At 36.1% G+C, this 144,179-nt stretch overlaps 9 protein-coding genes across 15 annotated transcripts in view; 4 read left to right on the plus strand and 5 right to left on the minus strand.

Moving 5' to 3' along the window:
• Positions 1-11,320: 11,320 nt before the first annotated feature.
• On the minus strand, positions 11,321-15,315 carry LOC129241647 (heat shock protein 67B1-like). The gene has a single exon (XM_054878091.1). It carries the CDS (start codon positions 14,940-14,942, stop codon positions 12,831-12,833), a length of 2,112 nt encoding a protein of 703 aa, XP_054734066.1. The 5' UTR covers positions 14,943-15,315; the 3' UTR covers positions 11,321-12,830.
• Positions 15,316-20,952: 5,637 nt separating this feature from the next.
• Positions 20,953-21,728, minus strand: LOC129242510 (heat shock protein 23-like). Its single transcript, XM_054879188.1, has one exon. It carries the CDS (start codon positions 21,566-21,568, stop codon positions 21,056-21,058), a length of 513 nt encoding a protein of 170 aa, XP_054735163.1. The 5' UTR covers positions 21,569-21,728; the 3' UTR covers positions 20,953-21,055.
• A 2,100-nt stretch (positions 21,729-23,828) lies between these two features.
• LOC129242308 (heat shock protein 23-like) lies at positions 23,829-24,671 on the plus strand. Its single transcript, XM_054878880.1, has one exon. The coding sequence runs from the start codon at positions 23,985-23,987 to the stop codon at positions 24,495-24,497; it is 513 nt and encodes a 170-aa protein (XP_054734855.1). The 5' UTR covers positions 23,829-23,984; the 3' UTR covers positions 24,498-24,671.
• A 5,234-nt stretch (positions 24,672-29,905) lies between these two features.
• LOC129240199 (heat shock protein 27) lies at positions 29,906-30,966 on the plus strand. The gene has a single exon (XM_054875831.1). The coding sequence runs from the start codon at positions 30,044-30,046 to the stop codon at positions 30,680-30,682; it is 639 nt and encodes a 212-aa protein (XP_054731806.1). The 5' UTR covers positions 29,906-30,043; the 3' UTR covers positions 30,683-30,966.
• Positions 30,967-36,271: 5,305 nt separating this feature from the next.
• Positions 36,272-78,131, minus strand: LOC129240198 (uncharacterized). Of its 3 annotated transcripts, XM_054875829.1 has the most exons (8): positions 77,858-78,131; positions 77,122-77,207; positions 76,747-76,979; positions 47,194-47,425; positions 42,509-42,653; positions 42,301-42,421; positions 41,560-42,239; positions 36,272-38,074 (listed from the first exon to the last, which is right to left on the minus strand). In XM_054875829.1, the coding sequence occupies exons 3-8, from the start codon at positions 76,833-76,835 to the stop codon at positions 37,311-37,313; spliced, it is 2,031 nt and encodes a 676-aa protein (XP_054731804.1). In that variant the 5' UTR covers positions 76,836-76,979; positions 77,122-77,207; positions 77,858-78,131; the 3' UTR covers positions 36,272-37,310. The 3 variants fall into 3 exon arrangements, with proteins under 3 accessions (XP_054731804.1, XP_054731805.1, XP_054731803.1); XM_054875830.1 differs by lacking the exon at positions 77,122-77,207 and having other exon boundaries at positions 77,991-78,131; XM_054875828.1 differs by lacking the exon at positions 77,122-77,207.
• Positions 78,132-79,511: 1,380 nt separating this feature from the next.
• LOC129241066 (mitotic spindle assembly checkpoint protein MAD2A) lies at positions 79,512-81,722 on the plus strand. The gene is made up of 4 exons (XM_054877216.1): positions 79,512-79,563; positions 80,728-80,874; positions 80,972-81,118; positions 81,177-81,722. The coding sequence occupies exons 2-4, from the start codon at positions 80,802-80,804 to the stop codon at positions 81,578-81,580; spliced, it is 624 nt and encodes a 207-aa protein (XP_054733191.1). The 5' UTR covers positions 79,512-79,563; positions 80,728-80,801; the 3' UTR covers positions 81,581-81,722.
• Positions 81,723-83,339: 1,617 nt separating this feature from the next.
• LOC129240915 (uracil phosphoribosyltransferase homolog) lies at positions 83,340-84,597 on the minus strand. The gene is made up of 3 exons (XM_054876988.1): positions 84,236-84,597; positions 83,820-84,180; positions 83,340-83,762 (listed from the first exon to the last, which is right to left on the minus strand). The coding sequence occupies exons 1-3, from the start codon at positions 84,454-84,456 to the stop codon at positions 83,580-83,582; spliced, it is 765 nt and encodes a 254-aa protein (XP_054732963.1). The 5' UTR covers positions 84,457-84,597; the 3' UTR covers positions 83,340-83,579.
• Positions 84,598-85,869: 1,272 nt separating this feature from the next.
• On the plus strand, positions 85,870-88,966 carry LOC129242738 (F-box/LRR-repeat protein 20-like). The gene is made up of 3 exons (XM_054879540.1): positions 85,870-86,522; positions 86,592-87,319; positions 87,377-88,966. The coding sequence occupies exons 1-3, from the start codon at positions 85,988-85,990 to the stop codon at positions 87,509-87,511; spliced, it is 1,398 nt and encodes a 465-aa protein (XP_054735515.1). The 5' UTR covers positions 85,870-85,987; the 3' UTR covers positions 87,512-88,966.
• Positions 88,967-92,765: 3,799 nt separating this feature from the next.
• The window catches only part of LOC129243074 (uncharacterized), a 436,614-nt gene continuing 385,200 nt past the window's right edge, over positions 92,766-144,179 (minus strand). For all 5 annotated transcript variants that reach the window (XM_054880171.1, XM_054880170.1, XM_054880169.1 and 2 more), the window contains exons 8-12: positions 100,445-100,703; positions 99,839-100,047; positions 99,559-99,783; positions 95,893-96,044; positions 92,766-95,802 (exon numbers count right to left, since the gene is read on the minus strand). In XM_054880171.1, coding sequence (XP_054736146.1) covers positions 93,685-95,802; positions 95,893-96,044; positions 99,559-99,783; positions 99,839-100,047; positions 100,445-100,703 — 2,963 coding nt within the window. In that variant the 3' untranslated portion in view covers positions 92,766-93,684. The remainder of the gene's footprint in view (positions 95,803-95,892; positions 96,045-99,558; positions 99,784-99,838; positions 100,048-100,444; positions 100,704-144,179) is intronic.

A 144,179-nucleotide genomic window follows, 5' to 3' on the forward strand; every position in this document is an offset into this window, starting at 1 on the left:
GTAGCCGAAAGTGTTGAAGAAAATCCAGGTTTGTCCATTCCTCGTCGTTCTTTGGAATTAGGTATTCCACAAACGTCATTACACTGTATTTTGCATAAAGATTTAGGTCTTATGGCTTATAAAGTGCAGTCGCTCCGTGATAGAAATATATTTCAATGAATCTTTGTACACATTATGTTAAAGGGTATTTCGAAAGACGCACCTAGATGTTGTTTTAAGATAACTCATGTAAAAATTTAGATTCTTTGAGGTTTCACTATTTTTATTCAAAACACGGTTCTTAACAATTGTGAAAATATAATATATGGAAAATGACATCATCTAAATGGCAATCTTGATCACATCTACAGGTAAAATCCGCTAAACAGTCAGTTCATGAATAACTAACTGTTGGGAACGTTGAGATATCCATGTTGAAGGTTGTTCTGCAATACTTTGCGCTACAACAAGTATAGGTTTTGGTCTATCCTTGACAGACCGGTTTCTTAACAGTTCTTCATCACCCTTTGAACCCCGCGCGCACCTGCGCCCAAAGGTATTATAATCTTTATACGTATGTTAAGACTAAATTTCCATGGAACACTTTTACTTTTTAGTAATTCATTTTATAATTACAATTAACTAATGAATTAAATAAAATAATTTGATCATTATAATTAATTTAAGGAAAGGGCTGCCAAAATTTACATTTGTTTGGAAGCACTTAATGAGTATTAGTAACGCCGCGTTCATATAGGGAAATATTTGTTGCTTCAACCCTTTTAGTGATATCGTTCTTCTCAATGTTGTTGTTGACTGTAGATTAAAAACTAACAATTGCAAGGTGTATGAACCCGACGGGAACATAAAAAGACAATTCGGAAAGTTGAAGCAACAAAAATGTTTCTGTATGAAAGCGGTCTAATAAAACTCTCTTGGAGCAAACTTGGTAGTACTGAAAATAGTGAGTAATACCAGTTTTATACCAGTAATAAATATTATTGTTGCTTTCACACGCAAGTTTTTCGTTAAGTGAGCAGGGCTCACAGATAGCGAGCGGAGAAGTGCGAACCGAAGCCGGAGCGATGGGGGTGAGCGAATTTGACAGAATAAGCTGATGGAATAACGTCACTTGGGATGTGTTTACAAAACAAACCGAGATTGTGTTGTTGATACATATATGGAAAAACTCAACCAATGACACTTGGTTACCGGCTGAACAACGGCTGATTGGATGAGTGTGTGAATACATGTGAAATAATATACTATTGTGTTAGTGATATACGAAATAAAATCAACGCAGTTTTCGCTCATGTTGCTTTATTGCTATCTGAACGACTGATTGGATGAGTGTGTGAATACATGTGAAATGATCGAGTAGAATTCGTTTGCCGAATTTCCGAATTTCTAAGTGGCGTGGCAACCGGAGATCCCCGCACAGTTTTCTGTTTCAGCACAATTAAAGAACAAATCTTGTACGCTCCCACGGTAGTCGATTCTACGTAATCGGAACGACCCGGATTTATATCCGGCCAAGGACTGTCACTTCAGCACAATTTCCCGTATATGTATGTATAGCGAATGTTTATGCTGCTATGATACAACAACAACAGCAAACCTTGTAAATCTATCTTCCTTGGGTATAAAGCCTTAAACGAATTATGAGTGGAACAGAGCTGTAAAATGATTAAAACAATGGAAATTTCATTTATCCATAATTCATTTGAAAAATTTGATTGTAAATATGCTAGCCACTTTTCAAAGCGATTGAACATTTTTCATTAAAAAATCTCTTGTGCGTTAAAAATTTGGGAAAAAGCATGAAAGTATTCAAATGAGAAAGTGAATATTTTCTGAATTCCCAGTCATACGTGACTGCATATTGGGTCTCTGAAAGTTGTTAGGCCCCGCTTCTGCTCCAATTTGTGTTGTGTACGTTCACGCTATTCTACAAATTGAGGGTTACGTAGGTTTAAGCTGAGTCTAAACAGTAAATGACTTTTATAAGGAGCTTTAAGAACAGAAATTCAGTCGGAGACTTACCATTGTTTGCCGAAGAGGGACGGCTGTACGCAGTGCGTTAAGAAACTAAAACATACAGCGGAAATGTTATGCACAAATACATACACCGGAGTACGACAGCCACATTAGATTATTTTTACTAGTCTAACATAAATTCTGAAGATTTGGCAGCAGACGAGAACCAATGACTCACTCGAATGACACAAACCCAAACAGACGTAATTTACTTGAGGGCTTTGTGCCATCAAATTAGGAACGAAGTAACTAAAATAAATAAGAAATTGAAAGTAAAAACCAAAGTGACCAATTAAAATAAATATACACATACATATGCACATATAGTGATGTGGCAGACGGGTACTTAAACTACTAAACAAGAAATTAAAGAATGAACAACTAAATAAACACGCTTTATGCAGTGCAGAGATCAGTAATATTTATGTATATTTATGTACGCCTAGAGCTAAATGGTTCAGACATTAGAAAACATTACAATATATGGTATAGGTGTTTTTTAGTAAAATGCGCTTAAGGGTAAATTCCGATCAAAATATGCTAAAACATTACGCAATAAATAGTACTTCAGTCTTTTATAGAATATTGATTTTGAATCCGATAAGTCTAGATCTAAAAAATTCTTGAAAGAGTAGAACTCAGACAAAGCTCTTTTAATTGGAGCATTAGCATTGTGGAGCGTTTTATTTAAGCCTATATGAAAAGTATTGAAACTGCAAAGGTTTCTACATGGCACATTGAAATCAATTAACCAAAGGAGGAGCTAGCAGTCGATTTTACCCGAAAGAATGTCGAGAAGAAATGAAATCGTATCCATTGTATTACAATTAGCGAACAAATGAAGAGCATTGAATTTTGAGTGTATATGGATCAGAGAATTGCGAGTGATTTTGAAATAACATAATTTATATGCAAAATTTATATTCTCGTCCACCGATTAAAGAGTGGTGTTCGATAGATGGTACGATGTATTAAGTGGATTGAGCAGCTTAGAAAACGTTATTTTATGATATTTTTTGACGTGATAACGTCTTATAATTCGATTTAGCCGGCTGCACGCACGAAAAAATGTGTCGTTATCTTGCTCATTCGTCGTTATCTTGCTCATGCGTCGTTACCTTGCTTGAACTGCAAGCGAGAGCTCGGAACCAACGACAAAGAGGCACAATCGGCCCCGCGTTCGGCAACGTTCGACATCTGGCTCTCTCCTACTTGAGTGAGCATATATATGTACATATGTATAATATATGCGCATATGTATACAAATTCACATATTTGTATTTGCATATGCCTTCTTCTTGTGTGCATGGTAATGAACCATTCCTCTGTTGATGAACCATTCATCTGTAGGACGATGATAGGAAAAGTAGGGAATGAAATGAATGAATGTGTCTTGAAAAAGTCAAATCGATGATGGTGCCTCTTAGTGTTATTGACTTATTAACGTCTAATGCACAATCGAAATTGAACATATCTTTCATGAATTTGATAACTGTTTCGTAATTTTTCATGTTTGTGTAAATGTAACTTGATCAATTCCATTGCGATTCCATTTACCTCCTTCTCTATATCCATACAAAATATCTATCAAACAAATAAAAATTAAATTTTGTTTTGAAAATTGCAACCATTCCATCAATATTTTCTTATGATGTTGTCACGTTACACTATCGTCAGTAAACCGACCTTACAGACAACCTCTTTTTATGCTAAGGAGAAGGCGATTCATTACACACCAGTTATAAAGCTTATTGAGTTCTGATAGTAAGTTCTGAGAAAACTTTAAAGTCATCGGTATAAAGAAGAAACTTCGTAGAAGAGAGAGAAGAGAATAAAAAGTAATGGTCCTAAGATGCTACACTGGGAAACCCCAGAGAAGACAATAAATTGTTTCGATGAAACACCATTAATAATAACACTATTGATAGGAAAAATACCATCAAGCGAAGCAATGGCTTGAAATATGTTATGGGAACTCCGCTCCATCAGAAACAAGAATAAAACAATGGAATGGAAACAAGAATAAAACACCGATGATGTACAATGCAATGGATGTCCAAATGAGGCGGTAACGCCAAAAACATAAAACAAATCCACAAAATCGTCTTGAATGATTGAAAAGTGAATTTGAGTAAGTTAGCTGACATCGTAACGATATCAAAAGAACGTTTGGCTTTTTATATAGCATGAGCATTCGGCTATGAAAAAGCTCTGTTCAAAGTGGGTGCCGCGTTTGCTCACTGTGTCACAAGTCAATAAAAACAATAACAAGACTACATGAATTGAACTTCGAATTGCTCCCACATCCACTGAATTCGGCAGATTTGGATCCCAGCGACTACTGGCTGTTCGCAGACCTACAAAATATTCGGTGCATGAAGAGACTTGAAACTGAGATGAATTTGAGGCAAAAAATAAATCGTTTTACAAAAGTGGTATTGAAATGTTAGAGCGGTGCTGGAGTGATTGCGTTGTTCTTGATGGAAATTAGTTTGATGAATAAATATGAATAACTGTGATAAAAAAAAAGTGTTTTCCTTTTAAGGCCTGTGACTCTTCAGCCCATGCGTTAGAATTACAAAAATTACCTTCTAATTTACAACCAGAATATTTGCTCACTATTTTGCTGAACTTTCGAAAACTGGCTTCAATAGGCCATTTGATAGTAACGAATGTCAATCGGTGGAACATAGGACGTTTTTGCCTTTGCTGGAGCTGAGCTAAAAGGCAGCCGATCACGTTTTGCAGACTGTGTTGAACCTGCAAAACGAAGTACTTCGACCACTTCGATTCTAATTTGATCTTCTTTTGTATAATAAATATAAATTGACCATAGCATAGGAAAAATAGCCGATGCACCCATTTATTTGCCTTCATTGTTCATTATAAGGCATCGGCCAATGAGCCCAGCTTATTTTAATTGTTTTTTTTTTTCTTTTCGAATGCAATGTGTTGTGGTTGATATTTGAATTTATTTATTACTAGTATAATAATACATTATAATTTACAATAAACTGTAAGTCCCACAGAGACTATTAAAAGTCTGTTCGTAGGAGTGCAATACATTTTGACAACTAATAAATGCTTTTGTTCCCACGTAAGTGGAAAGAAGGGGATTTGAATTTGCGTCGTACCAAAAAATCATGCCTACATCCGCTCCACAAACTGTTCCAACACACTCCTCAAAAAACCCGCTATCCACTTTTCTTTTTTTTAGTTTAGTAGCAGTCAAAAGTAATATGAGGAACGCGATATGTTTGAAATGTACCTAATCCGTATATTCGGCGGCTTTTTAAGTAAATTAACAATCGCACAGAAGTGTAAAATTCATCGAAGCGCATTATATGATTTATATAATCTGGTATGTTCTTTGACAATCTTCCATCGACGTTTGAGACAGGTTCAAGGTCAGCGTAGTTAGGGAAAAATTGATTAACACCAGCGCCACAATATAATTCGCTCCCCTATGTGGTTTTGCCGGTATATACTGCCTTGATGCGTTTTAAATTTTACGGAAATATCGTTTTTGATGGCTTATAAATTCTAAAAGATATAAAACTTGTTTATAGATAAAGGAATTTAAAAAATGTATGAATAGCTTACCTTTAGAAAATCGTCTGAAATAAAATAACGAAAGCAAAACTATTAAGTTGTTAAACGTTTTAGAAAATCCGGTGTGCCCTTGTTACCATGAAAATTCATCTCGTTTATGTGGAACTGAGGGTGTATGCTATTTCATAGAATTCCTTTAATTGCTGGCAGATTATTTGGAATTTTACTAGAGATGCCACAAAACAGTTACCAAATGGGTATTTTGGATCACCCAACCGTTCTCTTCTTGTAGACACAGAATATTTTATTTGCCAAGTTTTCTGGTAGACTAAGCAGTTGAAATCATTTCTTCTCCAGGTAAAGAAATACAACTGAAACTGGACATTACAGAAGAAGATGGCCCATTATCTTTCAGATTCAAACTGGTATCCATTGTATTCCTCATAACTCCTGAAGAATTTAGCATTTAATAATCAAGGGATCTTCAGGTAAAGCAAACTCAAATTTCCATCGTTAGTATCGTAATCGACTCCGCACTCGTCGTCAGAAGCGTCATCATCAGACGATAATTGTTAAAAAATGCTTAATTTCATCTTCTGATAGGTTTTCATAGCTGCTTCGAAACACATCTAATAAACAAACGAAAATAAAACCAATTGGGAAGTTGAAATGTGAAGTTGTTAATATAAATGCACTTATCTGCATGGGTTCGTCCCAAGGCGGGCCTTATTTACCTGTTGGGTATAACCTTTTGTACGAACAATGCTATAAGTGTTTACATAACACTATTTAGATTCGTATGACATTTGTTTACTAACAAGCACTTTTGATGTGTAATTGCATAAATAATTCAAAGTATGAAAATTGAATGGCCCACCACTTGGAACCCACCGAATTGGAATAAATCAAAGCTAAAAGTTATATTGCCAAACTAGGAGCGTAAAAATAAAACTGAAAATTCACTCTACTTATACATATTTGTGAAATATAAAATACGAGCTGCATTCAAGAAAAAAGAAGAAGGTTTCAAATTTCGCGAGCATTTGGCTTTCGATTATTATTATTTTTTATATTGGCACACTCGTCTCGAAGATACATATGTTTGGTTTGTTTGTGAGAGGCATAAATAAGTCGAGTGTTTTGCATGTTCGGCGATTTTCTGCTATCGACTCTTGGCTCTCCTGGACTCTTCCATTGGGACGATTAGGCTTTGGTTTCGATGTCAAAACCGTATACCCAGGATTCGTCACCACTTGTGACCCTTTTAAGCAAGTCTGGATCATCGTTGTCGTCATTCAACAATTCCTGAGCAATGCTCAAGTGACGTTGTTTTTGGTCAAAATTCAGCAATTTTGAATCGAACTTTGCTGCCACACGCTTCATGCCTGAAATTTCAGAAAAGATTGCATAGCATGTGCCAATCGATGTGCCGACATCCTCAACAACTTCAATAATTGTGATTCGACGATTCTCCATAACAATTTTCTTCACTTTCTCAACATTTTCATCGTTTGTTGATGTCATGGGGCGTCCAGAGCGAGCGTCGTCATTCATATCTTCTCGACCTTCTGTGAAAACCTTGTACCACTTTTTTTTTACTCAGAGTACTCTCACCGTATGCCACTGTCAACATTTCAAGTGTTTTTGATCCATTTTTTTCGATAGCAGAAAATCGCCTCTCACAAACAAACTAAACATGCCATATTGCTAAAACCGTGAACATATCTTCGAGACGAGTGAACCAACATAAAAAAAAATCATAATCGAAAGTCGAATGTATGTAGTCCGCAAAATTTGAAACCTTCGTCTTATTTTTTGGACACACCTCGTATATAAATTTTAAAACTTTAATATAAATTCTATTCTTCATCTATTGGGTACCCGGATATAATGGCATTGCAGGAAACGAAATTGTAGATGAGATTGCCAAAAGCGCTGTTTACATACAATTCGAACAAGAAAATGGCATACTGAAATCTTTAAATGCGGAATACAATGGCATCGCTGCGGACATGAAAACACGGATAGACAGGAGGTGGAATAATCTAGCCACTTGTAAAACCGCGAAAATCATGTGTACACAGAATGCAGATAAATAGATACGCCAGATTCGTACTAGCCCTGTCTAGAAAGGAAAGCAGACTATCGTAGGTATACTGCGAGGCCACACGCATACAAGCGAGCGGCACACGCATACAAGATGGAAATTGCAAACAATGATAGCTGCAGATTTTGCAATGAACTAGAAGAGAGGGAAATTCTTGAACACCTTCTATGTTCTTGCCCTACATTAGCTAGAACCCGAATGAAAGGTTAGAATGTCTCTCTGAGCTAGAGTTTAAGAGCTTACTTAGATTCGCAAAAGACGCAGGCTTATTACAAGAAGCCTACTACAAGGAAACGTAAGGGTCAAGCTCCATCTGGTACCACTAAGGACCAATAGTTCTATGTGATGGCTTTTAGCCAGCCAGGTCAAGCTAACCTAGCCTAACCTAATATAAATTCGGTATTTTTTTCTCCCACGTGTGTATGCGGTGCTACGTACTAGAAGGTAAAAAAATTCATTTATTCGTACGGCTGCTAAAAACTTAAATGAGAACTTAGTTTCGTGAGCTTAGAGAACTTACTCGTATTTTCAGACTCCTAAAGACTAAAAGTATCAAAGAAAGAGATAGGAAAGAATAGCCCTTGCTTACTGTTTCACAAAATGTGGTAAAAAATATGGTAATATGGGTAAAAAACAGACAAAACTGTGTCCAGACAAGACGACAAGTCGAAATTTTGTATTTACACTGGTGTTACTATATCATACGCAGGAAAAACGAAACGGAGGGTAAAGTTTCCAGCAAGCGTCATGGTGTGGGAATGCATGTCAGCACAGGGTGTTGGTACATTGCACTTCATAACTGGCACAGTAAAAGCATTTGGCCACACAAATTTATAGAAAACTAACTTACTTCCATCTTTACAAATGCTTCGTATGAAGGAATTTATCTTCCAGCAAGATGGTGCCGTAAAAATTGGTTATAAACAAACAGTATTGATATCGAGTTCCGCCTTTAACCCCATCGAATCGTTATGCGGACTCATGAAAATACGATTAAGATATCAGCCCCGACATATGTTTTAGAATTAAGAGTAAAATTAAAAAAAAAGAGACAAGCAACAAAACGCGTAAGATCAAAATAAAGATTTCCATAACTCAATATTATTATTTTTTTTATTTAGTACAAAAGTTATTCAAAAACAAAATTGGATGATTAATTCTGCGCCACCATGTATATTGAAATAATTAAAAGAGGCGCGAAGAATAGCTATGCTTGCCAACAATGATAAGTGCAAAATGAAGAGGAGAGCATTTCAAATCTCCTTTTTTGTTAAGAATAAAATCCAAATTCTGATTTCTATTAATACATATTATATGTATGTACATCCCATCTACATTTTCCTTCTAAATATTAATTTTATGGTAAAAAACGGAAATAAATATTTTATTAAATTATCAATTGATAGGTTGGTATGCATTAGGGCGGGTCGATTTAAAAATCGCTCATTGCACTGTGAAAATCGTCAGCTAAATGGCAATGTTTTTTCTTTATTTTTATTTATTTATAATAATATTTATTATTTATTTATAATAATATCTATTTTTGAGCCGTAAGCCCTGGCAGCTAGTGCTCCTTTTTTATTGTAAAATAATAATTTATTGTTATTTTCCATATATTAAATAAATAAATATCTATTTTTTCTCTTAAGAAATTTATTTAGTCAGAACATGCATATGTAAATGAAAAAATTAATTTAAGTGAGTTATAGAAAAGAAACTAAAAAGTTCGACCCATATTGGGGGACATCAGAATTCGTTTTAGAGGTATGGTTCCTTCGGCAAAGTTTCTTATTTTGATCCCTAGAATATGATTTTCACAGAGCAATGGGCGATTTTTTTGCCTCCCCACAAAAGACACTAAAAGTTCGACCTAAATTGGGGGACATCAGAATTCGTTTTAGAGGTATGGTTCCTTTGGCAAAGTTTCTTATTTTGATCCCTAGAATACGATTTTCACAGAGCAATGAGCGATTTTTAAATCGACCCGCCCTAATGTGTACGTATATGGAAATCAGCACTGATCTGGTAAAAAGAATGAGAGTGAACAGTGAATCTATTAACTTGTCTATTCGGCAATATTAATGTGTTAGAGGAAGAAACAAAATCACACGTACACCATTGTTGATATCAGTGTTGGCACAGCGGTCTTGAGAAATTGCTACAAATTGAATTTCTTTAGCTCCATCCGTCGGTGGTACGATCAAATGACAGACACAGTAGGGAAAACTGCGATGTAAATAACACCAGTTTACAGCCAAAAAAACCCAGGGCCCAAACGATCCAATTCCTATGTACATATGTTTGTAAAATTGGTTTCTGAGCCCGAAAGTTTTTTCCTGTCATGTAGTTTTCGAGCTATCGCCAATTAACATAAAGGTTTTGGATCAAAGAAAACAGGGGGACTAACGAAATTTCTAAAATCCGAAGAATCCGTTGACCGACAAAATCAAGTGATATATCAAATCAATTCAATTTTCTATCACTTGTTCCAGACTTTTTTTCAATAAGTCCAAAAGTTTTCAAGATATTTGAAATTTTTGAATTGTATTGTAACAAACAACAAAGAACACTAGTTTCGAATAATTTTTTTTACTCGTTTTTTGAACCTAACATATCTAAAAAATGTAAGATATAAATGAAAAAACCGTCTAATAAATATAAAAAATTAAAACAAGTGGCCAACGCGAAATCGAAATATAAAACTAATTTACCCTCATATTACAAGTATTATTCTACCTGTGGTACATTCTGAAGAACTCCCATACCCTTTGCATTCGCTTTTTACAACGGCGCAAGGTTTGCTGTTCAAATATGAACCTTTGGCTAAAAAATAAAATATAAGAATTATAAAACCTATAAGAGATTTCAAAAGCCTATCGGACGACTCTGAGTTTACCAAATATTTAGCAGCTATTGAATCTACTTCTTGGAAATCTCGGAGCTTAAAGTGATGAGCACGGCGAAATGAAGCAAAATAAATAACCTATTTTAGATTTAAAAACTGACGTATTTTTTAGTGTGACCGAAATAATTTTTGCATTTATGTATTTATGAAGTTTTTGGATAATCCTTTCTTCTTCTTCTTCTTCTTCTTAATTGGCGCTATAACCGCTTACGCGATTTTGGCCGAGTTTAGCAAAGCGCGCCAGTCGTTTCTTTCTATCTTTTGAAAATGCATTAGCCTTTATTATTAAACAAGAGTAAAATTTTAAATAATTTTTTATTGCTCTTCTTGGAATTTGAACAAATGTTGCCATTCTATCTTTCAAGTTCGATGCCTGCATTCTTGAAATTTTTTATAAATAGTTTTAGAATTCAAATGTATACCCTAAGTAATCGATTCTGTATTGTCCATTTGTTAAACTTTATTTACGGATATAGGAAAGGTCAATGCAAAAATAAGTATTATCTTCTGAATAATTTTTATTATTTATTTGAGGATCTTTTTCATGTATATCTTATATTTTTAGCAGATATGTTAGGCTTAAAGGTGTGAATTTTTGTTTTTTCGAAAGTCGTTTTCTTATATTCTTACAATAAAAATTCACATATTTTTGCAAAGAAATTTCTTTTTTTTAATTTTTTCAATATCTTGAAAACATTTGATTTTTTTAATTTGATCTTATACTTGGTTTCATCAGTTAACGCTTTCTCCTGATGTTATAAATTTTTATGATCTACATTTTTTACTTTAATCCAATACCGTTATTTGGATATATCTCGAGAACTACGTGAAATTCTGTAAGTGTTCGGACTCAACAACCGACGTTACGTGGGAATTGGATGGTCTGGTTCGTGGGTAATAAAATCATTAATTATTATAAGCAGTCAAAGGGAGATCACAGCAACCAGAATGCATGTATGTGTATATGTAATTAAAACACTTTTGGATGAGATTACGTTAATTTTATTGTGTATCCAGTACGACAGAATATAGCGTACATTATAGTAATTTTCATCATTATCGCCACAATCATTATTAGCTTTGCAATCTGCGTTTATAATAGGTTTCATTTTTATTTTTGTAATTTTCACTCTGTTAATAAGATTTTTATTTATTTCTCAATATATGGATCTTTTTTTAAATATTAATATTTGAATCTCTTTTGTTTTTGCTCTCTTCTGTTTTTATGTAATGTGTTTATAGCAGTTTTTATTTCTTCGCTACAGCTGTTTCCTTTTCTAAGCTGAATTTATACATAGATACACACATATGTATGTATGTATGCTTGTATAGGTAAAATAATAAACAACACATAACGAATGTGCTGTTTTTTATATTCCAATGGAATTAAATAAAATGAAAATAATTATAAAATATCGAAATAAATAATTATTATAAGAATATAAGATCGCAATAACTGTGAGTACCAGTTAAATTAAATATTAAAAAAACGAAACGAGTAAAAGAACTGAGGACAATCGCAAACATTTAATATATTAAACAAATGAGATTGAAATAAAATAAACTAAAATGGAAGGAATCAAAACAGGAATAAAATAAAATGAAATGAGTGATTCAAATTTCAATAAAATTAAGTAGACCTACCTATGTATGCATATATATACATATGTAGCTACATGCATAATTTTTGAAACTCAGTAAATTTATTGGCAGGAAAGGCTTCTGTTGTATGTAAATATTAGTATGCGTTTATGCATGTATTTTTATACCCACGCACTAGCATTCAAGGGTATTCTAATTTTTTCATTCATGAAATTTCTGATGAAAATAATATAAAATTATTTCAAGTTATCTCATAATTACTTATAGTTCAGTTGGCTTTTGTCTTTGAATATTTAACCAATAACCTTTGGGATTCAAAAAGTACACGCCACGATAAATGAAATGTGTTTGGTTGCATGTATGTATGTATGTATGTATATTCGTAGTTAGTTATGGTTAGAAGGTGTATGAGAATGCTTGTAGGAAAAGACGTCCGTACGGCTTTTCCGATTTCTACGCGATTTATCATTTTACTTTTTATATCACTTTCTTCTTCTAAATTGCCTTTATCTGCTACTACAGTAGTTAAGTACTTAAAATTTAGACGTAATTTCTTTTATATAGTATGTATATGCCAAAGTGAATGTTTATACTTTTTTGTAATTATTTTTTTTCTGCACAAATTTTGCTTGCTAACTTTTTCATTGCTTAATTAGTTATCTCTTCGGTGGTTAGAGCAGGTTTACTAGCTTTGACATCACCTGCCCCTGAATTTGCATCACATTGTGTCTTAGCCAAAATTATAGCTGCATCAGCAGCTGCCACCAAATCAGCTGCACTGGGTGAATGTGCAGCTACTACTAAATTGCCTACAGAGCCGTTTTCATCATTACCATCTTCTACGCTTGCGCTGTTTCCATCACCACCGACTACATTCACATCTACCTCCACCCCAATATCACCTCCAACTGCGTTGTCACCGCCATCCATTCCATCCCCATCCATATCTCCTTCAACGACATCGGCAACTTCAGTAACATCAGTTTCCATGTCTGTTGTCCCGTCAATCTCTGCCACTGTTGTTTCCAAACTAATCGTTAGACCGTCTGAAGTTTTTGCTTCCGGTACGCCATTTTTGGTAAGCACCACATTGTCGTTTGTTTTTTCAATAGCTGAGCTCGCCGACTCGACATCAGCATTTTTTATTGGGGTAATTTCGATACCATTGGCGTCGATGATGTTTAAGGAGTCATTAGTAGTGATGAAGTTATTAGTAGTGGTATTGTTGTTGGATAAAGTAGATAAGTTAGCAACGGTGTTCATGTCGCTTACTATTGGAACGATATCTTCAATATCGGATGTAAGCAATGTGTCTCCCACTTGTTTTTTGTTAACTTCTTCTTTTACGACCTCTTTCTCTGCTTCCGTTTCCATTGGTTCATCTGCAGTAGCGGCAGCCATGATGGCGTCGATTGTTGACGTTGCTGCTGCATTGGATGTTAGTGTCTTTTTAGTATTGGAATTATCTATTCCGACGGATGTCTCTTCTTGCTCTGCTAAACTCTCTTTCTCTTTTCCTCCCGCTTTTAAATTGGCCTTGGAAGCAACGCTTCTGTTAGTGCTAGTGGTGTCACTGTTATTATTATTGTTGTTGGCGATGTTGGTATTGGAAGACGTGGCTGTCTGCTCAGCTGTTCGTGGTTCAGTCTCTTGCTCTACGAGAAGCTCATTCGGTTCGATAATACCATTGCGTTCTCGCGTTAACTGCAAGTCTTTTATTGTTGGCTGTAACAGTTTTGCCGGTTGTTGTTGTTGGACGCTTTCGACTATGGCATCCAACTGCTGAGTCTGCTGCTTTGGCTGTTGTTGCAATATTACTGTTGCTGACGTTGGTAATATTCCTGCCACAGCTGCTATTGACGTTGCTGCTTGCTCCACTCCAGATGCTGCATTTACTTGGTCTTCTCTTCCACTGCTTATTGGGTTTGACTCTTTAGCAGTGTTCTGCTGAGCTTGCACCGGCCCTCCGGTTTGCTGTATATCGACAATGCGTTCCAAGGATTCATCAGTCTTCATTGCTGGCGGTGGTGCCTTTACAGTCAAAATACCATCCGAAGACAATGTTGATAGTACTTCGTTCGGGTCATATCCCTTCGGTAGCATATACTTTCGGATAAAGTGTCGCGAGATGACGCCATGCCCATCTTCCTTGTCTTCGTGTTGACCCTCGACGACGATACAATTATCGATTGTCTTGACGGTCAGTTCGTTCGGTGCAAATTGCTTCACATTCATGCTGACCTGAAAGCCATTCTTATTCACCACTGAATAGGCGGATTTGCCTGCTGCCGTAGTTGATGAGACACTGTGCGAACCTGAATTTGCGGAATGTGTATTAGCCGCCGTCTCCTTGTCACCAGCGGATTGTCCGCCGGTAGAACTAGAACCAATGACACCACCTCCACCTCCTGCAGTCGAGGATGACTCTTTTTCCAGCTGATGGTCGTGCACTAACTGTATAGGTGTTTTGTTGCAACATGGTTTGCCGCGATAGTAGGGATGGTGACGACTTTTACTTATATTTGGCATCCAATAGAATTGCGAAAGGGTGCGTGGGCGTCGCTGCTGCGTCAAATGTTGCTGCTGTGGTTGTTGCTGTTGCAGTGGATGTTGTGTCTGCTGTTGTTGTTGCTGCGGCTGCAATTCATGCGGATAGATACCAAAACCGAAGTCGTCGACATCCATACCACCGGTGGCCAGGCAACGATTGAATTCATGCAATTCATCGGCCAATTCGAGTATAAACGGTATGAGGGACATCGTCAAAGTAGTATATGAATATTTTTTTGCTGCTACACACACACCCGCACACACGTACAGGTACACGCACGACAGTTACGAGTTTACGAGTTCACGACAATGCAAGCGGAAGCAAATTTTTGTTGGATATTTTCGTTTCCTTTTTTCAGATGAACAAATTTACTGAGCTTATTGACGAATAAGCTATTAGTTTCTTAAGTCGTATATACTCTAATTTTGTTTCTTTGCTAGTAATGGTTGGTATAGAAGTAGTACCATTCGAATGCAACCGATGCGCTGCCGTAACACGCCCGATTTGCTTCCTAACTAGTTTTCATATGAAGGCAAATTGCTGAATGCTGCCCTTTTAAATCAGTTTGCAGCGCTGAATGGAAAACTTAAAGCAAATTCGATTGGAAGTCCAAGTTCAAGCATATGATCGGGGTGTGCCAGGGAAAAAACCGGCCGACTAGCCAATTTGCCGATTTGCCGGTAACCGAATGTGGCATTGTAGTGCGTGCTCACTAACTTTTTGCAATACGATGCAACGCGATGACTGGATTTTCTGATGTTGTGTGGAGAAGTGGCAACATGTTTAGCTTTGATAATTCTGAGTATGCTCTCTACTGCATTTTAATTGGTTTTTCTTATTTCTCCCGAAGTTGTGGGTTTTACATTACGAAAATGCACATCCAGGCAGAAGCAAGTGGTGCATAATCAAATTCTCGTTGAGGTAAAGGTGTACATATGAATAGACTACGAATGCGTGTATAAACGCACTATGTGTGAAAAAAAGTATTGTCTTACATAGATAATTGTACACGAAACCGAATAAAAATACCTGAACTAGGTGCATAAGTAGCCACATGCTGCATCAGTTCAAGTACATACAAACATATGTACGTATAATATGTATGTGAATGAAGGACAACATTTTTTTTTTCAGCATGCAAAGACTATCAGCGGATACAATGTAACGCTTTTTACTATTATAATTCAATAAAATTAATCTTGCTGCTCAAAAAAACTACGTTTTCTACCCTCTTGCGTCGTTTTCGATTGAGTGCATGTACGGCAAATGCTGCTGGAGTGACAGTCCTTGGTCGGATATAAGTCCGGGTTCTTCCGGTAACGCTCATAAGCGTCGAAAATAACGCACGAAGCTAGTCAATGTAATATTTTAAATAAAATGTATGACAAATAATCTTATGCAACCAAACACACTTTTAATTTATCAAATTAAATATTTGCACGAATTCAAGAAATTTGATTAATTTCGGACCAAAGGCTTAAACAAAAGTTAGAAAGAGTATGGGGCATGCGTTATTTTCGTCGTAAAGAGAGAATAAAGGTTAATAACGAAGGGACAACTACTTAAAGATATAAAATATTTGTACCGCGCTTTCTTACGTAAAAAGGAAATTTGAATGGACTATAATTTTCTACTATTACGCCCATTTCTGATAGTAATATGCGTATACATTTCATATTAGCATACTTCTACATGAGATACATGACTCTATTCGAGGCCTCACAAATATATGCCTACAGGAAAATTTTAATTGAAATCAAAGAATTAAGTTAAGGTGACATAATTGACAAATTATTTTACAATAATTACAATGGATGAAAAAACATTAAAAGAAACTAATATTTAATTCGAACAAAACGTTGGCATTGTAGTTCAGCTTCTTTTAAGCTATATTTAATTCTATTAAAAGATTTGTTAATGGGATATTAATATACAAAATTTAAATTACCATTCGCATAGCATTACAGATATATCCCCAGAACTCTTTTGGAATAAATATACGATTAAATTTACTTTGGGGATATTTGCCACTAAAAAAAGTAATTAAACTTTATATAACTATTGTACTAACTACTTTTGAGTATATGAACTATTTTTTTATTCAACTTAGATATGAGCCAACCATTTTGTAGATTACTGTTGTATGTATTACTGAAAAGCAAACACTAACAATAATAAAAATGGTTTTTTGCAAAACAAATGTGTACTTACTTTGCAAATAATGCGAAAATTCATAACATCATTATTATCATTTTTCGATTTATGTTTTTCTTAATCCATATTTTAGTATAAAAACCTTTTCGCCAAAACACATGACCAATTTTTTATATTTTGTACAAGTAGGGGCTGCCATAAATCGCAAACTATCTACATACATCTCACTGTAATAATCCTCTCTCTGGTCAATCAGTCCTACTTCTTGGGTACATTGGGGAAGAATATGTATATCTTTACTAAGATTTCGTTAATGTCAATTGAATACTTTAAGAAAGTGTTATGGAATTGTTATGAAATTGTATTATATACATATGTATGTATGTATTACTCTAATAAGCGAAAAAAAATGTTTTGCTATTAAACTACGTAAACTTCCTAACAATTGCGATGGGATTTATTTTATAGTACTTTGACTTATATTCGTAGCCCGTTATACATTTTTGTGCAACAGCGATTTTGCAAAAGTTTACGTGCAGAACATAAATGAACTGTCAGCTTCATATACATATGTAGATACAACATATTGCATACCTACATATGCGCATGCATGCGTGTATCAACACAACCACTACACATATCGCTGAACTGCTCTAACTTGACGCAAAACATCCACCAAATTTGTTTTAAAACAGCTGAGAGAGTAACCGCTCAACTTTTGTTATTGCTGCTACTATCAAGTTCGTTGCCAGCAAACCGGTCGTTGTGCCGGCAATTGAAGCAGCAACAATTTACCGGCACGAACATCATTAAAAGCAACAAAAAACAGCTGTTAGCCAGACAAGTCTTTGCCATGCGTGTAAAGGGGCAAACGAGGAGTAAGGCCTACCGCCACGTACTTTATTGCGTGCTTTACTCAGTACTTCATTGCGCATGCCTTTGGAAAACTATCCCCCTGTTTTTTTATAAACCTGTTCTGACTATTGGCTTCTACGCGGTATATTTTGTAAGTATGCACTCAATACATTTACCACTTGACATGCATGCAAGGAAATGCGTATGTATGTAGATGTTGACTGAAATTATGTGGCATTTACAAAGGGAGGGTATGTCATATGAGCGACGCTTCGCCTGGAAACTTTTATAACATTCAGCTGATGGCTGGCTGTAAGGTAACGTGAGACACATCCACAGCACGTATGTTTGCATATTAAAATATTTGCATGCATACTTACGTACATATGGATATGCCTAGGAATCTTTGTACCCGGTGTTTATTTTGCAAACTCAGTTTTGCTTACACACACATACATATATTTTGCGGCTGCTGTTGATATACATACATATATATTTCATTTCGCCGAAGTTTCCATGGAGGTTGACGGTTTAGTTGCCAGCAACAAATTCGTCTAATTTGTATCTGCATTGGAAAGACGGCGACATTTTATTTGAAATGCAAAGAGTATTTATTTTTACTAAGTTTAGGGACTACTGATGTATTTATGCGAATACATGCACACATATTTTTACGTGGATATGTATGCACAAGTATGCTTGCTGTGCTAGCTGTTGTAAAACTGGAAATCTGCATAAAGAGGAGAAATTTGCAGGGAGAAAACAAAAATTGCCGGAATTGTTGGGAGTAATTTTATATACGCATGTTTGAACACATATATACTACTACCTACATACATATGTATGTATATGTAAATGTATGGATAAGTATTTATAATAATAAAAACAATGGTGTGAAAACTCTAACCGATGAATATATGTACATACATATATTCTTGTTATTTTAATCCCTCTCCCATAATCTTCTTTGGTTAATTTTTTTAATCATGAATTGAAATTAGTATTAGAAACCTTTCAAATCCATACATATGTATATACATAAGTAAATACTATATGCATTGAGCATATACATACATACATACTTATGTATGCCCATAATAGATTTCTTCAAAAACAATACCCGCTTTCATATCGCTTCAATTCAATATCGCTTTCAGCTCTCGCCGCGGATGTCTTCTACCGGCTTATACGGGTACTTCGAAGTGGTCGTTTCAGTTTTATATAGAGGAAGAAGTTAGCGGAGATCAGGTCAATACGTTGATCGGGGAGCTATATGCATAGGCTGGCTTTTTCGACAGGTGTAGCAAAAAAGTGAGAGCCAAGAGGCCTGAAACTGAGGGGAAGATGCTGAGAAGATTCTATCTCACCCTTCAGACAGCTTCTGCAGAAATTACTAGAAGCAATGCCCAGTCTCACCGCGTCGATACGTATCGGAGAATATCCAAGAAGGGCACCTACAAAATTTGAGAGCTGCGGCTTTATTAGCCTTAGAAGATCTTTGCAAATTAAAGATCAAATAAATGATTGCGGGGAGTTTGATAAATAACTAAAAACAAATATGGTCAGTAAAGGGGCAGAGTAAAATGTAAAAACTCTTGCTAATTTGGTATCTTATCATAAATGTTTACCAATAATTGTATGCAACTGTTGCCTTTTTACAATACTTGCTGTTAAACGTTTTTTACCCTTAGGACTTTTTTACCCTTAAAGTTATTGATATCTAAGGATTTGTGTACATCAGAAATCCGTTGCTTTAACGCTTTGATCAATAATATGTTGTCACTTCATTTGCCAATTAAAGTCCGTAAACAAATGATCCATGTCTCCTCCGCGTAGTGTATTCTGGATAACAACAAATAATTTGCAGCCTTAATGGGTTTTAAACCTAAATATCAAAAGCATTTATTCGAGCCTGGTAAAATCGTATAAAACAAATTGCGAACCAAAGGAACTATTTCGATCTTTATGACAAGATTTTAACTATGATTACAGCGCCTTTGCGATATCATAGTTAAGAAAACGATACCGTCTTCCCTCAATAAATGATTGATGATGGTACAACTTTATCATTTAGGAATCAGTGGAGCAATTCGGACCATCCCTGCTCTAGAGCTCAATGCTGTATTAAATGTGATAGCATAGCCTAGCCAGTGTATACTTATAAGAAGAAGTCTCCCCTGCAGCATTTCCACAGCGAGGCCAATATGCTTCCGAATAAGGAGCTTGCTGAGCACATAACTATGCTCCTTAACTGGGATCATAGTAGCCTTGTTGTGGAGAATTTGCAGGGGTCATATCATGATGCAACCCGTGGCTCTACTGATGGCAGTACGCTGACACGTTTGCAGAAAACAAGCGGGAATTGTGAAGAGGGTAGAGGTTGAGTGGAAGAAAGAAGGGAGGAGTTAGCTCCAAGGAGCCGTAGAGGCTCGTTTGTGGTAATTGATGGATACACATTATGTGAGGTAGAAGCCGTGGAAGTTAAGTGCAACATGTGCCTCCAAACCGTGTAGACCTCTCCCGGCGAAGACTTACCTGAGTAAGTCTTCAGATGGCACAACCCGTTGCACTGATTACATCTAACCGAAGTTGAGTTCGGGTGAAGCCATCTTTGGCAAACGCAGCAGAGTCAGGTTCAAAGTCAACACTAAAAATAAGTATTAGGAACAGTCTTCCTGCATGGAGTTGCTTCAGTAGCGATAGGTGAGGTGCAACGCACTAGACAGCGGCAGACCTTAGTCGGGGAAAATCCAATTCGACTAATTCAAAAGCGTAATATAGATGGCAGATGCTGATGATATCGAAAAGCAAAGCGAAGGATACTGGTATTTCCAATCATCAAATAGTATTTACTTAATAATTAGTTTTAGTACCGATAACAGTGTCGGCCTTTAAATCCACATTTTATGAACCTATAATGATTACCTAGTGTGATAGTGTGACGGAAAACCATGAACAATGACAACATTCGAGGGGGAGGCCGTTGTAGTGTTCGATATAAAAAGCTTTCGGAAGATCCATACAAATCAAAATTCTGAATTGAACTCACCCAAATTCGCTTAGGTGCTATACTGCCAATCAGGAAAAGTAGAGAATCAGAAAAGTTATGAGGAGTCATGACATGGAATGGAAAAAAAATCTTGCCTGTTGGAATAAATTGCCTTTGTTATAATTTATAAACGTTATCTTATTTAAAAAAAAAAAATTATATTATTATTACTATTTTTTTTTTTAATGTACAACTTTCGAATGCAGTTTAATGAGTTAAATAAACAAAATGTAATGGGAATGTAGTTTCCATATAGTTTCTATTCTATGCCTTTGGTTTTTCTTCTTTTGAACTCTCTTTTTGATTCTCCTTTACGTTTAAGTGCGCTGGGACAGTCTGTTGAATTTGGATCACCCGTTCATTAGATTTATTTTCGATGGCAGGTTTTGGTACACTGACTGTTAGCACACCATCCGATGACAGTGTGGAAACTACTTTGTCGGCGTGGAAGCCTTTTGGCAGTGCATAGCGACGAACAAAATGCCGTGAAATATAACCGTGGTCATCTTCTCGCTCCTCATGTTTACCCTCAACAACGATGTGGTCATCGACTACCTTAACACTCAGTTCACTTGGTTTAAACTGCTGCACATCCATACTGGCTTGGAATCCATCCTTTCCCACAGTAGCGATGGGCAGATCCTTTTCAAACTTTCGTAATCGAACACTGGGTGAAGTACTAATGGCAGGCCAGCGGTTGTAGAACACCGGTTCGTAGAATGGTGTCAAGCGGGTTAAATCGTCAGCCAAACTCAAGATTAATGGTAGATTCGCCATTTTAATTTAAATTTGTTATACAGTAATCTTCACTTTTATTTAGAAAACGAAATAGAACACTTTCAGTACAAAAATGGTTTTGATTGTTGATGTAGTATATGACTTTTTTTCGTTTGTACAACGATTTGATTTGATTTTGTTGCAACTGTAAATTTTACTATGCGGCTCATTGCGAGTGCCGCTCTTTATATACCCGCAGCTGTTAAGAGAAACCGACCGTTTATGTATGCTGAGAGATATAACAACCCCATACGTGCTCACACACCTTTCAGAGTACGCATATATACATACTTATTTACGTATTTAAAAATGCTTTGTACAGACTTTTATTTGGTGGAAGAGAAATATTCGACTTCTAGAAATTGCGTGAGGGTTCTTGTTCCTTATAGAGAATAGAGCATTATATCGGTATGTATGTGCCTGTATGTGTGTTCTTGAGTGTGCAAACATTTGCAAGTACAAAGATCAAAATTCATTGCAGACAAAAATACATATTTACCTTTGACTATGAGTGGTGTATACATAAATAAACATACATACATACATATAAATAAGCTATTTTATATTTCGTATGATAACCATTATTTTTAGGATCAACCACTAAGTGACTTGGCATAGATTCTACTAACTTCGACAAAGTTCGACGGGTAGTTTTCCGCATTCCTCGAGCAATAGAGGCTTAGGGTCACTTTTTGATGAAATTGTATATTCCCCCAATTAAACCACTAGATAGGCCCAACTACTTTCTACATACATACATATGTACATATGTACATATACATAGGTTTTATGTCAGCCAGGGCTTTGGGGAAGCGTTTGTAAATGCTTTGAGAAATTTTTGTGTTACAGGTGTCGACGAACTTTTTTTACTTTTATTTTATAAACACACTAGAAATAAGTATTCTTAGTAAAAACCCATTAAGCCGTTCAGTTTTAGTAAATGACTTTTTGTACGCTTATCTACAAATACAAAGCGTTGATTTGCTCACAATTTCAAATTCAATTACATACATATGTACATATAGTATATGCAATCTCATCCTTGCGAGTGTCGGTCTTTGTGTCTTAACCTTACCCGATTCGGTTAAAAAATTCATGTTTTTTAATTTTTATTGCCGATATGGAGCGTTAGTATATTCAGTCAATTTCTTTACAGTAATACGATATTTGAAAAATATTTTCCTAAATTTTCATTACAAAATATTAAAAATTGAGCGAGAGACAGTGAATCTCCAGAGACGTTTAAAAACAATTGTTTTGCGGTGTACTTTGCATCATAATTCGCAACAGAATAAACTGAAACAAATAAATCGCGATGTACATATGTATTTGTTAAACGAGATATTTCTCGAAGTATTCTTGGGTTGATTTTTTAATTTTTTGTATCGTTTGAAACTCAAAACGCAGATTTTCATTAAAAAGAAATCGGCTGATTTACATTTTCATGCATTTCAAGCTTCAACTCTTCTAGCATCTGAGGTGAGTATTTGGAAAAAAAAATTTTTTAAACTTATTTCATTTCTGAAAAATCGTTTTTTGGAGGTATTTTCAACTATGTCGAGCTAACAACGTTTATCTTAATATTTTAGCGGTAAAACATATACACATACATATGTAACATCATCTGTGGTCGTATGACTTAAGTCGAAGCGAAACATTTATGTATTATATTACACGTATGTATGTACATATGTATATATTTATTATTTATACATACATACATTAATTTTTGTACTAGCTCGTTCTAGTAAATAATCTTAACATTACATTTTTTATATAATTTTGGGTACTATAGATTAAATACTAATTAAAAATTAGAAAAGTATACGAACGATGTAGTATATAGATTGCTGTTCAGAAAACAATTTCATTTTTATCTTAAGTCGTCTTAGTGTATGTACATATGTACATACGTTGGCATACGACCAGAGAATATAGCATTTATCATGTACATATTTAATACACTAATATATCTACAAATATATACGTAGATGGACATACAAACTAATAAAATATTATATTCTCTATAAGGAACAAGAATCCTCGCGCAATTTCTAGAAGCCGAAATTTTCTCTTGCACCAATTAAGTCTGTATAAAACACTTTTAAATACGCCCATATGTATGTATATGCATGTGTACGTACATATGGCTGCGCTCAAAGATGTGTGAGCATGTATCGTTGTGGTTGTTATAATCTCTCAGCATATCGAAATTGTTTCTCTCAATAGCTGCGGGTATATAAAGACCAGCACCCGCAATAAACGGCATAGTAAAATTTGTAGTTGCAACAAAATCAAATCAAATCGTTGTATAGACGAAAACAAAGTTATATCAACAATTTTTTGTGCTTAAAAAGTTTTCTATCTCGTTTATTAAATAAAAGTGAAGAGTATTACATAGCAAATCAAAATTAAAATGGCGAACCTACCATTAATCTTGAGTTTGGCTGACGATTTAAGTCGTTTGACACCATTCTACGAACCGGTGTTCTACAACCGCTGGCCTGCCGTTAGTACTTCACCCAGTGGTCAATTACGAAAGTTTGAAAAGGATCTGCCCATCGCTACTGTGGGAAAGGATGGATTCCAAGCCAGTATGGATGTGCAGCAGTTTAAACCAAGTGAACTGAGTGTTAAGGTAGTCGATGACCACATCGTTGTTGAGGGTAAACATGAGGAGCGAGAAGATGACCACGGTTATATTTCACGGCATTTTGTTCGTCGCTATGCACTGCCAAAAGGCTTCCACGCCGACAAAGTAGTTTCCACACTGTCATCGGATGGTGTGCTAACAGTCAGTGTACCAAAACCAGCCATCGAAAATAAATCTAATGAACGGGTGATCCAAATTCAACAGACTGGCCCAGCGCACTTAAACGTAAAGGAGAATCAAAAAGAGAGTTCTAAAGAAGAAGCTCCAAAGGCCTAAGGCATTAAACTTTTATCATCAAATTCTTAAGTCATTCTACTACCCGTTAATTCATAGAATTGTTTCCGTGAAATAGTTCCATAGGTTAATTAATTTTTAAAAGAAAAAAGATTTTTTATAAATTTGCAAAAAAATTCTATTAACTAAATTAAATAAAAGAAAGCTTAAGTAAAATGTGTGTTTTTATTTGAATGGGGATGGAAGTAAAACAAATAATTTTCAGTTTTTCAGCATTTTTGTATTGGTTTCAAGTACAATATTTGCAGCAATCACCTTTTATAAGTTGTCATCAATTCTAGCGAAACTTTCGACAACATCGCACGTTCTATCAAAAAAATGCTTATAATGTTCGGAAGTTAGCTTGAAACCCCCCAGTACATATATTTTATCAGAAGAGAATCGACACATCCGTGAGCGTTCAACTCGTTACTGAAAAATTCATATTTCGGATTGCAAAATACGTAAACACGTATTGCATTTCACAGTTTCCGAGATTTTGACATCCGTAATCATATAACAACGTACGCTTTTTGTGTTCATTTTTCACCTCATCCGGTACAAGAATTGAATTCGAGTGAGTACAGAAGTTGACAAATTTAATATGATAGATTGATACTAAAAGATTTAAGGTTATATACAAGAAATACAGAAAAAATTTAAGTTAACTGAAATTATTATAAATAAATGGAAATTTTAAATAAATTATAATAAATTGAACACGAATCAAGAGGAATTGCCTTATGGCCAATATTAATTCACTGATTGTTGCTTTTTTGGCTAAAAAAAGTTTAAAAAATATGAATAATGAATTGATTATAAATAAACTTTCTAAGTGATGTATAAAATGTTTACGCTGTGGTAATGCCAATGGATTACTCTGATCCCTTAGCTGCCTCCTTATCATTTTTTCATATCTTCCACTATCACTTCAACTTCAAATGAGTCTTTTTATTCCTTCTGCTTATTTAATACATCAAAACAACCTTTGGATGTTTCAGAGCCTTTGTAAGAAACACAAAGCTGTCTTCTTCAGCTTCATTTTGCAGCAATGCTTTGTACTAAAGGATAAAAAAAAGTATTGAAGAGTATTATTAACGATTTGGTATTATACTTAAATAAATACGTCGTCCATATTGAGTTGAGATTGGCAGCCACGATGTCATTTATTGTGGAAGGAGAACTCCCACGATCCATCGAAAATGAGTCATTCACGGATCTTATAATTTCCAAACTGCATTTTCTTGGAAGTAAATTAATTATATTTAAGGCTTGATGGATTTCTTTGACTATAGCTATGTTTGTATTATCTTTCCTTTAACTAGAAGGTCAAATGTAAAAAAAAATGTAAACACTAGATATTCCGAATATGGCCCAAATCGGGCTAAAAATACAGTTTTACATTCATTTTTAAGATGTACTTTTAGCACGACTCGATTCGATTTTAGAATATATACCGACCACAGGGCCTCCCAAAAGATTCCAAAGCTAACCTTCCCAAAATTTCATCAAATTTTTTCAATCTGATGAATGGGCGAGCCAGAGGTGAATACCCTTTGCGAAATAGAGCAAACAACTCTGAACTTGCCGAAAAGAGGTGGATTGCTAGTGCATCGAAATATGGCCCCGCCCAAGAACAAGGAAACTCACTATGAACAGGGATGCTATTCAAATGGTTAGTCTTATCATTATCCTCGATGCCAATCTGAACTGCAAAAGGCACGCCAAAGCAACTAAGACTTTCAAGCGTACCGAGTTTTACATGACTGTGGAAAAAGCCGCTTAAAAATGTAGAATAGAGGAGTAAACAATTCTGCGTAAGATAAACCGTATATACATAGATACATATGTATGTATATGTATGTTATGGTGCAGTTAAAACTCACAGTAGTTAATAAGTTTTTTTTTTTTTGGTGTGCTTATTTTCTCGAAAAAGTAAGGGGAATAAAATATTTAGCTCTAAAAATAGTATGAGACTTTTGGATTCCGTAGGTAATTTTCTATGAGAATATATTGAAGAAACCATACATAGGTCAGAAATGTGTTACGAGCCCGCATATTTTTAACGAATAATTTACATTTCCACCGAATTTTATTTTCGTTTTTGTCTGCTCGATAAACATTTTGCCGTCGGCTTTAAACTAAATTACCAATGGAGATTTGAAATTTTCAGTGTGAACTGAAAGTAGTCTACATAAAGAATTATTAATATAAAAATTAATTAATAAAGACAAAATATTTACTTTTGCCCATCTTAGTCTACATACATACATACATATGTGAGCGAATTGAATACAAACGCAGCCTTTATAAATTAGACTACGCACACAGTACTCAAAACTAAATCAGCCCTTTATAAAATTTCAAATAATTCCAACAAATAAAGAAATTCATTAACACCCGTAAAATTTGGCATATCTTCACACCTTGCATTTCCTTATTAAATCAATACACATTAATAAAATATAAGAAAAATTATACATCATTTGTACGTATAATGCATATGCATAAATAATACCTTTCTCAGGTACCTGGCATACGCCTATGACATGTGCATGCTTGCATACAAGCTTTACGACCTGAAGTTACAAGCTCAAGTCATGTAGGAGAAGTTAAAAGCAAGCGGCTTCAAAGCAAATGTTGAGAAAACAAAAGCATTACACCTTAATAGAGTTCTATTTGAGCTGTTGGTAGTGGGTGCGCAACAATTTGAAAACGTTGGAGTCCCTTTCAGCAAGCCGGTGGAGGAATTGACAGACCGCGTACCACCCGACGACGCTCTACAGATGCAGAAATAAAAACTCTCGGTCTAATATGGAATGAATTGAGATCGTTAGCACATAACCGCGTTCATTGGCGAAGGGGAGTAGTTGCGGCCCTATATTCCAGATAGGAGTAGAAGGAATCTTTACATCGACACATAGCCTATGCATGCATAAGTCTTGTCATATAATTGTTTGTTACCTTTTTTGAATTAAGCTGTTGATAACCAAAAATTAAATTATGACCATATGTATGAACACACATACATAGATAACGCAATTTAAATTGCTTACTAAAGAGAAGAAGCATAATATGAGTGTATCCACGAAGTACGCGTGTCTTGTGTACCACGTACTCTGTACTCTTAAAATATTGTTATGCTGTGCGCTCCAACAATGATTATCTATGTATCACCGTGATGTACATGGTATATATGTAGATGTATATGTATATGTATAAAATGTATGTGAGCACTATTAGCAAATTTAATTTATTTGTACCGTTTTTAGTATGACTAACTGAATATGTACAGATGTAAGTTACTCTAACCCTTTAATATTTGTATGAAAAGAAGTTTTTGAATACTATTTTTTTAGCTTTTTAGCACAATAATATTATTAATTATAATAATAACCGCTAAAATTGACAGAAAAAAGTGTTGTTTACTTTAATGAAAACAAATATCAAAAAGTCTATAGACCATTGCCCTAAAAAATCTTCTATGATGTCCTGATTTAAGCGGTATGTCAGGGTGCATTCCATGTCATAGTTACCACCACAGCACTCACCGTCATAAACACTCGGATCTACCCTGGGCTCAATCAAAACCGCTACTGCGAGAGGACTGTCCTAGTAGCGTTGGACTTAAAGAAGGTTTTCGACACTGTCAGCCACGCCACGCAACTAGATGACATTTTACTGGCGACACCGCGACTGAGTGATCGAGAACTACCTGAGTGGTCGTCATTCGTCGGTGCTATTTCGAGACCAAATCTCTAAACAGAGGAAAATGAAGCGATAATGGCGTCGGGCAATGACATTGATGACCTGTGTGCTAAAGTAAACGACTATCCCGTCTGCCTTTCTCGCATCTCCACTGCGAGGAAACTACAATACAACTTAAGGTAAAAGTCGACGACACACCAATACTGACTGTTAACAACACCAAAATCTGGGGAGGTCCTCAAATTCCTTGCCGGCAGTACTTAGGACAGACACAAAGAAATGTTGCTATCGACATTTGAGGCAATAGGCCAGCCGGTTTTAAACTATTCTGCACCTGTCTGGTCGCCTGGAACTAGTGATTCGAATTTGTCGAAGATACAGACTTGTCAAAACACTGGCATTCGGACTGCGATAGGATGTTTACTGATGTCCCTACTTCAACACCTACACGACGAGGCCCATATGCTCCCTGTGAAGAAGCACAACAAACTGCTCAGCAAGTAGTTTCTTTTAGGGTGTTACCGCAGGTCTCACCCATGCAGACACCTGCTTGAGCCTGAGCCACCTTCCAGGCACTCAATTACGCAGACGAAATCCATGACAAAACAGACGAACAATTACTGGATCGGACAGTGTACAAACGGACCATTAACGACATTCATCGGAAGGCATTTACCACCTTCTTATGCTCCCGACCTCCGAATGCCGTTATCGGAGTCAAACTACCACCTATTGCAGACGAAGACCTCCAACTTCCCAGAGAGCCCCGCTTAACCTTGGCAAAAATGCGTTCTGGATACTCCTACCTATCCAGAGTTGACCCCGACATACCAAACATATGTCCGGCATTTGAAGGCATCCCGCACGTCACTAACGATCTGGATCGAACGATCGATCTGGACCCAAGCTGACGAAACAGCGAATTTCCTGGGCCTACCACCTTTACTCGAAATTTCTAGAGTTAGCAACACAATGCCTTGCTAAGGGAACCGATTTTTCATGAGAAAACGAGAAAATTGTTTAATGTGCAAACCTTTTAGTGAATCATGCGCACACACTAAGAATGGTAGATAAGAGAATCCGTGCTACCAACTTTTGAATTTCAAAAGCAACCAAACTTGAAAAAATCGTCCTACCAAACTAAAAGCACAACATTTTTTCTTCATAACCGGTTTTTTATGTGAAACAATGCATTTACTGAAAGAAGGGCTAAACGGTTAGGAATTTTGCCATTTTTTGCCTTTTAATTTTCAAAAAGCACACAATCTAACACCAGGCTGACAGTCATGCACATACACCGTGATACATATATTACTCTTGGAGCGCACAACATAGCAATATTTAAGAGTGCAAATAACACACACGTACATTGTGGATACATTCATATGCCGCTTTGTCTCTTTAGTGAGCATTGAGCGTTGAGAGCAATATATAGATACGCCTTGGTTGAGAGCACATGTCGATATTGAATTTTCTTTTTCTGCTCTTGGTTAGAAATGAGAGAAATTTGTAGAAAGCTCGAGATTTTTCGCAAGAATGATAGAAAGCAGATTGCGCCCATCAAGAGTGCGTGGCGTCACGTTTTCCGAGTTGTGCAGTGCCATCTCATTATTCTCTCCATCATGGATTTTTCGGCTTCTTGCATTCCGCTGAACAATGTACTCTTTCGTCGTTGTCAGCACGTATAAAAGCGAGTGGCGTTTCTCGTGCTCCTCAGTTGGAAAAAAGAATTGAAATCATACTTAAATAATTTGTGCGAAGTGAATTGTTCCGTGTTTCGCATACGTATACTTTTCTATATTAAACTGAAAGTGTGTTAAAGTGAGAAATACTAAATTAAAATGGCAATTGTACCACTGCTGGTGAGCTTGGCTCGTGAACTAGACAACGAGTGCAGAGATTTCGAACACTATAGTGATGATGATTTCGGCTTTGGCTTGCATCCAATGGACATTTTTCGGCCGGTTCGTCACAGTCATTCGTTATTGTTGCAGCCACGGCGTCGGCATGCACCGTATGATCGTTCACTGGTTCAGGCACGGCGAACATCTCGTTTAGGCAAGGACGCTGGAGACGGTTCGTCATTAATGCCCACAGTTGGCAAAGATGGCTTCCAAGTGTGCATGGATGTGTCGCAGTTTAAGCCAAACGAATTAACCGTCAAAACTGTGGACAAGACAGTTGTTGTAGAAGGTAAACATGAAGAACGAGAAGATGATCACGGTATGATTCAACGTCACTTCATTCGCAAATACACACTGCCGAAAAACTATGACCCAAAAGACGTTGTCTCTACAATTTCATCTGATGGTGTATTGACAGTGAAAGCACCACCGCCACCAAGCAAGGCTGTTAAAGCAAATGAACGAATAGTCCAAATACAACAAACGGGGCCGGCTCATTTGAGCGTTAAAGCGCCAGAGGAAGCTGCCAGCGACGGCAAAGCAGACGAGAATGGCGATAAGAAATCTGGAAAATAAGTTCGATCTTCACGTAAATGGAGATGTGTCGTAATATAGTAAGAACGAAATGTACTCGCCAACCACTCATCGTCATTCCATTTGACCACAGTCACCATTTCCATCAGTGCAGTAACTAGATTTTAGTATTTCATTTTTAAAATAAAGAAAAGCATTGTATTATCGCTATTATTACTAAGTACGTACTCTCGTGGTGACTACTGTGTAGTATAAAATCAACTCGCCTGTATCTAAAAATTTGTTTAACAAATAAATCTAAGTTCTTCATATTCTTATAAAAAACAGTATTTGAATTGGTTAAAAAAAATCAAATATAATATTTTAAACAAAGAGTTTTTGTGATGCGTATTCGTTTGAAGCCTTTAATAGGAAATTCCCATGAACGGCGTGCGAAAAAGGAAACATTCGGGATTTTTTTTATGGAAAAAAACTTCAACTTGTTTTCTTTTTACATTAGATTGTTTGATATTTAGGGAAATATTTAGTATAGTGTCTATTGCTTTGAAAAAAAAAAGGTTAAAAGGGGAGGATAGAGGGGAGTATCCCCATCTTAAAACCGAAAGCCGCATCCTCCGGAGGCTTATAGTTTTTAAGTCATTTAATGTTAAAGTTCTGTAATTTAGCGAAAAGTTGGTGTTGCCATACACCTGAAATAAAAACGCAGTTCGTATGCAGGGATGTTCAGTGGAGGGTTGAATGTAAAATTGCAGTATTATTTGCTGTAGTTTAAAATTGAGAAATATTTTTGTAAATTTTTAGAATTTTTCGCATTCTTCGAAAAAATGACCCTCATCAGTCCAACTCCGGCTACGCAATCCACAGTATTTTTGCGTAGAACTCATTTCCGTGTTAAAACCATTGAACCCAAAATTAAAACGTCATATGCGTGCGTGTAGCAGAGACCTGCATGGCTCACTGTTTTCTTGAGTTATTCATGCGCTAAATTTTTTGCTCACATTCAGTCAATTGAACCAAAATATTTGGTCAAGTGCAGTCAGCTCATGTAGGCGAACGCCAAGAATAATAGAAAGAAGATTGTGCCCATCAGAGCGTACGTGACGTCAGTGCTTTTTTATACCGAAAATGCAAAAATTTTTAAGTTTCCTGTATGTTTCTTTTTTTTTAAGTTAAAGCCTACCGAAACTTTAGATTAAAAAAAAACTGTATTTTTATACAAAAGAAGGTTAAAAAAGGCCATTCTGAGAAGATTTTAGTGCTAATGAAAATTAGTTGGTTCTTATAAAATTTGATATTTTGAAAGTGTGAATTTAATTTTTTGCCCTTTTAAGGTTATGCAAAAATATTAAATGTCCCTCTCTCAACTCTTCTTAAGATTGAAAACCTTTTTACACATTTTAAAAGGCGTTTGAATTTACTGAGTGCGGATTAAAACCATAGAGGTGTAATCGTTCCTCCCGGCCATCAATCCTTAGTGGGACATAGGGCATCAAAAGGTGTATTCATTGTAAAAATAAGCCTCTTCAGCTGAAATACGGCAATTTTGCTTATTGACGTAGCCGTTAAACCAAAAACGGGCCTCATCGCTGAACGGTTATGTACACCGTCGATTTTCATTATTAAATTTGTACGATTTGTAAACATTGTTGAGTCCTAAGTCTTTCCATGATGAAAAGTCAATTAATTGTAAAATTATGTATTCAGGTCTTCAGTTGGCACGCATGATCTGTCAAAATAAACTCTATTGGAAAAGGGTACCCCCAATCTGATCACCCTTTATATCTTAATTTTGGACGTCGGCCGTCAATTCTCGATAACGACATGCTGCAAAACATTGTTACCCTGTTTAGGTAAGTAAGAATCCAATAACAAAAGGGGAAAAATTACGTAAATTAATAATAGGCCTCTTCTATTCGCCAATTTAAGGCAGTTCTATTCCCTAGTTAAGCAGCTTGTCAAACCATGCAATTTGAGTATTGTATGCGAATGTTTTCGTGGTTGACGCTATGGTGAGAAATTTCGGAAGGTGTGGCCAATATCAACCTGTTAATCGCCTCTCACCGAGTAACTTCGGCTGCCACACCATAGGCTATTCGGCAGTAGAATTCTGCCTGCTCATTTCACACGTATTCACACACTTGTCCAATCAGTCGTTTTTCAAATGGCAGCGAATTAACATGATCGTAGGCTGTGATGGTTTTTTCATATATTTCCCACATTATTTTACTGTATTCGTAAGCAAACCGCTGTTATGACCCCGGTCACGACAGCCAATCAGCTGATTCCTTTAAGTATGAAAGATATCAGCATAGACGGGGTTGCTATTGATTTGGTCAGCGAAGTTAAGTATCTTGACTTTGTCCAGCATGCCAAGCTTAACTGGAAAAGGCATGCTGACGCAACCCTGTCCAAGGCAACAAAGGCTCTCACGACTTGCAAATGTCTGGATGTACCATACATCATGATAATAAGACCAATAATGACATACGGAGCGGTCGCTTAGGCATCGAGAGTCACTCTCTCGACAGTATGGGCAGCGCTAACTAAGCTTCATCGCTTAGCATGCGTGTGCATCATGGGAGCGATGCGGACTTGTCCTACGAGGTGATGCTCGAGCTGACACCGTTCCATATAGTCATTCAGCGAAATCCTTACTGGTAGAATACAACTAAAAGAGGTTTAAAAACTCATAGCCCTCGCCAAGGATAATCTGAGAATGTTCACGGGCATCCTCACAGCCCACTGCAGAGTGTGAAGTCATCTGCACATGATCGGGATTTGGTCTACGGACTCTTGTCGTTTCTGCGACCAATCCCAGGAGACTCTAATGCACCTTCTCCTGGAAGGCAACGCTATAGGTTGAGACATCTTGGCCAACTGCACCCAGAGGAAAGGCACATACGCTCAATCCAACCCAGCTCTATCCTGAGTTTAACAAGGGAACTGGGCTGCGATGAGGTACTGTGATGAGTAGAGGGCACAAAAAACCATGAGGTGGAAGTGCAAACCTCATTCATATAACTATCCATCTATGGTTCCAGGGAGGACAGCTTTACTTGCCCTTGGATTGCTCATTGTTTATACCACTCTTTACTCCAAATTATTATTTTCTGTTTATGTAGTTATTGTAGCAGTTTACTAAACTCTGTCAGTGCCATGTAGTCGCCACCCTGTAGTACACCCGGCTTTATACTCCACTCCGTCCACTCTAATAGCAAACAGAAAGCGACTAAACTACTAACAATTTAACTGTGACTCTTGCCAAGAGGGATCCTTTTAAGTCATCAAAAGCCATTGCAGATGAAATCATCAGCGAGAATTGTACGGCGTCGATTGCTCAATAGCTCGTAAAGTTCCTTTGTTTAAACAAGCAAATTTAAGGAAGAGCAAAAGTTCTTCTCAAGAGCGCAAATCATTGTGTGGACCAGAAAGTTTGAAAAAATGGTATAACATAACATGAAACAAAAATAAATTATTTGGAAATGAAGCTGGGCAAAATGTATGACGTCCTAAAGGACGAGATTTCTTACCGCGGTAAAAAAAAAAACTATCACGCTCGGTGGTGGTAACATAATGATTTGGGAATGCTTTTCTGAGTAAGAAGTAGTACCTATTCACCTCATAACCAACAAAATGGACAAATTTTCGGTATGAACGTGGGGTATCTATTTTAATGGCCATATGAACTTCAATTACAAGTGTTCTGAGTCTCTACTCCCTCTTATGATCCAATGAAACATTTAAAAATATATTTACTTGCATTAAAGTTTTTTTTTTTATTTTAAACAAAAAATGTCTAAAATATTTTGCTTTAAAATTACATTAAATAGGTATAATTATTTATGATTCTTCGTAGTATGCAGTTCATACTTAATATTAATAATAGTAATGGTTTATTAATCAAATTAATTACAAACTTTATTTTTTTTTTATGATTTATACTCGTATGTGGATGTGAAAATACTTTACAGAAATCGAAAGAAAAATGTTTAAATATTTAAGTAAATAGGCAATAATTGATTATTAGTTGAGGCAGGAGCTTTAAAGAAGAAAACCAAGGCCTTCAATCTCAAACATGTTTTTATTAAAAAGAAAATCATTCTAAAGCACATTGCAAAAACAACGGTTTATTATAGAAAAATAGTATTTATTTTTTCTTCTAGTTTTCATATTGTTTCACTTTTAAGATTTATGTTATTATACATATATGTATGTGTGTGTGAGGGTAATTACTTATATATGCATGGAGTTTGTTGCCTTGCACCCATAGACAATAAATGGATTGAGAGAGCAAACACTCGGATGCATCTTTGCGTGATTGTGGGGTGAAAAAGAAATAGTTGTTTTCTATTATTTGCATCATTGATATGCCAATCAATTGAATTACTTTTTTTATATAATTCTATATCATACATAATACAATGCAAAAACCGAAGGATGTGTATTCTTTATAATTGTGTATGCATGTATGTACGATATTCGCAAATCAAGTCTAAAAATTACATAATTGATTAATCACAGTTTTTTAAGTATTAACTTAACGCGCCCGTCTGTATGCGATTTTTATTTAAATGAAATCAATTTTTTTAAATTTTCTTACTAAGGTAATATAAACAAGAGATTATTAAAGAAAGTATTGCAGTAAAAAAATAATATTTTATTGATGTAGCATAAATTTGAATTAGGTATGAAATATGGTTCTTCAACACACTCGTAGGTCAAATCCAAAATCTTATGTGAATTTCCAATTAAAATTTAAAGTACATTTTGTTGCCGACCAGTAGTGAGATTGTTGATTAATCTCAATAAACTTTTATACATTACGAAAGTTACGGCTTCAAAATTTTTAATAACACAGCTGCATTCACACCAAACTGACATACATTCGTTTTTTATTCCTATTATTCATAGCAAACCGCGTTTTTACTGTTGCCTATATGAAAAAAGAAAAAATCAGATTTAAAGTGGAGGCCCAATGCAAGTTGGCTTTGCTTGCTTGGCTTCGATAACTTTCAAAAATGAATAAAACAATGCTAAAATATAATATATGAAATGAGACCTTTGCTTCAAGCGCTTCACGTATGGGGAAATTTCAAATAGCTCAATATTCCATTCGCAGCGCTTTTGACATTAAAAATTGAACATCCCTGTCTATCATTTAATTTGATTTGGTTTAGTTTCTTATGAGAATTTTAAGCAGATTAGAGAGATTGTTTATTTACATTTGAAAATTTAATAAATGCATTGAAAAGCATAGACGTATATATTATTCTTCAATTGTTCCTTGCCTCTTGCAAGCTTGCGCAAAGCTAAAAGTGCCCATGTTTTTGTCAATATAAATGTCATTCACACATTCATAACTTTCGTCGTTGGTGTGATTGGCATCCTATATTGCACATTTTTACTAGTAAAAGAAACATTCGCAATATGTTTTCACAACTTCTAGTTAATATCATTGTTCAAAAATGTATTATGTACTATTTTATTGAATATGGCTGACATTTCTGAATCCTTTTACAAATCATCTGATTTGGACATACAAGTTTTAAAAGCCAAGCAAAGCATAGAAAGCCTGCATTGGGCCAATACCTTTATAAATCCCACTTATTGCCGCTTCACTAAATGCAAAAAAAAAAAAAAAAAAAAAACGAAGAGCGATATTTAACTCAACAACACTACCGATCTAGGTGTGAATACAGACAAAGTTTTTGGCACATTGCTGATCATTCGCGTTTTTAATTTTGCACAGCTTGGAGCATATTAGAGCATTTCGTTCATTCAATATTTCAATATTCAATAATTTAGAGCATAATTTGATTAGGAAAAATGTATGTTTGTGACACGGATCTTATGTTTTTTTCTGATGTTCTTTCAAATGAAACTCTCAGGAATTGATCTTAAATGTGTGCATAGAAATAGTTTTTAGTAATAATAATAATTTAGTTTGAAAATACAAATTAATATTTTTCAAATCGAATACAATTTCAAATCCAATACATTTTTTTACCTAAATCTTAACAGGAGTGAGCCAATAAATAACTATTGTACTTTTACTATTACACATGAAGAATTCAAAGGACTTCACTCGGCCAAACGTCTAACAAAGGCAAATATAATAATCATACGCGTATGTATCATGTTATGAAGTACAAAATTTCAAATTTTTCGTTTGGTTTGTCAAAACGAATCATTTCTGGTGGCCAACGCATTTAAATAACCAAATTCAATTTCAAATTCAACAATAATGCTAAATTTATAATAGTAAATACCAAATATTGGATTTACCCTGTTAAGTGCGCGTAAGTCTAAAATCAAACCATCTTTCATATTTTCCATGGCTTTTACTAGCGATACATTTGTATCGTCGTATTTTACTTGCTACAACTTACTCGTAACAGTCTGATCGCGTTCGTCTGACAAGCGAAAATTCAAAAGGCCCACACATGCCTTAGTGGGAGTGTCTAAAAACTCATTAAGTGTGAATAAATATTGGACGCAAATATATATATATGTATATATATATATTTGTTTTTGTTTGTCGCACAAAAAAACGGATATGTGCGATCCTAACAACTTAGAGAGCGTCAACTCAGTACATTTCATTATATTTTAATGCATTCTTCATTTAAGAATTGGACTTTGTAAAGTTCGACAGAATTGAACTTAGTGCTCATTTTCTGAGCAGATTTTCGCAACTGCCACTTAAATTTGGCAAAGATTTAAACATTGGTTTCGATGAGGACTGTTGTCGTGACCTCCCTATTCCTACCGCTACAGCTGTGCTGGGCATAGCTCTTCTGTTCAATGGCTCTTTTGCAACAAGACTCGCTCCTAACTCATCTACTGTATGCAATGATCGACGCAGTGACGCTTGTGTTTGACGCGATGTTGGCATTGCCATTCGTCCCGCATATGCAGCTGGTGGTGATAGTGGTGATGTTGGCAATTCCATATCCAAAATAGTATCTGTCGCACTAGCGGAGTGCTGTTTTAAAAGTTGGCGTAAATCTTTACTGCAGCCTGCTGCTACTGTTGTGTACGACGGATCTATGGGCACTGCTGATGGTAGCAAGACATCGTTAACTCCTGGGCCCAACATCGGACCGCTGTCTGGGCCGATTACCAGTTTTGTATCTGAATAGCGGCGCAGGTCTTTTCCTAGCAATTGATCGAGCTGCTCACTTTCAGCTTCGACATCTGTTGCGCTAGGCGGTGTTACCGTGCTAGAATGTCGGTAGCTCTCAGTGGCAGGATAATCCTCCGAAGACTCCATGCTCAAACCCACTGAGTCATTGAGGATGTTGCGGTTCTCTATAAAAATCGATGAATTAGAGTAGCGTTTGGTGTGTGGCTTATAGGCGAAACCACCCAAACCATTGGCCACAGCGTTTGAAACGCCAGAACTAATAGAAGGCGCTTTTTGATCACCACTACCTGTTAATTAAATAATAAAAGAAAAAAAGGTTATAAATATTTGAGAATGTATATTATATGCAAAGAAAGTAAGAACAAATATATATGTTGAGGAATAGCTGTGTTTTTTCTTTTATCTTTTGTCAGCAAAATACCAAACTTGGGATGTACAAAATGCTTTTGTTCAAATGCATCGTATATGATTTTTTTTTAAATATAGGTACATATGTAAGATTAATATTTATTTAAAAACTTGTTCCAAACTAAATATTAATAGTTTTCAAAAAATAAATAGTTGACGCGTACACGTCACGTTGTTCCATAAATGGAGGGCCTTCAGTTTTAAGCCGACTCCTAACGGCAAATGGTGCTTTTATGAGGGGCTTTTTCATGGCAGAAATACACTCAGAGGTTTACCAATGCCTGCCGAGAGGCGAGCGCTATTAGAAAAAACTTCAGTGATTTTACTGTTTTATGCACGGAGATTAGAACCTACACCCTCCCGAATGGTAATCACGCACCACCGCATTCGGCTACTTGACAATAATAGTGGACTTGAATAAAAATAGTGGAACCTGAAAGAATCAAATTTTGTACATATTTTATTTTAAAACAATATCTAAGCACGTCTTTTTAAAGACCTTTTATTATAACGTTCAAATCCGGTGTATGCCTATTCTATACCTGTTTCAGGTTAAATTACTTGGCCCAAAAATCCTTTTTACTATTTCAAGTGATGAAAATCTTTATTTGAACCTTCACATGCTGGAAAAGATGATATCTGTCAAGTGTCTGCCGCCAGTGTTGTTAAATCGGGCTAACTCGCTGGCCATGCCAATTGGCAATATTCATTGTGACCTGTGATGTGAGCGGTTGTACTGTCTTGTTAAAACTACATTTTTATCAAGCCCCGTTTACCCAATTCCGGCAGTAAGAAGTCGTCTATCATGACCGCGAAGCATCCGCCAGTAACATTAACCATATTGCCGATAATGCCTTCAATAAAATATTACCTAATCTTTCTTTGGCGGGCGCCGTAGCCGAATGGGTTGGTGCGTGACTACAATTCGGAATTCACAGAGAGAACGTAGGTTCAAATCTCGGTGAAACACCAAAATTAAAAAAAGAAAAACATTTTTCTAATAGCGGTCGCCTCTCGGCAGGCAATGGCAAACCTCCGAGTCTATTTCTGTCATGAAAAAGCTCCTCATAAAAATATCTGCCGTTCGGAGTCGGCTTAAAGCTGTAGGTCCCTCCATTTGTGGAACAACATCAAGAGGCACGCCCCAAATAGGAGGAGGAGCTCGGCCAAACACCCAAAAAGGGTGTACGCGCCAATTATATATATATATATATATATACATATATAACCTTTCTTCTGGATCTCCGAGCGTCACACGCAGATTTTTAATGCGCCAAAAACGAAAATTTACTTAAGGCGGGAGCCTGCTTTAGAGCTTCAAAAAAAAAACGATTTTTTTTGCGTAATTGTCTTCCCAAACTATCCAAAAATGTGTCCTCAAAATTTCAGAAGCAAATTCAAAATATTTTCGGAGTTACAGAAGAAATTGTGAGCAAGCGTCGAGCAGGTATACGAGCGGCCGGATCGCTCGAAGTGCGATTTCTCGATTTTTTTTTTACGGTTTTTCCTAATTGGCGGGAAAGATAGGGAAAAACGTCCTATCGAAACGAGATAACATTGATTGTATTCGGAATTAAATTCTATTTTAGTTGAACCTAAAAAACCTTAAGAAAGTTATGATTGACCCCCTTTTTAAACAATCTAAAGTGAATTTGTTTTTCCAAAAAAATGAATATTTTTTTAATTAGCGAAAAATTGTTGAATTTCTCACTTTTTGTTTAATTTTCTTGGTTTAACTAGAAGCTATACTATACTAAAATAATTTTTTTTTTTTGGGTTTATGGTTTCTGATGAAAATTGCGACCTGCGTCTTTCCCGCCGCATGACACATGCACACTCGAGGCGCCTCGGCAAAATGCTTGTACCAGGCATAATATGACATATATTTTAATGAAAAATTTTGAGAAGACTGTTGAAATATATAACAATAAAACCTGAAAGTTTCGTTTCAATCGAATATTTCTTTCCTTCCCAAAAAAATCCACGAAAAAAATCGAGTTTTTGAAGCCGCTAAAGCAGGCTCCCCTCTTAAGTGGAAATACGCCCCTCCGTTCAATGATTTTCAATACAAAATGGTCCTCTTCGCTGTTGAGATTGAGGATGGCTAAACAGTAGTTCACACGCGCGTGACGGTCAGCAAGCATTAATTAATGCTCTTTTGGCATTAACTGTGGCTCGTAGTCTGGTTGATGTGCCTTCGTTGTCAGCAACATCAGCAGCTACCTGCATAGGTAGGTCCCTCCATTTGAGAAACAACATCGAGAAACACCCCATAATTTTTAGGACGCGCTAGACCAACTAGCCAACAAAGGATATTCCAGCCAATTATATAAATTTCTTGAAAACATTTAATTTAAATGAACATTTTAAGATAGCAAATTTAACTAACTTTAGTTTGATATACCGCTTGTTATGATCGGTTAACGGATTCTCCAGATGTAAAACCTTTTTTTTCCTTTAGCGCAACGCAATTTCTTACATTTTTTAGATAAAGAATTTGTTGGGTTTTTTCTTTGTTGGTGAAAAGTTTCAAAATAAAATTCGGAAATAATAAACATTTTTATTTTACCAATTTATAAAAATTCGGTAAATTAGTACAATGTAAGAATTAAAATTATTAAAAAATTACTTTTTATTTTTGTTTATTAAATTTTAAAGACATTTGTTTGTATGTGATTTTTCGTTTAAGGTCAAACATTGTAACAACGCGTCACTAACACGCTCGGTTGCTGGAACTATTTCAAGAAAATTCAGAATTTGAAGTATTCTTAAATTTTGCCGCCTTTATTCATTAAAAAATTGTATTAAAGCACTTTCAATAGAATTCGATTCATTCGAAAGATAGAAGTAATTGCGAAATAACGCTAAAGAAATAACTTTTTAATCTAAAATTTGTTGGTTTACTTTGTGCCAGCTGTAAAATTTTGGCATTTGAGTCTGGCACTTTTTTAAGTTCAAGGATTCCGTGATAGCAAATCTTTCGTAGTTGCTGCGGGGCGCATTCGTAACTTTTCTACGACGGAGGCTGAATATGAGTTAAATCGAATAAATTTGAACCCAATATCAATTTTAATTTATTTTGTGTTTGAGTTGAACACGAAATTGTTTCAACCCTATTGAAACCTCCGATATATAATTACAAAATATTTTTGCAAATAAACCTTTAAAATATCGTCTCAAAAAATTCTTTTATAGAATAAATAGTTTTATTGCTAAATTAATTAAAAGGCCTTCTTAGGCACCCAGGGAATGCTGCCAAAAACTTACCACGGCCAAAAAGCAAAGGAAAAAGTTATCGATTTTTCGGTTATTCAGTTTGAATATTATTCCACTTACAGTATTTAATATCTTACTATTCACTCACCACTAAAACTACTCAGTTGAAGCGCATGCTCACGACCCGTATCTGTAGAAATTCCGCCAGTGCTAAGATCTTGCCTCGAACCACCACAAACATCATTTACCGAGCCACGACTTGAATTCTCCGAATGTTCGAGTACATTGTGAATTGAATCATGGAAAGGCGTCATGCTACCCGAACCCTGTGGACATGGGCGGAAAGACGAGATTTGCGAGACAACATCATCCAACGCCCAATCGCGTTCATAATTACTTTGCAGCTGAGCGCATTCAATATTCGCCGCTACCGCCACTTGCCCCACTTGTTGTTGCGGCGTCAAATGGTGATGATGAGCTGCGGGCAGAACGTCCGAATCAAGATCATCTCTTTGTTGAAGACGGCGCTGATCGGCTGGAAGATGATAGTGATGAAGGGGATGCTGATGAAGAGCCGTCGCTCCCTCTATGTCCAAACTGCCAGAAATACTACCAGTGCCAACGGTGGAGGCATAGTTGTAGCCATTTGGGGCAGAAGCACCATTAGGGACTATTTCGACATTTGGTCCGTCAACTCCAGTCGGTTGTGCATTTGTGCTGCATGGGTGTGATTCGCTAGACCCTTCATGTCGAGTGCGATGCGTGGCCGCAGGCGATGGGGGCGATAAAGGATGCACTTTTTCTGGAGCATTTTGAATGAGGAGAATTCTGAATCAGATTTAAAATAAAATTAATAAAATAAAATTTGTCTTGATAACTTAGTATGAACCTGTTCCTGGCCTTCCAACGATGACATAAATGTAGGTAAGCCTTGCATTGAATATACATGAATACAACGCCTCCGGTGAGGCCTACCGTTACAACGGCCAATTTCGTCCAGAAAGGCCAATCTATAAAAAAAATAATAATATCTTGAAATAACAAAATCAAAGTAAATACAAATACTACTAATTAAAAAAATTAAACTAATTCCTCACCAATCAGTCCACGTTTCACATCATCGGCGGCACGTTCGATCAACACACAAAGTGACCAAATAACGCATAAAGCCGCCGCACAATGGAACAATACCGAACAACAGAGGCGTCTTCGTTCAATTCCAGAAATATCAAGGCTACGCCACTGCAATGAAATTTAGTTTTTACTTATGAACGCATCTATGAATGTTTGTGCATAGACAATTTTCGTTGGAGTTCAAAACATAATTCACATAATTCATAATTATTCATAGAATGTAAATATAACTATTTAAAGTGAACTGCTCTATACAGTTATGTACAAGCATTCATATATGTACATATAAAGGGTCCGCCATATAACTTTACGGAATTAAAAATGCTATAAAAAAGAAACTACTAAATATTTTTCCAAACTGTTTTTTTTATTTTGAAGTACAATCCTTCCGGTTAATGATGGAACACAACTTCATTCATATGGCTGCCTCGGCTAGCCATGCACCATCCCATACGATCGGTCCAATTTTTCAACACATTTTCGATTGTATGCGGCTGTATTTCAGCTATGACATCGCGTATGTTGGTCTTCAGTGCATCAATTGTTGTTGGTTTGTTGGCATAACACTGGTCTTTGACGGCACCCCAAAGATAATAATCCAACGGCATCAAATCGCAGCTCCGAGGCGGCCAAACGATATCAGAATTTCGGCTGATAATGCGATCTTCGAAGACAGTGCGCAAAAGATTGATCGTAGCATTCGCTGTGTGGGAAGTAGCGCCACACATTCTGCAACATTACCATGATTTTCAAAGTAATGTCGCAATATTTCCCAGCGTTCTTTGAGCGTATACACAACCATTTTCGTTCAGCGGAAGAATAAAACTAATTTTCTGTCAAATCAGATGACAGCTAAGTGTTACCATTCTTCAAATAATACCTAGTTCAAATCCGTAACGATAGATGGCGGGCCCTGTATATGTTAGAGATCAGGTGTAACTACTACATACTTTCCTCTTTTTTAAGTACTTGTAAAGGGTGTTTTTTTTAGAGGTTAGGTTTTCAAGTTGGCACTACTTTTTTCGTAGATGGTCTTTTTGACAGCTGTCACTTGATTTATGCTCAGTTTGGTTTGCCATTTCATAATGAATAGACTTACACCTGAACAACGTTTGCAAATCGTGCAAATTTATTACGAAAATAGTGGTTCAGTTCGCGCGGTTCGAAAATAATGGTTTTTGTTCAGCGATGAAGCTCACTTTTGGTTGAATGAGTATGTCAATAAGCAAAATTGTCGCATTTGGAGTGAACATAATCCACAAGCCATTGCTGAGACGCCGTTACATCCTCAAAAAGTCACTGTTTGGTGTGCTCTATGGGCAGAGGGAATCATTGGTCCATATTTCTTTAAAAATGAAGCCGGCCATAATATTACAGTCAATGGAGAGCGCTATAGAGCCATGATTAATGACTTTTTCGTGCCTGAATTGAACGATGTTGATGTGGACGACCTTTGGTTCCAACAAGACGGCGCTATATGCCATACAGCCAACGCAACAATCGATTTATTGAAGGAAACTTTTGGTGAGCGCATTATCTCGCGCCGTGGACCTGTGGCGTGGCCTCCAAGATCGTGCGATATAACACCGCTGGACTATTTCTTGTGGGGCTATGTGAAGTCACTTGCCTACGCAGATAAGCCTGAGACGATTGACGTCTTGGAAGAGAATATTCGGCGCGTTATTGCTGACATACGGCCCCAATTGCTGCAAAAAGTGGTCGGAAATTGGGCCTCTCGGCTGGAATTTATTCGAGCCAGCCGCGGCGGCCACTTGCCCGAAATCATTTTTAAAACATAATGGCAAACCCTTATCTTTATAATAAAGCTAAATTCTTGGCCATAACATTAAAGTATATACGTTTTATTTCATCTAATTCACCTAACCTCTAAAAAAAACACCCTTTCATTCTGAGTCAAACTTTATAAAAGAACTACAGGGTGTGTTCCAAAGTAGACAAGACTTTCTAAAAGTAGCTATTTCTATTTACGTCATCTATTAGCATTGCATGATTTACTTTGAAATTTCATTACAAATAAGAAGAATTATTGCTTTTAGGTAGGTAGGTATTTTTGTTGCCATCGGTAAAAAAAATTAACTTTGAATAAGAAGGGCAATATTGAGTTTTTCTTTTAAATTTCGACTTCAATCCAGTATCTTCTAGCTTACAACTAAACAGTATTTTAGGGACTAGCTATGGGCATGACATGCCCTGAAATTAATATACCATTGCGGATTGTGTATAAAGGATATAGCATAGTTTGTGAAATTTAGCTGTTTTTCGAGGAGTGTCGCGCTATATTTCAAAAGGGACACCAAATTAAGCTATTTATACGGATTTTCTGAGACTGTTGATAGGGTATCTTATCGAATTTATTCAGCTCTCGCACGTTTAGGCTTTCATTATGAACTCCTGAAGTGGATTATGTCTTAAATAACAAGCGCTGTATTGTTAATTGATAACGTATCATTCAACTCATTTTTTTAAGTATGATTTCTCCCCGTATGCGGATAACCTAAATATTTATTATGAGCTTGACAGGTTGAGCTTGACAACTTATACTGTTGGTGTCTGCGTAATCGTTTATTCCTCAATATTACTAAATGTCATTATTTCTCACGCGCTAAATTGTTGAGATTCAACTCGTATGCTTTACTGTACAGGGCCGTCGAGGTAAATCCGGAAAACATTTCGAAAGCTCTGGAGCAGTAGCGTTAAGTCTAAAACCGCTGATAAAGGGATAGTGTATTGTTTCCTGATTGACATTTGAGTGCTGGAGTAAGTGCTAGTGAAAAGATGAGTCGAGAGCAGGACAGAAGAGCTGCGATACTAGAGTCACTTCGCGCCGGAAAAAGCCCTAAAGAGATAATTGAGTGGATAATTCATGTTTTAAAAACAGTTGTTAAACGCTGGATGGACCGCGTGGCTGCTGGAAGCGAATATGTGTTTCAGCAGGACTCCGCACCTGCTCACAAGGCAAAGAAGACTCAGGCTTGGCTCCAGAATAGCCTACCCTACCACTGGTCACCAGATTTTTGGCCACCTTCAAGCCCAGACTGCAATCCTCTTGATTATTACGTGTGGGGCACAGTTGAAGCAAAAGTTAACGCGAATCCTCATAACACTAAGGACGCTCTGAAGACAACCATCGAGGAAGTGATGACCACAATGGACAAGGAGGAGGTAGCTCGCGCATGTGGGCGCTTCAGGTCCCGGCTGGAGCGGGTAATAGCACGAAATGGAGGTTAAATTGAATAATTTTCAACTATGATATGTGTACTCACATTATACAAAGTTAAGTGCAAATAAAATTATTTTTGAGTAAATATCCAATAGTTTTGTTTTTAAGTTCAACATTCCGGATTTACCTCGACGGTCCTGTATATCCAATGCTCCGCTGAAATCAAGTAATGAGTAGAAAGACTTGAGTGTCGATTTCGATCCCAAGTTTAGTTTTAATACCCACATCAATTTTATTATTATTGAACTTTTTGCGTTGTTGGCATTTATTCGTCGTAATTGTTTTTCGCTTTCCGATCCTTGTACTTTCAAACCTTTGTACTCCTTTCTTGTTCAGCTCAAACAGGAATAAGCAGTAATTATTTGGAACAATGTTCGTGCAATTTATATCAATAGATACGAGTCTGTTCAGATAGTTTAGCACGCTTTGCTTTCGGCTGAATTAGCTTTGCAGACCCTAAGCCATCATACCGTTTTCGATATTAATCAACCTTGCGTGCCATTAGATGCTAAACGTACTATTTTGTCAATGTATTTTGATTGTTTGCTTCTTATGAATTGCCAACGATCGTCTTCTAATGAAAATTGGGTTGAATGTACCTCATGTATTTTTCGCTGTAATTAGGGTTAGCTAAAATTGTGTATGACACGGCCACTCCCTTGAGGAAAGTACCATCTCTATTTAACGCTTATTCTTCTTGCCTAGAATTTGATTTTTCTTCTTTTGAGCTAATTTTTAAGAATCTACTGTTGAGACAGTTTTTTTTTTTGCGTTGTTCTGTTATTTTATATATTTATCATATAATCTGTAAGCTTACTGTTTATTGATTAATAAACGAAATGAAATGGAAAAAATATTAATTAGTTGCAGTGTTACCAGGCAAATATAAAATTGAATCATAATCGAACTTTGATTCGAAATAGCATGGAGTACTTTGAAGTGATTTTTTTACTATAAAATACCGGTTTTGTTGTTCCTATGTTTGAAAAGTGTGTCTTACTTTGGAACACAATTTTTGGGAACATAATTTCTGAGATACAGAATCTGAAATAATCGCTTTTGGATAATGGATAGGTTAAGATGATCACTTAAATAGATTCCCTATGTCCACTGTGGCCTCACTGATGGCCTAAGTCTTAGTGGTAGTCCCTCTTTCTATCTTGTTTGCTTATTCTGCAAGCAATATTGATGAAGGTTTCTAATAAATAAAATACTACGAAATTCATAAAGCCTAATTTCAGGTCATAAGAAATTATAAGTAAACAAGGTCGTAGTAAGAAATTTTTTATAAATTTTGCAAATAATTCGCTTTGTCGGACTAATCTTTGATTTTTGCGAAGTTTAAAACCCTTTTCTTCAAAAATTATCATTGATGTTATAAATTTTCGCTTATTATGCATTACTCACCTCATTGAATGGCTTAATTTTCGTATGCATTATGAATGGAAATTTGCATAATTCACAAGCATTCGTTTCCGATGCAGTTAACCATTGCTGGAGACACGCCTGGTGTACGTATTTTAAGCTACCCGCACAATAGCAAGGTGTCAGCAAAGGATTTTGTGGATCACTCTCACAGTGGCAGATGCGACAAATATCCCCACTGCTCTGAGATGCCTGACTACTCCCCGAACCAAATCTGTAACAAATAACATTGAAAACATACATATGTATTTGAAAAAATAATTATATGAAAGTAAATTAATGAAATAATTTAACAAGACACCGCGAATGGATGTTTGGAAAATAAGTGCATTTTTATTGATCAAGGCTGTGCCAAATTTTACAATGCATATGCAGAAAGAAGTTCCGTTATTTTTGCTTTTCTTCGTTTGCGTTGTCTACTTATAAATTATACTCAATTTCGTGCTCATTTTTTGACAACGCGCTTAAAGAAAATCAGATTCGACAGATGCAAGCAGATGAGAAAATTTTCTCTTTTGAAAAAGTTTTTAATAAGCAAAACGACAAAATCTGTAGTAAAATTTCTAAAGACACAAAAATGTTGTTCCAAGGGTTCAGCGTGGCCACCATCTAGGTAGTGTCCTGTAAAGGCGTTAAATCTTTTCATTTCTGCGAAAAACGGGTTAAGATCGGGACAAAATTGTACCAGGAGGATGTCTTAGAAGGCGTGAAGTAGCACTTGAGCGGTACTCTCATCAATGAGAGAGCGTTGGATCTTCCAGCAAGATTCCGCTCCAGCCCATAAGGCAAAAAACTTCCAGCAGGGGCTAAAAAACAATATTCCTGGGTTCATAGCCGCAGAAGATTGGCCGTCTGGAAGTCAAGATCTGAATCCATTGGACTACATTTTCTGGTCAGAATTAGAGAACATGACCGATCAGAAAGAGAAGACCGTGAATTTGATCCAGGGTTTCCCTTTGATGGTACAATTATCCAACCAATATGCGAACAGTGGCCGTACAATAATAGCCGATAACTTTTTCATCACATTGAATGGAGCTAAGCGCCTCGCTGCTATAGGACTTGCATTAGTTGGCATACGATCGCTGCATTCCACCAAAAATGAAAGAGAACAATTCTCGCCCAGTTCTTTCGTCATTGTTTGGTTTTCATGAAAACCTTGTTCCAATCAGCAGCTATGTACCAAAAAAGAATATATTGGCTAATTTGCTTCCTACCGTTCATTTTACCAAGGTGAAGCAAAAAAACCAACACCCATCATTTATTATAATGCACACTAAGCAGGCGTCGATTGCATGGATCAAATAGTCACACATTTCACATAAAAATGGCTAACAAGTCGATGGACCCTTGCTTTTTTTTTTGCAACAGGGTGGATGTCATGGCATTGGCAATGTTTTGTATTTGCAAAGAAGTTGATGGACTTAGAAAAAGTGATGCGAGACGAATTTTTTTGACGACTTTATCGAACACATTGGTCCTTGCAAACATCGAAAATCAAATGAATAATCCAGCTGTTATTTCTCAACTCACTACTCGTTTGGCTATGGAATCATTTTTTAACCAACCAACCAACCGGAGCCGATACACTCACAGCGAAGAGAAATTGTCGTCTTTGTCTACAAGGAGGCGAAAAGCTTCGTCGAAAAATTCGTTTCTATTGTATTGTATGCAAGAATAAAGTATGTCAACAGCACTCAAAAATCTCTTATAATTGTTCTGATTGCCTTCCACCGAATCCATAAATAAATATTTTACCATAAATTACATCGTAATCAACTTTTTTTCTTCAACCTTCTTCGAAATGAGTAAAAATAAAGAACAAAACAAAAAATCCTTTTTTTCGCAAACCATAATATTTTCAGCAATTATTTTTGCTCCTTAGGTAGCTCAATATGTGCCAAAACCAAAGAAAAAGGTAAGAAATTAATATATTACCGTACAAATGTATGGAAAAGCACAGGGGTCTGGCCAGACTCGGGTGTCCAACTACATTCCAAGAAAATGATCCCCAAGTTACCCCCACCGTGCTTAACGGCCTTTGTTAAATACCGTGTTTTGAGCTCTCGGCTTTTTCACGATGAACAAAAACCTCCCCATCGGGACCAATCATACTAATTTTAATTTCATCCAGAATTTGCGTATTCTTTTCCAGAATTTTACGTCTTTGCTTCTATAAGCATTTGCGAAAGACAAACGTAGCAGTTTTTTCAGCTGTCTTTCACGCAGGCGTCTTTCGCGCTTTCTTTCTTTTAAGCATATTTTTGTCTTTACTAATATATTTGACGAGGGAGGATGGTTCCATGTGTGGAAGTCCACGCAAGTGGGGAAAGTTACTGACCGCCATTCACTTGGGAGTGGCCAGGACGATTCTTCTGCATATGGTTCAAGCAGCTCACAACGTCCGAGATTAGCCCACGTATCCTCTGGGTAGCTTCCGAACACCCGTTCGGGAGTGAGCTAACGTGAGAAGGCGAAGCATTCCAGGATAGCTGGTTGTGCGCAGGGTTTGGGACCCGCCTACTTTGGACTAAGTAGGCAACTGAGCAGTAAAGTCCTCTCTCGACGAACAAAATTAACACTCTACAAGGCTCTCATCATGCCCGTCCTAACGTATGCTGCAGAAGCGTGGACGATGACAACATCGGATGAAGCGACGCTTGTAGTGTTTGAGAGAAAGATTCTGCGTCAGATTTTTGAACCTGTGAACGTTCGCAACGGCGAATATCGCAGGCGATGGAACGATAAGCTGTATGAGCTTTACGACGACATAGACATAGCGCAGCGAATAAAGAACCAGCGGCTACGTTGGCTAGGTCATGTCGTCCGAATGGATACAAACGCTCCGGCTTTGAAAGTATTCGATGCAGTACCAGCTGGTGGTAGCAGAGGAAGAGGAAGGCCTCCTCTGCGTTGGAAAGATCAGGTGGAGAACGACTTCGCTTCACTTGGTGTGTCCAATTGGCGGCGGTTAGCACGAGAAAGAAACGACTGGCGCGCTTTGTTAAACTCGGCCAAAATCGCGTAAGCGGTTTTCGCGCCAATTAAGAAGAAGAAGAATATGTACATTTGATGACATTGAATACCATTTTACGTGAATAAATCTCTATTTTTGCAATTTTTGTTTGTTTTGCACCCGAAGACTACAAATAATGTTTTTCTTTTTCAGTTAGCAGGGACGTCCTTCCTCTTTCCATTAACGAATTTAAAGGAAAAGCTGCGAAACTCCGACATGCAAGAATGGCTTCCCCCTTTGAAATTTCTAAATGTCGTAGTTTCAATGCTAAACCGAGTTTTTGTATTGGTAAATAAATTTAGAGGTTGGACTCACTATTCATTTTATGTTATACACATTTGTCATTTTGTCACATTTTTGCTTTAGAAAGTGTCCTTAAATGATTTAAATTTGAATTAAAAATTAAAACTAAATAGTATTGCAAGTTTGTATTGTATTTAAACTGAGACCTTTTGATTTAATTGACTCTCTATAAAAATTGCTACAGAATGTAACAAAATATGTGGTTTAGAGTTGTATTCAAGGCGAATTCATTAAAAGTGGTAGCACTAGACCAACAACAACATTTTGTACATTGGAATGTCACGACAGAAGAAAAGAAAAGGACGAACGGCTTTGAACAGTCGACTTTCATTTGGAACTAGAAGCAAACGACGATAGTGCGAATGGAACGGCTTTTCGTTATTTCATTTTGTGCTGGCATGAGAATGTACATGGCGAAAGAAAAAAACAAATCAGCTGGTCTACTGCTATCATCTTACATAGATTCGCCTTGGTTTAATTCAAAAGTTCTTAAGGAAAAACAAGGTTCCTTTAATTGAATTTCGCGGAGTGTATGTGTTGATAAATATCTCACTCGCAATTTTGTTTATAAATCGAGATAAAGAGTATTTAATATTAGCTATAAATTAATTAACTCACAACTTCGATTCTAAATCGACATAAACCGTGTCATTCATCTTAACTATTTGTTGTAGAAGTCGGCAGCAAACCAAGTAATAACATAAGGCCATAGCAATCGCCGACAAGTTTTAGCAGTCTAATTGATACTCTATTATTTTCTAAAGAACGCTTTGTCATGCAACTTTCGCTTCACGTTGGCGCTCCGCTTAGCTTTGACTGTTAATGCTTACCTAAAATTGTATGAAGGTGTTCACATACCTCAAAGCTGAGCCAAGGCAAAGCGCAAAGTTGGCCAACTTTTTTTTGCGTGCGATAACAATCATCATCAGAGATGTTAACAAACAAAAGTATTCCAAAAATCATGAATGCAAGCAATATTTAATTAAGCAAATATCTAATAAATATAGTTAATGTTGTAAATATGTATACGAGTATTTATATATATTTAAGTATATATACACGTATATAATTTACCCAGTTTCTATGTCAAAGCGTTCACTGCAACACGCATTTCTCACGACCGCGAATGTTGTATGCACTCGTATGTACATAGATACCCCTTAATAGTTTAGCATTCTATAATTTATTACAAAACACAATTAGGTGTATAAATATTGTATCTATCAACAGTTGAACGTAATGATTTATTCAACAAATTGTACGAGTACACATACATGAGTGCATTGTATGTCTGTATATAATACGTATGAGCATACATATTATATTAAAATTTACACATAATTAAGTATTCATATATGTATGTATAATATCAATACGCATAAAAGCTGTGTATATGTGTGTATGCATACATGTGAATGCCACAAATTGCATATGACGGTGCATCATTTTATTAAAAAAAGTTAGTAATATTCATTTCATAAATTGGCAGCTGAAACCATCTACATATGTATATATGTACACCCATTGCATTTTTTAAAGGGTACATGCATTCCTCGGAACACCATGTAAAAAGTGAGCCGCACAATAAATAATGAAAATAATTAAATACATAAATGAACAACGGATGACGTTCTAAATTTGGTAAACAGAATTTGTGATTGAATAAATGTCAAAGTTAATATGAAAAGTTAATTTGAAAAGAATGAGACCAAGAATTTTTGTACTCAGACACATCTGTATGTGAAGTTAGTTGTTCATATTTGTGAAATATTTACAATAAATATTATGGGCCCGTTAGATGGCAGTCATGTCTGTTTGTCTCACTTATATTAACTTTACCACATCCTATAGCCACTCCTATGATCAGCTGATCAGTAACAGACCGAAAATTAAAAAATTCTTTTTTAATTCCTCAATATTAAATAATAAGAGTACAGGGTTGGCCATATTAAACTGACCCATTGAGTAACCCTATAACTTTTTACTGTAATTTCAGATCAGCTAATGACATACCGCGTTGGAAGCGTCAGTCGAAGGAGATTTATACCATGAAACAGTACACCCCAATAGAACGCGCTGAAATTGTTCAGCTGTACATTCAAAATTCCTTCTCGATTGTAAAAACGCAACGTGCGTGGAGAAAAAAAAATAAAGTGAAAAGTGCGCCGTCAAAGAACGCAATCAAGCAAATGCACAAAAGATTTTTGTCTTCCGGCACTGTGGCTAATACCCGACGTCCAAATAAAAAGCGGCCAAGACGATCTAACGAAAATATCGCGGCCGTACGAGCCAGTATCGAGTCATCGCCGCGAACGTCAGGTAATCGTCGTTCTGCTCAGTTGGACATCCCTCGGACCACTCTACGACGTATCATTCGTTTGGATTTGGGGATATTCCCGTACAAAATACAACTAAATCAACAACTGTTGCCGGCCGATAAGCCTCGTCGCTTGGAATATGCCAATTTTGTCGTCCGAATGGCCCAAACTGATGAGGATTTTTGGCATCAAATCATTATGAGTGATGAGGCCCATTTCTCCTTGAACGGAACCGTAAATAAGCAAAATTGCCGTTTCTACGCCACTGAAAACCCTCAAATTATTGAAGAGGTACCTCTCCACGACCAAAAAGTTACAGTCTGGTGTGGCATTTGCGCTGATATGGTCATTGGGCCGTTCTTCTTTGAAAATGGTCAACACCAACCATTGACCGTCAATCAAGAGCGTTATCGGGCCATGATAACCGATTTTGTGATGCCGATTGTTCGGGAAAATGGTATGGAGCACTTCTGGTTTCAGCAAGATGGCGCACCACCACACACAGCACGAGCCACCGTCAACTTATTGAAGACTTTGTTCCCTGGCCGTTTGATATCAAAAAGCGGCGATTTTGACTGGCCGCCACGATCACCGGATTTGACGCCACCGGACTTTTTTCTTTGGGGCTATTTGAAATCTAAGGTTTACGTCAACAAGCCAAAGACACTAGGCGCACTTAAGGCCAATATCCGACGGGAAATAGCCGCCATATCGGCCGAGACCCTGGCCAAAACTATGGAAAACGCCGAAAAACGGGCACATTACGCTATACGAGCTAAGGTCGACCACTTGCGCGATATCATATTCAAAAAGTGATGTAAACGAATCTCCTTGAACTAAATTAAATGTTTTTCACAATGAAACACAAAAAAATGTTTCTTTTCCATATTTTTTTAATAAGCACATGGGTCAGTTTAATATGGCCAACCCTGTATTCATTTAAACACAAAAATACCTCATAAGCCACGTAAACCTGTTAAATTACCGAGGCAAGTGAAATAGCTGTAACAATTTTTATGACAAATGGTTTACACAAATTGGGTTATTTTAAGAAACGAATTCAATGCGTAAATTTACCCGAAGGTAGAAAGCAACTTTGTCTAATGTGTCTGGCATGTACCTTTTAGCCATACTTATAAAGAAAGCTGCCTACATAGCAAAAACGCAGAAGCGTCTGCTCGTGAGGTGCAAAGAGTAAACTCCATCGATGAGCGGCAGACAAAGTGGGAACTCTGCCAAAGAGCCTCGGACACACAAACGCATTGCCAATATAAAGGTTTGGCTAACGAGGCTACATAATGAATACACCTTTACCCGACCAAATTCTTGGATTGATACGGCTATACAGGTTCGACCAAGGTGAAAAGACTTCAGAGGAGTGGCCAGGATTAGGCCGTCCAGTCCGACCGGACCGGCTCACAGCGAATTTGAAAGAATCAGCTGATTGGCTGACGTAAGCGGGGTTATGACAACGGTTTGTTTACGAAAATGCTGAGATTGTGTTGGTGGTATACTAATAAAATCAGCACAGCCTTTCCTCATGTTACCTTGGCACCATCTAACAACGACTGATTAGACGAGTGTGTGAATACGTGTGAAATGAGTGGGCAAAATCCTCCCACTACTTTACTTCGGATGGCCAAATCTGATAACCTATCATCCTTGGGTTCCACCACAACGATAATCCTTTCAGGGACTAAAATGTTATAGAAAATGCTCACCGCATTATTTATATGATCGCTTGAGGTGGGGAGTAATACGTGCAACACTAGTTTTATAAAGTCGTCATAGAGATAGACGAATTACCCATTACGCCCATTTTTCAAAATTTTACTTGCGTCGTATTTATTTTCTTGGGTTCATAATTTGTACTAAGATTTACGCAAACATATTCATTTTTGCATGAGTTGCCGTGCGCACGGACGGACGGACGGTCATACATGGTTGAATTGACTTCTCCCATCATTCTGAACATTTTGGTATAGTCATTTCTATTTCGATTTTTATGCTGCCTACGAACGGCGGATAGTTTTATCAGAAGCGTTTTCCATTATCTGCGGAGGTTTGCCATTATCTGCGGAAGGTAGAATGCCATAATAAAATAAACCTTACTCTAATTTAATCTTTGACACTCCCTGCAGGCATCGAACCCGTAACTAAACGAATGGTAGTAATATATAACGCCCAAATCCACTCGGGTACGACATCTATCAAATACAATTTATATACATATGCATGTATGTATACGAGAATTATACCAACAATACTTTACATGTACATAAATATATGTAAATGTGTGTACATAAATTTACTTATCTAACTGTAAACTTACTATTGCAAAACGAAGAAATTGGAGGAATTGACAAGTAATAACCATTTTACTACAGGCAATTTACAAACAAATATAATTAATACATTCATATGAAAATAATCAATAAGCTTTTATTACAATTCATTTGCTGCGGTCGCTGCTGATTTTATTAAATAAAGTTAAGTGTGAAATATAGGGAGCGTGTCATTATTCTGTATTACAAAATTCTGGTTGACAAAATTCTGTAAATTGCAAAAAAATTCTGCTTTTTAAAATTCTGCTTTCCAAAATTCTGCTTTTTCAAAATTCTGCATGTTTAATGCGAAAAATTCTGCTTTATTCAAGTTTTGTGATTTTCGTCATACAAGAAGTAACAAAATAAACATTTATTCCATATATATATATATATATATGTATATGTTTAAGCGATAACAATATTTTAGTTTAGCCAATTACATTTAGTGTGACTTAATTCATTTCTTTTCTTAATAATCCTTCGCAGCGGTTCGTTTTTTAGAAGAGTTCTACGCAACAATACTGTGGATTGCGAAGCCGGAGTTGGACTGATAAGGTTTATTTTTTTGAAGCGCGGCTGAAGGCCGCCCACGCGAAAAGGAGTTCTACGCAAAAATACTGTGGACTCTATCGAAACTGAAGAAAAAATGATTATTATTATTATTTTTTATTTAATATCTCGAATAATAATAAAAAATAATAATAATAATAAATTAAATAATTACATTACCTCTTTAACATTGTTAACATTACATTTTAATACAGAATTATGTAATACAGAATTTTGAAAGCAGAATTTTAGAAAGCAGAATTTTCAAAAGCAGAATTTTAAAAAGCAGAATTTTGTTTTTAGAATTTTGTACATACAGAATTTCGACACCAACCCTGAAATATACATACATACAGTAGTGGCCAAAACTAAAGCACCGCCCTTACAGGATTTCTAATAAAGCGAAATAATTCAATAAAAAACCATGTCAAACATTACATATTTGTGTACCATATTTTTTTAAATAATTCGGTATTAATAAAACATAACAAAAATTATTCAAAACTTTTAATATAAAAGACTAAAATTGAAAATATCCTTAGTACTCAGAAATTAACATGGTACAAAAAAATTCAATATTTCACATGGTTTTTATTAAAGTATTGGCATTATTAGATATCCTGTAAGGGCTGTGCTTTAGTTTTGGCCAATACTACATTAGGCCGGGTCGATTTGTGAAGAGGCAAAAAAATCGCCCATTGTTCTGTGAAAATCATATTCTAGGGATCAAAATAAGAAACTTTGCCGAAGGAACCATACATCTAAAACGAATTCTGATGTCCCCCAATTTGGGTCGAACTTTTTAGTTTCTTTTCTATAACTCACTTAAATTAATTTTTTCATTTACATATGTTCTGACTAAATAAATTTCTTAAGAGAAAAAATAGATATTATTATAAATAAATAATAAATATTATTATAAATAAATAAAAATAAAGAAAAAACATAGCCATTTAGCTGATTTTTTCATGTAAAGGCCAAAAATGGTGATATTTGAAATTGGGGGACATCAGAAATCGTTTTAGAGGTATGGTTCCTTCGCCAAAGTTTCTTATTTTGATCCCTAGAATACGATTTTCACAGAGCAATGAGCGATTTTTAAATCGACCCGCCCTACTGTACATATGTAGATATTTTCATTTTGCCACTAAACTTTTTCCACAATCGAAGCTTTTACTCAATATGAAAATTATTATCGTAGTGCCTTTGATCACATTGGCGTTGCATCGTAAATGTAAACGACGCTGTTGAATGCAGCACTAACATCAACACAAAAGTCTCCTGGGCATACGCCCCAATACACCGCAATGACGAGAATGAGCGCAAGGGAAACGAAATCTCCGTCCAGGTGACCACATTCTACCATAGAGTCGAATTTCGCCAAAGTGTTTGTGATTACAAGACTGCCACCAAATAAGATCTCTTGCTTGATTAGGAATTTCACCAATCGCGATCCAGAGCAATTGAAATACTATTGGCGAGAATTTTACAAGAGATTGGGCAACCGCTTGTGGTTGATGATGTACGCAACAAACAATGTACACGAGTGAATATGGATAAGTTTTTACGGTACACCAGTAATTGGAGCATTTTCAATACGTCCAACATTTTTAATTTATCTAATCCTCGCTTTCATGAGACTGTTGATGATGTGTTCTCACTCTCAGTGTCCACACCCAAATATTTGAAGCTTGTTGGTTTGCTGAAGAGCTGTAATCGCGACGAAGAGAATAATGGAAATGGAGAAAAATAATTGGAGCTGCGCTTTCTGGAAGTCGCGTGAGAAGTACTCTAGCAATGAACTTCTGAAAACGATTATAATACACTACCTAAAATATCATGTCGCCTGATCTGGAGTACTTGAGTTCTTCTTTAGTTTCGTTGATCACTCAATTTCAATTTTGCAAATCCGTTTGCGTAATTCAGAAATGCTTTTGGATAACCATTTCCATTAAATTGAAGAATTTTAATTTGTAACACAATTTTGAAAAAAAAAATTGTAACTTGTTTGGATAAAATTTGTTTACGAGTTCTCTATGAATTTGAAAGGCATTGATTGCGAAACAATTAATACATGTGCAATTAATTTGAACTAAGCTATTTTTGGTTTCGGAGTAAAAAAAAACATGGCAATTTAGAAATAAAATATGCATTCTTAACTTAATAATTTATTCATAAACCAAACTTCAAGTGGTAAATAAAAACGTGCTTAAGTTTGGATAGAAAAAATGCTGAAATGCATTTGCAAGTCAAATGAGTGTTGCCACTCATTGTCATCATAATGTGATTTTTGATCGTTAACAATTTCGTGCAATGGCTTTCGACATACAAACCGCTTTGACTTTTGGAGATGAAGTGACATCCCTAGCCACCGTTTTCATTGCTTTTTTTAATTCAATAGTAGTCGCAAGCGGTACGCATTTCATGAAGATCGTCCAAAATCGGTTTTTGTACCGGGAAAGTCGATGGTGTGCGAGAACCGATATAGCAATATTGTCATGTGACGTGGGATTGAGACATGCTTGGATCATTAGTTCCATTAGCATACATTCAATATTGCATGCATATTTGGCCATCATAAAGATTTAATCGCGTTGAACACCGCATAATTCCATAATCACAAAAGAAATGTTGGTAAATTTCAATCGCGATGCATCAAAACATCGTGATGTGACGGGCGACAATTTTTCACACATCGGCTCAAACCAGTGAATTTTTGAGCATTCACAAAGTCGAATAGAATCCTACGTTTAAAGCACCCAACGACTTCTTCTTATTCCCACCCACCAAAAATAAATTATGATGCCAACGTTTTTCGCCGTTATTGTTGTTGTAGAAGTTCATTAAGTCATCGCCATCATCTATTTCATCTAACGATAGTATCAGGGAACATGATGTTTCAACGGGTTAGCCCCAGAGGGAGAGGGGTGTTAGGTGAGTGGGTTTAAGAGGTGATGTGCATAGGGGGTAAGTATCATGCAGGGCACCTTCAGATGCCGAACATATAATATGTTGAGTATGTCGGGGTCAATTCTGAATCTACTACGGATCTCACAAGGCAACTGAAGCTCTTCGTCTGCGGTGCTTGGTGGTTGGACTCCGATGACTGCATTCGGGGACAATATGGGTCTTTCAAATAAGAAAATATGTTGTTAATGCATTATACACACGCTCTTATTGAAAAAACCAATATATGTTAACTAAAGAAAATGTTGAAAACGTTACACTTCGACCAGAAGCCACAGATTTCTACTGGTGATAATTTCCTGAACAGTCTTCCAAATAAAGGATTTTACTAAAAGGTCATTCAAAAGTGACGCCTAGATGTGAATAATTCCTAAACGACACTTTTTTATGTCATCGTTGGCATTTGATGAACAAATTTCAAGAAAATGGTTCTGTCGAGGACACAAAACGAACTGGCCAACCAAAAACTTGACATTCAGTTGAGAATATCGCTGCTGAACAACCTTCAACATCAATATCTCGACGTTCTCAAGATTGAGGCATTCATGAATCGACTGTTTGACAGATTTTATCTGTAGGCGTGCTCATGGTGCACATTTAAATGATGTAATTTTTCACATCAATTTTATTTCCAAACGACAAAAACGCATTTGTTGTGTGAATTAATCTGAAAACTTGCGCAGGTGCTATAAATACAGGAAGTAACATGGGCATTCCCGAACGACGTAATAAAAGCAACATTTTGTGATACGAAAGCATTAATTATGGACTTAGTAACTCCCTCGTGGTTTTTCTGAAATTCATTCAACAAATACATCCTCCATTCAAGCGACGGAACATTAGATATCTACATAGCAAGCACAACAATTGTAGATGTTCTAATTAACACTCATTACAATTATTTGTGTGTTATTAAATGACTTCAACTGACTTTGGGTATACGAAGAACAAATAAAACAAATCAAATATATACATAATTCAATAAATTCAATAAATATTTACTCTTTTTTACATACGAATTCCATAGCCGTACACATAAATTGAAATAAAACAAAAAGTTAATATTAGCAAAATTAACAACTACATATTTCCATAATATGTGCATACACATAAGTAACTATGTATGTATATTGACTAAGTAGATTTGTTGGGAACTGTTTATTGCAATCTACCATATTACCTGCAAATTTGCAGTAATTAGTTATATCGATCTTTAGGATACTTGCGCGACGAGGGAAGAAAGAACTGGTAAAGGTAATACCATAAATAACATCAAAGGCGAGTTGTGAGTCATAAACTAGTTTCATACGCCTCTAACTCTCCGCTCCGATTAACAAGAAATTTCCTGTTGACCCTTTGAAGGCGAAGAATATGGGTGAATCGGCTAAAACTGCTTTTGAGGCTCGTTTAGTGCATAGAGACCAAATACTCGTAGAACTAACTGAAAACTCAGTTAGTTTACAATTAAGAGATTAGCAGCGATGATCTACTAAATACGTCAGTGTTTTGTTTTTGTATCTTTATTACATATGTTTAACAGTCCGACACTAATAACGCCACATTAATTAAATTATTTTCAAAAATAGTTTCTACATACATAAATTTATTTTTAGGAATTATAAAATCGAAAATAATGCAAGCCCAATTCTTTCACCACTCTCAATTTACGTAAGGCCATAAAATATACAGTTGTTTTATTTTTGCTTCATTAAGTTTTAACTATCCGATAAAACAGATTTCCACAAAAATTAAGTCTGAGCTCTGAGTTGTACTTTGATGGGTTTCCCTGATTCCGTTGTTAGCCGAAGCGAAATTTGAGTAATGATTTTATTGGTTATTATTGGCTAGATTAATGCCTTAGTTAAAAGGTGAGATAATTATTTTTTTCTATTCAAACAACTGGTTTTTAATTATCAAAAGTACACTTTTATTGAAGCTGTTTTCCACATATTTGAAACTACTTTATCGGATATGCACACGCTAAACTGTTATTAAATATCATTGGATTTGAAATTAATGAAATAATTTTTACATTAAACAAAAGAGCATATTTAAAACCCATTTATTTATTATATGATAGGATAGATAGCATCGAGATCGTAATATCGATATTCCGAAAATTCGGTGATCATATACAAGTTTAGTTTTAATTTAAAAAAGAAACACGAACTGAACTGGAAAGCTCTATAAAGGGTTTTCCAATACCGGAATTGGATGGTATTGATCTGTACAACGTTTATTTTCAACAAGACGGCGCTGCGTGTCACACACGCAACGAAACCAATGATCTTTGACGGCAGAAGTCTCCGGAAAGTGTTATCTCTCAAAGAGGTGGTCACAATTGGCCACCGAGATCTTGTGATTTAACACCTCGTTACTTTTTTCTTTGGGGTCACGTGAAAGAAAAGGTCTACGCCAACAGCCCAGGTCGATACAAGACCTCGAAGATAGAATTCGTGAGGCTATCGACGACATAGGGCAGCCACTTTGAATTTCGGTTATGGAAAATTTCATGATATTCATGACCTTCCTCTTTATAATGAAATAAACATCCGATCATTTATATTGAAAAATATTATAGCATTTTTCTTTGAATATCAACATAACACCTCTTATTAGACAAACCTAATATATATATGTACGTTCGCACGGCAGTCAGTTCTATGTTACTGAAACGACACGGATTTATATCCAGCAGCATTATTCGTACATGTAACATACTTGTATGGATAATGTTTATGCTGCTAGATCAACAAAAACCCTATATACGTCTAACAAAAATACCAGTTACATATGTTTTTGACTAGAAGAAATAAAAATTTTCAAAGCTATTTGCAATCGCTTACCCACCTGCTTCAAATACAAATTGTGTATTTAACACATTAAGTGAATTCTAAATATCATAAATATTAATACAATATTTACGTTCTATCTAAGTTAAGCCAAAGTGTTTATGGTTGTTGCAGATAATAAATAAAATATATAGCGTGCTAGCTAAAAAAATAGAATAACAAATTTGTAAACAAAACCATATTTATATTTTTGTTAAATCGAAGGTACTTACCGAAAAACGTGACACTTTTGTAAATGACATTTTATAAAAGAAGAAACAAATCAGTAAGGGGAACAGAAAACGTATAAATGCGGTAGAATGCTTACCGCACGTTCAATTCCAGCTTGCAAACTGTTGACAATTCACCGAAATGTAACAAATTATTTAAAAATCAATGTTGTTAAGTGTCCAAAACTTGCTTTTGAAAAATGTTAACTTTATTACGGATTATAGGGAATTACTCAGGAATTTACTCAGTAAGAATGTTTGCTCGGGAAGATTTCTGTAGAATATCTCTTCCTTAGCAACTTTTGTTCAACTATTTTTTTTTTTAATCAAAGATTCTTCTGGATGGGGGCGTGGCATTTTTGGGACTAAAGTTAACAAAATGTGCATTTTATTGTTAATTTCGGCAGAATATCTATTCATTAACAACAAGAAGAAAGCCTCAGAAATGGCTGTGACAGTTTAAGAAGAGCGAGCAAACTAAAATTGCGTAGAGAACGTCAATGCCTTTTATTTTACTGACAGCTAAACGATATAAGGCTTTTGTATTATTCAGGGAAAAAAATTATAAAAAACTAGCAAACCCCGCCCGCTTCGCTGGGCACACTAAAATAGAATAGATATGGTTTAGAACAGAAAAGATATGGTTTTCATATTATTTATTTCTTTATTCTTTATTCAAGCGCTTTGGCATAAACAATATTTTTTGTTTTTCTATTTGTTTTTGAGTAAATATATAATGTTGTTGGCTTCCCAACACGTGAACAGCCAACGTATAGTTGACCATGGGTGAATACTGGTTCTTCTAAATTCATCCCGCATATTTCTAAAGTTTGCCCTTGTGATTTATTGATAGTTATTGCAAATGCTAAACGAATGTGCAGTTGCAAACGCTTGAATTCAAATGGCAATTCAGGTGGAATCATTGGAATTCTCGGTATTAGAACGTCTTCATTCTTGAATTTGCCAATTAAAGCCTTATCGACAGCTTTCATTTGATGTCCACATTGTACATACACAACCAAAGCTTACCCGGGTCCACGTTTTGACCTATATCTCGAGACCCCAGTCACGGAGCGGCATGAAAAATACTCTGTACTAAAGCATTCACCAACAGCTTCCATCTGATATCCATATTGTACAAACACATTCTAGGCTCCACGTTTTGGTCTCTATCTCGAGACCCTAGTCACGGAGCGGCATGAAAAATACTCTGAACTAAAGCATTCACCAACAGCTTCCATTTGATACCCATATTGTACATACACATCCCAAGGTTACCCGGGTCCACGTTTTGACCTATATCTCGAGCCCTATCCACCAATATACATCCAAACTATACGTAAACCATCTTCAATACCTACTTAACAATGTGTGAAAGTTTGGTTTAATTCGGTGCAAAGACACGGCCGGTTAGCGAACACACACAAAAAGTTGACTTTATTTTATATATAAGATTTAATAAGTAAATAGTCTTAAACATATCAAATTTATCTTAGAAATTCTAATTAAAAACCGTGGAATTGAGATGAAAGGTTTTGAGGAATTTTTTATTTACAATTGTAGCTTTTTATAAGGGAGACATTACGCTACACTTGGATACAAAAATAGTGAACGTTCAAAAAACATTAACAAGAAAAATTTTAAAATCTTGATGTGATATCGATTTGTCGCAGGGTGTACAAAACACAACTGTTTTCTTTGAGATATTTTTTCTGTTTTCTGTACCTATTTACATTTTTGCATGTTTACGTAGAAAAACGAAGTCAAACACAGACTAATTGTACAGTTAATGACGGTCGCAGAAATATACGTAAACGCAGAAAATAATCTTTTTTTCGCTTATTGACCCTTGTAGCATATCCGGAGAAAAACGCATTTGCACGCATGGTACAAATGAACGAATTTCAAATAAATCAAATATACATACTCGTACATTCTGTCAAAAAGTACTGGGAATTGTTAAATAAAACGCAAAATAATTGTTTAATCATCAAAATTTATTTTGTCGCCTTCAAAATAGGCTCCATTCAAAGCAATACACATATAGTGGCTCACAGCTTATTTCATGCAGTTTCAGTTTATGAATTTAACCTTTTTTTTTTTGCTATGAAATTTAAAGTTAAGCAAAAACGAAAATTTCCCTGTTATTTTTGACATTATAAGTGAGCATGAACACTGAATTTCCTGATAATCGTTATCATAATCGTTCCACCAACGCACACGGTGAATCCAATATTTGGCTGAAAAGCGGTTTTGCATCGACAGTCTTCGCTTAGTAATTCAGTACAGTAAATCGAGTTGTCTAAGAAAAACTAATCGCTTAACAGGTTAAATTATTGCAGAATGAAAAATTGTCGCAATTTAAAAAAAATTTAATGTAAATATTTAGTTAAGTGATTTGCTAACATAATGAGTAGAGGAGAATTCCTGGAAATATAGTGCCACTCACACTACGGGATGAAATGCAACCACAATGCGGTATCTTTGCATTTTTAGTATGTTTGTGATCGCCAAGTGGACAATATAAAAATATATAAAAAATGGGCCGACGTACTACGATTGAACAGCGATTAAAGAACTGGGCATCAAGCAATTTAAAGCGGAAAGTCGCAGCGAAAAATTGCGGCAATACCTTCTACTCAAATATGAACGAGACGGTATCAATAAAACGGATGACATATGGCAAAAATAAATTTTTTGTTTTTTGGTAGGACTGTTTTAAGCTTACATGGCAAATTTCAGCGTGATATGTCACATAGTTTGTTTTCTGTGCTACTGTAAACAAGTCAAGCTCGAGTGTGTTACTATACTATAGTAGTAAAGGTAAATAAAGAATACCGTAGAACCTTTTGGAACGAATTCCGAATGCACAACACCATGATAATCAAAGAAAACCAATAGCATGACTTTCACTTTTGACCGACTTTGACGTGGTTTTTTGGGTTTCGGTTCATGTAGACAGCGCCATTCAGCCGCCTGTCGACTGGTTTGCATGTCAAACTCATATACCCACGTCTGATCACCTGTTATGATGCACTGGGTAAACGTTGGGTTCGAATTCACTTGTTCAAGCATGTCTTCAGCCACTTTCCGATGAATTTTTTGAAAGAAGTTCAAATCTTTTGGAACGAGTCGCACAGCACGGCACACGAAATTCCGTTCAAAACACAAAATTTACAATAAGACAAATTCTTTGTTCGATATTTCTATCCATAGTGAAAATCGCAGAGCACACCTGCGGTTGACTGATATACATAGTTAAATGCCAAAAACAAGCTAATTCACAGATCTCGCTCAAACTCTTCGGCTCTATAGAGGGCAGTTGCACCAACAGTCCAGCAAAAAAAATTTATACATACATATGTGTAACGCGCACTTTTTAAATGAACAATTCCCGATTTTTTTCAGAATGTAAGTTATTTAATTTCCCATTTATTGGTAAATTTTCTAATTTTTCCATTCATTTTCAATAGGTGAAAAGAGGCACCCTTGTCTAGAAAATAAAAATCAGCTGACATGAATTTAAGGAAAAAACCAGGTTGCTCTAGATTTCTGCATTTACGCGCTGCGCCTGCGATAGTGAGTTTTCATATAAGTACATACATACATATGTATTGTATATATTGTACTACTCTCATAAAGAGTGTTAGGCCTTATCACAAATAATGAGATCATAATGCAAATAATTATTGTGCTTACGGTGGGGTAAATGTGGGGTTGGTAATTGTTGGCTCGAGCCATATTGTGCAACAAAATTAAAAATATTTCGTTCAAGAAATTATAGAAATAATTTAATAAATAATAAGATAATATATAAAATTATTTGATAGACACTCCTTGAAAAAAAAATGCATTCTTATAATGTTCTGCTCACTATTCAAAGCAATGAGACCAACTTGCTAACTTGCTTGTTCGACTGCTGGAACATTACAATGGCAGCCGGTTCTACTTATCGGAATGGCTCGGGTTTTTCTCTCTATTAGATATAATCAGTGCAACGGGCGGGTCCTCTCACCATCAGACCACAACTATTATACAATAGCGGTATGCACAGCTGGACCAACGCAGACAAACTCACGCGTCACTCGCGCCTTGAAACGCGACCTTCCTTCCGAGAAACTTTAAGTTCTTATAATTTAACTACAGCGGGCTCTCGAGTAAGACTGGCCAGATAACCGATTTACTGAACCGGTACGAAATATTAATAGCTGCAACCCAAGAATCAATACTGAACAAAAGTTCCTTACTGAAGTGGCTCCAATGATGGCTGCAATATGCACCGCAAGGATCGCAGGCGAGACAGTCATAGTAGTCATGTATACGCTAGACCAACACATGTCAAAGTCTAATTTTACGATTAAATAAGAGTTTTTCATATCATAGATGCGATATATCTCGGTAGCTGCCTCTTTTAGCTGAGTGCTTAAACTTTTATTTTTAAGTATGTATGTAGATATCACGTGCAAGTGAATCGAAATGTTGTTGATATTCAACATTTCAATAAAATCATCTTATTTTAAGAAAACTTCCTGACTGTGCCACTTGCTTTTAGACATTTCAATTGAGATAATCGCTCTTGCAATAACACGCACATGTAAGTTAAATTCGGACCTCTGATCATAATATAAAAATATTATATATGAATATTTTTGCTTGTAGGTTTCGTTCAACTTTTGGTGACTGTCTGCCCCAGTGCAACGCTACTCGCGTTAGCCATTTCCCTGTCTTGCAATGTTAATGGTTATTGACTTCTAATAAAATTATTCATGTTATACAACTTTACAGATAGCCTTAAATCTTGCGCATCTTAACGAATCTTGCTACAAATACGAATGTGTGATTTTGCCTATAAAATGGAATAAAAATGGGTTTTCTTTATAGAGTTTCCAATATAATCAGGTCGTTTTATCAGTACAGGTTTAACCAACAAAATGTATTGTCATGTGAAACACATACATATTAAATTTAAATTAGTATACACAAGAATAAATGTTATTTCTTCGTATATAAAGTAGAATTTAAAAAAACGCTTTGAGAATCCAACCAGTTTGTTATCTTTGTGAGACTTTACGGTTTTAACACTGATATTCAACTCATTAAATAAATTAACCGTGTATATTTTTACATATTTTGTTCAGTAAAATACCAAATATAAAGCAATAAAATTAATAATATATTGTACATTTCACTATTAATTGCTTTACTACCATTTTCGCAAAGGATAATCACATTCTTCTCCTTTCTTTCATATTTCTGCTATGGATTAAGTCGTCAAATTTCAGAAACTTTTATAACTGAATCTTGCGTTCGCCGGCAAATATATCACGCCCTCAATGTCAAGTAAAATTGAATACGTGTACTTGTATGCCAGCTTTTACAGACGACGCCATTACGAAAGCGTTAAAGCAGCTGCCGTTTGAAAGTAAACAAACTCGCTACTTTATGAATGCAATGCAATTTGTTAAAAAAAAAAGATTTTAAATGTAAACATAACTCACGCTTTCAGAATCGTTTGTTAGTAAAGTTTGTTCGCACAAAGCGCTCTGTACCCGAACGCAAAAAGGTCCAAGAAACTCCTGAAAGGATTGTAATCATTAATTCTTAGTAATTTCTTGAAATCAAAACTGAAATACTAAAATCATAAAATAGAAATAAAATAGAAAAAAATTCTTAAACCTCCAATTAATTGCAACGTCAGTAATTTCCAAAACTCTGACATATTTTCTTTATTCTCACTCACAAAACCTTTGGCAATGTTCGGATTTTCTTGCATCCTATCCTACAAAATGTCACTTTGAACTTTATTTATAGTTTTAATGGAATTACTTGTGGTTTTCATTTTTGTAATATGAAAATATATAAAAAAAAAAATAATGTGAAAAATTATAGTAGTAATGGCAACTATTTTTGCCCGAAACGTGGCCGATCTGTCTAACAAAAACGTGACGCAAAATTCAAACTTAGATTTCCGCGATAAATTAAATTTTAATGCTGCTAAATAGGTGTCACTTTTTCGCAATATGCGTTGTGCAAAACATTTAAAGAAGTCAAAGACGTTCATAAATAAATGGGTGCAATGATGTACCGCACTGACTCTATCTCAGAATAATAAAATCATCAAAGCCTTTTGCATTCTCAATTCTAATTTTTTTTTGTAGCTTTAAGTAGTTCATCTGAACGTTTGTGAAGTTTCATTTTAATTTGTCAATTCACTCTTTGCTTACAAACCATTTAGTATAGACGTGCCACAGTATTTCCTACAATGGAAAAAGTGAAGTATCTTACAGTGATTGAATTTTTATTTTTGGAAGATTTCAAAGTAAAGGTAATTGATAAACAAATGAAAGTGTATAAGGATTTTTCGTAATCAATTAGAATAGTAGAAAGATGGGTTGCTGAATTTAAACGTGGTTGTAAAAGCCTTGAAGACGATCCACGTGAAGGACGGCCAACAAATGCAACAACATCGTATTGGAAAATCGTCGAGTGACTGAAAGAGATTTAGTAGAAGCCCTAGGCATCCCAATGACATTTTCTAGAAGATTTTAACACCTCAACACCTTAACGAATATTAGTTTGTATGAAGAAGTCTACATCAGTCTCGTATTCATAAAGTACAATGCATTTTGCACTCGCTTATCTATTTTATTTTAAAATACATATGTATATAGATTAATTTACTAGTCATCACATCAAATTTTATTTACAAAACAATGAAAGATAAGCTATTGGAGGCAGTAGTATACATGTAAGTTCCTACTATAGAATTTTTGTAATTTTACTTGCTAAACACTAATGACTTTGGTTGCTCTCTTTCAATGATTTCTAGTGCCGGTACTACAGAGTTTATTTCCAACTTACCCATTTTAACCCCTTAGCCTACACGATATCTACCAATTGCGCGAGCTATAATACGCAAGAAATTCGTTCGCGCGCCGTGCCATTCAACTGTTCAGCCGTGTACCCGAACTGGCGCAAAGTGTATACTTTTCGTAACATATATATTTCAATGCAACGAAAGGAATTGTGAAATAATAAACAATGTTTAGGTACAAATAGTAATTTTAAGATGTCTAGGAAGTAATCATAATCAATTGATCACAAAGTCTTTACCACGAGTCAGACTCGTTGTTTTCGCTTATGGCACAAATTCTTTACCACGAGTCAGACTCGTGGCTATAGGCTAAAGGGTTAAAGGCGGTGTAAACGAATTTTCTGTAATCTGACATGATTGACGTACAATTTTAAATCAGCGCTAATACAACTCTTTATTTCTTAAAAGTAGGAGATCATTCCGTTTTCAAACCAAGGAAAACTTAAACCTGATTAAAAAATAACTGTTCTTAAATAAATTTAATACTTGAAACCAAAAGAAAATAAGTTAAAAGTTTGAGGGTGAGGGTGAAACTATGAAACTTTGTGAATGGCTACGGACTCTAAGTCTGCCAGGCATCCAAAGAAGTAAGTGTTTACACAGCGATGTCGCGTTCTGGCAAAAGCGGGACAGTGGCAAAGAAAGTGTGCAGCATTCGTCAATTCCTCCTCGTTTTTGCAGCTGTGACAGAAATCATTAGAGAGAAACTCCATACGTTTACGATATGTTCCCACTAGGGAGTGCACGCTGATGATTCCAACTATGGTACTGATTGAAGGCTGGTCTAGATTTACTGCTTCTAAGCCAGATCTGTCTAGTTACTTCACAAGTGGGCTTCGTGGTCCATCCACTATTGGCTAGCGCGATGGGGACTGACCTGACTCAGAGCTTACTTAAAAATAAAGATATACCCATATTTTTCAATTTCCAAGAACGTCTCTGTATCCCGACACCCAAATAACGTTCGTGGTGCACGCTTAGCCAATTTATTTAGAATAGCTCTACTATATCGTCCCCTTAGTATAACAATAGCCTATGTGCTCATAGGCTATTATTTTTTTATTAAATTTTTGGATTCTCCATCGTCGATTTTATATGTGGTCAAAATTTTGTCAAATTCTAGTTCCACAAAGTGGGTCAAAACGTCAGTCAAAAAATAATAAATATTTACAGACATAACGAGATTTGAGTGAGAGCTACTTTCGACAAAAAGTTTGAAATTCATTTTCTCAAAACATCAAACAATTTATAGGCTATTTTAACACTAAGGGGACGATATATTCAATTGTTACTTTGCTTGAGGTGTTTGGTACTGCAGAAATCATATGCCAGCTTTCAGAGGAGATAGTGATCGGTTGTGTTGCAATAGACAAGCCCCTGACGCATGACGCAGCCTCCTTATGGCTATTAACCCATGTTGAAAGACAGCAGCAGTAGTCAAATAGCCGGACACTTGGGTTCAGCTGGAACACCTGTGAGTGGATGCCACTCCCGACCTTATTATTTATTTTAGAGCCGTCAGTGAAGGCGGTGAAGGACCACGGGTAATTAACAATATCACATTCACATCTTTCTGGGATTTATGTTGGAAAAATTATTGGTACTGAATTGGGTAGCAGTGCAATCTTACGCTCTATGTGTTTCCGGAATAGTTCCCAGAATGTTTGACTGCCCAAATCTGAAACCTTTCTAGAGTTGGCAAGCATTCGGTCTGTTTGCATTGCAATTAGACCAAAAAATTGCCGTAGATATCTAAGAGAAAAAATCTAATATAGTCTCAAAAGCCTTCGTTGGGGTAGAAAGCAGCACTCCTGCGATGAGCTTAGATGCTGCCCTTTGTGCCCTTTACTTTTTGTTCTTAAATAACATATTTTCCAACGCTGTGACTCCATAAAAAGGGGTGAGGCTCACAGCCCCAGTTTACAGCCAGTACACTAGGTCACTTGAATTGATCAAGAAATATACCAATAATAGATTTGATGTACGGTGGAAAAGACTCTCAATCAATAGTAAATAAAATTTGCTTAAAAAGCTTGAAATAACATTTCTTGCTATACGAGGGTTTTTCTCTACAACGCCTAGAACTGCTATTGATGCAATGAAAAATTGCAACTGTTAAATTAAGATTGTCATTTGTTAACAAAACAACAAATTTCGAATAATTATGTATTAGCAGTTATGAAAAAACAAAATGTATTAATTATAGTGACTAATTAATTATTTTTCACAATCCAGGGATGAGTAAACGAATAAACTAAAAATAGTCAAATAATAATCATGATTATTGGCCATTAAAATAAATCTTAATAAGAAATAGAAAATAAGTGGATTATTTTGTACTATTTTTTATTATTCGTGAATATTTTTGATTATACTCGTACGTAATTTTTTTTTTTAATTTCTGATAGGATGATAGGAACCATACTTTAAGCTTTTTTAACTTTTTTTTATTAACAAATTCAGACACATTTACATATATGTATAGTATGTCAAATGAGCTATTGAAGCTATTGCCCCAACCATCACGTTATTAGTTTTTGCTTTTACTTATTTGCGTTTTGATCACGTAAATCTTTTTGAGATTGAAAACAAACACAGATATTAAAAAAAAAATATATTATCCGCATTTTCTGGGAATAGAAATAACAATACTTATTAATCATCGAACGCATTAACCATTAAATTATTTAATAATCAGTATTTAATAATTCGGTGATAGGTATTTTTATGCCAATGTTAGGCTTAGCACTGAGACATAGAAAAAACGAGACGAAAATTGTTGATGACATTTATTAGAAATTTATATGTAATTTTTCCTTTAATCCAAAACCGTTATTTGGCAATATCTCGAAATATACCGTGCCCGATTTTACATAGGAATTGGATGGTCTAGTTATTGCGATTCTTTTTTGTTGTAAACTACTGTACTCCGTACTTCCATTGCTTACACATTGTATGCACAATGTTGCTTTTGTAGAGGCATAAACATTCTTCATTCAGAGTGACGGTCCTTGACCGGATATAAATCCGATAACGTAGAACTGACACGTTGTATAATCTTTACTGATGGCTCCAAATCTGACTCTGGGTTTGAACCTGGAGTCTACGACGAAGGAAATGAAGAGCTTTTCTGAGGGAGTTTATCTTGGCAATCCTTAAGGTCTTGTATAATGTCGTAGAAAATAGGCTCCGGGAGGGTTAACCTCGTGAAGCCCTTAATCTCGAAATCTCATACAAATATAATAAATGGAACTATTCACAAATTGTGGGATTGCTGATAATTTTTCATGGTTTAAAACCGATGTGTTATTAATACTAATACCGATGTGTTATTAATACCTTTGTTTGGTAGGCAATACAGCAATAAATCAGTTTGATAAGTGGGTAAAAGCTCTATGTAAAGAACAGTTAGATAACACGACACTGTAAACACTCTAACTCATATTTAAACTCAAACTGCATATGTACATATGAGCCGTTTATTTTCAAAGTGGTTTCAGTCCATTTTTTCTTATATTGAGATATTTAAGGGTTTGCGTTTCAATTGTTTCAAAAATATTGTTAACTGTTATTAAGTTGTTTTTATGGCTTTGTGACCTTAAACATGTTAGAATATATAACGTGATACATTTTGTAAACTTTACTATAAAAGCCTAAAATGGACTTAAACCACTTTCAAAATTAATGAAATGACAGTTTTGTTCGTGAAAAGGAATAAGTCCACTTTGTGTTCTTTGTTTAATATTATTATAAGTTAATTTTTTCACTTAAAGTTACTCCACTACGTGTATATAATTCCAATATAATTATTACATGGGGTCGATTAGCAAACAAAATACTTTAGTTTCACAATAATATTAAACAAATTATCCAAAATAATTGTATACCTAGTGATTCCTGTAAACCAAATGTCGTCCATGTCATCCTCTTCAATTTTTGGAAACAAAAATTCGTTGAGCATATCACGGTAACGCTCGCCATTTACTGTAACCGCGGAAGAAGAAGAAGACTGACCACTTTGGAAATAGGTTTTCAATATTTCTCAATTTTGTTCAAGCGTATAGCGTCCCATTTCGTATATGTCAAACTTTTAAGTAAATTATGAACACATTTGACATGTCATTTGTGTTACCATTCTCAAAAAAATAGGTGGTTCAAAAAGCAAACTATAAGGCCCACCCGTTATATCTATAGTCGATTGTACCGCATTTTCGCAACATAGGGTTGCTCCCAGATATACAAAAACTTCAACACCCTCGAAATCGTAGTCATTCGCACACAGTGTTCTTGGTCGCAGACTTTTATTGGATAGTCATTAAAACATCATTACATTATTACAGCTGCACTATTCCCGCCCTCGAAGATTACTGTACGCATGGGCAAAGTCATCTGCACAAAGATAAAAATCTGGGTCATTGTGTTCTCATATGCCACTTCATATTAATATTGACCTCATTTACCGCTATTTGAGCATAATCCTTATCCTGATTACCAATATGACAATCAAAGCTCCAAACATAGAATAATTTTTCACTCTGGTGGTATAATAAATAATTCGAAATTTTAATTATAGCAAGAGGGGACCGTCACTGCAGTAGCCAAATTGGTTTGATTACTATTCGGAAGCGCGCAGGTTCGAAACCGCCGGCACGAAACACTAAATAATAGAAAACATTTTTTTCTAATAGCGGTCGCTCATCGACAGACAATAGCAAATTTACGGCGTGTATTTCTGCCATGTACCGTTCGGGTATCAAGAAGCACACCACTAATAGGAGGAGCAGCTCGGCTATCTGGTTAGAAGGGATTGAAATTATAATACGTAGAATTCTCGGTGGTGCTAGAAAATTTTAATTTTGCAACAAAGACGGACAATTGACAATCCCATAAAGTCCCATATTAAAATCGAAAGAAAGCGTTTCAAGAGGTTGGAGAATAATAACAAGCAAACGTGAATTGAAGGATAGGATCCGCAAAATTCAAAGAACGGAGAGCAAATTTCAAGAACACTTTTTACACACGTTCAAGTCTATCTATAGAAAACCGGGAATTGGGTTGTAGCAACATAAGGTAACAACAAGGTAAACCCTACAGATTTCGACCAGTACAAGTTATTGTTAAAACATTTATTACGAGTTCAAAGTGATTACGGCATATTTTCACGTTGTACGAAGTTCACCAGACACTGGAAATTTTCAAATATTGTAAATAACTTTGATATTGTTTAACTTAAAATAATAGTCTTTAGAGTTTTGTGGGAATAATAAATGAGGTTTTCATTTAATATCTGATCGCGAATGAATCGGCATTGCCTTTTAGACAGTTGTTGTGAATAATGAGTAGTGCAAAAAAATTAAGTACCAAAGAAACTAAGAGTAAACTAAGTACCTAAAATAGAAAAACATGTTAACTATTTGAAGTGCTGCGAAAAACTGTGAAGAGTCCCAAATATTGTTGAATGCAATAATAGTCATCATCTGTGACAACGTGCTCGAAACGAATTCAATGAAAATGCAATGCAAACAAATAATATGAATAAAAATTTAAAAAACATGAAAGCAAAATATTATATTATCCACAGCGCCGATATCACTGCCAACAAAACATGTTGTCTGTGTCTGCTGTTGCTCAAATACCTATATGTTCGCAAAAACCAGTTGTAACAACAGAATTATAATTTCATACGCATATACTAGATAAACTCTTTTTAAACGGATTTTTTAGGAAGTATATTTTGCGCATTTTCTCTATTCGACACAATTTTCTTATATGGAAAAATCATCTTATACCGTCAGCAGAAAAAATTGTCAAAAATCAGTGTACATTTTTTTGTACTTAAAACTTGCACTTTATTATACCAAAATTCAATAATCTACCAAACTGCGTACCTGAAATTTTTCTATAAATTCCTAATAAAAATTGTGAAATTTTGCTAAACATTTGCAGAATTTTAATAAATTTTGTGTTAAGTTTGAAACCTTAGTTTATATGAATTTTATTTTAGTACGAACATATTTTTATAAAGAAATAATTGAAATTATAAAATAAGTAAACAAATAGTCAAATCTTAACAATATGTGGTGTACACTTCATTTTGACGCTGACTGTATATGAGCCAAGTACCGAGTTCTTTACACACTACATTTCATGGTATTTTTGTTTATAAAGCTTTTATTTAGAAAGAAAGTTTAAGATTAATTAGGAAATATTAATATCTTAAATCCAAAAGCTCCTTGTTTAACAAACATTTACGATAAACAAAACCATACAGAAATAAAATTCAACTAAACTTAGTATTTTCAACTTTCGGTACCTTTCACAAAAGCTTTGACAACCTATATCTTAAAAACTTTAAATTTCCCACAAAAGAGATATTTTTCCCATTCTCAGAAGACCTATGTTAAGCCATGTACAAATTTTTGATATCGCCTGTGTCATATCGCCCCAAGCCCATTGAATTGTTTTGGTTGGGTCTTCTTCCCCTCAGAAAGTATTTGACTGATGTTGCATTTGAATTTTTTAGTTTCACAAGTCGTTAACATGGATAAGTTCTCTTTACGTGACTTTTTACATAACTTACTTTTTAAATAAAAAAGAATTTACTGTGTTTAAAATTTCAATAAGCTGCAGAACAGCATCACAACTTCGCCTTCTTCCAATCTCACCCGACCTCGAAATCTGTTGCCGAAAAGTGATATACGCAAACTTTTTCGCCTTGTTTCAATGAAGTGCCACACGATTTTACCCAATATATATTTTTTTTTTGCCTTTTAGGACATGCCCTCATTTTGAGGTACAACAAAAACAATATTTCCATAAGCTCTATAAGTGCCATATGCCTTACAGAAAATTGTCCGAGATGCGTTAAATCGGGTGATCTTGGGGGCATAAGTGCTGCGTAAGATCGTTAAGTTATTCTTCCCGACAATTATATTCGGAATAAATTGATCGTTTATGTGTATAGTAGTATTTTCCATCATATTATTGAACCCTCATATTATTCATATTCATCCGATCAACAACAGACAAAAATGTTACTCATCTTGCTCAATGACATCACTAGACCTTCGCCATTCCCATGGTAGCCAGTTCTACATACGGATATGGCTCCGATATTTTTCGATCAATGAGGGTTCAGTAAATAAACCCTGTTTAATGAGATTCACCGTATTCATCGAGCTTAACACTGGACCTGAAAAAAAAAACTTAAAGGTTTTATCTGGCTCAACAATCGACCTGTTGTTGTTGTAGCAGTTCACTAGGTGTAGTCACCGATCGTCATCAACTAGCTCATCTAATCGTAGGCGACGGGTTGGGTCCAGATGGAGAGGGGTGTTAAGTAAGTGGGTTTGAGTGTGAACGGATGGTTAGTATCGTGCGGGGTACCTTCACATGGCGGACATATATCGAGTATGTCGGGGTCGATTCTGGATAAGTACGAGTTTAACCTGCTATAAGTCAAATTGAGCCAAAATTACGCGGGTCTCATAAGGCAGCCGAAGCTCTCCGTCCGCAATGAGTGGTGGTTCCGATGAATGCCCATTAATGTCTGTCTCTATACTATCCGACTGCTCCCACATAGTTAAAACACTACTACCGCTTCAGTGACCAATTTCTAGGAGTTCCAACACACTTCTATTTTTTATTTATGCTAAAGTTGGCGACGGACATAAATTAGCGTTTTGAGATTAAACAACGTCAGAAAAATACCAGAAGATATGAAAAATGACGATTTTTTTATGTGAAAACGAATGGCCGCTTATCCAATAGCTTGTGGCTATTATCGTATAAAAGAGTTTCACTTACGCCAAAATACTCTGTACATGACGAGAGCTTCAATATACTCTCTCACATGTTGAAAACATCGCGGTCCTCTTATTCCGACATTACCTATATTAATCAATTTGCCAACAGTGTCACACATCGTACTCGAGTAATTTAAAAACACAATAAAAAGAAAAATTTGCAAGTTAGTGTAGTTGAAAGTAACTCCCAAATAATTTCGTTTTCTTATAATTGCAGTCAGACTATGCACGTTTCATTTTCGAAATTAATTGCAGAAAAGGTTGCAGTTTTAATATTTGTTATTTCCACTAGTTCAAATGTGTTCATTTAATTACCTGACAGCATAGTGATGTCCTGATCCGGTGCCAGTGCTCCAGTCGACATGCTCGATTTCCGATGATGTTTTCGTGTTGTCGCAATGCATTATGTTGTTTTTTTTTTACTCTAGTTCACTTATAGAATTTCTCATTTAAATATGCATATATGTTTTCTTTTTTTGCTACAATTTTTATAACTTTCGTTTACGTTGCTTCGTAAACACACTATTCTTCAATATATTTTCTGTCTGCTGGTTATATTTTTTTACTATATTTAGAGTAATGAAATTTAATGTACTAACTCGAAATATTTTCCATTTAAATACGTACTACACATGCATGTACATATGTATTACATGCATATGTGTATTTATATGTATGAAAATTGTTTACTTCGTTTAAAGATTGGTATATGACGCCGACCACACTAACGATTAGTTCGGCTTGAATATTCCTATTTCATTTTGTATCGCAGATATCTAAATGAAAATTATTTCAAACTTTCTTTACAAAATCCAGAAATATTTTCACATATTAACAAAAACCATGATTCACTAAACTATGATGCACGGGCGTGTATCTCTGCACCACTTTCTTTGACTCGAAAGCTGCGAAAGCTATGAAAGAGATTCGTAAGGAATAATAAATAAATTGGAATACAAAGAGTATACAATATGACGGAAGGACGAATGCAAATATAAAGGAAACAAATTAAAGAGCACAACAAAACTGCTTAAACGTCAAACGAAAAATAAAATGCATCCATCTTCGACTCGTCAGCGTTTCCGAAATTCGAAATTTTATGATACAGCAAAGAATTAATTTATATTGCTTTTATTTTGTATATGTGTACATCTTTTTAGTGCTCTGCTTATTTCCGAGGCAAAAAGAAAAATGCGTTACTACAGTAAATATGTGGCATGGGGCCAATTCACAGCAAAACAAGTATTCTACTTCCAAAGTATGTGAAGGCTATTTCAAGTTACGATTTCTCTTAAATTCACAGCAAATATGCCTACCCAACACAAAAAGGTACATACATTTGTACTCAAATAATTATAGACATATGCAAAAACTCCAAAACTTCCTGCATGCTTTGTCAAAAACTTTCAATATTTCTTTATGTTACCAGTGGATTAATTTAAAAGACTAATGCATTTTCTATATCATTTTCAATCACTATATCAGCATTTCGAACTTTTAAAAGTAGCCGATGTTACACAAGCGTCAAACTGCGTTGCACTTTTGATAATTTCACATACACTTCAACTTGTCAATATTTTTCTTAGTACATAATACCAAATTTGTATTTCCTAATACAAAACAAAGACTGATTTGACACCTTCACAAAAAAATTAATTTGCACAGTGCTATAAAAATATACGAACGAGAAGAACCAACGCGAGTGCGAGTGACATATTACAAGACAAACAATGAAATTCCCCTTGTGCTGTGCGAATTCCGAAAAAGAGAAGAATATTCGAAGAAGCAATACTGATACAGAACAGAGTTGAGTTTTTTAGAATTCTTTTTTCTACAAAATATTGTGACCTACCCAAGGCGAATTTATTACAGGTGACAGCAAACACATATAAGTAAAACCCTACATGTATTTGTTGTTGCGTTTGGTCCAACCATCACGTCAAAATCAGCAAGCAAATGTAAACATACGAATGTAAACATACCAACACATACAAAAAAAGCATATCATTTTGACGTAAGCCATACCTACGGTGAAAAATTCAGCTGGGTGAATGCTGTCACCTTAATAAATCCACCTTGGACCTACCGCTTCAAGTACCTTTCTGCATAAAAACAAAAGACGCGCTACTTACGTAAAATATATATTTAATTAATTATACAACTACATATATATCATGTGGTAACTTTTACCCGGTTGCGACCGGTTTTGTTTGTATTTGTCTAGGGACAAACCCCGGGTTAATTCACCGACGAACTTCAGTTTTGAGATATTTTGCCATGTCATGTACATTTTGCAAGCACTACTCAAAATGGCGACAGACAAAATATAAGAGGATAAACTGAATTTTCATAGAAATTATATGTAGGTTCCTTTGGACAGCCATTTTTGGCTTTGCTTGGAGAAGTTTCAGTAATTATATGTATATGTACGAGTATAAAATGAATTGTAACAATTCTCGAAAAGTTTATATAACATTTACATTGAGTCAAATGCACATTCAAACCAAATCATATAAAAAAATAAATAAATAAAAACATATTTTCTTGAACGCATTTAAAACCCAAAAGCTTTGCTGAAAGCTTTTATTTATTGTTTTTCATTTCCCTTTTTCCAGAGCAAATACCTATGGAGATGGTTATTTTTAACCGGTTAAGGCAAATTTAAGAAAACTTTAAATATTTTGCATTTCCTTGATCTGTCAATGTAAAAATTCGGCCGCCGTAGCCGAATAGGTTGGTGGGTGACCATTCGGTGGTGTCCGCGTTCGAATCTCCTGACATACAATAACGACTGGATTCAAGTCTAATTCCAACATAATACCCCCGGTAAATATTATATTTATACGGAAATGTGAATTCAAAAAGGCGAACCATGTATACTATTCCGTTTTTTTCCAGGGTAAGGAACCGCTACTCTACACTTATGACAAAGTTATAAGGTCTTTATTCAGCTGACATTTCTTAGAACTGAATTAAGTGCTAAAAGTAAGTCGAATGTTGACCTAGCTTTAAGGTTTTTATTATTGCGAATCATATATAACTAGAACTTGGCAGCCCATACACAATAATTGGTACTTAGTATGAGAAGACTACTTGTGTAAGCTAAGCAACCCTGCGCCTTGATATCTTTTATTTGAGCGCAGCGTTGCCAACCATACCATTTTAATGGTATCTATACCATGAAACTGAGTCGCATACCATATACCATGATGTCTATCATGGTATCATGGTATAACATTTCTTCCTCAGGAGAAACGGAATGAATGATTTGGGAAAATTTTTTTTTCGATGCGTTTATTTAAAATTTTTATCTTAGTTTTTGGACAATTTTATCGATGACACGGCTTCAGTCCGTGACTGAATCATTTGTATACCGTTCGTTCGCAGCTACAATTGATGTGATCAATCGGTTTATTCTATTTTATTTTGAATTGTTGTTAGCTATATTCTGTCCATGAAAGTAGAGGTGTAAGAATGGAAAGCTAGATACTAATCACATTCCGAGAGCGCCACAAAAATTCACTAGAACCTCCGGTCGATAAAATCACATCCGTCCAATTGAAAATTTCAACGAATCACGGGCAACGCGACGAGAGTTCTACCAATCACAGAATTCCTTCCGATAGAGATGATTCTACTTTGTTCGTCTACCACAAAAATCACATCCACTCATGGTGTAACTTCAATTACTCGTTGTAACATTTTTCTGATACACGCCGGCGCTCCGTTTGAAGTTTCTACACAATCTCACAGGAACTTTATGCATATAAATTGAAGGATTCAGAGTACGAGTAGAGTATTTTACAGGCTATAACTCAGGTAAATATGAATGACAATAACCTTTCTAGACTCACTGAAAAAATCACTGTAGGTGCCATGGAAGACGAAGAGGATACTCATCGTACCCACCGTTCGAGGCACTTTATTAGCCAGCCAACACGTTCAAGCTAACGGAGGCTGTGCTGTATTCAAACCTTCCAAAGAGATGATATCAAGAATGACCAAAGACTCTCCTTATGATAAGCCGAAGGAAACTAGAAGTACAGCGGTTGACAGCGGGGAAGAGGATGGCGGAGATAATTCTATTTTCGAAGATGTCTGAATCGGATTCTATAGCTATTGAATAACTATTAATGTCATTGAGAAAAATTTATGCTGTTGAGAAGTTTATCATATAAAAAATTTGAATTTCCCTGAGGCACCCTGTTTTATCGGTGGATACCATTATTTTCCCTGAAATACCATCATTTCTCCCTCTCCATACCATGATCCGAGCGCTACGGGTTGGCAACGCTGTTTGAGCGTTTGGTTTAACTTCTTGTTATTATAAGATTTTTATTTATTTTCTTGCTTTATTGCTAACTACAAAAATGTCTACAGCCCAAAGTACAAAAAATTGCATCACACTACGTGGTTCAGCTCAAATCATTGTCGAATATTTAAGTAAGTTTGTAGGACTCATAATCTAATAGTGTGGCGCCAACCCCCATTACATTGTACTAAAAAAAGTTATTTAAACGGTATTGGGTATTTCTTGCAGAATATGGTATTAATTCTATTCTATTTCAACGTGGAATTTATCCGCCCGAGACTTTTGAGAATACACAACAATATGGTATAACTATTCTGATGTCGAAAGATAAAAAGATTGAAGAGTTTCTGGCAAATGTATTGCAACAAACGGAAGGTTGTCGAAGGTGCCTCACGGGTGACAACATTTTTTTGATATTTTTATTTTATTGCAGAATGGCTTGCTAAAAATATGATTGAGAAAATTTCGATGGTTATAACAAATGCACACACCAAAGAGGTGCTGGAATGCTGGGACTTCAAAATGCAGGCCGAGTTGGGCGATGGTGATGCCGGCGATACTACAAAACCTACTTCTAGCAAAGAGTTGAAACGTATACAAAATGAAATACGCGATGTTATGCGACAGATATCGGCCACTGTCAGCTATTTACCTTTGCTTGATTGCATTTGTACTTTCGATGTGATGTTGTACACGTTGCAGAACTGTGAGGTTCCCGAAAAATGGGACGAGACAGGTGCTGTATTTATACAAAATGCTCAAGCTGTTCAGTTACGTTCTTTCTCAACTGGCCTGCATAAAGTGGATACCGTGGTTAATTATAAGATGACCTCCTAGTTGTACTCAAAAATCAATTTTTATTTCTTCGTTTAAATCTATTGATACGTTGATTGTTCTTAATAAACTACATCGTAAAGATTTTGATATTCATATATTGTTCCTATTTGCAAATAAAAACGAACATCGATTTTTCGGTTTATTCGCATTATTCGCTTCCACACCAGGCATGGGCTTAACAGTCTGACAATCAACCAAATACACGGATAATTGAAATTCAACTAATTTTAAATATAATATGACCTGCAGAATTTGTGAAATGCGTCAATGTTGAGAAAAAGCAATGCGAATAAAGTGCCTTATATCGACAGCAATTAACAACTACATACAGCCAAATTGCTAAGTATGTCTTGTGGTAAATGAACTTGTTAATATTGGAAATTTCAAAACTGGCTATATTTCGCATTATGTAATAAATTATAGTTTTTTTTAAGAAATTAGTATTCACGATTATGCTCACGTACATAGGAAACCGCAGTTCTTATAAAAAATAAATATATGTAAGAAACCTGTCTGCGAATTGCTAATAGAAACACATGTGATTAAATATTTAGCATCAATGACACCAGGATCAACTTGGTTCAAATATTTTTAATAAATATATGTATATAATTGGCTTGTGCATCCTTTGCTGGGTGTTTAGCCGAGCTCCTTCTCAAATCTGTGGCGAGCGCCTTGATGTTGTTGCACAAATGAGAGGACTTACAGTTGTATGCCACCTTCGAACGGCAGATGGCTCTTTATGAGGATTTTTTTCATGGTAGAAATACAGTGAGAGTAGTAATAAAAATGTATGCTTGCCCAAATAATGTACCTAAGAAGACGTATAACTCATTATTGCATGTCTTACAAGTTTTAATAAATAAGCAGGTATAAATATTAGCGGGCCCACATTCCGCTTTGGCATTTTTCACCAACTTTAGTATTATACATATATATTTGCCAAATATATTTAAATAGCATAAATAGGAATGGCTTTTCCGGTTACATCTAAAAAAACTCCAAACAGAGGAGGATAGATCAAGGTGTTCCGCAGGGTGGTGTCCTTTCACCCTTGCTTTCCAACTTCTACATACCGAAGCTCTCCCAGCCACCAGAGGGAGTATCCCTGGTCTCCTAAGCTCATAACTGCACGATAATGGCTTCTTGCAATGACATTGATTGCCTGTGTGCCAAAGTAAAGGACTACCTCACCTGCTTTTCTCGTTTCTTCACTGCCTTGGGACCTACGACTTCCGCCACTAAGTCCACGGCAACCCTCTCCAGGTGGTAAGGACAAAGGGAGTCAAACTACAGCCAAGATTAAAGTCGACGACACACCAACACCCACTGTAAACCCCGAAATTTTGGGAGTTACCTTTGATAATTTGCTCTATCATTTGGTGTTTCATGCACGGAGATTCGAACCTGTGAACTTCCGAAGGGTAGTCACGCACCAACCTTTCGGCTACGGCGCCACAAAAATATTAGTCATTAATTTGGAGAATGCTCAGTCCTTTCTGGCCGCATATAAATCCGGATCAGTTTATTATTTATTATATTTTTTCTTTATAAAATATCTGTGACGTACTTCAAATTTCATTAATTTGTCGAACGATACACTTTTGTTTTAATATTTATAATGCAAATTAGTTAACAAATTGAAGTGTTTGTGTTTAGCAGAAAAGTCGAAATAATTTGCTTAGCCAAACAAGCACTTAATTGCAACTGCAATAACAAAGAATTATAATTTTAAAATTCTAAACTACATATGTACGTATGTAAATATTCATAAGGTTGTGTTAAATTTTAAACAAATAGTTTTGAAATAAATATTTGTAAATACACAAAGATAGGTATCCAAGATTTTTAAGTATATCGCTTCCATTTTAAGTCAATAAAGTGCATGAAACAAGTAAAATGTACCTAATATTACTTTAAATTATATATATGTTTAGGTCAAAATCCTTTTTTTCATATACAATAAAAGTTCAGATTGTCTGATATTCTCGATTTAATGTTAATCAGTACCAAAATATTTTTGACCAAAATGATTAGGAGCAACGGGGTGCAGCTCGGAGGTAAGAATTTTCAGTCTGGGAAAAGCACCAACTACGGTTTTAGCAGCAATTGGAGTGCAAAAAAGATTTGACAATATAATGCAGCTCTCAGGTACTCCGTGCTCTTTAAGTACATTAACGGCCTAGGGATAAAAGTAAATCGATTAAGCTTTTAATATATTATACTTTTTTCTATTTACTTGCAAAACTGTATTGCCAGTCGACATTATAGGATACATGAGTAAAACTTGCCGACTAGCAATGTCGTCGGGAAATCGAGCATATACTACGCGCGCTTCGTGCGTATCCGCATCAGATTCTACTAAAATTTTTCCAATACGTATAGAACGGCAACAGTCGCGCAGGCCCTGCTCCATTGCTTCGCCAGAGCGTATAATAGAAACACCACAGTTTCCAGCGCGATACTTGAGACCATCGTATGTCGCTCCCGTTGGTGTTTCCACGCGACAATCAGAATATGGCAATTGGTTTAGAGATTCTTCAATGACTAATCGTATGAGACGATCCGCATAAAATTTGAAGTCACTGCGCGTGGTATTCCTATACGGAAAATATCTTTTAGTGCAAATAACTCTAGGGAATAAATGCTACTTACTTGTCTCGGATAATAGTTAGTAGCTCGGCTACTTGAGAGTTGCAATCCAACAACTTTAAGTTGGAGCCATATTCCTCAAGTATTTCGGCTGGCTTGAGTGAACAAACCATTACTGCATTTGTGCTAGGTTCTGTTATGTTATTGGCTTCCCCATTACTATTACTGTCGGCATTCATGGCGTGGTTTTGAGAACCAGTAATAGAAGCATCTGCGCCAGCCATAACTATACAGGGACAAGAAAATGACTTTTCTTGCTCAAAACTATTTATTGTTTAAAAATTAAACTATGTCCTTATATTATGAATTATTTTTTAATAAAAAGTTTAGTTTCAGCTTCGTCCCAAATATAACACAATTATAGTAATCAGCTGTTACAAAGGCCTAGCATGTGTTGCATTAATTTCGTTGACTTCGACTATTTTTGTACATCTTTATAAAATTGTTACGAAATGGTTACGTTTGTTCACACATACACGTTTCTCTAGAATTTCCTCTGACTTCGTTTACTGGACTGATAAATAAATGTCACAAATTAATGGCAATACAACTTGCTTATCTTATTGAATTTCAATTTTTTATCACTTTACGTTACGTTTACACGTTTTTACGCTCAACTTACGACTGATTACACTGTGCGTTACCGGAATGACTCGGGTTTTTCCCGACCAAGGGCTGCCGCCCCAGTAAACTAACCCTGTCTAGTGTACCGTATCCCACTCCCACATATGCTTCAAGATTGATACCATAGATAAGATGGGAAACTCTCTCGTTTTGAGAGAGAGCGCGCCCATGAGGACGTTTCAAAACTTGGCAGCATTCACACATTACCCAATTCATGTTTCTGCCGGTGTGGCAATATTGGCAAATGTTATAAAAAATGCACATTTTTCAGCGCTCTCACGAGAAAAAGAGTTTCCCATCTAGTCATCTATGATTCCTGTTCAGTAAGGTTTGTCAAGTTATCAGGAATCGTTTAACACCAGAACAAAAGACTAAATCTGTTCGCGAAGTTCATAGAACACTGGCGGCATCATCGGTCCTTATTTCTTTCGAAATGAGGAAGAAACTGCCGATACAGCTAAACATCGATGACATTTGATTCCAACAGAACGGCGCAACTTGTCATATAGTACGCTTAACAATTGATTTATTGCAATATTCAAACTACTATTGCCCACATTGACGTAGTCAAAAATTGGACTGATCAAATGGACCAAGTAACTCGTAGCCGCGGCGGGCATATGAATCCAGAATATAATACTAAAATTCATTACAATATTTCTGTTGCGTATTACCATTATCAACATCATATCTAAAGTTTATGATTACTAGATTTGAGGTCATTGTCCATATCTTTTCTCATTTACTGCCATCAACAACTATACTTTTAATTTGGGTACAAACGTCAATTTAAGGTATTTATTTACATATAAATTAAGTATAAGAACCTTTTTACTTATATATCACTAACCGACAAATTTGCTCAGCATCTTTTGATGAAACTTCAAATAGCGAAGTGAGAATAAACTATCGATAGTTTGGGCAACATTCGATGGCAGTGGTAAAATTTTTATTATAAATAGTATCATCGATAGGACGATCGATAGTTTTCCATCACTATTGCCAACAAACAGCTGTTGAGAATCAGCTGATAACGTCTGGAAATCATTGATGAAATCGCATCTTCAATACCGGCTTTAATTGTGCTGTAAATGTAGTTAAGCATATATTATTGTGAACATTAACGGAAAAATGTGTGAGCAAAATAGAGATGTAGAGTCCACGACAACGGCAGCTCGTACGAATGTCAGTATTTTGATACTGAATGATGATTGTTTGCTTGAAATATTTAAGCAGCTGGAATTGGCTGAACAGGTTCGTTTAGCTATGATTTGCCCACGTTTGCGAAATGTATTCGAATATTACTGCCAGAGGCATTGCAAGGTATTGCGAAAAGAATATCTTATTGATTTGAGTACACGGGAAATTAGGCGATTTTTTGAAATGGCTGGCGGATATTTGGAGGAACTCATTAACCTGCCTTACACCGATCATGAGCGTAATGAATATGTTATCCAAGTACATAAATACTGTTCAAATGTTCGACACATTTACTTTGGAATGACCAAAATAAAGCCCAAGTGTTTACGCAAATTACTAATGAACATGAAACATCTTAATAGTCTTCATTTACAAAAGTGCTCGCTGGATGACAATGCAATGCAAAGTGTGTCTGAGTTGATAACTTTAGAAGTATTGAAATTAGAGGGGGAGGAAGACGTAACAGGTATGGTACATTGTTCTGTCAATACTTAAACAAAATGTAATACCATTTTTTACGTATATTATTCACCAGGTCGTTACTTAAGCAAGCTTAAATACCTGAAAGAACTAACGTTTGTAGAATGTGCAATACAAGATGATTACTTTGTTGAAATTTGCACATCGCTTAAAGACCTTAAAAAACTTACTCTCCAATGGTGTGATGCATTGACGGAAGTGGCTATTTCAGCACTCCCTGTGCATTGCGTCAATTTAGAAAAGCTTAATATATCTTGTAATCAAACCTTTGAATATAATGCTATAGCACAGCTGCCAAAATTGATTGACTTAGAATTGAGTGCAGAAGTGTTTAGAACACAATCATTTAATTTATTGTTAAATGCTTTAGCTGATTATAAGGGTGAACAGCTCGAGTGTTTGCGGATATTCTCACCACGACTCATTGTTGACGAAGGAACGAGGTCTTTGTCGCAGTTTAAAAAATTAAAAGTATTCGGATGTGACTGTAGCAAATACATTGATGTGACCTGTCTTAGATACATTTGCACATTAAAAGACATAGAAATCGTTAGTTTAAGATACTGCCGATCCGTTACGAATGAAGCGGTGTTGGCGTTGTTGGAAGACTGTCCAAGATTGAAGTATGTTAACGTTATGCACTGTGATCAGTTGACGGAGGAGCTAGTCTATAAGATTATAGATTTATTGGAACGAAAGCAACATGAAAAGCAACGCCAATGTGATAGTAGCCCAGTGCTTTTAATGGTTTCTGGAACGAAAATAAGGCACTTGATTTTGGAGGTAGTTCTTATAGAAATAACTATTACAAATATTGAATAAAAAATATTTTCATTTTAGGATACTAAATATTTAGCTGCTTTAAACGGAGGGATATTACGGCTTAGCTTTGAGAATCCATTTCAGTACCCGTATGAAAATTTATACTATACATTTAACGTGCCGGCCGTTGGTGATCTTAAGTACTTTTACTAATTACGGTGGCTGCTTTGCAGATAATCTAGCATGTAAATAAATAATAATTTCCTAAGTTTTCTATTATTTTAAATTGCTCTATAAGCTTAGCAGGCTAGTATTACTGAATTTTTTACCTTGTTTTTTTTTTTTTTTTTGAAAAATTATTGCGGAAACTGAACACTTCACAAAATTTTGATATGAAAAAGAGCGTTTATGTAAATCCCTATGCGCTTACAATATGTAGGTACATGCAGTATTTAGCTAACAATTCACTACTATTTATTCCATTCATTGTTCATTCGATACTGCAAGCCTCTCGTTCGTTTCTTGTAAGACAATGAAACTAAAATATAATATATCTAATTACGCGGAAATAGCTATTTACATACATACATATTTGTTAACTTATGTATGACAGTAACCCCCGTACTTGTAAGAATAAATTTAACTTATGAAATCCTGTAAATTGTAAAACTGCCGAAACGATTAAAATTATTTGCCAAATATTCTATATTTGGTTTTACTTTTGACGGTTTCGCAGCGAATTAGGTGTTGGTACATGCATATTGCATATTTGCTGTCAGCGTGACGTAATTCAACCCAGTTTTGTTTTATATATATTAAGTATGTAGAAATGGCTACCAACTATTTTGGGTTGTGTCAAAAATGCATGGCGATATCAATAGCATTTCATTAGATGAATGCACAGGGTGGGCCATATAGCGTTTGCTTTTTGAACCACCTATTTTTTTGAGAATGGTAACACAAATGACATGTCAAATGTGTTCATAATTTACTTAAAGGTTTTACATATACGAAATGGGACGATATACGCTTGAACAAAATTGGGAAATATTGAAAACCTATTTCCAAAGTGGTGAGTCTTCTTCTTCTTTTCTGATTTTTACATCGGTGGCTACGTCAATAAGCAAAATTGTCGGATTTGGGGCTTAGAAAATCCACACGTTACTGTAGAGAAGCAAATGCATCCACAACGAGTCACTGTTTGGTGCGGTTTTGCGGTAAAGAAAAAAATAAATACAGTTTTTCAAGTTGTATGGCTCCATAAGTAAAAGTAAAGACATATATAGGGTGGGCCATGTAAAATTTGCGTTTTGAATCGGCTATAAAAAAAAAAAAAACTAATCAATATTTTTTCAAACTTTTTTTTTTATTTTGAAGATTGATTATTGTCATTTATGAATAAAAAATAATATCTTTCGAATGACTGCCACGACTGGCTTTACAGTAGGCCATTCGATCAACCTAATTTTGAAGCACATTTTCGATTGTTTGGACTCTATTTTCATGAATGGCAACTTCGATTTCGTGTTTTAAAGCATCAATTGTCTCTGGATTGTTCGCATAGCATTTGTCCCTAACGGCTCCCCACAAAAGATAGTCCAACGGGCTTAAATCACAGCTCCGAGGCGGCCAATTGATATCGGAATTTCGGCTGATTATTCGGCTTTCAAAAACGGTAGCCAAAAGTTCGAGTGTAACTTTGGCAGTGTGAGAAGTTGCACCATCCTGTTGAAACCAAATGTCGTCCATGTCATCCTCATCAATTTTTGGAAACAACTCGTTGAGCATGTCACGGTAACGCTCGCCATTTACTGTAACCGCGGCTCCTCGCTCATTTTCGAAAAAAAAATAACCCGATGATGCCGCCAGACCAAAAACCGCACCAAACAGTCACTCGTTGTGGATGCATTTGCTTCTCTACAGTAACGTGTGGATTTTCTGAGCCCCAAATCCGACAATTTTGCTTATTGACGTAGCCACCGATGTGAAAATCAGAAAAGAAGAAGAAGACTCATCACTTTGGAAATAGGTTTTCAATATTTCCCAATTTTGTTCAAGCGTATATCGTCCCATTTCGTATATGTCAAACCTTTAAGTAAATTATGAACACATTTGACATGTCATTTGTGTTACCATTCTCAAAAAAATTGGTGGTTCAAAAAGCAAACGCTATATGGCCCACCCTGTATTTTCTGATAAAATACTTCTCACAGTATCATTAAGTTGTGTGCTGGTCGCAATGGGAATAATTATTTATTAGTAAAAGTGGTAAAATTATTTTCGACTGATTATGACGCATTAACAAAAACAGCAGCAACACCATTTATATGTGAATATTATTGTGAAGTATTTATCAAATCATTTGATTACTTGATAGCTGCTCTAAGAGCCGAGACGTCCATTAATAAATAAAAAAAGTTAATTGCTGATATTAATATATTTAATACGATCTACTTGAGGATACTTACTTTAGTTAATGGAAATGCCGTATCAAATAGCCTACTTTTTATGTAGAATTATGCATTTATGATATTTAATTTACTTTGAATAATATTTCTTTCTTTATCCAATTTTCTTACCTGTACAGTTTCAAATGAATACTAAAAATGCTTTTGTTTATGATTAATTATTTGATTTATGTTGGTTTCATTCCCTTTTATTCTACTTTTATTTGATTCGATTTAAGGCCTTTCTTGTTTATAAAATTTTTACTGATAAGACATTTATTTAAATTTCTTAAATATAAGCATTACATAAACCAGTAATATATAGCAAACAATGCTTTTTTCAGTTATGTGTATGAATATTCGTTTTCAAAATCATCGTATTTTTACTGCATTATTTCAACACATACTTAAATGCAAACTATGTTTCTTAAAAAAATACGGTTGATATAACAAAAAAGTTCACATTCAACTAGTCGATAATATTTGATAAATGCAAAAATGACGACACAAATATAGAACTCCTCCATCTTGTATGAAATAACTTTCAACTTATGGAAGAGTTCATTACCTGCTGTACATTTTCCGTGGAACGGGCGAATTACACTTTTAATAACTATTTAACAAATTAAAATAAACAAATTGTACATATGTATGCATTTGTAAAAAAATATTGCTGAATTACATGCAAAGTTTTGTGAGTGTTACTCTTTTCTTAAATAAGTATATATTGTATGTAATGGTACTTGAAACATTTTATTTATTATTGTATTTTGGGCGGCATTGTAAAGATTCAAAAAATAAAAATAAAAATAAAAAATAAATAAAATAATTACATTATCATATACATCCGTATTTATTATTATTATTATCTTTTTCATTTACAAAGCGTAAATCTTAAGTTAAGATTAAAAGAAATAAATCATTATTTTTTGTTTTGTTTTAAACTAAAACATTTTGGCACTGTAAAGAAAGTAATTACATCAACTTATAATAATAAAGAATATAATTTGATATGTCGGTATACTGATGGGGGGGCTTTAAAGTAGATTTTGCACTGGTTTGGGTTATACATCGGCATGGGGTTTCGGTGCTACTAATTTGAATAAAAAGAAAGCGGGGAATAGCAAGATCAGAGGTGGCCACCCATATTAGGGGGCGGCGAGACATCAATTCATTGCTGTCACTCGCTTTTCGTATGGAAAAAAACATGTCAAAATCAAATAATCAAAATCATACAAATGGTTTTTCGTTGTTTAAAAAGAGTTGAAGTTATATCAACCAAAGCAAGATCCAATTTTTTAACTTTGCCAATAGAGAATAACGAGACATTCAATAACTTAATGCGTTCAGAACAAACTTTTGTTTAGAAAAAAAGGGCAACATCAAATTAATAAGAAGCTGCTAAGGTTGTGTGTATGTATATTTATGGAGCTCTGCGTATGGTATATTTTTACATTTTATAGGTTTAAGGGTACCCGGTGGTCTAGAGCACGAAAATTCACCTATTTTCACGATTTTTTTTTTGCAATTAAAAATTTAAAAAACCATGTTTCAACTTTTCGGGCTTATTAGTACGTTTATTGAGTATATAAACAATTTTTTTTTTTACTTTTGAAACAATATTTATTATTATAAAAATGCCGCTGAAGATGACCCTCTCGAAAAATCGAACCCGGACGGCGTAGATGATTTCGAGACTTCTACTCGTCTGAAACACGAAATTCAAGGAGATTCTTAATCAGAACGAGTGCAGTTATGGTCGGAACTAGAACAAATCGAAAAAATGAAAAATTGAGAAAATGGCGCACTTTTGAAAAAAAGTTCGTAAAATCGGGTTTTTTTCACTAGTTTTTTAGTTAAAAAAAAGGAAATTATTTAAATGACAATATGAATCTAGTTCCGACGATAGCGATACATGTTGTGAACAACATATCCAAATTTCAAGTGATTCGGTTGAATATAATAGTTTTTTTGTTTTCATCCCCGCCGTGCCGAAAAAAGTCGTTTCGAGATAAATGAGTTTAAAGTTTGAGGTACAGGAGCGCGCGGATCGCTCTCTACCTAGTTAAAGGGCTGCAGAAGAGATAATATTGGGAATTTCCGCATGAAAATTTCACAGTATATTTTTAAGACACTATACTTTTGAAATATCGAAAAACAAAAAATCGATTTCTCGGAATTTCTAGACCACCGGGTCCCCTTAAGTCAGCGTTATTCTGGGCGTCGTTCCGGCAGTAAATCCTGTATTCAAAACTCACCGTGCACATGAACTGTCAAATTAATGCAGTGGCAAATCTCCGAATAAACTTTTGCGTTAATAAAACTTCCTACAAAGACCATCTCTCGCTCGGAATAGGTTTAGAACTGTAAGTTCCTGTATATTACAAATTTAAGGAGGAAAAGCGTAGCCCAAACACTTGCCAAAGATCTATGCACCATATTATTATTATTATAAATTCAGCTACATACGACTACAGTTTTTTTACGCAATAAATGTTAAAGTACTTGTAGATAGTTCAGTTACGTTATTCATTACAAAATAGTCCGGACCTCACTTTCTCACCGGCTCTATAGGACTCCATTTAATTTACGCGGATTTTGTCGATAATGGTAATAAACTTCATTCATTAAATTTCGATTCATGAATAATATAAATGTAAATGGCGGCCGCCGTAGCCGAATGGGTTGGTGCGTGACTATCATTCGGAATTCACAGAGAGAACGTAGGTTCGAATCTCGGTGAAACACCAAAATTAAGAAAAACATTTTTCTAATAGCGGTCGCCCCTCGGCAGGCAATGGCAAACCTCCGAGTTTATTTCTGCCATGAAAAAGCTCCTCATAAAAAATATCTGCCGTTCGGAATCGGCTTAAAACTGTATGTCCCTCCAATTGTGGAACAACATCAAGACGCACACCACAAATTGGAGGAGGAGCTCGGCCAAACACCCAAAAAGGGTGTAAGCGTCAATTATATACATATATATATCTATAATATATATATAGTAAACTATTATATATATATATATATATATATAAATGGAATACTACGAAAATATAGCAATTAATTCTACATATTTCTGTTGCGAGAAGTTTTCAAATTAATACCGTATTATGACCAATGGTAAGAGCTGATCTACAATCAAAACCTGAGTCACCTGCGCACTAAGAAAAAATATATTTGACGTGTGTGCATACCTTTTACTTGTTACTGAAAAGTTATATTTCAAAATTTCGGCTATAATTAGTAGAGACACAAATATTCATAGGCCTTTAAGCAAGGGCGTCGCTGTTTTTAAGGTATCCCCATTCCGCAACTACACCCTTAAAATCATGCACGATGTTATTTCATGCGTGAAATGCCAAGCGCATTGAAGTTATAGGTAGTCACCGTCTATCTCATCTAACGGTAAGCCCAGGAAACAAGGGGAAAAGGGTGTTAGATGAGTGAAGAGGTGGTTAGTGTCGTGAGGGATAGCTTCATATGTCGGACAGAAAGTAATTGTGGCAGAGCTAATAACCAGTTTAGTGCTGCCGGCTTGATAGAGCTATTCTCTTAACAAAAAATCTCCCCCAGAAATTCTCAAGCCGTTTCTGTTTTTGGTCGAAACATGGTTTAAGTTTGGAATTCTTGGGGCTTGAGCGCTCTAAATAATCCTGGAATTGAGAGCTAGTCACAATGGCTCTAATTTATCAACAAAGGCCACATTACCAAGCAAGTGCGGAAGTAAAAATGGTAAGTTTTCGTAAGCGGTATTGAATATGCGGATAGTAAACTTATTTTTTAATATTTCGATAGGATTATTTATATTGATTAAATTTGTATCCACCTCTAAACTATGCGTTAATTTTGGACAGTATTGAGTGTACTATTGACCTAAGCTCTCTTAAATGTTTTGTTGAATCCCTGGTTATTGTTGATCGTTTATTTTGAATTTGGCTACACCATTCCATAATCGGTACACAACGGCGTCGGCTGATTATTCTGTTGCTTTTCTTTGTTCGCTGCTGCGGCAGCAGCCATATTGAGCTCCACCAGCGTGTCGATACTATTAAGGCTGACACCCTGCAGGATCTTCTGCGCCGCCAATGAGGTAAAATTAAACGATAAATCTGTTAGGCTTGGGAAATTATAGAGGTCTTCATTTCCCGCTGCTGTCGTCGCGACCGTACCATTTGGGTCCTTCGACAGGCTGAATCGGCGATCGAGCCCCTCCTTATCGATGGACTTGTCACTCGCACTGGTACAGTTATTGTCTTTTAAAGCTAAATTTGGCTCGCTACCCACAGCGATCATATTTTTTTGCAGTATATGCGCAAGATCACCACTATTAATGGATGGGCTCGAGTTGAGAGCACTACCTGCCTTCTGGAGATTACCCGATGACTCATAACGGTTTAGGTTCTTCAAATCACAATTGGAGTTCATCAGCTTCGATTGTGTTGTGTCTTTAGTGTTCTTCTCGTAGAAACGTAAATTACCTACAGAACCGGCAATTTCAAAATCTTGCTTAGCTGCAAGAGCTGCCATTGCGAGGGTCTTTTCACCACTTGGAGAATTAGGATTGGATTCGTTTTTTAGCACATTGTTTTTGTAGACAATATTACTGGAACCATTTTGTGGTAGTTGTAAGCATAACTTTCGGCTGTTGTTCATCGTGGCATCGTTGTTGATATTTTTTGTAAATTTTGAGGTATCAATTACCTCGGTGGAGCTGAGTGTGTCCAGATTGTCAGGCGATGTTTCGCTAATAAAAGAAATAGAATCGCATGTTTCAGAGTTGGCTTCATTCTCGCTAATCGAGTTGTCTTTGTAGATGTGGTGTACATTTGCTGGTTGCTGGTGGTGTCTTGCCGTTGGCTGGTTGTGCGTTTGTGCTTGCGACTGTGCGTAATTCTTTTTCGGTTGTTGTAGTTTTTGTTGTTGTTGACTTCTTAAAGGTGTGGTTTCTTGCTTTGATAAGGTTTTCTTGATGATCTCTCCCTTCTCGTTAGTTGTCGTTTCATTATTGATAATATACACATTGGAGTTCTCCATTAGCTTTCCATTCTCTAGAGTTATGACGCTACGCGCCGGGGAGTTTTGCACATATATCTTCGTACTTGGTATGCTACTCTGGCTGCCATTGGAGGTAGTCACCTGTAGCGTAATTGAGTTGTTAGAATTCGAGTTGGGCATGCCATTGAAAAAGGTTTGCCCTGAAGAAGAGCCTGTTGATTTTCCAGTGGATGACGTTTGCTGATTAGTGATTTCTTCGAGGATTCGTGACGGGGTTGAGGAACGTTGACGTTGTGACTGCTCAGCGGCACGAGCTCGCATGGCTTGATGACGAGGCGTGCCGCGCGGCGATCCATTCAATACAAGTATCGACCTTGCCGGACTTGGTTGCACCACTGCCGTATTGGTCGAGCACTGCGAGTCAAGACTAGAATGACCACTGGTTTTGCTGAAGGACACCTTGCCGCTATCTATACTCGATGGCCCGGAAGTAAGCATAGAAGAGGCCTTGCCCGATTCCAAACTTGACGGTCCACTTTGTACGCTGCGATAGCTCACTTTACCGCTGTCCAAGTTGCTGGCGTATCCGTTCATTGCGATGTTGTCTGCTTGTCGTTTGGATGGTGTTTTTAGTGTGCCTGACGAGCGGGAGGGTGATTGTTCGAAAATGTGTTTGCCGATAACACTCTTTGAAGAGGATTTCTGTGCGGACGCTACTGCGCTGGTGGCAGCGGTAGTTGTAATTAAGTGATTTGGGGCGGAAAAGCGTGACAGCGTCGCGGAGGAGTGATTGGTTTTATTCGTTGGCGCTGGAGCAGTGGTGATGCTCGTTACACCGTTCGTTGTGGCCGGTATGGATTGCGTTGAACGAGGCAGCGAACTACTGCTGTAGACTGGTGAGCGGCGTCGTATAGGGGAACAATCTCGGGAAGATATAAGAAAAGTCGAGTCGCTAGACATGTGTCGTCGATGTCGGCGTGGCAGTGTGAGTGAGCGTTGACTTAACTCCGAGCCGTCATAGAAAGTGGAATTGGAAAGCGTATGTACAACCGGCATATCCTTAAGACGCAAATATATGAAAAAATAAAACAGAAAAATATTGAATACAATAAATAAATTATAAACAATGCATGTTGAGTGCTAACTTACGTGATCGGCTGTTTGTGTGCCAACACTGTGTAGATGCACGGCTCGAGAATTGAACCATTCGGCAGGTGGAAATTGCGCTGAATACGTTTCAATTTGACGTTGCTTGGCGCGCCCACTACGCCTGAAGAGACGCGACAACAAAGATCCTTTTTCTGGAAAACCAAATTTAATTTAACTGCTTAAATTTGAAATATAAACAATGCTTCAATTTTATTTTGACACTCTAACTCAATAAGTTACAAGGCGTAAAGAAGAACTCCTCTATCTGAAGATGTTATAAATTTAGCCAAGCTCCTAACACTATAACATTTATATTCGACTGAGTATACGAGCGTATATATAATTTTTCGTGGAACTGACCAAGAGTGACGAAATATTAGGCAAAAGTTCATATAGAATTTGGTGTATAACGTAAGAACTGATAATTTTGCCAAACTAGACTCTGCAATGGGGCTATCAAAGATTGTCCAAGTATGTGATTTGAAGCTTAAGTCTGTAGTGAATTGTGAAAGAAGCTTGATTGAACTCTTATTAGTGAGACATGGTGGCGGCAGCCTAGAACGAACAATTAGAGAGGCAATTATAGGCCTAAGTCTGAATTTAGAAATGATCTGGAATATTATCACGATGGGATAAGGAGGAGAAAATTTCCTATTTATTTTATAAGTTTTTGTGTAGGCTACCGGCAGTCGGTTAATCAAGATTGTACGTTTTTGTGGCAGACGTGTTGAAAATAGTCAAGTTTCCCAGATTTATTAAAAAGTCTAAGTGCTAAGTTAAGCCGATATTGGAGAGGATCGTACGAGCCACAGAACTTAATCGCTCAGACACAATTTTTTATAAGAGCGGACAATTGTTGGCGTATGCCGATGATATCGACATCATCGGCCTTAACAAACGCACTGTGAGTTCTGTTTTCTCTCTGGTAGCAGAGGAAGAGGAAGGCCTTCTTTGCATTGGAAAGATGAGGTGGAGAAGGACTTGGCTTTATTTGGTGTGTTCAACTGGCGCCGGTTAGCACGAGAAAGAAACGACTGGCGCATTCTGTTAAACTCGGCCAAAATCGCGTAAGCGGTTATCGCGCCAATAAAGAAGAAGAAGAAGATTAACCGACTGGCTACTAACAAAGGGTTTTAATCTTTGAGTTTTAACAAAGATAATGATTTATTACAAAAAAAGTGTGAATATTTCGAATATTCCACAATTAATTCAAAAAATGAAATTTAAATATATTTAAAGTATTTTATATTTCATGTAACTATGTATGTAGATAAAATTCCGTATCAATAACCGAAAATTTAACCATTTTAACTTTCATGGTTTTCCACACTAAGATTCCAAAGTTGTTTGACTGTTGTGTTATTTTGCAACAGTTCGGCCGCCGTAGCCGAATGGGTTGGTGCGTGACTACCATACCGGAGTGAGTATGGTCGAATCTCCGTGCATGAAACAAAATGATGGAAAAATATTATTCTAATAGCGGTCGCCCCTGGACAGGCAATGGCAAACTTCCGCGTGTATTTCTGTTGTAAAACAGCTCATCATAAAAAATATCTGCCGTTTGGGGTCGGCTTAAAACTGTAGGTCCTCCATTTTTGGAAGAAAATCAAGACGCATACCACAAATAGGAGGAGTTCGGCCAAACACCTAACTAAATGTTATTATAAATTTCCTACTGGGGGTAATCACCCCCCCCATGCATTATAATAAAAATCAAAATTTTTGCAAAAAACAAAAAAAAAAATAACATATGTATAAATATAATGTAGGCTTTCCCTCATTTTTTATAGCAGAAGAAGGGGTGCCGGATTAGCAGAATTAGTGCTGATTCGGAGGATATTCCACAATTTTTGAGGTCATCATTGATTGGTGTAAGGCTAGAAGCAGAAGATGGCGCCAAATATTTAGGTATAATTACTCTTTATACTGGCTGTATAGCACCGTTATCAGCCCTATCCTCCTTTACGGGATTATAGTCTGGTGGACGTGTCTCGACAAGACTACGACTAAGAACAGGCTTCAGAATTTCAACGTATGGCGCTTATACATATGTATCAGCGACGTTCTTAGAACCACAGCCTCTGATGGTCGGAACTCTTTTCTTCTTACTTCCACTAGACTTGGTTGACCAGAATGCAGGTAACATTGCTGCTCGGCTTGCCGCAACTAATCAATGGCGCGATTTAGTGTTGAACACTGGTTAAAACACTTGGTCTGGGTTCAACTAAACCTGTTAACTGTTATTTTATTTGAATGAACCATATTTTATTATGTTATTTAGCTCTAGACTTCCAGCTAGAGGTGAGTGGATTGACAATATACCTGATCGGAAAAACTGATTGCGGTTATTTACTGGTGGCTCAAAGCTTGACGATAAAGTTGGCTCTGACGTCTACTGCAAGAAGCTAAAAGTAAGCGTTTCGGCTCGTCTTCCTAATCGCTGTAGCGTATTTCAGGCTGAAATTCTAGCCATTAATGACGTAGCGCTCTGGTTAGGCAAAAATGTGACGACTACCTTTAGAGAAGTTTATATTTATTCTGATAGCAAAGCAGCAGAGAAGTTAGCGAGAGAGGGTACTATCATATGCCTTCCTCTTGGTATGCGGATTGTAGGTATACTCCTCTCAATCTACAAACTATGAGTATGAGTAGTATGAGTAACATTGCCACTTCAGCCAACACGAGATGGGTTGATAGTCTTACGTGTAACGCTAAAAAAAGCATTAAGCCAAAGTAGGTCGTCGGGTGCTACTTAATCGGTCAAGGAAAAAAGTCTCTATGTTAGTTGCTCTGATCACAGGCCACTATCTTCTTGGTCGTCATGCTAGGTCATTTCGACTATTCAAAAGCTATAAGAATGATATCTCAGATATCTTCTCTATCGCTGTCCTGCGTGGCATGCCACTAGGTTATATACTTTGGCTCATCGTTCTAGAATGCCCTTAGGAATATAAGTGTCAGCCAAATCAATGGGTTTGCACTTAAAAAAATGGTTTAACGAGGAGTAGTGGGCAAACTACTGTGGTATCACAATAGATCGGCAACGCTTTAAGTGAATTGGTTTAAAGACCGAATAACACTTCTATAGTACCTACCTACCTACCTGTCTTCTTGGGAATACTATAGATACATTTTCTTTTATCTATTTAACTGATAATCTATTTTTGCTAGTTTCATTACCAATTTTACATTTTTGACGCAAAGTAGTTTTTGATTTTTTTGTTACTTTTTTCATTATTAAAAAAGATTTAAATACTCCATCACTTCTGCCAATTCATAAAAGCTTAAATTATGAATCTTTTCTATTTTACATACAATATATTTAATATTTTATTTTTATTCTTAAATATTTTAATGATCAAAATCACGGCGTGATTTGTAAGCGTTGCAAAAATCCTATGTTTGCCAATTTGATTTGCGGAATGCTGTATTCTTGCGCATTTTAAGGTTTGTGCTGTGTTTGAAGTTTTTTTGGCGCCCAGCTATGTACGTACATAGATAGAGTATTTGTATATGTATTTACGATAGAACTAATTCGAATCTATGTATACATACATATAATATATGTAAATATGTAAAACATTTTTACAGAAGTAGCACTTTTGATCAGCCGAACTGCGAGTTTCTATCGAATTTCGATAATTTCAATTTTTTTATCTTACTTACTTGGTGACGAAGAATCTGTGCTTTGGTACTCCGAGCTGCTACTGTCAGTTGCTAAAGTTTGTGCATATGTCTTTGAGAGACTTCGTGTTGAGGCGCACCGCTGTAGCCGTTTTGAGGAGCCAAACAAACGCAAACTGTGCCTCCTCTCTAGGCTGCGAGGTGTTGGAAATGAGGCGCTGCGTCTCTTAGCAGCGCGCGGATAAAGTATTTTATCATTTGGATTACCTACAAAGTAAACGTAATGCAATAAAGGATGGGAATATTTTGTGCAATTCCTTACCGCCGCAAATAACATCGGCCAAGTTGGTTTGTATGCATTGATGTGTTAGATCACCATCGCGTTCGGTGGAGATTTCGCCGTACAATGAATGAAGCGCCTCCGCATTGGTCATAAGCATGGTTCGCGCCTCCTGAGGTATTTCGTCGGTTTCTTCAAAGTCCTGATAACCGTTGCGTATGGCACGCGGTCGTGAACGGCTACGGCGACGTCTAAAAGAAAATGGGCAAAGTTTAGTTTAGAAGGAAAAAAGGACCTAGGGCACTGTAGCGTCGGATATTAGCAGCATACTTTGGCTTTTTTTTTCAGCGGGACAATGTGATATATTAAAATACTGAAATATGAAGTATGTATTTATATGAACTATTGAAGTATGTATTTTTTGATGTAACGATATTTACAAAAGCGACGCATAAAAACAAATTCAAAATTTTCCAAAAAAAAAGTCTGAACATTGCTTATGCCATAAAAAAATATGCAAAGATTGTTTGGTACATAGCAGAATGTTTGTTCTCCCTAATAAATTTATGGACTTTTGTGTTCATTTAATTTAATTTTGAATAACTAATTAAATTCGTTAGAAACCCATTTAAAATTTCCTACACTTACTCCGGCGTAAAAATGAAGTAACCTTTTGAGGTCTGATATATTTTCTGCTCTTGCATCAACTGCGCCAATGTATCGTATATTACTTCGGTTGCAGGAGGTGTCATGTGCGGAAATCGTATACTCAGCTTAATGCGCACATTTTCTATGGTGGCCGAATGACCTTCAGCTGTAAGGTCCATAATGACATCACAGAGTGCCTCCGGCAATGGGGTGAATTGTCCTTGCACAGTCGGTGTTACGATGCAGTCATCGATGTCACCTGAAAGAAATAACAGGAATCAGAGATTAATAAGAATGTATGAGAAGAAATACTTTGTTGATGAAATGGCTAGAATGGGTTAATTTCTGTACTGTCGCATTAATTGTTAGTACTGAAACAAAGGCCATTTTGACAAGTTGAACAAGTGTAGTAAAAACTTGACTAATTTAATTCAACCTGCGTTTCAGTCCACGGCACAAATATCCTAAATGAATATATGTATATGTATTTACGGATGTACCACATTCATATGTACTATATTAATAAAACTCGAGTGCTGTGACCGAGTAACCATCGGTGGCGAGTTGTAATTTCCATTTAGAGTTGCAATTAGTTTTTACTTTTTGATCAAATTCGTGTCACAAGTGGCATTAGTTAGATTTTGGCCTGACTGAAATCATTTGGTGTAAATCAAATATGAGAATTTAATTAACTGCAGGCCATTACGAAATTGTCTTTGTATTTGGTGTGGTTGTATTTAGAAGCAAAATGCGTTGTTTTGGTAATTAAAACCTTTTAGCGCAAACGAGGTAATCGATTTAATGATCGAATTTCAATATAAACAATAAAATTGCATTTAAAAATAATCGAATGTTAGCTGGTGTAGGCTTTTGTGTGGCATGTCGTCTATTAGCCAGAAGCTTAATAATTTGAAATAAGCTATCATTCGTGCCCTCGCCCAGAAATACTTATTCGGCCCATTTTGTGTTAAAATAATTTCAGTAATTTATATGTATGCACATAAGTCATGAGCATAACCAAGGCGGGTTGGCGATTTTGGGTTAACAGTTTTTACAATAATTTAGGAATCCCTTTTCTTAGAACATAATTAAATCATAGGTAAAAATCATTTTTTTCGGCGACTGTGAGAAGAAAGCAAAAGCAAAAAGAAAATATGTCGTATTTAAAAAGTACGTTGTCACAAAACGGTGTAATGAGTAAATATAGAGATACTTAGAATTTTAGGAAAATAAGCGATGAGTTGAAATCAAATTATAGTTCTCCCTCCCTAAAAAAATCTTAGTCGCCACCTAGAGAATTCACTTCTCTTTGGTACAGGTAAAAATGAAATTAACTTAACTGTTATACGCCAGCAAATTGGTTTCAATCTTATAGTCCTAAATACTGCTATAATTGCACTTTGCTAATGCAAGGCCGTCGCAATGAAGTGTATGTTTCTTGTAATATAGAGGGACGCCTTATCAACTCTGAGTAATGGTGAAAATAGTCGAAATAATGGAGATGATGTAGAGCTCCTAGCCCCCATTACCTGATCGTGACCAAGCCCGCTAGGAATGGAGCCACTATAAATTACCAAAACTCGTATAAAACAATTACCAACTCTGTGATCATAGACACGACTCTATAGTGTGGCTTCTTCAATTTGATGCCGCTTGTTAGAGCTTCGCATTCGCTCATGGTTGATTTTTTGCACGCCTTCCTCCTTTTATGAGAAAGTCTGTGCATGGGAGAGTATTTTCTAAAAGGAAAAGTTGTTCGCTCCCAAGAATGTGTCTGTTTATAGGAGATGCCGGCTTATTAGAGCGTCCGTGTATAGAAGCTTTCATTGTATATCTAAGAATCTTTTTGTGAATTGAACAAATTTCCTAATTCAATTCTTCTACGGTGCATGATGATATCATGGTCCATTTATATAATTCTCCGATCATACAATTGGCCAAAATAACTGTACTGAATCAAAGACTTTATAGACGACAAACGTACAAATTTTCATACATATTAAATGACTTGACCAACACAAAAAGGGAAAATTTGTGTCCAACTTTCAAGAGACACATTGTCCAAGTTAAGCAATGAAATTAATGACATTTTGTAGTATTTAATTAACTTTGGTATAGAACGTTTGCCCTTTTCGTGCTTGTGTGCAAATATTAAGCGTACAACTTTATAGGCTTTACTGGTGTCGGTTTACCCGCAAAAGAAAGAGAAACGACTGGCGTGCATTTTTGAAGTCAATCAAATCGCTTAGAGGGTTAAATTACCATTTAAGAGGTAAAAACATTTGGTACGATGTTAAAAAATGTAGCGAACTTCAAAAGGTTTGTGTGGATGGAGGTGTAGCGTTGAGGAATTGTTAATTTATATTCGAGTTCGAAGCTTAAAAAAAAAAAAATAAAATGATAAAATTCGTTAGATGCCTTAGAGATGTTTGCATTTTCCGCCTTTTTTGTGTTTTACATATTTCGAAATTTATGTGTAAGGCTTTTTGCTTTCCACAACAGCTAACAAACAGAAGAAGTTAATAAAAGTTTCGATAGCTGCAACCGTAAAGTAAAAAATAAATACAAACCGAAAAACAAAAAACAAAACAGAAAGTAATGAATTTCGCACTTGACCGCCTGCATTATTTGAATTTTTTGCATTTGATGGAATTAATGAAATGTAATCATAGGATGGTATTCAACTCCACGAAGCTGCTACAAGTTGGATTGGTTTGCAATTCGACGTTTGCCACCTCAACTGCCGACTGCGATTTACTCTTGTGATTGACTCCCGATAGTAATGAGCCTATTATTATTTAACTTTTTCGTCGAGTGCACCTGCGGAGCCCATTAACTTTATTGCATAATTTTGTAATTCCTCTTTGCTTAAAATATATAGATAGATTTTTAGCTGGAGTGGTGGAGGGCAAGAAATTTCATGTTCATCATTTTCTTGTACGCCAAGTGCTGTAAACTGAAAACCGCTTTAATTTATAAATACTGGGTTTATCAGCGGAATCCAATTTCATTGAGTTTGTCACTGATTTTTCAATGTAATGCTAGTTAAATGAAAATATTGAATATCATTTTAATTAAGGAATGTCGGCGAAACTCATTTATGACTTTCAAAAGGCTCGGTACGCGCTACATACAAACTGTCCGCTAACTTCGAATAACGTAATAGATAGGTACGGGAAAATACAGCAAATTTTAATTTCGTAAACAAAGATTTCAGAGTACAGTACAGTACAGTAGTTTTTCAGCTTGCGCAAAGAGAGAGGGTTTCGAAAATTTGATATATGGTGAGATCACAGATCAGAACATTTCTCGAGAAGTTTTATATATTTCCATATTTTCTTTTTAAATACACATATCTAGCCGCAGAAATTAAGGCGAGTTGTAAATTCCTTCGGAAGCCAGAATCTATCCTTACATAAACCACTTCTCCATAGCTAATTACTGTGATTGCCTCTGATTACTGTAAATACTGTCTAAGATCGTTATATACTTTTCACACAGTGGTCAAAACATGCAAGCCTGCTACTTTGATTAAGTCCTAGGTTTTTGATAACAGTTTTATTTTCTATGTTTGCGTTATTTAATACAATTAGTGTAGAATCACTTAGGTTGTATCGGATACTAACGGATACCGGTTTCGTTTTTGATGATTTAAATACAATACAACTTTCTTTCCTTCGTAAATGCTATTGAAGCTATCGTTTATACACTTCATCAGGCCCCTCAGAATACCAGTTAGTTTGGAAAGATATATTTGTATGTTATAGTATAATATTTTGACAACAATGTGTGTAAAATGTCATTCACAAACATACTGGTACATAGAGATCGGTGAATAGAGCCTTGAGGTATACCTGCAGGTATTATACTCAAAGAGGAAAACTTCTTACCGCATTGAACTTGCTGAAAACGATAACTCAAATAACTTCATAAACATTTCTTTTATTTTTCTTTTTCTGATGACCTTTCACTTGGCATAGTTTCTTCCCAAACCTTTCCAAATCGCCAATATTTATTTTCTCAAATCTTCAGGTCCTGAATGGCGGACCTGCTTCAGGTTCGCAAAATTGTAAAACAAAATCGAGCTTTTCTAGAATTGTCAAACAAAATTTCAGTAATTTCATTGCGAATAAACCAAATACCATATCTTCTACAACTTTTGCTTCTTCTGCAGCAGGTTCTGATGAGCTTTGCTTTGATTGTTTGGATAGTAAATTTAGAAAGATATTTTTAAGTTAGTCCACCATGTATTTCTTTAGTGAATTCAACTCCGAACAAAAGCTTTAAATAACTATTCAATGCAATACAAACAGTGCAGCATAAAATTGTATAAAAAAAAATACCCTAAGCTTTAAAGTTTTTTCCAGCTGAAGAGAGCCCAGGCGGTGATGTTTCCTATAGCCGCAGCGTCGCTCACAAAATCCACCACTGGTGGGCTGGTAATGCCTCGGATGATACAAATAAATGGTTTAGGGTCACTAATTAGCGTAAGCCGCTTTGTTTAAATGCCAATTGACTATGTGACTTGTTTTACTCATTCGTTTGCACAAAAGGTTATATTTCTCACACCTATTGCAGGAACCTAAGCTGGCTTAGTGGCGCAGTGAGACATAATACTATTTTTTGTATGCAAAAATCGTAAAAAAGTGAAATCATGGGTAAAATACGCACGAGCTTATGGACTGACCTGACAAAAAAGACTGATTCGAAAGCTAAGCATTTTACAATTACATTCTTTGTTATGTTGTGCGGCGTACACTTTGTACACAATAATATCACTTCAACATTTTCAGCAATTTTGACTATTTTTCTTTTTAAAGTATAGCTTATTGTCTTTTGCACTGCTGATCTATTCGCACTGGTGCTACACCATGCTAATAGCATCTGCCAATGACTTCGACATTGTGGGTGAATCCAACCACGCTGTGTGCTCGCCATACTCCAGCTTAGAGAGAGGGGCGAGCAATGTGGGTATTGCCGTGAATGAAAGCAAAACAAAGTACCCGCTTTCAACACACAGGGAAACTTCGCGTCTTCGACAATTTGTCAGTATTGACAACCAATAATTCGAAGTTGTGAAGGACTTTGTCTACCTTGAGATTATCAGTAACAGCAAACAGGTTGGAGATCAAACGGAGAAAGGCTAAACTGACACTCAACAAAATGCTCATCATTACCGTCCTGCTATATGGTGGACGATTTTCGCAGCAGATGATAAAGTTTTAGGAGACTTTGAGACATAAATTCTGCGTAAAATCGTTGGCCTCTTCCACGCTATAATCAATATAGGGATATGGACATAGTTAAGCGTGTAAATATACCTTGGCTACGCTGGATTGACCATGTCATCCGTATGAAAGTATACGCCCCAGCAAGGCGAATCTACCCAAAAACCTGTCAGCACCCGAGATTTCTATCTGATATTAGCGAACGCAGGACAGAAACAGCTGGCGCGCTATTTTGGATTGGCAAAAACCGACACGGTTGTAGCGCCACATAAGTATAAAAGTATTGCCTAACAAAAATGACATACTATAAAGTACAATATGGGTAGAGTCAACTAATTCAGGCAAGACCTGTTCACTGATTCAAGGTTGTTCATATGTAGTGAAAAGAATTCAGAAGGTGTAGCCAACATCAGACAGCTATTCGGCACTCAGCGAACTTGAAGGATTTGATCTGATTTGCTGACGTAAACGGGGATGAGATAGCGCTTTGTTTACGACCGATTTGGGAAGTTAAAAACTGATTGCTCACGGCGCATTCTCAAACCAACTACTTCTTTAGTTTTATTGCTGAAAAAAAAAAACAGTACGAAAACATAATTTATTAGCTTAAAACATCAACTTAGCACTAACTTTAATATTTACCAACTCATTTTTTAATTTTCCTTTTATTTGAATATAAATTACGGCAAAATATTTATATGATCATCGGCGCTAACGTTAAAGCGAACTATTTTCGTTAGTTTTTGACACCTTATTTCTGGCAGCTCGTCATTCCATCCATCATCCGTTTATCAGCCCAGAGATTGGTAGTCGTGCCAAGTACTCAAAGGAATTCCTGGGCACGCTCTAATATAGAATGGGAAAGTTTTGCATCTTATGATGCCTGGACGATCGTAAGCATACGGGTGAAATGAGCGCGCACAATTCTGCTGCCGAGCCCCTATGACGCCGCAGTTGTTACTCTTACAATTTGACTTCGAATGGTCAAACTGTGTAATTTATCATTCTAAGTTTATAATACTAAGATCAGAAATTTAAAGATTCATTAAGTTAATTCATTCGTTAAACAAACAAATTTTATTTAAAATATCGTATGACACATATTCAATTCAAATAATTTAATAATTAAATTTTGTTTTCCAAAAGGGTCTTGGCTCTTTTTCATTAAAGATATTTCCTACAGCTTCACCTCTAAAATTTCGAAGGCCAAGTATATTATCAAAAGCATACGGCCAATTCGATAGCTTTGTCAAAGACAGTGATATATTCTGACGCCGTTATACATGTCTTTTATGCAATTATTAATGTTTGTTCAAAAAAATTATGTGTTACAAAGTTGTTGTTGTTGTTGTTGTTGAGGTGGTTGAACATTTCTTAGCTGAAATGCTCCTAATTAGTGACCAGCACCGTTTTACTACCACTATCTCGTGAAATGATGAGATTTTTTTTTTTTTTTGTTGTTTCCAAGTCAGATCCATTTAGTGAGATCCAAGTATAGGAGCAAATCCTTTATCTCGATGACTGAGATCTTCTTGATTTGCTGTAGGAAAGGCTTACCGAAGGATCGGAGTCGTGCCCTGGCTAGTCCCAGACATTCACATAAATAGTGGAACAGACTTTCCTTCGCCCCTTCCGCTTGACAGCTTCTACAGATAGGATTGAAGGGTAGATTGAGTCTAGCTGCATGATCCCCTACTTTCCAATGTCCTGTAAGGGTTGCAGTGATACGTGAAATGTTTGGCCGAGAACATCCTAATAGGTCATTAGAGCAGTGCTGACTGAAATTTTTTTCCCAAAAATTAATCAGGTAAACATCGACGACATTTGGTTCCAACAAGATGGCACAACTTGCTGTACAATGCGCGTAACAATCGGTTTATTGCAATGTTCAAGCTATCATTTACGGCATACGGCCAGATTTATTGGAAAAAGTAGTCAAAAACTGGACTGTTCGACCATGTAACTCGTAGCCGCGGCGAACATATTGAAATTATCTACCAGATTATACTAAAAAATACATTCTAATAATATTTCTGTTTTGTATTATCGGCCGCCGTAGTCGAATAGTTTGGTGCGTGACTACCATTCGGAATTCAGAGAGAACGTAGGTTCGAATCTGGTGAAAGAAATGAAAAAAATGTTTTTTCTAATAGCGGTCACCGCTCGGTAGGCAATGGCAAGCCTCCGCATGCCACAAATAGGAGAAAGAAGCTCGGGCAAATACCCAAATAGGCTGTACGAGCCAAAATCATATATATTTTAAGTTCTCAAGTTCTTTAAAAAAAAAAAGTGATATATTGACATCAGAAAAATCGTAGCAAAATTGTTTAAAGAAGCTTTACCCTCTGTGCTATCCTCATAACACCTTTTATAGAAGAATTCAAAATCACGCGTGAAATATTTTATCTAACACAATTGATTAGAAATCAAATTTTAAATGGAAGCTTTACCACAAGTCTTACATTAAAGGCCGGTATGCAAAATTCCAACGAAATACAACTTCTAAAAACCCATTATTACAGCCAAGTCTTGCTATATTACAATAGGCTAAGCTCAAAATATGTAATTTTGCCGAAAGGAGTGGGGCATACAAGTTTATGCAGAAGTTTCTTGGAGGTAAGCAAAATGACAATCATTTACACAGTTATAAATGTATATATTTGTATGAAAGTATGTATTTCGAAGTGTTTTCTATGTTAATGAATTCGTGTGTGCTTTGTGAAAATTTCCGCATTTTCGTTGTTGTTAGGAGATGTTATAAGTTGTTTACAGTTGCGTGTATCAGTCAGTACCACAGTATCTCTTCTGATATCAATATATGCGTGTGGTAGTGTAGCTTACAGATTGTGGTGGTATGATCAAAACGCTTAGTCGTGCCTGAAGTCAGCGGTCAATTGCTGGCGGCAGGTGCCAGTTGTGGGCGGTTCTCTAATTACACACATACTCTGGCGTTAAACACACAAATTACATATATATTTATACATAATATGGTAATCATTATGGAAGTATTTATGCTGAAAACACGTATACAAGGAAGTTAAACACAATATTTTACTCATCTACATAATTTTTATTTTGTATAGAAAATGTACATCCAAACACATAGATACTTAACATGTGCACATACTTTTACATACTTGTATGCCCATAATTAGTTATGCACCTGAATATGTGCGGTAGTGAAGAAAATATTTTTTTACGCCTTGGTAAGAGTAAAGTTGAGAAGGATGACATAAAATGGTGCTTCTTTTAAACTTTTAAAGTTTACTTTTAAACAATGAAAATGAGAAATGAGAAAAAGAGAATTTGCCTCCGCAATGAATTTCAGGTATGAGATCTTAACTCAATAGTTTTCGGTAGTTTTGAATAACTTAGCAGAGTTTTTAAAATCTAATTATTACGGTAACTGTCGAATCTATAGTAAAAAATCAATCACTTTCATTTGATACTACGTAGCTTCAGCAATTTTCAGCCAGAAACTAGGCACCACAAGAGCTCAGTTGAATGCTAAAAGCACTGAAGTTACTTGTGGTTATTGTTAATGAAAAATATCTCACTTCAATTCAGGAGCTATCATATTCCCTCAGCATGTTTTCTAATGCTAAGTTTTATATTTCCAGAACCTGAATGGCTTAAAAACTGTCAGACAAAGATTTTGACAAAGCTTTTGGTAAGGTTTCTTATCTTTTACTCTATTATTAAATATATATATAATTGGCGCTTACATCCTTTTTGGGTGTTTAGCCAAGCTCCTCCTTCTATTTGTGGCGCACGTCTTGATGTTGTGCCACAAATGGAGGCACCTACAGTTTTAAGCCGACTCCGAACGGAGCTGACTGCGAAATATCATACCTACTCTATTGCCGTTTTTCATTATTGTTCAATGGTGTTTTGCGTCACCGAACGGTACTTACTCGCTACTTGTCACAAATGATTTTTGTTGGCTAATAGGCTACATATACGACTTAAGCTCTAGCTACAAGTCTACAGGTCTAGTTACATCAAAATCTGAACAACTAATTCGTAAGGTCTAGTTATATGCTTGTAAGTGCATGGCTAACCCCTACACAGTCATAATTTTAAATTTAGCTGTAACTTTAAATAATATTATTCTGTAATAAATTAAACTTAAATCTAAAAATTGGTTTTTAGTTTTAAAACTCAACACACCTTTGTAAATTTTCTTTATATTTTATTCAACATGATATTAAATTTAGTGGTTTCGAATAAAATGGGGGTGTATGTACGGCCGCCGTAGCTGAATGGGTTGGTGCGTGACTACCATTCGGAGTTCACGAGAGAACGTAGGTTCGAATCTCGGTGAAACACCAAAATTAAGAAAAACATTTTTCTAATAGCGGTCGCCCCTCGGCAGGCAATAGCAAACCTCCGAGTGTATTTCAGCCATGAAAAAGCTCCTCATAAAAAATATCTGCCGTTCGGAGTCGGCTTAAAACTGGAACAACATCAAGACGCACAATACAAATAGGAGGAGGAGCTCGGCCAAACATCCAGAAAGGGTGTACTATTAAACATTGAACTTGCGCTAGGTTTCCACAAAACTGCGGCATCACTGCCACAAACTACTATTTTTCGGATTTAAGCAGTATTTTTAAATGATATTTGATTCCCCAAAACCATCTTTTCATTTCTAAAATTAATTTCCTGGGGCTCCCATTGCCTCGAGTAATTGGTGTATCGTGTAAATCAATACTTTTTCCTGCGTAAATCAAAGAAACGCACAAATTGTTGTATACAACTTTACTGCTATATTACGTTTTTCCATATCTAAAGGCAACATGACCAACAACTAAGCAGAAAATGTGGTACAAAATTTATATTAATATCCGTCATTTTGCAAAACTATTGCCGTTTATTTACTAAAGTTTGTTTCGTTTATTATTTTGCCTTGATTATAATACTGCCATTGGCAATTTTGTTTTAATACATTTACACATTCGAATATGCTCGAATATACAATTTTCTTTCAACACTTAAATTTTCTGTTAGAAAACAGGCGAAATAAATATAGTTGAGCAAAAATTGTTAACATATTTGTATGTATTCACGTATATAAGTAATACAATTATGAGGGCTTTAAAGAGTTGAGCAAATGTTGAATCGTGAGTGCGAGGAGCTTGAGATGCTGGCGAATAGGAACAACGCCCGAAAATTCTACCAGAAAGTCTGGCGGCTTACAGAAGGTTTTAAGACCGGGGCGTTTTGCTGTAAGAACAAAGACAGCGATCTGGTAACTGACATCTAGGGCATTCTTAAATTATGGAGGGAACACTTCTCAAACTTATTAAATAGTGACAGCTGTCACTATATGAAGATCTTGATACCCCAATCGTTGTCGACGGAATTGTCGTTCCGCTACCCGACCATGACGAGGTGAGAATAACGATAACGCGTCTAAAGAACAACATAGCCGCGGGCGCCGACGCACTGCCGGCTGAGCTATCAGGTCAGTCCATAAGTTCGTGCGTTTTTTAAAGGTGGTTTTAAAATTAATAAAAAATATGGTTAAAGTATTTATTAATCAATAATATATTTTCTTTCATTATTTACAATGTCTTCCCAACGTTTAGGCAAATTTTTAATTCCCGGTTCAAAAAATTGTTTGTCCTTGGAGCCAAAATACGCTTCGATATTCCTTTTTATAGCTAGTTTTGAGGAGTAGTTCTTGTTACTCATATGGGATTGAAGTCCACGGAAAAGGTGATAATCACAAGGTGCAATATCCGGAAAGTATGTTGGATGCGGCATTAGCTCCCATCCGAGCTCGTTCAGCTTGCCTAATGTTTGCCTTGCGGATGGATTATGGGTAAAATACGCACGAACTTATGGACTAACCTGATATTCAAACATGGCGGCGAGGAGCTGGTAAGGTGCATGCATCAGCTTCTATTCAAAATATGGTCGGATGAAAGCATGCCTGCCGATTGGAAGTGTGCTCTGCCCAATCCATAAGAAGGGCGATCCTGCAATCTGTGCCAATTACCGCGGGATTAGTCTTCTAAATATCGCCTATAAGGTTCTAGCGAGCGTATTGGGTGAAAGGCTGAAGCCCACCGTCAACCAACTGATTGGACCTTATCAGTGTGGCGTTAGACCTGGAAAGTCTACCATCGACCATGATTTCGAGGTTGTCAAGGCCTTCGTATACTTAGGAACCAGCATTAACACCGATAACAATGTCAGCCTAGAAATCCAACGTAGAATCTCTCTTGCCAACAAGTGCTACTTTGGACTAAGTAGGCAATTGAGTAGTAAAGTCCTCCCTTCACGAACAAAACTAACACTCTACAAGGCTCTCATCATGCCCGTCCTAACGTATGGTGCAGAAGCGTGGACGATGACAACATCGGATGAAGCGACGCTTGTAGTGTTTGAGAGAAAGATTCTGCGTCAGATTTTTTAACCTGTGAACGTTCGCAACGACGAATATCGCAGGCGATGGAACGATAAGCTGTATGAGCTTTACGACGACATAGACATAGCGCAGCGAATAAAGAACCAGCGGCTACGTTGGCTGGGTCATGTCGTCCGAATGGATACAAACGCTCCGGCTTTGAAAGTATTCGATGCGGTACCAGCTGGTGGTAGTAGAGGAAGAGGAAGGCCTCCTCTTCGTTAGAAAGATCAGGTGGAGAAGGACTTGGCTTCACTTGGTGTGTCCAATGACCAAACTCGGCCAAAATCGCGTAAGCGGTTATCGCGCCAATTAAGAAAAAGAAGAAATGTTTAATCTGATCGCAATCCTTTAAGTGTTTACTGATCCCGCTCTCATCAGCAGAAATAGTAGTGACAAAGCCACAATAAATGGGAAAATAATAAATACGCGTGGTTTTAAAACAATTTTTTTGCATGTAGTACACGAGTCAAATAAACAAATATAAAACATAGGGGTGTGCATATCATGCAGGGAAAGTAAAGAAATATTAGAAAACAAACTTCTTTACCACCAGTATGATTAACCTATTCAAACCACTTCGCTGCTCATGTCGCATGTGTAGTCATATCTGTCTTCAGAGAGTGTGGAAGTGGAAATTACGACCGAGGTGTCTTGTGAATATTGCGACTTCTGATACTATATTATACAAAACTCCTTCGAATTTGAAAGTGATGTGGCTCTTAGAATTTTATAAATATACCATAATTAAGTTCATGTAAATTCAAATGAAACATTTTACCAAAATCCAAATTCACCGATTTTGTTTTGCAATGCGCGCTACCAAATTTTATACTGGTTCGGTACCATCGAAAAAAGGATACCGACGTGCAGATGTAATCTGACGATATATGTAAGTTCTAGTTCCCGCTATCGAAAAGGGAGAGAAATTTACATTTCCTAAGACATCGCCTGTTTCTTATATGGAATAGAGAAGCAGCGCGACTAATTTTGAAGCTCAATTCATGAAAAACGCACAAATTCGGTATGAGTGGATTTCTTTGCAGGGTATATCTAGTGGTTCTTAAGTGTGCCTTTTTGGCATTTTCGTCCGCACCATTGAACAGCGCATCGCCTGTAATTACAAGTGATTCCTTGTGCGCACACTCGACGACTTGCTGTTGGTGCTTATACTTATATATTTTTTTTGCTATTATTGTGCTTGTGCTTGCCTCTCGAGTGTCAGTTTGGTGCTGATTGACAGCGAGCGCTGCTTTAATGGCTTTTGCCCACTTTTTGTACACACCACATTTACGTGTGTGGTAGAGTAGTTATGTATATAGGTATGCCTCTTTGTAATGGCAAACAAAAGTGCTTTAGGCTCTTGACCTTAACCTCCCGCACTCGCTTGCTATCAGGCATCCGCACATCCCCTTCTCCACTTGCTTTCAACGCTGTTGAAGCGCATGCGTACCATTGCGTTATGGAACCTCTTAATATTGTGTTTTCATCGAGCATTGTTGTACTCACGTTTCTAGGCAAGTTGGAAAATCTGCGAAACCCCCCCGATTTCATTTTGCCTTCTTTTATACCTGAAGTGTTTTCCTTTACCCATCGCTATCTACCTTCTTGTGTGAAATTTATGAATTGTAAATTTAAATTTCTTAACAACACACTGTTGGGTTGAGTGAAATCTGTACGTCTTTCTGGCGCTTTCATGCTCCCAAAATTGCCAACTTGCTTACCCCTTCTCGTCTACAAGTAATTGCTAGTTTTTCACTGCCCATTAATACTTTTGGAAAATTTTGCATTGTACGGATACTAAAAAGTTGTTGCGTCTTATCTTTCATACTTAGTTCGGTTAACAAAGCGTGAAAATGTGCTGCAAACTCACTGGCTATTATTGATGAGACAAGCATATGAAAATACAGGTATATGTTCTCTGAATTATCTAGATTTTGGTAGCCCTTGGCTATTATATACTTATATGTATGTACGTATGTTGTGGGTGAAATATTGAGAAAAAAGGTAAATAAAAGTAGAAGCAAATTATTTAGACAACAGCTCGCGCGAATGAGTACATATGCACAGTGTTTGTATGTAGATCTAAGATAAAAGCAAATTGAATAAATGCAGTCATGATCGTTGTGGCAGCCGGACTTATTGGTCAAAAGCCTCCAGCTGCATATACAATAGTAACAGTCAGCTTGTAAATGGGTCAGCATGTCTTTTATCTAATAATAAGCGAAAAGAATCAAATCTCAAGCAGAATTGTACACCTTTTTGTTTAGTTTTACTAAAAGATAAAATTACAGCAAAAAATAAAAAGATTTGTGATAAAAGTTCTAGTAGTTTCACTGTGAGTCAGAAAATGCTGAATTATTTCAAAGGTTACTTTTTTTATATAAATAGTGAAAAAAGGTTTATTATGCGTTGTATTGAAGTGAAATTCATTAAAAGAGTTTGCAAGTTTGAATCTAGCCTGAAAACTTTTTAAAACAGCCTATCCAAGTGCATTTTTAGGTGCGTTTTTCCCTTCAGTCCCACTGTGTGGCTCGATTTTGAAAATTAATTATTATTTATGTACAAAGTAAAGCAGACGGCCCTAAAACAAGTTATCGGTATGCGGTAAATGCAAACATGGCTATGGGAAACTGAGCTAGGTGGCTTCCGAAGGGCCAATTAATTACAAAATTTCGTTCGCCAAGGTCTTAAATCGGTACTTAGGTTGCGTTATAAATATGTAATTGGCACAAAAGTACGTAAGTATTTGGTTTGGTGTTCGGCCGAGCTTTTTTTCTAATTTTTGTTGTCCTTCAAATGGAGGTATCTACAGTTTTCGCTATCGGAATAGCAGCTTTTCAATGAAATTTTTAATGAGTTTATTTGATTAGAAAATTAGTCTTTGGAGTTACTTTATTTTCATTTTCACGTTCCTGCAATTTAAGTATAATTTAACATATTTATTCTGTACGACCCTTTTAGTATCAGCAAACAAAATAAATTGCACTCGAAAAATTTACAAATATCGGGTAAGGTGCAGAATAGTGTCAACCGGTCATATGATTACGATTATTTTGAGTAAAGACAAGAAGGTGCAGATCCGCAAATACAACTCGGTTAGGAAATTTAACCGCAAAAAAACTAAACGCTTCAAAATTAATTCTGATTGATTGTTTTTTTGCAGCGAAATTTCATAGCTGAGCTTTTCTAGAAGAATGAACTCTTACAGTCTAAAGCGATCATCTTGACATGTACCATGAAAGTCTAAACCATCCAATAATGCTTCGAAGTTGTTAAAATTTATTATTGAAATCAGTGTTTTGTTCGTCAAATGTTCGGGATAAGCGATCTGCAGCGATAAGCGATCATTTCTAGTTAATCGGTTCGGAAAGCAAGCAAAATTACGGACTTGTACCGATGAAAATCCACAAGGGATTCGTTATTCATTAGGTATCACGTAGAAAGTTGGGCTTATGCAGACAAGCCAGAGACGATTGCCAGCATAATTCGCGTTATTTATTGGTACACCATGAGAGCTACTGGCAGCAGAGCCACTCGATGAGTTTATGTGGGGCTACGTGAAGGTTTTGTTATTTTTTGTTTGATTTCAACAATCCGAATATCTCTGTGAAGTAATATAGGCATATTTATAGAAAGGATGCTGCCTACTTGGCCACTCTATGATCAAGCATAGAACGAGCAGTGTGACCGAGTTGCAGAGCGAAGTTGCAGACCGAAAAGATGTTTTTTACGAAAAAAGAAGATAGACGCAAACATATGTGAAAATTGTGCAATACAACAACAATTGTAGAATTCATAGAGAAAAGGTAGAGTTCGAACTCTCATTCGTCCGGAAGGAGTTGACGCTCGATTAATCGACTTAGCGAGGTAGAAATTAGGCCGCTTAGGCCGCTTATGAGAAATTGATTGCATCTATTCTCATGCAAAATATGGTTATGAAATTGACTTTAAGGGATGCAGCCAGTTTTGAATTGAAGGGCAAAGTTCTTTCCGATATCATGTTTGTCCTTCTATACGGCGCAGAAACCTAGACGGTAAAGCCTAGACATGGAATGATGTGGCTCTGGGATGGTTCGAGACAAAGTTATTAGCAACTTTGGACATTGGAGCGATGAACTCTATGAAGTTTCGATGAAGACAAAGTTGCTACCTTGGACATTGGAACGATGACCTTAATGAAGTTTCGGTGAAGTACAATCTAGTCGAGGCAGAAGAGCAACGCTTCACTTGCATTTTTTATTGGGATTTGCGATTATTTTAAGTACCTTAAAAGAAATTAATGATTTGCCTGGTAATTGAGTATTTTGTTTAATTCCTGAAAGCTTGCTGGCGTTTACTAGAAAATAAATTCATTCTGTGGCTTGCATTTTCGCCTTTATCAAAGAAAAACTGCAAAAAAATACCGAATTTTCGCTTTGTTGACTTCCATTGTTGACACCCTGTAACTCAACTGAATGCAACAAACAAGAAACAGCAAAAGAATTGTTTTAGTGTGAATTGTCACCTTGACAACGAGCATAAACTTTAAATTGTTTGATCGCTATTTTACGAGATTTCGATCACTAGAGTCATCTACCGAGAAAATAATGGATTTCTTTTCCCCAAACTAATATAATTGGTGCTTACACCACTTTTGCGTGTTTGAACGAGCTTCTCCCCCTTATTGTGGGGTGCGTCTTGATGTTGCTTCATAAAAGGAGGGATCTACAGTTTTAAGCCGACTCCAAAGCTTTTTATGAGGAGCTTTTTCATGGCAGAAATGAACTCGGAGGTTTGCCATTGCCCGTCGAGGGGCGACCGCTGTTAGAAAAAACTTGTTCTTCGTTTTGATGTTCTATGTACGGAGGTTCGAGACTACGCACTTCCGAATGGTAGTTACGCACCAGCGCATTCGGCTACGACAGCCGCAATATGGTTCATTTGGTTAAAATGAGCTTGTAAAATTTACCTATCTGGGGTTAAATACGAACTCAATGAATTGGAGTAAAAGTAACCTATATTTTTATCAAAACGGATTCTGACGTATAAATTCTAAATACACCTTCAGAAAAGTATGCATAAAGTTGCATTTTAGTACAATGAGAGTCAAGAAAAATTATAGGTTAAAAAAAAAAACTAAACTTATTCCTGTTCTGGTTAAATTTGGATACAGTATTTTCTTTCAAAATATAAGTTAGGACCTTTCTATATTAAGACAACAATACATACATAGATACTCTTTGTTGATTAATGGAGGGATTTTGTAATAATGAAATCCCCAACCAAAAAATAAGAAAAATATGTAAAATTTCTGACAAAGCATTTATGTGACAGAAATTTGTGTCAACCTGAATGGAGAAAAAATGTAAGACAGGACACTTGGCACGCTGTTGCAGCTGCAAGTTGTTGCAGCCAAATGACTACGCTTTGAAAATCGACATAAAAAACCAGAATGCACCACATAACGGTAAATAAAGCAGGCTTGCGAAAACGGCGCAAGCCATGTGCAACATGCCACCAGCCACATGCAATGTATGTACTGATGATGTAATATGTTTATGAACAATTTTTCTTTTAATGTCAAACTATAAAATTAACAACAACATGCGAAGTGACAATGAAAGCTTGTTGGAAAAACATACACTCAAATATTGTAGCAGCATAGCAAAAAAGGTTGCAGCATTGTTGTTGCTGCTACAACAAGCAACGCGTGCGCTCAACATTTTAATGTACCAGCGTCAAATTATAACAACAGCAAAAAGAGTCAATGCGCTGATTTTTGCAAATACCGAAAAAAGAAACTCTTAAATTTCAAACGCTTGTAAAACAGCGGAAAATGCAATTATAAAAAAATTGCCGCCAACACACTTAGAGCCCGCAGCAGACGAGCAAAATGCCGCTGCGCGCAAATGTATTAAAAATGCTCCTGTTACGAGTACAATAGTTTCTTTGTTTGTTTGTTTATTCATTAAGACTGTTGCCTATGTTGTTGTTGAATTTTTCCATTTTTTTGCTGCTGGTGAAGTGAAAGTGTTGCTAAAGCGCCTTTTCCTCGCTACAATTCATTGCAGTGCATTATTCTTGTTGTTGGCTACCACCACCATCATTGACTTATCAACCGCTGGCTTACTGCGTTGCGTTGGTAGTGCGGCGCCGCGACTGATTGTTACGGCACTTTAGGCGGACACATGTCGCTGTTCCATCAAAGCAACTGCAGTAACGACAACTGCGATAGCGCGCAACGATAACAACATTGTTGTTGGTAGCAACTATACTGCCTGTGGCTGCAACATATCATAAATATGCAAGGCTTTTGGTATGCGATCTGCATGTGCCAAAAGTCTAAGATTTGTGGCAGCACAACCATACGGCAACGGGAGCAAAATTGTAGTTGTAGTAATGGTATGCAAGGCGACTTTTGTTGCATGCATGTATGTAAGTTGTATGTAGCCTGTTGCCACAAACATGAGATCGTCGAAAATTGGCAAATAAGGCAGCATATCCGCACATAAATTTGAAAATTTTATCAAAATATGCAAATCAACGAGTTGTTGCTGCTGCTGTAGCAAAAACAAAAATAAAAAGCATGTCGCAGCAACTGAACATGTTCGTTGTACGAGTAGTAACTTGCACAGTTGTAGGCGTTCCAATCGTGACGGAAATTCATACTTGCAAGGAATGAAACGGAATTGCGTTTTTAAAGTTGAAGGGGACAGTTATAAGGGCAAAGGATTGGGATTTGATTCGCAAATAATTAGCAGGTGTTGTAACATCTTAAACTTAGACTCATTAACTTGTCCTTGATTTATCGCCAGTTATTTCAAAACAGTGCTGCTTAATAATCTCTGAGGGCCGGTCAAGTCCCACAAATTGAAAAGAATTATATATCTGCGAGAATGTGCATGTATGTATTTATGTATATTAAATTTTTAATGAAATCAAGACAACCGAGAAAGAGCTTAGCATGTAAAAATTATGCGGTTTACTACCTGTTCGAACTAAATTATATAGGTGGCCATCTTGTAGCGCAAATCCAAGACAATATCATAGGTATGGCAGCAGTTACGACTTTTCCGGTGGGTATACTCATAGGCGGCCGCCGTAGCCGAATGGGTTGGTGCGTGATTACAATTCGGAATTCACAGATAGAACGTTGGTTCGAATCTCGGTGAAACCAAAATTAATAAAAACATTTTTCTAATAGCGTTCGCCCCTCGGCAGGAAATGGCAAACCTCTGAGTGTATTTCTGCCATGAAAAAGCTCCTCATAAAAAATATTTCCCGTTCGGAGCCGGCTTGAAACTGTAGGTCCCTCCATTTGTGGAACAACATCAAGACGCACACCACAAATAGGAGGAGGAGCTCGGCCAAACTCCCAAAAAAAGTGTACGCGCCAATTATATATATATATATACTCATAGAACTTTAGTTTCCTATGCCCGCCTACAACCACCTGTATAAAATGTTTCTTATGAGTGAGCACAGGTGGGTAATCATTTTGGAAGCTGAACTTCTATGGCTTTCGCCATCACTATTCTAAAACCACATTGCACTTTAATAACGGGTGATTTTTTAGCTATTATCTTTTTAAACAGTTGGTTTAAACAGCTGACGCAAGTTTCGTGTTTTGTTTCACTGTCAAACATCTTCAGTTTGGTCTATAACTTAACCATGAATCGTCTTACAAACGAACAACGCTTGCAAATCATTGAATTTTATTACAAAAATGCGTGTTCTGTTAAGAAAGTTTATCGCGCGCTTCTTCCATTTTATGGTAAGTTTAATCGACCCACTGAAGCGGCTATTCGAGCTATTGTGACTAAATTGAGTGCGAACTGAAGAAAATATCGCAGCTGTATCGGCCAGTGTTAATGATGATCATCAATTATCGATTCGTCGCCATTCGCAGCAATTGGGCCTCTGTTACTCAACAACGTGGAAAATTTTGCAAAAGGATTTAGGTGTGAAGCCTTTCAAAATACAGCTGGTGCAAGAATTGAAGCCGAATGATCTACCGCAACGCAGAATTTTTGGTGAATGGGCTCTTGGAAAGTTGGCCGAAGATCCACTTTTTTTTTCGAAAAATTGTGTTCAGCGACGAAGCTCATTTTTGGATCAATGGGTACGTAAATAAGCAGAATTGTCGATTATGGAATGAAGATTAGCCAGAAGAATTGCAAGAGCTACCAATGTATCCAGAAAAGGTCACAATTTGGTGCGGTTTATGGGCTGGAGGTATCATTGGACCGTACTTCTTCAAAGATGCTGCGAATCGTAACGTAACTGTGAATGGTGAGCGCTACCGTGAAATAATATCCAACTTTTTTTTGCCCAAAATGCAAGAGCTTGACTTGCATGACATGTGGTTTCAGTAAGACGGTGCCACATGCGAGTTCGGTGAACATTTTATTTCACGTTCGGGACCTGTCAATTGGCCACCCAGATCGTGCGACATAACGCCTTTAGATTATTTTTTGTGGGGTTATGTTAAAGCTCATGTCTATTCAGACAAGCCTGCTTCAACTAACGCATTGGAAGACAACATTAAAGCATTTATATGTAAGATACCGGCCGAAACATTGGAAAGAGTATGCCAAAATTGGACTAAGTGGATGGGCCCTTTGAAGCGCAGTCGCGGTCAACATTTGCATGAAATAATCTTCAAACATTAAATTATATGGACTGTACTATCGATTTAAATAAAAATTTCATGCATTTTTCTGAATTTTACGTGTGTTGTTTTGAAAAACTTTTCTATAGCTCTTAAAAAATCACCCTTTACTCCCCTCGTTCCGATAACTAAAATTTCACTCAAGTGACAGTAGTTATTTACCGATATCGGAGGTAAGTTTTCTTAAGATGTCAGAATTTTTACGCGGCTATGCATTGTACAGAAAAATGAATCAATACTTGGACGGACAAAAGTGGTTAAATCGGTTCCTCTTATTATACTTAATGTTGCCTTTAATGTGGAAACTAAAACCGTGGGATTAACTTATGAAAAGTCTGTGTCAAAACTGCAAGATTTGATATACTTTTGATCTAACTTTCGTTACACCATGTTGGTCTACAGAGATAAAATGATTAACTGCAAAATAAATTTTATCTTTCACAAATTTTATCAAATTTTATCTTTCAAATAATTTGAATCTATGGATAACTTGGAAATTGGTATTTATTGGCAATCTTAATCTTATTATCACTTCTGAATACTGGATAAATAATTGTTACTTTCCAGCATTACTAAAAGCGAATAGGCAATTGCAAAGTAGTTTTAAAAAATATACGAAGATAGCCCGTCTACATCGGATTGTGTTGACACATTGAGTTACCGAATTCATCTTCAATATCTGAAAGCTTTAAGGTTAACGAACCAATATACAGGGTTGGCCATATTAAACTGACCCATTGAGTAACCCTATAACTTTTTACTGTAATTTGAAATCTAAGGTTTACGTCAACAAGCCAAAGACACTAGGCGCACTTAAGGCCAATATCCGACGGGAAATAACCGCCATATCGGCCGAGACGCTGGTCAAAACTATGGAAAACGCCGAAAAACGGGCACATTACGCTATACGAGCTAAGGGCGACCACTTGCGCGATATCATATTCAAAAAGTGATGTAAACGAATCTCCTTGAACTAAATTAAATGTTTTTCACAATGAAACACAAAAAAATGTTTCTTTTTCCATATTTTTTTAATAATCACATGGGTCAGTTTAAGATGGCCAACCCTGTACATATCCAAATACGTGCTAAGGGCGACCACTTGCGCGATATCATATTCAAAAAGTGATGTAAACGAATCTCCTTGAACTAAATTAAATGTTTTTCACAATGAAACACAAAAAAATGTTTCTTTTTCCATATTTTTTTAATAATCACATGGGTCAGTTTAAGATGGCCAACCCTGTACATATCCAAATACGTGCTAAGGGCGACCACTTGCGCGATATCATATTCAAAAAGTGATGTAAACGAATCTCCTTGAACTAAATTAAATGTTTTTCACAATGAAACACAAAAAAATATTTCTTTTTCCATATTTTTTTAATAATCACATGGGTCAGTTTAATATGGCCAACCCTGTATGTAAGTGATATGCATGAATCAAATTCGAGTCTACTTCAAAATTTGAGCGGAAAAAATCTGCATAAGAAGTATAACCTTGAGTTTCATTATAGTAGACAACGGAAGAAATACTTGAGGATGATTTCCTGGATTTAACACATCGCCAGATGGAACTGGGATTTAATTTTATGTCCGATTTAAACTTAAGAATATAATTTCGCCTATTTAGAAACTAATAAAGTAACTTACGGTATGTCGGAAAAAGCGCGATGCAAAAAAACTTAAAATGTATGTTGTGGTTGAAGAAGTTCATATATTTTTTAATTTTGCACAATTTAAATGAAAAGTAGGTTTAATACATATTTATTTTATTGAAATAAAAAGCCAAGTAAGTCAATGTAACTTTTTAAGACGGAGGCACTCTTTATTGGGTGCTCGACTGAGTTCCTTCCCCTATTTGTGGTGTGCGTCTCGCTGTTTTCCACAAATTGGGAACCCACAGTTTTATGCCGCCTTCGAATTGCAGATGGTTTGTATAAGGAGCTTCTTCATTGCAGAAATACACTCGGAGCTGGGCTATTGCTTTCCGAGGTCCGATCGGTATTAGCAAAACTTTTTTCCTGCCATTTAGTGTTTCATATTTTTTACTATAAAAATGGATATTACTGCGTCCGGGTATCACAGAATCTCATGATTGACACCCATAGTACATACATGAATACATATATACCAGTTCCTTTCATATTTGACAATTAGTAAATTAATAATTGATTATACTTTTGTCCTTTACTGCGCACAATTTTTATTTGAGAAGACCCATACAAAAATTTTCCAGGGAATATGTTTTTGGCAAATTTTTTTTAACTCTCCATTAACTCTAAAAATTTAGTATTTACACAATTTTAAAAATATAGGTTGAAACGATCGAAACGGATTAGAAGTATTGGGGTAAAATGTTCTACAAAAATATGGCTAATACATTTTATTATAGACTCTTATAGACAATATTAACAGTAAATGTAATTGTATATGAGTTTTTCAAATAATTTATATTAGCTTGGGATTAAATTTGGAAACCTTCCATACACTTAAAAAAAATGTGTCTTTTAGTGACAAAACGGCAAGTGGGTAAAGAAAAATAATAAAAATATTTGCAACTAATTAAATACATTTCTGACAAGTGCAATTATAGCTGACAATTACAATATAATGCAAAATAGCTCCCATCTGGTATACAAATTTTAACTTTTTAAAAAATATGGTTTACTTAACTATTTGTTCGTAATTAAACATTTTTTTAAGTTTGTTTTGAGCAACATATCCATATGTATATGCTTGTGAATTTATTTCTATTTAATAAATCGTTTAATTAGCAACAACCGTTGTCAAATTGTTGTCAGCAGCAGTAATCAGTGACAAAAATAGTGCCGTGTTGAGCAATTTTGTAGCGACTTTTGCCAATTCAATGCAGAGTCTGCAAAATGCCGAAAAAATCCAATGGAAATGTGGTAAAATAGTGCAAACAAAGTGAAATGCACGGGCAATATACAAATGTATGTGTGTACACATGCAGCAGCACTAAGCCAGCAGTTGAAAATTCGTACAATCAAGTTGCACATGCGCCATAAGTAAGACAAATCACTGCTACTCGGGTGTACTACGTGCTTATATACATAGACATATAGAGGTGAATATGTACATACACATATGGTATTTTGCGATATGTTGGGTAGTCTTACTACCCTTTCCCTGTCTTCAATGTTAAGCAATCACATTCAACGCGCGGTGTCACAGCAATATTTATCAGCAGCGAATAAAAAGTATCCAATGGAAAATTTCTTTCGCGATACATTGTCAATGGCAGGTTGTTTGGCAATATCCATATGAACATACCTATACTTGCAGTACATATACATCCCCACATGGATGTAATATGAATGAAAGGTAGTTGTTGGCTGCGTGTCAATGGTGAGATGTGTTGCATGTGATTTGTAATTTGCCAATTTGGATTTGTTGTGCGATTGGAGAAATGCCTTGACCTCATTGTCAACAACAAATTAAGCGGACACAAATACTCAATACTATATCAATACCAGCAGCGACCTCTCCGAGTCGTTTGATACAAAATGAGATCTCAGACAGGGTGACTCGCTGTTGTGTGACTTCTTTAACCTGATGCTGGAAAATATCGTGCGAGCCTCAGAACTTATTCGCTCAGGTACAATTTTTTATAATATAATATAAGAGTGTACAACTGTTGGCGTCTGCCGATGATATTGACATCAACTGCGCTGTTAGTTCCGCCTTTTCCAAACTGGATAAATAAGCAAAGCGAATGAGTCTGGTGATGAACGAGGACAAAATGAAATACCTCCTGTCATCAAAGCAACAGTCGGTTCCCTGGCGTATTGGCACCCACTTCACTATTGACGGTTATGAATTCGCTTCAAGCTCTTGCCTTATATCAAATGGTATTTAGCAGCACCGCACTGTTGTTATAAAGGGTTTTCCAATAACAGGTGAATGGATTGCGCTATCGAGAGATGATTAACGATTTTTTATGGCCGGAATTGGATGTTATTGATCTGGAAAACGTTTATTTTCAACAACACGGCGCTACGTGCCACACAAGCAACGAAACCATTGATCTTTTACGGGAAAAGTTTCCGGACCGTGTTGTCTCTCGAAGAGGTGATCACAATTGGCCACTGAGATCTTGTGATTTAATACCTTGTGACTTTTTTCTTTGGGGCAACGTGAAAGAGAAGATCTACGCCAACAGCCCAGGGTCGATACAAGACCTCAAAGATGAGATTCGTAAGGCTATCGAGGACATAGGGCAGCCACTTTGCAATTCGGCTATGGAAAATTTCATGAAAAGGATATTGTCCTGTAAGCGTGGTCGTGGTGGTCATTTGCCGAACGTTATTTTCCACTACCTCGGCATTAACGGCATACCTTTCCTTTTATAATGAAATAAACATCCGATAATTTATTTTAAAAATTAGCATTTTTCTTTGAATATCAAAATAACACCTTTTATTAAAAACCCCTTTATTTCATCATGAGCTCATCCCGCAGGCCGAATAATGCATTGCCTGTATTGCACTTAATCGTAGGATTAATTTTTTCCAATAATTCCACGATCTTTGGAATACAGCCAAGTGAGACAAATTTAACTAGCAGTATATCCAATTCAAGATATTGCTGGGATGCTACATGCAAGTTTGCCAAGAAAGTGTTGATGGCGTGGGGTACCATCAGGACGAAGAAAGGTGAACAATAGAGCTGTTTCAGCAACGGCAGCTAGATCCAAATAATATCTGCTTCGTAACGAAAGTCATATGTCATAGGTAGAGAGCCTGATCGCAGGTTTCTTTTGCGGTTGGTATGGCCACATAAATAGCATTGGTGTGATGGCATCAATCAAAATATTTCTGATATTTTTATTCTCCCTTACCAAAAAAAAAAACAAAAAACTCTTCTAATAAGAGCGACTTATTCCCAGAGTACCTCGATGACCACCGCATCGCATCAAGCTCTTCAAAATAAGAGCGATTCCACGACTCACTGAGCCTTATATATACATATATATCTATAATTTTATAATATAATATTTATTACCAAATAAAAACCTATCCTTTTTCGCTTTCGTTGACACAGTATTGTAATAAGATATCAAAATTTTGTGTCCTTTTTATAAAATCTATACTTTAGCAAAGTTAAAAAAGGCTTTTCAAGAATGGGCGTTTTTGTTAGTAACGCGTAAATGTTAAACTGGCATCCTTTTCAAATATTTAAACTTAATTTAAATTTTGCTTTAAGAAAAATAAAAAAAATCGCATTTCTTAGGTCAGTCAAAATCCGTTGATTTAAACCGCATTGAAATATTTCACAATTTGGCCATAAATTTTGTGCTTCTAAATTGGTCGAACGCGGTACTGTGCGTTATGCCATAGTTTACAATCTTTTCATTGATTTATCAAATATTAAAAATCCTTTCCTACCAATGTAAGAAAATTTATCTAAAGTTATCATAATTGTATCTACCTTTGCTATATTTAAACTGTAATCTGCTTACATCCATTTGGAGGCTACGTAGTTTTCTTTTATTTTGCACCTCCCGCATCAGTTTCCCACTTTCCAAATGTTAAATACATACATACATACATAATGTTTTGATTACATATTGAATTTTTGATCACTTTGAGGTGTGTGGATTGCAGCATTTAGTAAAACGTATTAAGTAGCTGATAAAATTTGGATTTTTTCTTTTGCCAATAAAGCGCACGCCATGTTTTTGCCACCTGATTCATATTTCCAACGAACCACTTCAGACAAACACATAAATGTTCAATAGCCATTAATAAAACAAACAAATGCTCCTAAATTAAATATGTAACGCCGTATGCATGTATACATGTATGCACATAAATATAAAAGAAATAATAACAACACCAAGTATAAGAAGTAGCGGTCGCACTCAGGCGGTGGCCGACACCACTTAAATGGGAAAATTCAATTTTAGTATGGATTTATCAAGAGCAACGCCCACCTAACCAACAACTAGCCAACGAATGTGCAATAAGATGAAAAAGACTATGAGAAAAGAAAAATATCTCCGGCTACAACGAAAAAAGTCAGCAAAGCAGAAGAAAAATCGATAAATGCGGTAAAATGCTATAATAGTGAATGCTTTTAATTAAAGGCTGCCGCAGTGACCGCCGTGACGCTGCTAGCAGACAGCAAATACTCGTATCAAATGTGCCAGACATGCCACACGCTCGCATTAGCCTTCATACATACATATGAGCAGGTTAAGTATTATTGCTTACGGCTCGGCTCCTCCTAATAAGGAAGGAGTGAACCGATTATTGTCAGCTGCTTTGGTCTTCACAGCTCCTTCAGCGCAGGCAAATTGACAAAGCTAAAGCTGTGAAATGGTGGCATTTGCTGCAACTGCACTGCATTGGCGTTACATCTACAGATGATGTTGTTGGTGTTAATGTCTGATTGCAACCACACTGGTGTATATACATATGTAAATATGCCAGAAATAGCAGCACTAAAGCCCAAAGCTAGTTGGGGGCAACATGTTGCTACGACCGTGTACATATGTTTACAGATACTGTATGTAGGTACGTGCGGTCAATTGATTGAATTACCTATTCGCGCGTGAAATGCGCCACAGCAACAATTGTGAACTCGAATGCCGCTCGTTGGTTGCAGTGCTTTCAATTTCCCAAATTCAATACGCCTCACAATGTTGCTGCTATGAGACGCTTCTTCCGCCTCGGCTTGAATGGCGGAGCTGATTCGCAACTGCTGGGTCTTGCCGCATTCAAGCTGTGTGTGAGTGCAACAAATTAGCTGCAAATTTAACAAATTGCAAAAAGTTCAAACATAACACGCTATAGTGGCACTGGGCTGCATGTTGGGGGTAGCCCAGTCTTAGCTGGGGCGAAGGCTTCGTTTGGGTATTTGCTTAGTGTACTCATAAATATATCGACAAGTAAGTGCGAACCGTTTAAGAAAGCTATATATTTCGTACTTCTTTTGTTGTTGCTATTGTTTTAGTGGGATGCCGCTGTTCCATTCTTACTCCCAGCTATGTAGGCGGCACAAGAGTCTAAGTCCAAATTTACTTGGTTCAAGTGCTTGAAAGCAATAATGTTTCATTATCTTTCGTGCTGTCTGATAACTTTTACATACTCAAATTTGTATTTATTTTACTTGTTGTATTTGCAATCTTCGCTCTGCTTCTTATCCCTCTCTTCTAAGTATTTTATCCATCGAAGTCGGTCTCCTTGGCGCGTGGATGAGGCTTAAATGGTGTAATAGGAGCTGACACCTAGGCGGTAACTCTGCCATTGCCTCAACCTCGGCCATAGAGGGCGATTCTACCGGAAAGGAAGATTGCCGTACTGTCATTCCTGTAGGTACTAATTCCTTATTTAAATACGTACAGATCACTCCTGCCTAGAGTGTCGAAACCCAAGAGAAAACTTGATGCCAATAGCACTTTTACTATTGTTGTTGAATATAGTAATATGAAATTTGTTGTAATTTGAAAAATGCTAGTAATTGTAATTGCTTTTATTTTTTAGTTTTCGTTATTTGCTGCATGTCGTAAATTTTTAGTTTGGTCGCCTACAAGATGCGAAAAAGGTAAATAGAAGAAAAATGACTACAAAAACAATAGGAAAAATGCATAAACCACCTACAAAGTGTTTATTATCAATTACAAATGACGATTTTTATTACTGTTAAAAAGTACAACAGCCACTGCCTACTTTGTGTTGCTGAACAAATCAGCTGCACCCCACTCCAGTCATTTAGTGGCGCTAACACTCTCTTTGGCCATAAATTTTGTGCGTTTTCTTTATCGTTCAAGGAAGTGCTGGAAACCGTGGCTAGAGAAGAAATTCACCCAAAACAAAAACTGAAAATAAATTTGCAAAGCAACAATGAATATATGCTAAAAGCGCGTTGATCCGTTCGCGTTGTTTATGTTGCATGCCACCAGCATGCCAGTATACAGCTTATCGCTAGCCTAATAAGTGTTTAAGTATGATGTTAATGAACTGTTATTAATGCTCAAAAAGCAATTAATTGATGAATTACATAAATTTCACCTCTTCGATAGATGCGGAAGGTGAAGATTTCACTTTTTTCGTTTCATTTTTTTCAATTTATTTCAATGTTGCAATTTGGTCGATTAGGACTTCATGGCTTGAGCGGAACAGTTTTGAATGCGAAGACCCTTCCAAAAAAAAAACCTGTTTTACAACACTTTTGTTAAATCCAAATTGGAATACGCCTCCATAATCTAAAATCCGTATTATGATGCCCATTCTAAAAAAATGCAACGTTTTAAAAAGAGCTTTGTGAATTTTGTTTAGTATCGAATGGAATTTGGCTTACTAATTCTGTAATAAATTTTGCGTTGCTAACTGATTGATTTGCTGGTAGATGAACGATATCCAGGTTGATGTTCATCCATAAAATCTTCAGTGGAACCTTTGATTGCCGTTCCTTACTACACCTCACAAAACTTAATCTTGTAATCAAATCTTTACGTCATAAACATCTATTTCCATTTGAATTTTGCAGCACCAATTACGTTGAAAATGACCAATAATAGATTGTTATAAACTGAAATATATTGATAAGTTTTCAAGTCGTAGTGTATTGCAGTTTGCCTTCTCTCTCTCATTATTTTTCGTTCTCGCCTATTCTACTTAGGTTAGAAAAAAAAATCTTAACATATCTAGATGAGAATTTTGGCACATACATACATACCAACTATAAAATAATATTTTTGCAGTTTTCTAATAGCGGTCACCTCTCAGGAACCAAATGCAAAGAGGGGAAAACTGTTATGTACATAAATTTATCGGGATTGTTTCCACCTTCTTAAGTTAATATATCCCGCTATTTCTTACGCCATCTATAAACTACTACTTTTTATTACGAAAAGTTATAAAGGGTCTTTCAAAAGTGACGCCTAGAAGACAGTAATGAATAACTCCTAGACGGTTTCTTTTTTCTGTCATCTATGACATTTGACGACAGAAAAACGCTTTAAAATTATCGAAACTTATTATGAAAATAGTCTATCTTTAAGAACAACATATAGCAAAATTCGTGATTTTCTGGTATAAATAATCATCCGAATGAGTCGGAATCAAGGGTGGTGAAAACATTTCAAGAAACTGGGTCTGTCGAAGGACAAGGACTAGCAGACCAAAAACACGTTTTATTTTACGTACAACAACATTTATCTTTTGAAAGAACCTTTATAAGTGCAGCTGGCGGTGGTATGTATAGATTCAAATCAAAATTATAACTTAAGCAGCACTTGTTTTGGTGATCATTAGCACAATGCGAGTATATGGGATGGGGCAGTTTTAGTGTTTATGGTCCACGATTTGGTCGTTGATTTTTCAATCGTAAAAAATTTAGGACACTTTTTCACAAGACATGTTATAAAAAATCCAATCTCTTTTTAAAAATAAAACAGAAAAAATCAATAAACTAGCCGAATAGGGGCAAAGTCTGGTGAATACGGCGGTGAGGTTTGTCTTCCCAATCCCGTGTCTCTAAATAGGTTTTGACCCTCATCGTAACATGTGGACCAGTGCTCGTCCTTATCTCAAAAATGAATTTGTCAAGTCTGGATTAGTAACGTGCGCGTTTTTCTTGCAGTGCTCGGTTTAACTAATTTAAATTAAAAAAGTAAATTGACAATTACCGCAAATGTCGTTTGTTTGGCAGAAAGTTTGACACTTATGTACAAAAAAAAAAAACAAAATGTGACGCTGATGTAGAGTCACCAAACAACATTCGAGAAAACAGAAAAAAGGAAACTTCACTTTGTTTCTTAATTATTTTTTATTACTCTACAATTTTGGCACAACCAACAAGTTTGTTGTATATATTTGGCACTCTATTTTATCGAACATATTATTAAAAAACGTGTCCCGGTGCGTCACAGTAAAAAATAATAATGTGTTTGAAAATGTTTCATTCTTCATTTAAATATTTGTTCTTCGTACTATTAGGAACATGTTTTTATGTGCCCTGATATTTGCAGAGATTATTTCAGCATATGTACATATTTATATGTAAGTGAAATATTAATTTGACGGCCGCCGTAGCCGAATGGGTTGATGCGTGACTAACATTCGGAATTCACAGAAAGAACGTCGGTTCGAATCTCAGTAAAACACCAAAATTAAGAAAAAGATTTTTCTAATAGCGGTCCCCCTCGGCGCCAATTATATATATTATATATATTATTAATTTGATATAAAGTTGGCAGCAGTGGTCTGAATATACAAGTAGGCTCAGAGGCAAGTGCCACTTCTCAACGAGGGGCTTTGAAGTTATTGTACATTCTGTGCATCGTTCCATCATGAAATAAACTTAAAAGGTGGGATCCAACCCCTTATGCATGGACGGTAGTTCTTTTTACATGTGTTTTAAAAAGATAATTAATTTTTGAAGCAGAAGTCATAGATTCACGCTTGACTGCCAACAGAATCATTTTTTTGCAATCAAGCGCTCGAAAAATGTGGGCAAGTAAATTAAAGCTAACAGATTAATAACTATTTTTTCCCAACAGATTTAGTCGGAATTAATTTTCTAAGTCTCCACACACTACTCGTGGTATGCGCATGTGTACCTACGAGTCCATGTGAGTGGAGATTATAGTTTTTAATTTCATTTTTGCAGATGGCAGCTGATGCTGCTGCTTTAGTTACATTTTAATAAGATTCAATTTAGTTGGCGGCAAAGACAAGAGCAGCTCAGGCAACGAGGTTGCCTCAACTATATCAGCACCACAGACAGATATCGCAATGCAAATCGGCAAAGCTCATTGAAAGATCGTCACGATTTCACAGTTTTAATGGCAGCGAAAATGCAGAAGCGGCAAAAGCAATAGGCACCATGATTGCATTTGCATAATATTCGTACAAACTGCAAGCCTGCGACACTGCCTATATTCAGCGAACGCCTAAGTGGACATCCAATGTGGCTTCAGTGTGGCCACAGAGCATTGCTGGGGTGGAGTGCTACAGGAAGGGAATAGTGTTGCAATGGATGGACCGTCATGAAGCAATCAAACACAAAAGTTGAAGCATTTTTTATACAAATACATAGATATGTAATGGGAACATGAATTTGTTGCTAGCACTTTTTCATGCTGTTTTTTTTCATAATGTTGCCGCGCATATTTCGGCGACACACATTAATTGCTTCCGTCAGTTGATAGTGAACAAATTGCAAATGAACCATTCGAATCTAATGCGAGGCGCCAAAAAGCCAAACGTTTTGCTTAAATGTGTTGTTGTTTGGTTGATCGGTCGTTTTTCTTGGCTTTTTGATGCACAGAAATGTAAATTTTTGCATCAAAAATTGCATGAAGCCACATTTGATTTCGAGCGATCAGCACAAGTTGCTGCCAGTATGGCGCATATGCATGTTAAGTGTAATAATACATATGTACATATGTAACAATGTATGTGTTTAAGTGGCAATTACTCAATGTTAAAGTTCAAGCCAATTGCCAAAAGTCAACTGTTCGCCAAGTAAAGCGGGTGGACAGTAAGCTGGTTGCAATCACGATCGTTTAAGCCGCGAGCAATGCATGGCAAATATTCAAAAAATGTTTTTGAAAGCGAATGTTAAAAAATATAGCGCTTCAGGTAACTTCCTCATACATGACAACAGCGACACAACACCATAACACTCACTTTTGTTACAAATCTACAATGTGCGTCCGCGACATGTTGCAATGAAGTCATTTACTCGGGTAAACAGCAACCGTTTGATGGTGCTTGTGGTGCTTTTGATGCTTTGCGATGATTATTGTATTGCCATATTTGGTTATCTATTTTCTGTTATTTTTCCCGGCCACAGACACTGATTGTGCGACTGTTTTTTATTTTTTCAATTCCAGCACGGTTTGATGTTTCTTTTTCTGGTAATTGCTGTTGTGGACGCGGTTGGCTATTTCATCTGATAAATGTCAGTCATAAGCGCCGAAACGAAAATCGTGCAAATGAGCGCCATATTTCGCGACATTTACAAAATCCGTTACGGGCATTTATTATGAATTTTCGTTTTTATTGTTGCTCGCCTTATTGTTTCAACATTTTTATTGGAAATACTTATATTAGTTCGCATGATCTCGAGCGTTTCATTCAAGCCAACATGCTATGGTACGCAAATTTGTTACAAAATCACAAAGGAAGACTACGGACTTCGTTTGCATTCGTTCACATATAATATAGGAGTGGTCGTTGAATCAAAGATGGTTGAAGAGTCGGAAAAGGCATCAAATGATTTTTATTGCCTTTGAATAAAATGGTTGTAGATTTCCTTATTCGAGGTCTTACAGCTTTGATTTATAAATGAATAGGATGAAAAATTGGCTGAGTGGGAAAAATGTGGATGCGTTCAGGAAAACGATGATATAAGAAAAATGTTGCACTATTAGACCATGAGACATTAACAAGTAGCAATTTGGACATGATTAGGCAAAAGAGTTTGGATAATTGATATTTCGAATATTGCCTAACTTTGTACAAAAACCTAGGATTTTCGTAAATCTAGCATTAAACTAAAAACAGTAGAAACTGTTTCAATTGGACAGTGGCGGTTCGAGATTTTCGAAAAATTGACTACCAAAACAAATAGCAGATGGAACACTATTACAGGATTTCTTAAGTTTAATGTGGTTCTTTAGTCTTAGGACTAAATGCAATACTCTTTTCAACACTTGAAATGCAATTATTTCGAAAAATTTATTTAAGCAATTGAATTTTTTCATGTACTGCATATAAATGCCAACTTTTTAAATAACTTATTTTCCAGGTTTTTCATTTTTTGTAGTTTGTTGTGGTACCACGGAAGTTTCAAAGGCGTTTTTCGAATCAAAGGAATATTTTGTATCCAAATTTCGAAAAATAAAATTTAAATTTGGAAAAAGAATTAGAGTCATTTAAACTCGAGGAGAAGCCATCCCAGTTAATATAATATTTAACAGTATGTCATTCAATCAGGAAAAATCGCATAACGAGTAGTTAAATGCAATTTTTTTAACTAGCTTATTGACGAAATCATAAAATTCTATCTGAAGAACTAATGGCACATATTGCTTATCTACATGCGAGAGTGCGGAATATCACTGAGAAATGCTAGTAAATGATACTTTCGCTGTCAAAAATGAGATAAAGATTTACCAGCCTTCTGAAGATCGACGTGGAAATACAGGTCTCAAGAGTAGGGTTTGAGTCGATTCTAGTTTATATAAGTTGTAAGATTTTAAAACTTATTGCTATACTATAAAAAGCGGATTGAATAAATAAATAAATCACGTACTGAAAAACTTCTAGACAGTCTCCCTCTTGTCTATCCAAATTATGAATACATTTTTATATATTTTGTAAAATAATAAATGTAAAAAAACAAATAAAATAAGAAAAAGCTTATTTGAGATTGAACGGTTGAAAGCACATAACTGGTAATTTTGGAGCGAAATATTATTTTTATTATTACATGAGGCACTGTCAAGAGTAAGCGGCACAATATATCTTAAGGTCGCCAAGGACTCTTCAGTACGCGTGGTTCGAACTAATCGTGCATCCACTGGCAATGTTTGTATAAGTACAATAAAAGTTGTTTCATCATATTCTTCGTTCTTATGAGGGTCGCTTGAAAAGTCAGTGCAAAGTCAGAGGCTGACGCGCATCGAGGTTATGTGTAGTTAGGATCAGTTTTTGGAAGAACACACACCAAGTTTCAGCCCGATAGGTCTATTTCTTTGTGTTTGACCTTCGTTTGAATCGAGAAAGTCGAGTGATTTTCTGTTTCCATCACGACAACGCACCAGCTCACGCCTCAACAGTTGTGGTTGCAAAATTAATGGAAATAATGTTGCACCTCGTTTCGCATCCGCCCTATTCTCCAATTTGAAGAAAAGGCTGGCGGGAAAAAAATTTTATTCAAACGAAGAGATAATTGCAGAAGCGAAGGGCTATTTTCCAGACTTGGACAAATCCTATTATTTGGAAAGGATCGACAAACTAAAACTGCGTCGGACGAAGTATATACGATAAGTCTAAAAGGAGACTATGTCGAAAATAAAAGTGGTTTACCCCAAACAATTAAGTAGTTTTTATTTTTGCACAAGCTCTTCAAAGGATCCTCGTATCACTGATAATTGGACATTTAAATAAAACCACCACTTATCTTGATAGTTCTAAAACCTTTTCTCGACAGTTTTCTCCATGATTTAATTAAAGTATCAGATCTTATCGTAAATGTACACGACCGCATTTTTAGAATGATGTTTACGATATGTAATAAAATCTTTCTTGCAAGTTTTTCAAGCTTCTTCTTAAAGCTGACAATTCGTTTAGAAAGCGCAGAATTATTTCAGGTCCGTGCATGAAATATTAATGCAGTGTGGGGCGTATTACAGCGAGGGTATTATTCCACCAAGTACCAAGCAGGTTATTGTTTAAATTATAATTATATTAATTAATAAATTCAATAAATTTTACGTATAATTTTATTATTTCAGCTGAAACGTTTGAGTTTCTAAAAAACGCGTCGCAGTTTTGCCGTCATTGTAATTTCCAAACCATGGTTTAGAAGGATCGACAATATCTACGCAACGCTTTTTGAATTCACTTCTATTTGTCTTTTACTTTCAGTAGCAACCTTTTCTTGCACTTGCCGTATTTGCAATTCATATGACAGATACAAGAGACACTACAAGAATCGAATGTAACGAGTTAGGATCGACAATTCGTATATCTCGTTATATCATAATTACAATTTTCCGTTGGTGCACCACAAATATGAGTATGACACATTTGGCCTAGACAACTAGATGCGAAACTCTCTTTATCATGAGAACGCTGTGAAAATGTACATTTTTTAAAACTTTGGTGAGTGATGTCATATCGGAAGAAACTTTAATTGGCTACTTTTTAAACAAACAGTCACTGTAAATATAATTTTAATGTCTCATATGTAACTTACTGCCTTTGCTTACTCTAATTTTCTCTGGTATATTGCAACTTTCGATGATTCCTTAATGTTTAAATTTTCAAATATTCATTAACCGAAAAAAATGTGAAAAGAAACATTATGTTTGGGGAAGAGTGCGCAGTGGGGCTGGTGGGAACGATATTCATGAACGGTTGATTGATTGTCGCCAAAAGATTAGGGGAAACCAAACCTTGAATAAAAAGTGTTCACAACCAGTTTAAAATTTTTACCTTTTGCCAGCTTTTGAGACTCGCGTTGAGGCAAAATCACTATTCACCTCATAGATTTGAAATCTTATTGCTGACCATGGTGGCACTCAAACGTAGATTTATTGCCGTTGCGCATTACGCGTGCGCAGACACTTGAGTGTAAACAATGTTCTCAATAGCTTATAAATATATACATACATACGAGTATTTTCCTACGAGTATTTGAAGACCATACAAAAAACTGTGTAAGGTGGCTTGTTGGTAAAGTTTTGTAATGAATAAGTATGAAGAAAATCGAATGACACAGCTATGGTTACAGTGTGATTAGTTATTTTAATGAATGAGTGTAAAATGATGGTGCATGTCTTGAGAATTAACAAAACAGTTACTTAAATACGCCGCGCGTGTGCTGAAGGGAACGCAAGCGATCAAGAAATGATCGCTGTCATGCTGTGAGTTTTTTCTAAAATGCGTATTTCAAGCAAAAAATGTATAAGAATAGCTGGATTAAATCTTTATGTATGTATTCACAAAGTTAATTGAATGCCGACAAGATGTTTTTTGTTCGTCACAAGGGGCATTAACCCTATTTACAGAGAATTTTTTTCACGATTTTTAAAAGATTGTAAGATAGTTTTTTAGCATTGCATTATACTTCGTAATGGGTGGGTGCGTCGATCAAAGACTCCACTTCAGTCAGTCTAACGGTGAGTTAAATTAAATGTCATTACATTCGCCAAGATATTAGGGTCATACAAATAAAAATAAAAAGACGAAGTAAATAGTTACATACAGTATAGTAGTATCTTGTAGATAGTACACATATATATACATAATATATATACATACATATATACAAAGAAATATTGCCGCTTTTTTACTGCTGCTCGTGAAATTTACAAATTTGAGGTCAACAGTTCGTTGTTACCCACTTCTTTTTTCAGCTACTATAAGCTATTTCTCCCAATTACTGACATGAATTAGCGTATTTGAGTCGAAAGAAAATTTGTCGCTGCAACACTTTCTCAAGCTACCTTTTTCGCCTATTTTTCCCCAACTTGCGAGTGCTTTTTCGTGATGATTGGCGCTACTTAAAAAAAAAAAGAACAAAAACGTTTTGGTTGGTTTACTAGCAAAAAATTAAACAGCAATAAAAAGGAAAATATAGAAAGAAAAACCAAAATATTAGAAAACGAATTTGTCGGACAAACGCAGCCAAAAAAATTAGAACGGTGTTTAGAGACAGCGTTTAAACAAACGTTAGTAGTCGTGCCACCACGTTTTCACCAGCAACTGCAGTCCTTGGCCAATAAATAGTTTATCTATTGCCCTTAAGCGGAGGACAAGTTTGCCTGCGACTTATAGATGTGGGAATGACTGCCCAGCCCAGTGAGAAATGCTTTTTCGAAAAAATAACTTTACGTGTTTTACATTCGTTATCGTATTACATCCACAGGCTATTGGTTATTTATTTGGAAAACAGACAATTTATATTCGAGGCAAGAGAATTCTAAATAATTATTAATTTCTTATTTAAAAATTAGCTGCCTGATTTTATGGTACATAGTCTTGGCCGATGGCAATATTGGATGGAAGTGGTTTTTGACTGTCAAAGGGACTGTGGCGAATCCTAGGGGAGTACTCTTCTTCAACAGTTTTTGTTATACGTGAAGAAAAAGTTTGGGATCATCTTAGTTGCTTTTACATCTATCTGCACAAAAAAATTTTTTTTCCCAATTACAATTCAAGTTTGACGTGGGGAAAAGTGTGTGTATGCGCACACAAATTTCGAGATAACTATTCCTACTCCAAAATATATATTAAATCATATAGGAACATATATGTGGTTTGTGCGTTTCACAGATGAAAATTCTAAAATGCAGCAAGCAGAAGAATAATTTTCGCTTACATGTGTAACGTCATAATAAAAGTAAAATACATAATTAATCATAAGCAGATATAAAGGGGTTTCCAATAACAGGTGTTAACGGTGGATGGATTGCGCTATCGAGAGATGATTAACGATTTTTTATGGCCGGAGTTGGATGGTATTGATCTGGACAACGTTTATTTTCAACAAGACGCCGCTACGTGCTACACAGGCAACGAATCCATTGATCTTTTACGGGAAAAGTTTCCGGACCGTGTTGTCTCTCGAAGAGGTGATCACAATTGGCAATTGGCCACGGAGATCTTGTGATTCAACAACTTGTGACTTTTTTCTTTGGTGCCACGTGAAAGAGAAGGTCTACGCCAACAGCCCAGAGTCGATTCAAAACCTCAAAGATGGAATTCGTGAGGCTATCGAGGACATAGGGCAGCCACTTTGCAATTCGGTTATGGAAAATTTCATGAAAAGGATATTGCCCTGTAAGCGTGGTCGTGGTGGTCATTTTCCTGATGTTATTTTCCACTATTAACGGCATACCTTCCTCTTTATAATGAAATAAACATCCGATCATTTATATTAAAAAATATCATTTTTCTTTGAATATCAAAATAACACCTCTTAATGGAAAACCCTTTATATTCATATGTGATTCCGTATTTTATATTTTACATAAGTGTAGGTTAGGGCGGGTCGATTTAAAAATCGCTCATTGCTCTGTGAAAATCGTATTCTACCTCTAAAACGAATTTTGATGTCCCCCAATTTGGGTCGAACGAAAAATCCCACTTTGACCCATTTAGAGTGCTCCAATCGAGTCCAAATGTATGACCGACCCCCACTAACTTTGGACGGCCGATCCACCCATGCCAGTGGCACACCCCCTGGAACTCCCCTGGGGGGTTCCCCATACAATCATTTCAAAATATCACCATTTTTGGCCTTTACATGAGAAAAGAAACTAAAAAGTTCGACCCAAATTGGGAGACATCAGAATTCGTTTTAGAGGTATGCTTCCTTCGTCAAAGCTTCTTATTTTGATCCCTAGAATATGATTTTCACAGAGAAATGGGCGATTTTTTTGCCTCCACACAAAATACACTAAAAGCTCGACCCAAATTGGGGGACATCAGAATTCGTTTTAGAGGTATAGTTCCTTCGGCAAAGTTTCTTATTTTGATCCCTAGAATATGATTTTCACAGAGCAATGGACGATTTTTTTGCCTCCCCACAAATCGACCCGGTCTAGTGTAGGTATACATACAAATCTACAATAAGTTAATATAACAAGGGATCATCCTTTGAGCAATCCGGGAGTATTCCCTTGCGAGTACTCTCTTTTACTTCCTTGCTTGTTCTATGCGAGGCTAGTAATGCAAAAACTTCCTTTCACCTTCCAAACGATTAATGAGCGAGTTTTTGTTAAAAAACTCACTTTTCTGCTAAGTTACTCACAGCCTCACAGTCCTCCTATACCAGTATAAGCAATTAAAGAGTAATTATTGAAACTTCTAAACAAGCGATAAAAGAGTACTCATAGAAACGAGCAATACGAAATTCCTCTCGCAAAGCAGCCAATTATATATAATATTTGGAAGAGATAAGACCAGAACGCTTTTCGATTTAATACATTAATTTATTTGAGACACAATTTGACAATATTCTTTTATTCTTTATGTTCAATATAATATATAACGAACGATTTTTTTATTTATTGTTGAATTAAAAGGAAAACATAATGGAGAAATGTCTTCCGTTGCTCCATAATCATATCCATTATAACGGGTGATCAATCATGAGGTGCTTTTTTCAATAGTTAAAAAAAAAACAAAAATGTAAATTATGTTCAAAACCTTTATTTATCATTTGAAAGGACATTCTTTGACATTTACTTTTTGAATATGACTTCATTCAAATGTTGACCGCAACTACGCTTAAGGTGGTCCATTCTGAAGGTCCAATTTTCAATCACTCGTTCGAGCATTTCGACTGGTATGTCGTGAATAACACGCGTAATGTTGGCTTCCAGAGCTTCAATCGTAGCTGGTTTATCAGCATAGACCTTGGACTTCACGAATCCCCAAAGAAAAAAGTTCAAAGGTGTGATATCACAAGATCTTGGTGGCCAACTCACAGGTCCTAAACGTGAAATCAGCTGCTCTCCGAAATGACTTCTCAATAAAGTCATTGTTTCACGAGCTGTATGGCAACAGAACGCTGATTTTCATAATACAGTTGAACAATTTGTAGACGTTGTTGCGGTGTGAGTCTTTCCATGATGAAATGCCAAACGCTGTTCAACAAATCCACGATGACAGTTTGCCACAACTCGCGCGCGATCTGTAAAAAAACGCAAATGAAAAAAACTCCTCTTAATTGATCACCCGTTACATTGCTTGGGAATATCTCACTGCAAGTTGAAAATGCATATTTTATATACATACTTACGATGGTCGTTTGGAAAGTCCGTTCAAGAATAAAAACTACTTAATTGTTAGGGGTAAACTTTTTTATATTTCGACTTAGTCTCTTTTTTGGCTTATACACTTCCTCCAACATCCAAGGCTGTTCTAGTTTGTTGATACCTTCCGAATAATGGGATTTGTGCAAGTATGAAAAATTGCCTTTCTATTCTGCAATCACCGCATATTGTTTTTGCTAGCCATTTCTTCAAATTGGGGAACAAATAATAGTCCAAGGGATACTAGGGAGCCAAGTCTGGAGAATAGGGTGAATGTGCAACGAGTTGGAACATTATTTCTATCAATTTTGCCACAACAACTGTTGAGGCGTGATCTGGTGCGCTGTCGTGATGGAAACCGAAAATCACTCGACTCCCTCTAATCAAATGAAAGCCAAATACAATACAAAGATATACCGATCTGGCTGAAATTTTATGCCGCCTACGAACGGCTGTTGGTTTCTTATAAGACGTTTTTTTTATAGCGAAAGTACATTCGGAGGAGTGCCATTGTCCGCCGAGGGGCGGCCACTATTAGAAAAAAATACTTTCTTTATCTTTTGGTGTTTCGTGGTTTCGTACCAAGGCGCTTCTGAATGGTAGTGACGCACCAACCCATTCGGCTACCAACCCGTGTTTTGTTTGGTTGTTTTGGTGTTTTTTTCTGGTAATGTAGTCTGTATTAAAATTTTGTCTAGAATTAAGATGCTGCATCCGCGGCCTTTATATTTCTTCTAGAAATTGTAGAAGCACTTCTGCAAGTAAGTGAATTGAAAGATGGAACGACTGCAATAAAATTGGTAGGTTTTCCGACACTAGTAGCAACACAGACTAATCGAAAAAACATTTTAGAAAAGGTGGGTTTCTTCATGGGTTTCTTTCATGGAATTAGAAAAATTAGATGTTGAAGTAAGAAAACACAAAAGCATCTAACAATTACCCATACCAAAGCTGTGAACTGTACCAGTATAAACTACTTATCAAAATAGTCATAGTAGTTTTGAAAACGGGTAATTTCCAAAGACGCCTTGCAAGGTTGTAATCTCAGTCTGCTGTTATATAAGCTGAACTTATCAATGACTCATTGAACATATTGGAAGCAAATAAAAAAAAAAAAGCAGCTGGGAGCAAAATTGGCGCCTTGACAACATCAATTGCATCAAATTCGAGACTTCAATGTTATCGAAACGCGCTAACATTGAGAAAAGGATGTACACGAATTATCCCTATATTTTGTATCATATATTACCAGCTACGAAAAGTATTTATATTCTTTGCGTCGAATCAAAACTTGGCTTAGAATAATAATGTTCCAGAAAAGGTTGAACGGATAATCCTCCTTAATTTAAACTATGACATTAGGTAAAAGTGGAAGAAATGATGGAAATATTTTCCAATAGGAATCAGTAATGTTGAGATCTAAAGTGCAGAAAGATTTGGAGCGGCTAGATTTAAGTCTACCACGTCTTACTATATTAAAGCTGGCTTACGAGTAAATAGAGATCTTCTATAGAAACCTTGAAACAATATTTACAAGTATCAGAGGGAAGATGATTGTCTTGTTCTACAACAGCCAAGAAATATGTGTCAGCGTACGGCAGAAAATGTGCGCTCTTGCATTTGTGTTCTCGAACTCTAACTATCTACTTCAATAACAGAATAATTTTTTGGAATATTTTGAGTTCATGAATTTACTGTATCTGTACTGCGAAAATGAAAATCATCAAATTTACGCTATGATATTTTCGTTCACACAGAAAAGAGACTCGTTAATTGCTTCTTACGTCTTTCGCGCGATGACCGAAAAAGGCATCCATTACTTTTATGCCTTACTTCCGAATAGTAGTAGTATTTATTGCAAATAAAAGTAAAATATACAAAATTTTAAATTCACTTATTGTAATATTAAGAAAGAAAAAAAAAAATATTTACAATAATTAATGACAATGGCATGAGCCGTCTGTCGATTTATTTTTCGTGCAAAAAAATTATTCTGTTTACGGTTTTTAAAGCCAGTTCAACTCTTTTATTAAGTAATCTCTGTATCTAAAGGCATATTTAATGAAACGCAAAAGTTTATCCCAATGATAATTTTTCCCATTAAGAATCTCAATTAGTTGTGAATCGCTTAAGGTAAATTTTCCGAAAAAGACTTTTCTATATTCGCTTAATATTGGGCAGCGCGCCAGCAAATGTGCTATGTTTTCAAGCTCGCCTAAATTACACATTGATTATTTACTTCCCAATAACCAGAAATAATTGATAGAAGCGAAAGACTTTCACCGTATGCTGCACCAGTTTAGGCGTTAAAAAATCCCAGAGGCTGGCAAAGGGGATTTGGATTTCACCTATTTATAAAAAGTACAACTTCTATTAAAAGTTTTTGATACAACATTTGCTAGTTACCCGATAACGTGTCCTACATTTAGATTTATTTGTTATATCACTGCCTCGATTTCTCGCAGGCATACCTTCAGTCATGGCGCACCCTTTGTCTGCCCTATTAGGCAGAGTAATCCTCCTGTTTGTTTGAACGAATGAACGGTTGATGTGATCTGCTTTGCATGATCATTTGAATTTTCTCTCACTGAACTTCCGTGACTGTGCAATACTTTTATCCCAAAAAAGTTTGCTGTGAAAACTCCATAAAAGGGAAAACACATTTCCCTGTCTTTATACAGACAACGAGTTTGCTTTATAATTAGTGCCGACCAAAAAGTAGTAGCATTTGCCACGTTCACCACCACATGCGCATACAAGTACATAATATCTGCTACACAAACGTTGAATCTTTTTTTTCGTTTTTCCGACAATTTCATGGAGACACTAAACGAAATGTACGACTTTTTTCTCACTGACTTGACGTGATCTTATAAACTTTGATCCTGGGGTAAAATAAACTCGACCACTTCGATTTGTTATTTATTGAGTACGTTTCTAATTTTACTTCTTTTTTCAGGCAGTCATAGACAATTGTGTCATCACACCATTAGCGTGAGCGCTAAACAGAAAATGATGTTGACATAAATTTGGTCTGTCCTGACTGGTTGGATGGTTGGTTGGTTGTCAGACTGGCTTCTTAGTTTACTAGATCAATACTTGCAACCTCCCAGCGGTCATAGAGTGGTCATGCTGTTTACTAGTGAGCATATCGCTGAAACGTGACAGTATGATACTTTCAAATTTTGAGTTTTCAATTTTAGTTAATATGCAACCTTAGTCTCAACTTACTTTGCTTTGGTTCATGTTTAATAAATGTTATATGCAACACTAGTTATTGCCTTGTTTATACCATATTTGCTTTTACTTTCGCATTAGTATGCAAAAAGTGTGCACAATTTTCGAAGTGTAATGATCAGTGATCCTTCAACGAGATCAGTAAAATTGATATATGGATACAGTGGGTGATAACAACAACAACAATGTAATTGCAATAAAAGCCGCACATATGTGCGATCGTTAATGATCGATCAAATAGCGCTTGGCTTGCTAAGATTTCGCAGATTTATTGCACTTTCCCTCATTCACTTGACTTTTTTCGCGATCCTGCTTAGTTTGTGGCAGCTGTGGCACGTGAGTGACAGGTGGTCACCACGTCTAACAAATACCAAATGCTGAGCGCAAAGAAGCCCATTGACGTGATTTCATCAATGAAAATATCAAAGCTGATCGGTGTTGGTGGTGGCGACTCTACTTTATGCATATCAACCAACCTCAATCAACTTAACTAACAGAAAGTTTTCTTGGCTTTGCTATTGGCTCAATTCGTATGCAACCGTTAAAATGTAATGTCGATAATGATATGCACGATCCGTAGCTATACCATATTCCAGCAGCTATTGCACGCAATCACGTTGATCTTCAGTCCATGACAATTGCGGATCACACAAGGTGCAGGAGCAGAGGGTAGG

The sequence above is a fragment of the Anastrepha obliqua genome, chromosome 3 (assembly GCF_027943255.1).
Source record: "Anastrepha obliqua isolate idAnaObli1 chromosome 3, idAnaObli1_1.0, whole genome shotgun sequence".
NCBI lineage: Eukaryota > Metazoa > Arthropoda > Insecta > Diptera > Tephritidae > Anastrepha > Anastrepha obliqua.

What these genes read in the sequence shown, in the direction of transcription:
- LOC129241647 (XM_054878091.1), bottom strand. Translation starts at nt 14,942, where the DNA reads ATGTCCCTCATACCGTTTATACTCGAATTGGCCGATGAATTGCATGAA.
- LOC129242510 (XM_054879188.1), bottom strand. Translation starts at nt 21,568, where the DNA reads ATGGCGAATCTACCATTAATCTTGAGTTTGGCTGACGATTTAACCCGC.
- LOC129242308 (XM_054878880.1), top strand. Translation starts at nt 23,985, where the DNA reads ATGGCGAACCTACCATTAATCTTGAGTTTGGCTGACGATTTAAGTCGT.
- LOC129240199 (XM_054875831.1), top strand. Translation starts at nt 30,044, where the DNA reads ATGGCAATTGTACCACTGCTGGTGAGCTTGGCTCGTGAACTAGACAAC.
- LOC129240198 (XM_054875830.1), bottom strand. Translation starts at nt 76,835, where the DNA reads ATGCATTGCGACAACACGAAAACATCATCGGAAATCGAGCATGTCGAC. An exon ending in GGACATCACTATGCTGTCAG is followed by an intron (nt 47,426 to 76,746) that starts GTAATTAAATGA and finishes TATTTGTTACAG; the next exon opens with ATTTGGTTCGGGGAGTAGTC. An exon ending in TGTGAAACGTGGACTGATTG is followed by an intron (nt 42,422 to 42,508) that starts GTGAGGAATTAG and finishes TTTTTTTTATAG; the next exon opens with ATTGGCCTTTCTGGACGAAA.
- LOC129241066 (XM_054877216.1), top strand. Translation starts at nt 80,802, where the DNA reads ATGTCTACAGCCCAAAGTACAAAAAATTGCATCACACTACGTGGTTCA. An exon ending in AATCATTGTCGAATATTTAA is followed by an intron (nt 80,875 to 80,971) that starts GTAAGTTTGTAG and finishes TATTTCTTGCAG; the next exon opens with AATATGGTATTAATTCTATT. An exon ending in TGTATTGCAACAAACGGAAG is followed by an intron (nt 81,119 to 81,176) that starts GTTGTCGAAGGT and finishes ATTTTATTGCAG; the next exon opens with AATGGCTTGCTAAAAATATG.
- LOC129240915 (XM_054876988.1), bottom strand. Translation starts at nt 84,456, where the DNA reads ATGGCTGGCGCAGATGCTTCTATTACTGGTTCTCAAAACCACGCCATG. An exon ending in CTAACTATTATCCGAGACAA is followed by an intron (nt 84,181 to 84,235) that starts GTAAGTAGCATT and finishes TTTTCCGTATAG; the next exon opens with GAATACCACGCGCAGTGACT. An exon ending in CTGGCAATACAGTTTTGCAA is followed by an intron (nt 83,763 to 83,819) that starts GTAAATAGAAAA and finishes TTTTATCCCTAG; the next exon opens with GCCGTTAATGTACTTAAAGA.
- LOC129242738 (XM_054879540.1), top strand. Translation starts at nt 85,988, where the DNA reads ATGTGTGAGCAAAATAGAGATGTAGAGTCCACGACAACGGCAGCTCGT. An exon ending in GGGGGAGGAAGACGTAACAG is followed by an intron (nt 86,523 to 86,591) that starts GTATGGTACATT and finishes ATTATTCACCAG; the next exon opens with GTCGTTACTTAAGCAAGCTT. An exon ending in TAAGGCACTTGATTTTGGAG is followed by an intron (nt 87,320 to 87,376) that starts GTAGTTCTTATA and finishes TTTTCATTTTAG; the next exon opens with GATACTAAATATTTAGCTGC.